Source organism: Mus caroli, unplaced genomic scaffold (genome assembly GCF_978045245.1).
Source record: "Mus caroli unplaced genomic scaffold, Mus_caroli_1 scaffold_13, whole genome shotgun sequence".
In the NCBI taxonomy this organism is placed as follows: Eukaryota; Metazoa; Chordata; class Mammalia; order Rodentia; family Muridae; genus Mus; species Mus caroli.
Window position 1 is genome coordinate 55,165,414 of NW_028227268.1, and position 134,587 is coordinate 55,300,000.

At 44.4% G+C, this 134,587-nt stretch overlaps 4 protein-coding genes across 11 annotated transcripts in view; 1 reads left to right on the forward strand and 3 right to left on the reverse strand.

Annotated features, from left to right (window-relative positions):
- Positions 1 to 735: 735 nt before the first annotated feature.
- On the reverse strand, positions 736 to 16,406 carry Gsg1l2 (GSG1 like 2). The gene is made up of 5 exons (XM_021175434.2): positions 16,097 to 16,406; positions 7,701 to 7,748; positions 5,006 to 5,158; positions 3,805 to 3,916; positions 736 to 985 (listed from the first exon to the last, which is right to left on the reverse strand). The coding sequence occupies exons 1-5, from the start codon at positions 16,404 to 16,406 to the stop codon at positions 736 to 738; spliced, it is 873 nt and encodes a 290-aa protein (XP_021031093.1).
- Positions 16,407 to 20,006: 3,600 nt separating this feature from the next.
- Glp2r (glucagon like peptide 2 receptor) lies at positions 20,007 to 106,432 on the forward strand. The gene is made up of 13 exons (XM_021178184.3): positions 20,007 to 20,195; positions 25,902 to 25,992; positions 27,937 to 28,041; positions 35,590 to 35,711; positions 56,419 to 56,531; positions 58,237 to 58,390; positions 60,940 to 61,099; positions 62,212 to 62,272; positions 63,112 to 63,181; positions 73,033 to 73,121; positions 81,852 to 81,990; positions 103,936 to 103,977; positions 106,106 to 106,432. The coding sequence occupies exons 1-13, from the start codon at positions 20,007 to 20,009 to the stop codon at positions 106,430 to 106,432; spliced, it is 1,662 nt and encodes a 553-aa protein (XP_021033843.3).
- A 6,206-nt stretch (positions 106,433 to 112,638) lies between these two features.
- On the reverse strand, positions 112,639 to 120,637 carry Rcvrn (recoverin). Of its 2 annotated transcripts, XM_021178195.2 has the most exons (3): positions 120,257 to 120,637; positions 115,923 to 116,034; positions 112,639 to 113,081 (listed from the first exon to the last, which is right to left on the reverse strand). In XM_021178195.2, the coding sequence occupies exons 1-3, from the start codon at positions 120,635 to 120,637 to the stop codon at positions 112,966 to 112,968; spliced, it is 609 nt and encodes a 202-aa protein (XP_021033854.1). In that variant the 3' UTR covers positions 112,639 to 112,965. The 2 variants fall into 2 exon arrangements, 1 of the variants encoding a protein (XP_021033854.1); XR_015044865.1 differs by lacking the exons at positions 115,923 to 116,034; positions 120,257 to 120,637 and adding an exon at positions 113,951 to 114,011 and having other exon boundaries at positions 113,018 to 113,081.
- Positions 120,638 to 126,831: 6,194 nt separating this feature from the next.
- Gas7 (growth arrest specific 7) overlaps positions 126,832 to 134,587 on the reverse strand; it is a 240,601-nt gene continuing 232,845 nt past the window's right edge. For all 7 annotated transcript variants that reach the window (XM_029483457.1, XM_085829912.1, XM_029483459.2 and 4 more), the window contains 3 exons: positions 134,445 to 134,524; positions 132,992 to 133,090; positions 126,832 to 132,385 (listed from right to left, as the gene is read on the reverse strand). In XM_029483457.1, the coding sequence (XP_029339317.1) occupies positions 132,272 to 132,385; positions 132,992 to 133,090; positions 134,445 to 134,524 (293 nt within the window). In that variant the 3' untranslated portion in view covers positions 126,832 to 132,271. The remainder of the gene's footprint in view (positions 132,386 to 132,991; positions 133,091 to 134,444; positions 134,525 to 134,587) is intronic.

The following is a 134,587-nucleotide window of genomic DNA, read 5'->3' on the forward strand; positions in this document are numbered from 1 at the left end:
GAATGCCTTGTGGTTTAACTCAAGCAGCACAATCCAGACATTCGCTGCCCTTCCCTGTGATAAGATGTCATGCCGTTTCTGTCTCTCACTTCACAGTCCTTCCAAACTGGCTTCATTGCTAGGAGACATTGGGAATTCACTTTGAGATCAAGTTCCTCTATTATGGAGCTCTGCTGTCTTGGAACGGACTGGTTTTGAACTCACAAAAATCCAACTGCCTCTGCCTCCTGAGTTGTGAGATTAAAGACCTGTGTCTCCAAGCCTGGTCAAGGATATTTTTAGGCAACATAATTGATTTTAAAATTTCTGTCTTCTTACTGAATTTAGAATGTACAGTATGGCCTCATATTTCCTGCATCAACTAGAAAAAAATATTCCAGGTTTGACTGTCAATGAATGTGTGTGGGTGACATATTTTGCTTCTTCTGTAAAGGATGGGGAGTCCTTTCCTTCATCATTTTTGCCCTTAATACTTTCATGATCCCACTTTCTTTGGGATATTGATTAAACTCAGAGTCAGAGAAATGACAATGTTCCTTTATAGTGGGGTGTTAATAGTTGATATCTTCTGTAGACATTATTTCCTCTAAAGATACAGGAGTTGTAGGAGACATGAGAGGCTAAGTCCAGAGAGGGGTAGTGGAAAGTTTACCTATACTGTGGTCTTCTGAACTCCACTCCAGTGTTGTTCATTGTGGTAATAAATGCCTGGCTCATCCACACATGCAGCACTGGCTAGCACATGGACACTTTGCCTCCTGTACCTGGGGGCAGGTGCCCAGGAACATTCGTGAAGACGTGTCCCACAGGATGGGGAGTCGCTCCTGTTTGCCAAACCTTCTGTGAAGGCCCAGGCTGTGGGGTGTTGTGCTGAGGGTATGGACCACCTTTCTGTGCCCTTGGCACCTCTGCTTGGGCTGTGGTGTATCTGCTCATGGTCGCCACTGAAACAGCCATACAGAGAGCAAAAGATCCCCAGGCAAGACTGCAATAGAAGGCACAGTTAGAAAAGACCTAGAGTGGAATTCCAGGGCTGCTCTGGGGGAGGGGGCAGCCACCCACTTGGAGGTAGAGACATTGCTGTTACCCACAGGGAATGCTGCTTTGTGCCTTTAGGTGTGTCTTAGGATAAGGTTGGGAGGTTTCCTTTCACAGGTGGATTTTCTGTTGAAGGAGATTATAAAGTTCTGCACTTCCTGGAAAATGATAAGGGAAGGGACTGCAGGGTTTATAAGAATGAGCAACACACAGTACTTAGGGTTCAGGATTTCCAGAAGATAAGAAAGAAGTCTTGCATAGTCCCACTGAGTTCTTACACACCCTTACACACACACACACACACACACACACACACACACACACACACACACAGAGAGAGAGAGAGAGAGAGAGAGAGAGAGAGAGAGAGAGAGAGAGAGAGAGCGCAGGACATTAGCCAAAGTCTGATTATGGATGATTGGCTGGCCCTCAGATGTCTTGTATACTACAAACAAGTTAAGAAGGAAGGCACAGGTGGAAGGCACAGTGTACAGAGTCCCAGTTATAAATAAATGTTAACATCTTCAGACTGGGGAGACTAAAGCTGAGAAGGGTTTAGAAGCAGGTGCAGCACGAAGCTTAATAGCAGAATGAGGGAGTGATTGCCAAAAGTGAGTTTTACAGACAGGAAAATAACTGTCAGCACCAAGTGAAACTATAAAGATAGTTCTTCAAGCAAAGACTTTATTTGGCACATATAGTGAAGAAAAGTGCAATCCAGAACACCGGGGCTGACAGCAGTGGGCAGCCTCTGGCATTTCTGGAGAACAGAGAGAAAAGTTGGTTTCTGAAAAAGAAAAGTGGATGAGTTGTCTTGTGTCCTTCAGGAGCTGGGAAGCTGTGATTGGCGGTTGTGCATAGTTGCTAGGTAAGGCTTGTAGTTTTGGTGGTACAACTGACCCTAGTGGTTTGCGGGTCAAGCTTGTGCTACACAGAGCATGCTGGGGTTCCTATTTAAGTGGCTGACTCTCCCTATGCCTCGAGTTGTCTTAGTGTAACCCACAGTAAATTTCTGCCTAGAATTTTGTTTTTTAACTTTTTAAAAGCTCCAGGCATCAGGACAATTATGAGTGAGTGCTCTCAGCATCTGACTTTCTTTGATTCTATTTTGTCAGGTTTTGACACCAATGCCTCCATTTTGAAGTTGGTGGCTTTCTCCCAGCATTAGAGGTTACTGTGTGGGATGACAATATGCACGCACACACGCACTGACTTTTTAAGATACGATATATTTGGGGCTGCTGAAGCAGACCAGTGGAAAAGCACAGCACGCGTGAATGCCTTGGTTTGATCTCCAGCACTGCAAAAACAAGAAGTTACAAAGAAATCCCCATGGGGGTCTTGTATAGCATGACGGCGTCTTTCGGTTAGAGATAGACCTTGTGTGTCATGTCTTTCTGGTAGAAATAGAAGCTAGGTCTAAAAGGGTCTAGCTCAGGAAAAAAACCTCCAATCTGTGTTTAAAAATCTAGACTTTGCCATCTGCCAAGTAGTTTGTGTAAATATAACATATTTATTCTCTCCAAGCTGACGCCTTACTGCTGAAGACTCAGCTTATATTCATCATTAAAGATGGAGGGATCAAGCTGATGCCCAGCTAGAAGTTTCACTCCTACTGGCTCGTGTTCATGGTACTAGAAGGTACTCTGTATGCTATCAGAGGAGAGAGGTTATCACCAGTGTCACCCAGCTACAAACTCTGCGACCTGCAACAGTCACCTGCAAGATCTACTGTGCAACAGTGTCACAGACGCTGTAGGAGTAACCAACCACTTTTTGATTGGACTTAGGTCCCACTCCATAAGATGGAATCCATACCTAACACTGTTAAAATATCCAAGAATCTGAGTTAGGTTAGTTAGTTAGGTCATGAACCCTAGGGAAAAACCTACTACTATCATTCTATAAAGTGATACAAGAATAAAATGACTTCTAATGACATACTACTATACTCATAGAACAGTATCAATCAGCCCTCATCAGAGAAGCATCTTCTAGCAGCAGATGGTAATTAACACAGAGACCCACAATTGGGCAGAGAGTGAAAGACTTCGGAGCACTCAGCTCCAAATGAGGTGTTTTAAATTAATCTCTCCCTTGGAGGTTCAGAGATCTATGGGGAAGAGGAGGCAGGAAGACCGTAAGAGTCAGGGGTGATGGGTGAGAACGGTGTTGTCCTGACACAGTAAGACTGATTCACCTATGAACTCCCAGAGACTCTGACTGCATGCATAAGATCTCCACAGGTTCAAATTGGATAAAATCTCAGTACTGAGCAGGCTAAGCAGACATGAGCTCTTACCTCTAACCAAGAGCATGTTTGCAATTGATACTTTCTGGGAAAGGGAGAATCTGTTTTCTCCTAGTGAGTGTCAATCAACATTTCTGGGTAGGCTCTATACTCAGGATTATAGGAGTATTTGGGCAACAAAAAATGAAGTCTCTCTCTCTCTAGTTTGTTTTGTTTTGGTATTTTTTGTATTATTGGGTTTTCTTTCTTTCTTTGTCTTGATTTTGATTTTTTGACAGGGGTGATATTGCGTAGGTTGGGAGGCAGAGAGGATCTGAGTATAGTTGGTGGCAGAGAAAGAATGTGATAAAAACCATCTTGTATTAAAATTTTAAATAAGAAACTAAATTATGAAACAAACCTTAAGCAAGTGTCACAAGAGTAGCAGGTATCAGCTCTATCACAATGTCTATTTACTTGCAAAAATCTATGTTCATCTTTTCTGGTTCATCAGTGCTTGTAACCAAGAAACTTACCAATAGGACCAGCCATAGTCCCATGTCTGAGGCCGCCAATCTTCTGGTCCTAGGTTCACGGTGATTTGAAAACTAGTTGTGTACATCATGTGAGCCACCATGCCCAGGAGTCCTGTGTAAGCAAAGCTTCATGAGTCACACCTAAGAACACAGCACAGTGGGCCAGTTTCTCTACCCTGCATGTGCTGGGTGCTCAAGCACTACAGATCTTAGGTAGTATGTGCATGTATGGATCCTTAAAGAGTCCATCTGATTGATATCTCACCCCCACAGTATAAACCGAAGAGACACCCACAAACAGGCCTGATCATAACCAAGAGAACATAGTAGATACCAGGACCTGAGCAGGAATTTCCACGTGTCTGTGGCTCTGCTCTTTGCTATGGAAGATGTAGTAGTTGGATTTTATCTTTCTACTTATCATATCTGTGACCTGGGCAAGATGTGTTAGGTTCATCAGACACAGGAGTGATGAACAAATTGGATGATACACATTAACAGAACCTAGTGTGTCCGTCTGGAGGCTGGAAGGAAGCCGCATGTTTAGGATTCTATCTTGGTGGAAATAAACTTAAGGACCTTAGAAGGCCAAGCTAAGTTGCTCAGAGAGCAGAGGTAGTTTTAAAAAATAATAAAGAGTTCTTTGTGGAACATTTATACCAAGTGTTGGTGATAATTTTTAAGATACCAAAATCTATATAGTAGGTACACTCTTATTTTGTCTTTACCAGAGCCTAGCTATAACACTTAACTTATGGTAGTTAGGTAATTCTCCTAGTGTTACTTAATATATGCTTGCATATAAACAAGTGTACACACACACACACACACACACACACACACACACACACACATATGTGGCATACTTATATTCTTGTAACAGAGGCTTGGCCTCAGGACTCCTCTGTGCACTCAAGCCTAACCTCTCTGCTATGTGAGCTCATTGCTATTCCCAACACCAGCGCAGCCTCTTTCCTGACTGTGACATGAACTGGTAAGTGTTTCTCTCCACCTGTGCCCAGCTTCTTCCTTTTCAATACTACTTCCGCCCAGTGGAATCAGTCCAGTGACTTATCCAGAAGACCAGCCATTTTATTGAGCTGGCCAGTGACTGGAGGGAGCCAGCCAGCCTATTCCGTGGCTTGAAGCACCATGTCCTCCCTGGAGTGGTCTGGGAGAAACTGCTCCTGCTAGGAAATACCTGCAAGCACCATGAGGATAGCCACTGAGGCGTCCACGTTGAGCCAGCTGCATCTGGAACTGTAACAACTCATGCTGAAGCCCAGGAGGATGACACCTGTCAGTATCAGGAAGATATCCAAGACTTCAGCCCCAATGGAGAGCCATAAAACTCCTATAAACAGAAAGGACAGATACGGTGAGCATTCAGAATCTATAACTGGAAGGTTTGATTCTTTGGTTTCTGTTCTTATAACAAAAAACTGGAGGCTAGATATATTGTAGATAAAAGGTCTATTAAATTAGCTGTTTTGGATGCTGTAAAGTCCAAACAGCATGGGCCAGGTTCTTGCTAAACTGCCTTAGTTATCTTATTACACTGTGGTCATGGAATCATATATTCCAAGCTAACATGAAGCCACAGGTCATTGTCATCGTCTCCTTCCCCTTCCCCTCCTCCTCTTCCTCCCCCTCCTCCTCTTCCTCCCTCCTCTCCCTCCCCCTCCTTCTCCCCTCCTCCTCCTCCTCCTAACACTCTTTCATGGGAAGTAACTCAGGGTTCGTGCAAGGGAATTACATTGATTCCTTCTGAGCAGCACCCACAATGATCTAAAACCTCCCATAGTCTCCACCTCTAAAGTCCCCCATCATCTCTCAGTTACTCTGCCCTGGAGATCAAGCTTCCAGCATAAGTACTTCCTGTGGACTCATGTAAGAAGAGGCAGTGATGTGAGACACCTTGATATTATAAGCTTTCAATGTGAAGACCAAAGGTACCTTTGTTGAGTTTTAGTAACTTGGTGGGTCAAGGGAATCCTAGAGTCTCAAGGAGATTGGTACAAATACTTCCCACAGGCCGGAGGAAAAACATAAGCAACACCCTGGCATAGGACTGCAAGAGATTCTGGGAATGTCCACTCTCCAGCTTAAGAGTCAGTACATAAACACAAGAAAATCATGAAGAAGGAAGACCAATGTGTGGATACTTCATTCCTCCTTAGAATAGGGAACAAAACACCCATGGAAGGAGTTACAGAGACAAAATTTGGAGCCAAGATGAAAGGATGGGCCATCCAGAGACTACCCCACCTGGGGATCCATCCCATAATCTGCCACCAAATCCAGACACTATTGCATATGTCAGCAAGATTTTGCGGAAGGGACCCTGATATAGCTGTCTAGTCTGATGCTATGCTAGTGCCTGGCAAATACAGAAGTGGATGCTCACAGTCATTTATAGGATGGAACACAGGGCCCCCAATGGAGAAGCTAGAGAAAGCACCCAAGGGGCTGAAGGGGTCTGCAACCCTATAGGTGGAACAATATTATGAACTTATCAGTACCCCCAGAGCTTGTGTCTCTAGCTGTATATGTAGCAGAGGATGGCCTAGTTGGCCATCATTGGGAAGAGAGGCCCCTAGGTCTTGCAAACTTTATATGCCCCAGTACAGGGGATCTCCAGGACCAAGAAGTGGGAGTGGGTGGGTAGAGGAGCAGGGCAGGGGGAGGGTATAGGGAACTTTTGGGATAGCATTTGAGATGTAAATAAAGAAAATATCTATAAAATAAAATAAAATAAAATAAAAATAGTTTTAAATAAGAAAAAAAAAAGAGTCAGCACATTATTTTGATTCAAGAGGAGACCTTGTCTCTACCTTTTACAGAAGATGCACAGGGGCGGGTGAGATGGCTCTATGGCTAAGAGCACTTGCTACTTTCTCCCTATTTTAAAAACAAGGAAGTATTTATTTTATTTATAATTACACTGTAGCTGTCTTTAGACACACCAGAAGAGGAAATCAGATTCTATTACAGATGATTATGAGCCACCAAGTGGTTGCTGGGATTTGAACTCCTCTAGAAGAGCAGTCAGTGCTCTTAACTGCTGAGCTATCTCTCCAGCCCTACACTTTCTACTCTTGAAGGGAACCAGCATTCAGTTACTAGCATCCAAGTCTGGTGAGACAACCACCTGTAACTCCAGCTTCAGGGGAATCCCATACCTCTTCTGGTCTCTACAGACACCTGCAAACAGGTGTGCAGATTCACCCCCTTCCCAATCTATAAAAGAAGAGACATAAAATTAAATACGAGGGCAGAAGGATTTGAGCATTAGGAGCTTTGGGTGGGGCTCCAGTTCCACCAGCATCCCTTGTTCTTATGCAAGCTGTTTGTGCACCCTTGCTGGGAACACAACTGGAGCTGTGTTGGATGTGGGGTGGAGCAGAATGGAAAGAGGGGATGGAAGGGAAGTAGAAGTTTGTAAAAGTTCTACTACCAACCAGGCAAGACAGCTGGTGGGACAGAGAAATGCCTAAGACTAGCACAGTTGTCTCCGCAGCTTCATAAAGCCTCTATTCTTGATGGAAGAGCAGACATCAAGATATCAAGCACGAACTGAATGGGTGATGGAGAGAAGAAAGCACACACGAGGCCGTGGTATTCCAACTTGGCCTCTTTCTTACCCACGGAGCATGAGACTGGCCACAATAGAAATATTTATGATTCAGGAAGCTGCAGACTCCACTAGTTTCTTGTCACCTTGTGAAGCTGACTGCCATCTTCCAGCCCATCAGGGCTATAAGGCACATGAATGGAGCCTCCGTTGTCTTCACAGGAAAACCATAACTAACCATTTCATCATTTTCTCCATTTCCAAGAAAACAATTGGAACCAGTCAAATTGTGAGAGACCCTGGATGCAAGCATGATGCTTACCTTGTCCCTCGGTGGGCACTATGCCCAGAAAGCACCTGCAGCGCTCACCTGGAAGACAAGAACACAGTCAAGCCCTGTTCTGCAGACAGCAAACAGATAAGGAAAACATGCTGTGTATGTACAATTCTATTCAGCTGTGAAGAAAAAATGAGTTTATAGAACATTGCATGGGACTAGAAAACATTCTTTTATGAATGGGTAACCCAGGCCCAGAAAGACAGATATCATACATTTTCCCAGGCATAGTCTAGCATGTTACCCTTAAGCATGCACAGCCAGGTGGAAGTAAACATTAGTAAAAGCAGAAGCTAGAAAGGATCCTTCATGGCTGGGGTAAAAAGAGGCTCTGATGGTGGGAGAGTGGAAATAGAGTGAAGGGGTGGAGAAATGGTAGAGCGAGGAAGGGGGACCGGCAGAGGGAGTGGAGGAAAAGGGAGGCAGGCAGCGGCAGAAGACAGTGTGTGTGTGTGTAGCTGGGGGGAGACACTACACACACACATCATTTGGCAGTCCAGTCCCTGAGTGAGCTTCTGTGACTATCTCCATTACCACAAGAACCTTCCAGACTTTGTAGTAAGGTAGTTTTTGATATATGTGATAGATTGCTTGGAGCATTTTTGTGCCTAATTGTTGACAGAGGCCAGTATGAGGCTTTCTATCTTGCAGATTTGAAAGCCAGGCTCCAAACAAGATACATGTTGATAGAGAGATTGAAAGTGGGGTTTTCGAGGCTGTGGGTGTGGCTCAGCAGGGGATTTGCCTAACATTTGAAAAGCCCTAGGTTTAATTCCTAGTACTGGAAAGGAAGAAAGAAAGGAAGGAAGGAAGGAAAAATTGGGGCTTTCATACCTGAGCATTGGCACATTTCTCTACATCACTATCTGCTATCTCTCTACCTAATGCTTGGAGATGTATGCTCTGTTTATATGCCCCAGTACAGGGGATCTGATAAATGCTCTGTTTCTGCTATAGCATAATACTCAAGTCTGGATACTTTACCAAGAAAATGAGTAGATTTTTAGCTTACAATTCTGGACCTAGAAGAGCAAGAGCCTGGCTTCAGCTTGGCTCTGATGAGGACCTGGACTTCTAGTTAAATTACACATGGCAGATACTGTCCCGGTGGGAGTAGACACAAGAGGTAGAGAGCAGCCACTGTGTGACAGGAGGCACAAGGGATTTACCAATTCAGGAACTAACCAGGCTCTCAGGAGAAAGAAGGTAGCAGCCAATGACCTAATCATCTTTCACTAGCTCCCACCTCTGAAAAAAATTCTACTGCCTTAACCACCACACTGAACCAGGCTCAGTACTTGAACCTTTGGGGGACACCCTCAAATCGCACCCCAAGCACATGAAAGAAGTGAGTGTCCTTATTCTGAGGAGAGCTGTCTCTCTCAGCAGTAATGCAGGAGAAGCCAGGGGGTAGGGTAAGGGTGGGGCAGGGGTGGGGCAGGGACAGGGGTAAGGGAAACCATGAACAGGGCAGGGGCAGGGGCAGGGGCAGGGGCAAGGGAAACCATGAACAGGGCAGGGGCAGGGGCAGGGGCAGCAGAATCCAGGAGCAGACCAGGGACAGGGCACAGAGCACCAGAAGGCCAGCTGCACAGATTAAGAGAATTCCCAATAGCTTAGAAGGACAAGATTAGCTGGGCCCTGAGAGCTAGACCTGAGTGACCCCTTGATTAATGCGAATCCCCAGAAACAGTGTTCCTTCTGAACAAAGCCAGCAGGATTAAGAAGAAAAATCTTTACAAATCCCATGAAGCCAGAGAGGCGGGTGTTACATAGCTTGGCAGGGCCTGGGCAGCCAAGAGGCACATCAAGCCAGCCGTAGGAGACTGCATTACAAGGCCTGGGTGCTCAGACTCTGTCCCAGAGTCCTTCCCCAGAATCAAGGCCCCAAGGGCTACCCAGTTTCCCTTGTCTGAATGCCCTGAGTTCAGCACAACAGCCCAGGGTCTACTCAAACACGTATCGTTGACTCAGATTTGCCCACGGAAAAGAAGACGAGAGCCAAGGCTCTCTTCAGGAGCTTTACTGCAAACGTTTATTTCAGAATGAGAAAAAAGAGATGTAGTCTCCCTTTTAAAGCATTGCAGGGCCCACTTGCAGGGAGACGAGCTGATTTAGATGGGGAACCTGATCTCAGTCAGGTCCAGTGCCACAGAACTGAGGTGCTGACCCACCCTTAAATCCTGCACTTGGTTAGGAACATCTTTCTGAGACCAGAGTCTTTTTTTTTTTTTTTTTTTTTGCCAGTGACACCGAGCCCATTCCACCCCGTGAACACCCTCTCCACTGTTTGTTCCACTTCTCCTTCCTTTCTGTTCGGACCCTTCCTTTCTTCTGCCCTGAATCCTGGGTGTTTGTGATGCAGTCAGTGATTCAGTGTGATGTTCCGTACCTTATTGCAAACAGGCCTTTGGGGGCCTTTGTAAAGCTCTAAACAGATTTTTCAACTGGGAGACTGAAAAATTCAAATCTCTCCCTTTGTAAAAGCAAAGGATCTGTCTGTATTGAGCTCCCAAGAGGACCTTACCTCAATGCTGAGTTGAAATCGAAGAGATGACTCCTTGGCCAAGGCATGAAGTTCAAGGTCACTGGCAATCCCAAATTCATAGATGCCTGTTACCACCTCCTTTGAGCTCTTTGCATTTATAGCTTTTATTTATTATGATTATTATTTTTAAAAGATTTTATTTATTTATTTTATATATATGATGAGTACACTGTAGCTGTCTTCAGACACACCACAAGAGGGCATTGGATCCCATTACAGATGGTTGTGAGCCACCATGTGGTTGCTGGGAATTGAACTCAGGGCCTCTAGAAGAGCAGTCAGTGTTCTTAACCGCTGAGCCATCTCTCCAGTCCATGATTATTACCTTTAATGTATGAGCTCTCTGTCTGCATGTACACCTGCGTGAAGAAGGCATCACATCTTACAGATGGTCGTGAGCCACCATGAAGTTTCAGAGAATTGGTAACTCCTAATATCTAGCTTTGACTTACCCTCTACTATGTTAGGTATTAATTAATTTCAATATCAAGTAAAAACTGAACACTAAGTTTTTTGCTTTTGGTACATCCTGCAAAACATGGAGAGGATAATGTGTTCTGGGATGGTGAATTCTTTTCTGAGAGGATTTCTTTCTTCTGTCTTAAAACAATGGCAATGTGGTAACATTTAGAAACCTTAACTTTCTTACACCAAGAAGTATGGATGATGTGAGCAGAGGAACTTTAGACAAATGGGCAGAAAGCACTCACAATGGCTATTAGATTATAGGGTGACAGGAGAAGCCCAAGTTCATCAGGCTCTAGCTACACAACCTTCAACGGTGCACATGCACTTCTACAACACAGTTTCTCTCTGTAATTGTCATATAAATAATATAAATAAATGTGAATGTAGAAACCTCTAATGAATTTTGGGAAACATTGCGATGTGTCATATTAATCAATTTTTTTTGGGGGGGTGTGTGGAACTTGGCAAAGATATTTTACATACTAATAGACATTGTGAGTTTCTAAGAAAAAATATAATATGCAATAATTTCCATCCTTAAACTCTCATTGTTTATTTTCTTTAGAGAACATGCCTGTGGAGTGAGTTTAGAACCATCCAGTGAGGTCCTTGTTAAAGGTTCTTCCCAGCCTGAACTCAAGAAGAACAGAGGTGTGAAAGTTGGGAAGGAACCAAGAAACACATCCTTAATTTCTACTCAAGACTGTGTGTGAATTGCCAAGAACACTAGTCTTCTTTAACATTTAGAGTGTGCACCAGCTGATGTAGGAAAGGCCCTCTAGTATCATCCAAGTGGAAGTGGTGTGTGTGTGTGTGTGTGTTCCCTGGGTTGACGGGAATGTCAAGAGGGCTTCCCATAAAGCCTCTAAAGTGGTTCTCAACCTTTGGCAAACCTCTATCTCCAAAAGTATTTACATTGTGATTCACAACAGTAGCAAAACTACAGTTATGGATTAGCAATGAAGATCATTTTATGGTTGGGGTCAACACAACGTGAGGAACTGTATTAAAGGGTTGCAGCACTGGGAAGGCTGAGAACGCCGTGCTAGAGGAAGGAGTTCAAAAGAGCTTCACAGTCTCTTAATGTTGCCCCCATATCCTGTTTTAGGATGAGGACATCCCCGCTACATGCACATAAGCTGACTAACGACTTTATCTTAAGTCTTAGGGACAATTTGTACCAGGTACCAGCCTCGTGTTGCCATGACTAAGGGACACACACTTCATGCAGATGGCCAGCTGATACCTGCTTTTGTGCCTCCTTAAAGACCAGCTCTTCCCTTTCCTTAAGTCCAGCTGAGGCCATGTTTTCCAGAGGGAAAGCAACTTGCATCTCTCTAATTTCCTGATCCTATCCTCACCCTCCCCACTCAGACATCACAAATAGCACGACAATGCCAGTATAGTACCCGAGTTCTCCAGTTAGACTTCCCCCCAACCCCCATAAAAGGGGGAAGCAGCTGCCCCAGTGACACGAAATGGCCACTTGAGCTCGAGGCTTTCTCCTGTTCCTTGCCCTGTGTTCTAGTGGCAAAGACTGATTTGGCCACTTCAGACAAGGTCAACTCATTTCTGTCTGCCTGGAACATCCTGACTCCTGATCTCCATCTGTTAAAATCCCAGATACGGGCCTTGGGGAGGACAACTCAGTTGATAAACTGCTTGCCTTGAAAGCATGAGTTCGAGCCTCAGAACCCAAGTTAAAAGATGGGCATGGTGGTGTTAGCTTGCAGTCCCAATGGTGGGGGAGTGGAGACTGGAGAATCCTGGGGTGGATTGCTGGCCAGCCATTTTTGCTTAATTAGTGAGGTCAGGGCCAATGAGAGACCCTGACTTAAAGCAGGTGTCATTTTCAAGGATGGCATCTGAGGTTGTCCTCTGGTCTCCACATATATGCAGACACACATAGCCCCCTTCAACATGCCCATACAAACACACACACACATTTAAAACTAAGGCACATGTGGTGGCTTGATACAATGGCCACCTGCTTTATGAAGACTCTAGACCTAAGTAGCATCTCCTTCGTCCACTAACATGGATGGATGAGCTTCTGTCTTAACCATCACTGCACCCTTCCTTGTTTTGCCTTTATAGTAGATATTTTCCAGTGGCTTTTAGCTCTCAGCACTATGGCTCCCTCTCTGTTAAACCCTGGTTCCCCTAGTCTCATGCCCAGCAAGGAAATGCTCATTAGTGAATATACTCCATGATACCTCCAACTCTCTTCTATCTGGAGGGTTTTTTTCTGTGTCCTGGGGTGTGTTTCTTTAGCTGTGATGTCTGCCATAATCACCAGGGAAGGAAATTAGAAACACAGATACATACTCTAGAGAGAACAGAGTTGAGTGGAAAAGAAATGCCAACACTCCAAGGATGGGAACAGAAGCAGCAATTAGAAATCCAGGGAGAGCAAAAATCTGCACAAACAATAAATATACTGAGAACATCCTGTATGTTGCCAGAATGAGCAACATCTAGTCGAAATTAGTGGCTTATTGAATACAGCAGTGATATTGCTGGACAAGAAGATGGCAGGCATTATTTGGGTATTGTCACAGAGTGATATGTTTTATTAATTATAATACAAAGTCAATAGTTAATGTCTAAAATGAAGATATCCATGTTTGTCCTTCATATTGAAAGTATCCCCTGAAGGAAGGGGCAGAGAATGGTGGTTTTATCTCTAAGCCTTTCAAAATGTGTGACTCTTATCTCTATGTAAATATTACCTTAGCTAAACTGCAAAACAAAACAATAACAAAAATTCCAACCAACCAACCAACCAACCAACCAACCAACCAACCAACCAACCAACCAAATAAACAAAGAGCAGGTTTCTAGACTCCAGCCCACATCTACTGAATTGAGAGCCTCTGGGGCTTGGTGCCTGAAGGCTTACAAACTTCCAAGGTGATTCCAATCCCTCCATTATGCTCAGTTGTGGAAATAAATGAAGCCACCTCAGATGTTGGGGGAACAGATTTGGAAACAGAACAGAAGTTCTTAAGCCATTATTCGCTCATGGATGTGGTGCCTACAGTTCCCAAACAGAAAATATGGGCTTATCTTGGTGATCCTAGAAGAGGCAGGATCAGAAGCCAAATGTCACTGTGGGTGGGTGGAAGGTGTTGGGGTGTCAAGAGAGTGTACTGTATACACTAGTACTCTAGAGAGAAGAGAATTCCCTTTCCTAGCCTTAGTGGTGTGTCTGAATCACTCTTAGTGCAAAGGCTAAGGTAGGGCATGCACTTGCTCTCAGTAGCCTGCTTGGATGGGGTTGGAGGTAGTTAGACCATATCTCAGAGTTTTATTGCAGTTTACTTAGGCTGCAAGAACAATTTTTCAGATGCTACAAGGGTGGTAAAATAAACATCTGAATGAGAAGTGTAAGTCTGAGGATGTAAGTGGGGATGTAAGTGGGGTGCCACCCCTTTTCACTTTGGGGCCTTTGCTGTGAAAACAGAGGAGTTCACTAGCCCTGAGCATAGAGCTCAGCCAGCCTGTCTAACAGCATGGGCTGGCACTCTTCTGTCTTCTATTCTTTGTGAGGTAACTCTGCTCTATGTACCACCTCCCCATCTTCTCTTTCTTCTTCCCTCGCCTTTTACTTTATAAGCCCCCACCATCTATCAACAAAGTCTGGAAGATGTTAATGAATTGGGGCTGACTGACTCAAGACAAGGCTTATTGCTGTGCAAATTCTCCGTGTGCCAGTCTCCTGCTTCAGAGCTGAGGGAAGGACATCTGCCATGCAGGGCTGTTTCAAGGACAGACTGAGATAAGGGCTGTAACTTGTTATGGGCCATGATTGTGACAGATCTGGAGGTGATCTAATGATGCTAAGGGCTGTGCGTGCGTGTGTGTGTGTGTGTGTGTGTGTGTGTGTGTGTGTTTGCTTTGGTTTTTTTTTTTTTTTTTTGAACTAGAATCCTCTGTTTCAAGAGGCATTAAAAGCGCAAGAGAGACTCAGCATTGGAGGAACTGGGGTAATGGGTCAGTGTTGAAGAGAGTTTGCAGCTCTTTCTTGTATAGGCATTGGCTTTGGTTTCCAGAACAAGTCAGGTGTCTCGCAACTGCCTGCAACTCTAGATGCTGGGGATCTGATGCCTTCTTCTGGTCTCTGTGAGTACAGACACACACACACAGACACACAGACACACACACAGACACACAATCTCATGCACTTTGAAAATTAAGGTGCATAAACACACACATTAGAAACTTAAAGATATAAGATACAATTTGCTAAACACATTAAACTCAAGAGAACGAAGACCAAAGTGTGGACACTTTGCCACTTCTTAGAATAGGGAACAAAACACCCATGGAAGGAGTTACAGAGACAAAATTTGGAAGTGTGACGAAAGGATGGACCACGTAGTGATTGCCATATCCAGGGATCCATCTCATGATCAGCTTCCAAACGCTGACACCATTGCATACACTAGCAAGATTTTGCTGAAAGGACCCAGATATAACTGTCTCTTGTGAGACTATGCCAGGGTCTAGCAAACACAGAAGTGGATGCTCACAGTCAGCTATTGGATGGATCACAGGGCTCCCAATGGAGGAGCTAGAGAAAGCACCCAAGGAACTAAAGGGAACTGCAACCCTATAGGTGGAACAACAATATGAACTAACCAGTACCCCGGAGCTCTTGTCTCTAGCTGCATATGTATCAAAAGATGGCCTAGTCGGCCATCACTTGAAAGAGAGGCCCATTGGACTTGCAAACTTTATATGCCCCAGTACAGGGGAACGCCAGGGCCAAAAAGGGGTAGTGCATGGGTGGGTATGGGGGACTTTTGGTATAGCAATGGAAATGTAAATGAGCTAAATACCTAATAAAAAAATGGAAAAAAAAAAAGAAACTTAAAGCTGAGTATGACGGCACACACCTTTAATCCCAGCATTGGAAGGCAGATCTATCTTTGTGAGTTTGGGATCAGCCTGATTTACATTCCAGGCCAGCCAAGGCTACAATGTTAGACCCCGTCCCAAGTAACAACAACAACAACAACAACAACAATAACAGCAACTTTTAGAGTGAGAAAGGAATCTTAGGGATGAAGCTTAGAGGAGGGGAGTGGCCACCTTTGATTCTTGAGGGACTGAGACAAGCGGCAAGTGGGTGAACACTTGCACTTGATAAAGAGGACGTCACGCACTTTCTCCATAAGCACCTCCGTGGCTCCCATTTTATAGATGAGAAGATTGAGACTCAGAGTAAAGAAAGGGCTTGCTTAAGATTACATAGACAGTCCATGGCAGACCCAAGATTCAGATCCAGGCAGTCTGACTTGGAGCCCCTTCTCAGGGCCATCCTGCTCCTGTTGGCCCAGGGACGCACAGACTCACTCACCTGTGCTGTTGAGGCTTTCCTCACAGGACTGCCAAAGCCCCACATGGAACCTGCGTTGGATAAACTTGTCGTCCCCTGTCTCCCAGATGTACTGGACAGCCTGGCTGTCATCGTGCCTACTGCCCGTGCTGCTGCTGGCCCGGCTGAAGTGAATGCAGTTCAAGCCCCCGAGGAGATCCTGGCATAGAGGTTTTGTCATTCGTCGGATCCCCTCGCACCAGTGGCTGCTGCCCATGGCTGTGAGGGAGAAGGCAAGGGCCAGGCAGATGGGGAGGAGGGTCAGCATCCGCTGCCACCTCGCCCTGTCCATGGCAGAATGAAGCTCCCAGTGTCAGCGTGAGCGAGGGGCCCCCTCCTCTCTACTGTATTACAGTATCCACCCCCAGCCCTGCCATCTGGCATCCTGACACAGCTTCTTCCTGGTCCCCTGGCGGGAACCTGTGTATATTCCAGCATATAGTGTAAGTACCATGGCCAGAGCTATTCTCCTAGGAAGAGGTTCAGAGTGGGCCTTTCCATCCACCCTAGGATGAGTATGTGCAGGGGACATTGGTCCATTTTAGAAGCCAGTGGTAAAAGAGGCATACCATAAAATTTACTGCCGTAACCACCCAGTGTACGGTTCGGTGACAGTACACATGGTCACATTGCTTGGAAACGTTCACCTCCATCTCCACAACTCCTTTCAGCTTGCAAAGTCAAAGCTCTGTCACCATTAAACAACTCTCCACTCCCTGTCCTCCCAGGCCCTGGAAGCCTCCACTGTCCTTGTTGTCTTGGAATTCTACAGGAAGCCTCATAGGAAAGCAACAATGTATTATTTGTGCTTAGGTGTCCACTTTATTTTCCATAGTACAAATGTCCTTAAACCTCATCCTGCTTTGGTATATGCAGAAAACTCTTGACTCTTTGCAAGGAGGAATAGTATTCCCCTGTGCATATGACAGCACACCTTGGTTCTCTGCTTATCCCTTGATGCCTGGGTTGCTTCCTTTGACAATTGTGGAGAAAGATGTTGGTTTTGAGTGAAGGCCAAGACTATCTTGGTGTCTTGATGCTCCCCCCCACCCCCCACCAACTCCACTCTTTCTTTTGGAACTAAGATGGTCCCTCGGTGGCAGGTTCCAGAAGCATGAAATGCTTGCTTTCTAAAAAAACTATTAGCTTACAAATAACTAGGTTTCATAATGGTATTTTAAACATAATGTCCTGTGTTGTTTCTCTCTCCTCTTCTTCCCCATTCCCCCTCCTTCTGCCTTCCCACCCCCAGCTTCTTTCCCATCTACCCCCTTCTTCCCTCCCACCCCCAGGCACCCCCTTTTGACTTTCATGACACACGTGATCTTCTGTACTTTCCCTCCACTCTCCCAATGCCTCTTGTGTCCTCTCGTAGCCCGCCATCCAGTTGGGTAGCCCATGTGTGCTCTCACTAACCTTTATCTGCATAGTAAATGTTAGAAGTTGGGATCCGCCTATGAGACTGAACATACAAGAAACATGGAAGCTTGGGGGAATTTCTGGGTCTGTTGCTTAGCCCAGAGACCAAGAGAAGCAAGACTCGGGCAGTTTGCTTCAAAGCCTATGTATTGTGCAGAGTGGGAAGGGACATGTGCCCAATTGGCTGTGGAAATTAGCACCATCTAGGAGAGTCAAAGCCCTTGGACCGTCACCCACATCCTCACTGAATGGGTCCTATGCAGGAGCAGCAATGTCTGAGACCCTTAAGGGAGAAGAAGGCTAGGCTCCACCCCTTGCTAGCCAAGTCTAGAGTAGGGTTGGGAAGGAGTGTGAAACCTCCCAAGAAATTCATCTTTTATTTATCTTTTATTTATTTAGTCTCCAGGAATAAACCAAAAACTAAACTGTTTTTAGGATGGGGAAAGAAAAGGCAATTAGAGACTCCAGGAAAAGTCAAAATTTACATAAGAAATTCAATAACCCTGAAGCCAGGAAGGAGCAGAGAGAGGAAAGAGTCTACGTGGCCCCAGCCGATCACGGGCTCCTCATTAAGTGCTGAGCAGTCCTGGAGGTGGCCAGATGTAAGCATGCAGTGACATTTGTGTTTGTCTCTCTCCATCTGTTCTTCCCTGCTGGCGAGGCTGGAGGACCTGTGTTCTGTACTCCACATAGGGCTCTCACAAACAGGTTTACCACATTTTGACACTAGATGGCATCCGTCCAACGGGTAGCAGGTCGTGAAGCTGACCAAGGCAAGTCCTTTCAGGGGGAAGAAAATCAGGAAAAATGTTTTTTTTTTTTTTAGAAGCATTTCAAGAAGCAAGATGGAATATTTGTACAAAACAGGTGCTTTCTCCCCCACCATGAGACCCGGGAGCTCCCCACTGATGTGGACAGAATAGCTTTACAGCCACATTCAAAACACACACACACATACACACACACACACACACACACACACACACACACGTTTTCTTCCCTCCCTCCACTTCCTCCCATTCTCTGTGGTCCCAAAGAGATGACCATATTGACTGTAGAAATCACACCACCATAAAAGCCCATCTGGGAGCTCTTTCCAGACTGATCTTTTTATCATTAAGGTTTGAATTCTTGCCATGTGTGGGTTTTAAGATTTTTAGGGATTTTTATCTAGCGCCACTCACCTGCTTCCCTGTGAATGTTCAGAATTCACTGGACTTGGTCAGCTAATGGAAACGATCTATGGTTTGACTTAAATGTGAAAGGAAAAAAAAAAAGAAGGGGGAAAAGGAGGGAAGAAGAGAGAGGGGAAGAGAAAACTGCCTTTCATGCTTACTGCCATTCTGACATTTTGTCTCTCACCTTCCACTTGGTTCTTCAATGGAAAGACTGGATAGAAAGCTGGGAGCCAGCCAGGGAGAGGAGGAGTGGGGCGGGGCGGGGCGGGGCGGGGGGGGGCGGGCAAGCAGAGCCTTAGAGACAGAAGAGCCTGCTAGAGATCATGAGCTTTCTTTGAGACCCCTAGTGCTAACAAATAGTTCCTAACCAGGTAGCTGTGGTCAGGTGACTCGGCTGGAAGGCCTGGCTTTGTCTTTTTGCTTGCTGTGCAGCCTTGAACAAACAACCTGGCCTCTTTGAACCCCACTATTTCTCAGCCCTCAGATGAAGAAGTAATGGTACCTTGGAGGACACTGATGAGTTCAAGTGAACTAGGGCAGAGGGTGGAGGGTTTTGTAACCATAAACCGAAGTGGGGTGTTGGTTAGTAAGTAGCCATGAATACCATAAAAATAACTGTCAGGTGGCCAGAGCATCACTGTGTTCAGAACACAACGGCCCACTCAGAACACGTGGACAATTGAAAGGCACCAACCTCTGTGCTTCCTACCCGTTGTTTTGTTATTGTGTAAACGCAACTCAACTCTCGGCACTGAACAGGCTTTTGCTGCAGACCTGGGGACTGGAGGTGTTGTCTCTGAGACAGGAAAACTCATCTTGTTACTACGGCATAGTAATAACCTCGGAGCTCTGAGGTAGCCCTGAGCTGTCGCGGTTTAGAAAAGTTTGATGCTTTAGAAAGAAATCCTGGCTTAAAAGATGCCTACCTGGCATGGGAGCCCATCCTCTCCAGCCATCCGAATCTCAATCTGGTCGTGTGCGTAGAATAGAATCCTCGGAATGGTAACCATGTCTTGCTTTTTCTTCTGGGCTTGCTGAGGAAGTCCCAGGCAGCGTAGACGTCTTGGGGGTAGGTCTGGGAAAAATCTCCTAAGATTTTAGGAGGGGCAGGCGGGGGATGAGAAACTTGGAGATTCGGTAGATCTCTGTAGAGCAGCTCAGACAGTCGGCGGCCTGAAGAGCACTTGTGCAAACACTTCCTCTCTGGACAAGGAGGAATGCAGGAGGCCACCGCCTGCAGTACATCTTGGAGTGTTGGAGGGATGTGCCTGCACTTGTGAAAGGGCGCCAGAAGGATGAGGCCCCAACCAAGCCCGGCAGTGCCCAGTAGATGCAGAGAGGCGCCCCTGCCCCGGGTGCGCCCACAGCCAGTGGGCATCCCTGCGGCCCAGGGACCTGAGTCTCTCCACTCCCACGGGATGCGTCGGCTCTGGGGCCCTGGGACGCCCTTCCTCGCCCTGCTTCTGCTGGTTTCCATCAAGCAAGTAAGAACAGATTTTTATTCTTCATTCGTCTTGTTAATATTATCAGTTGTGCATGTTTTCTGAGTGTAGAAGCAATTTAGGCCCCGTGTAGGCAATTTGGGAAGAATAAAACCATATTAAGAAAATGAGGCTCAACCGCAACCCCAGCAGCATTCTGCTCACTGTTCATATTTTGGCTGATTTTTTTTAAAAAAATTCTCTTTTCTGTGCATTATTTTACACAGCTGAAATGATGAAGCACACATTATTCGTGTCCTGGTCTTCCTTTTATATCCTTCTAGAAGCATCTTCCCATGTCAGCATTTCTGAGCCACACATTTCTATGTCTTTCTTTTTCTTTTCTCTTTTCCAAGGTTCCTGTTGCAAATACTTAAAAACTTTCTTATAGTGTTCTGTAGTCTATAATATTGGAAGATACCAGATCCAAAGGCCCATCAACATAAGCTACAAATCACAGTGAGTCCATCAGCTGGAGCTCACCCTCACTCACATTTGGGGTTACAAATCCAATACTTCCTCACCTTAACATACAAGTTCAAAGAGTGAATATTCACAGTACAGATATTCTGTGATGTACGTTAAAGCACATAAATAGCTTGAACACACCAATAGCCACATAGCTCTAAGCTTGGTATCATGCATCCCTGCTTCTAGGATCTCATTCTATGCTCCCAGCAACCCTGCAAGGGAGGTTCTTTGTTAACCCCATTTTATGGAGGAGGAAACTGAGCCCATGCAGGTTAACTAACACTACTCTACATCCATCAGTGTGTTCTACTGTAGGATAACGGAGAGCTTTCTGGATGTAGTGGCATGTGTGTAACTGTGTTTAAGTGATGCCTCTGTGTTAGGGTTTTCAGTAGCTTGCTTTCTTCTTATCCAAGAGGTTTACGCGTTTGCTTACTCCTTTCCTTTCCAGGGTCTCATTTCTTCAGGGCTGTGGTGGGGAAGGACCCCAGTGTCACTCATCCCAGTAAAGAAAGCACCCTAGGGAATGGTCATTATTCCCCTTCACTTCTCAGTCCTCATTTGCATCTTCAGAATTAAAAAAATCCTGCCTTTCTGCATCTAGGGAGGGCAGAGGTGCCAGATCTCATAAATGTCCCTGTTCCCAGCCTTTCTGCCAGAGACTAGACAGGCCAAAAACATTGGTGCTGACCTTCCAAGTCCAAATTCTCCCTCAGGCTGCACTGTCAACTTGGGGACAATTAGTGGTGTTGGGGGATATGGCTGTGGTGGCAGACTCTTTTGAGGAACTGCTCCCCAAGGAGCAGGTGGTCTCAGTGTGCCTTTTCCACTGATACTGGTGGTTCCACTGTAGGGAGAGTTGGCAGAATGTCCATCCTTTGCTTGCAGTCTCTGGGTATCCCTATAAAAACCCAACAATTCCAGCTAACTGTTACACCCGGTTCACTGTCTAGCCATATGTGTCCAACTGTCCAGCACACAACACACAAAATGCCCAGCTTCAGCCCTGGCCATTTCACTGTAAGATGCCTCCCCACACATCATCCTGTAGGAGGCTCCCAGTCAGAGCATGAGAAGAACATTGCTACTGAACCCATTTCAGAGATGGGCAAAAAGCTCCAGAGAGTTACATGATTGCCTCTTCTCAAGTAAACTCATGAGCTGGGAGGCACCTTGTCTACTCAGCGGGCTGTGGCCCTGTCTTCTGTCTTCTCTAACCCTCTTGGGAGCCGTTGACATATGACTATTTATATATAATACCAGAAGCATCTGCGGTACTTCAGGCTGGCTGACAATGCCAACCAAATCCTAACTTGGCCCTTACACTCTAGTGTTTCCATATCAATGATGCACTTGGGGGAGAGGTCTCCTTGCCCCTTGTCACCTGGACTGTGTGTACAGAGATGCTGGCACTGTCTGCTCTGCAGCATGTGGCTGTGAATCTGATGAATCTCCTTTTGATTATCCAACTTTAACCTCAGAGTCTTTAGATGTTTATACATTGCTGGGCTTTGCGTAGACATTCATGAAGTTCACTCAGACATGAGTTCCCTGCCTGGGGATATAAATGACTGTGGCGTGTGTGTTGCTGGCAGGAAGTCTTCATAAAATTCACTTAATGAGAAATTCTCAGAGATACTTTAGTTTCTAAATGCAAGTGGCTAATGGTGCTAGCTCACACCCATGTACGTTATTCTGCATTAAATACAAACTATTATAGACTCTAGGAGAAGATGATTTTAGGCATTGCTGGTTGGTGTATGAAAGGGTACATGGCTTAAATTTTGTTTTCATTGACAAGGATAAACAGCTTGGCAGTGCATTGTTAAAAACCTTTAAAAATGTGTGTACTCCTTGACCTAGCAACTGTGATTCACCCCATCCCCACCCTGCCCCCATCATCACCCCATCCCCCCCACCCCAGCCCCAGAGGTTGGAGGATTTTCATCACAATATCCTATTAGCAGCATTTGGATGTAACTTAGATGCTCCATGCTGGAGGATTTAAAAATTAAGTTCTACCACATTCGTTCACTGCCTTATTGTAACAGTTGAAAGGGTGTTGAATTAAAGCAACCATAAAGCAATTTTAAGTACATCTTGAAATGGATGCATCTTCTAGGTGGAAAAACAAAGGTTGAAGAACAATATGGCTTCCTTTTTTGGTCTAGAATAAAACAGAACAGGAAAAGAAGCAAGATGAGGGAAGGGAAGGGAAGGGAAGGGAAGGGAAGGGAAGGGAAGGGAAGGGAAGGGAAGGGAAGGGAAGGGAAGGGAAGGGAAGGGAAGGGAAGGGAAGGGAAGGGAAGGGAAGGGAAGGGAAGGGAAGGGAAGGGAAGGGAAGGGAAGGGAAGGGAAGGGAAAGTGCTCCCTGTGGATGAAGGTTGTGATCCCCCTTTCCTCTGGTTTTGGTTACTTGAATTTCCCTTTCTTTTTTTCTGCAGTGTATTCATGGTCTAACAAAGAAAAGATAGATTTGTGTAAGTGAAGCAATAAAGGCTCTCTTCCCCACCCCCCACCTTAATCTCTTCTCAGTCAGGTTGGTCACAGATCCAGGCTGCCTATGCAAGAGAAAGAGGATTGAAGGTCAAGCTGGACCTGTCCACGAATCCCCTCTCCCCATTACACTGGCAACTCAGCTGTGACCGGCTTTAGACTCGCCTCCCATCTTTCTGATGTCTTTAAACTAAGTACCTGGACCTGGAAAGACTGCTTGCATTTTTCTAGCTTCTCTGGGTCGAACAAATTCAATAGTTTTTGGCTCTAGTTTGTTTACTACTGTGTGTGTTTATTGTGTATGTGTTTGTGCACGCGTGTGTGCACATGCTCAGGCCAGAGGTTAATGTCAGTGTCCTCTCCAGTTCTCCATCTTGTTTTTTGAGACAGGGTCTCTCACTGGTCCAGGCTCTCACTGATTCAGACTAGCTGGGCTGGAGGATGGGGCTTCTCTTGGCTCCTCCTCCCTAACTCTGGGATTATAGGCATGTACCCTGCCCTAATTCTGGGATTGCAGGCATGTACCCCATGCCTGGCTTTTTACATGGGTCTTGGGAGTGCAAGTTCAGGCCTTCCTGCTTGTGTTGCAAAGCACTTTATCAACTCCAGATACTGGGTGTTTTGTTCTGTTTTGTTTTGCTTGTTTGCTTTTTAACTTTCACCAGTATCATTAGTCCTGGTAAAGAACAAGAGAGCTAGAAGTTTAATTCAGAGACTGAATTCAGTCTCTTCTTTAGGCAGGACTGAGTAAGGCCCCCTCAGGGCACAAACAGCCCTTTATGCAAGGGAGAGTCTTACAGCTTTGAGGATTTGGGAAACTTATTGATTAGCTATTAATTTATCTGCTATTTTAAAAAAAAAGACAATGAGTCACTTAAGCACCAATTAGCCTGTTTATTAAAGAATCTCTTAGTAAGCTTACTTGATGCCTCCTGGGTTCCAATTCAGAAGGGATCGTTATTAGCAGAAATTCAAAGCTCATTGCAAGATGAAGTGAAGAGATAAGTGCTGGCTACTGTATCCTCTTGCTTCCTCCTTATTGGCTAATATCATAGTCCCCAGACTGTGTGTCAAGGTGCAAGGTGTACCACTGTGAATTCAGCGGGTGCTATGGGATACATTAATTTTTGGAGGAAAGTATAACGATTGTGGCACTTTCTAGACACCATGCAAATTCTTAGCTCAAGATATCTATGTCTTGTTCTGTTTTTGTAATGCTGGGATGGAACTAGGGCCCTGCATATGTCAGGCAAGTGTGAGGATGAACTATGTCCCAAAACCTGAATTTAATGAATTGACAGGGTTTCATGTAGCCCAGGCCGGCCTTGAACTTACAGTGTTGCTAATGTTGGACTTGAACTTTTGAATCCCACTATTAGATTGTGAAAAACGTGGTGGTTTGTCCACAGGTACTTCCGTAGAAAGCCAGTACCAAACAGAACAAAACAGAACAGGAAATGAAGGTGGGGATGTCTAATCCCATCCTAAAGTTTTCGAAGTTGTGCAATGCCTGATAGATTCAAAGTTGTTAAGATATAAATATTTACAAACTGTTTGGATGTATCTACTTAATAAACAGGACCTTAGGTTTTTTTTTTTTTTCTGGGGGGGGTGTCTGGGAGTGCCTTGGAAAATTACTGAGATAGTTAAAGGTGCCACAAATTGAGACACTTTGGAAACCTATGGACCATTAGTGATGGGCACAAGCTCTTAGAGATAGATAGATAGATAGATAGATATATAGATAGATAGAGATGAGATATGTAAGATGTGTGTATGAGAGTGATGTGTATATGTGTGTGTGAGAGTGTATGTATGCGATGTGTGTGTGTATGACATGTGTGTGAGATGTGTGTGTGTGAGTGTGTATGTGAGAGAGGAGACAGAGACAGAGAGACAGAGAGAGACAGAGACAGAGAGATCTGTGGGCATGTGTGTGTTGATGCTCTAGGCTAATCATACAAGAAACTCACAGACCTCACTATGATTGCCAAGGTGTTGAGGGAGGTGGCATTGAACAGAGAAGGGGAGAGGGCAGATGTGGTGGTCAAACAGCGCCCCCCATTGGTTCCAGATGGGGGTCACTATTTTTGGGATAGTGGCTGGTTACGTTTGCTTAGTTAAATTTAAATGGTGTTAAAGGGGATGCCCCACCCCACCCCAGTTTTCCAGAGGTTCCTCATCCCTTTCTGCTGCACCTGTCATATCTTTAACATATCATGCATCCCTTTTACTGGCTAGAGTCACACTGCTTATCTTCGCATCCCTCTTTCCCCCTCAGCACAAAGCCTGACACACAAAGTGAGCTTCAGCAGACGCCTCCACTGAACAGCCAAAAGAGAAAGGCTCTTTGTAAATGGAAGGAAAGGTCTAGGTTCACAGAGTGAGGCCAGTAGACGCACTCAATTATTGGAAAGCCCCCAAGTGTGAGCAGTATTTCCAAGGTTCTATGTACAGGACAGTCAATGTCAGAAAGAAAAACATCCCAGGGCCTCAGGCAGGCATGTGTCCTCTCAGTGCCACCAGTTCCAATCACACACACCCTTTCTTAGTCACACTGTTGGGCTCCGCACACTGAGATGCTTCTCTTTGGGGAATCTGCAGAGTGAGACTACTACAGAGTCTCACCACATAGCTCAGGCTGGCCTAGAACTCATGATGGTCCTGCCCGAGCCGCTTGAATGCTGGGATTCCAGCTGTGCATCACCATGCCTGGCTGTGACCATGTTTTTCTGTGTTCAGGTTACTACAGGAACTCTCCTTGAGGAGACAGTTCAGAAGTGGGCTCAGTATAAGGAGACGTGTCTGAAAAACTTGCTCAAGAAACCTTCTGGTAAGTACCTTAGCTGTGTAACAAGCTGCCCTCCATTGTGGTGGCTTAAAGCAATGATAATCATTTACTATTTCTCACAGTTCCCATGGGGCAAGGATTCAGGGCACAGTGCACATGACCTCCTTCTACACTGGAAGATCTGGGATATAGCTGGAAGATTCAAAGGCTGGGAGCTGAAATCACCAAAGGCACCGTCACATCCATATCTGCTGGTTGACATTAGTTCTTAGAGTAAAGTAGTGACTGGGGGCCATGATGCCTTTACCTGGCCTCTCTGTAGAGACACAGCTTCCTTTACCATCTGGCTTGCTTCATACAGGCTAACCTGACCAGCAGCCATATTCCCTCTGTGAACAGGCCTTTCAGTCCTATGTCATTTCTTCCTCATTCAGCTGCATGGGACAGTTATAAAGTCCAACCAGGCTCAAAGGGGAAGAAGTACAGGTTCACTTCTCATGGCAAGATGCTAAGATGGTCTCTCTCTAGTTGAGGCCTCTCTGATGAAAACAATCTGTCTTGGCACACATACTGCCTTGCCATCTGACATAAGTGACCCCTGTAGGCTGGCCTCAGAAGCTATTTAGGTGGGGTTCCCCATGTCCTGGGGTGTTAGTTGGATCTGAACAACAACATCATCTCTCTCTTATAGTCTCCAGTTTGTGTAGAGCATTCGAGCAAATGTGTTGTTGGTTAACCTGTCCACAGCCTTACCTGTCCATATGTTGACAAACAGGGTAGGGACACATGTACCACATACATTTTTTTAAAAATCCAATCCAAACCAAACCAAAATGAAAACAAAACCATAACGTGCCTTGATTTACCGTTCTTTGCTTCAGGGACCACAGATGAAAGCTATCCTTCTTTCTCTGGACACCTGTCAATCATTCTATTCAGTTGCCCAGCAGTGATAGGAGCTGCTCTGTTTCCCTGCTTACTTGATCCAAAGCTCACAACAGCCTTCAAAAAAGTCCTTATTAGCTCTTTCTGAAGACCCCCTTTGTCCAGACTTGATGTCATCTACAAAATCCAACTTTCATTGCGAGGGAATGCTACTTCTGAGGTCAAAGTAGGGCCGGTCTTCTTTATATGGAGCCAGACTGGGAGCTGAATGGCATAGCAGTGTTTTTACCTGGTAACCACATTGCTAGTGTCCCGAGGTAGCTATTAACTGGGCAAACCTGGAGCAGGTTTGTAGGATTTTAGTGCCAGGAACCTGTTTATTTACCTCAGGAAGCTGGGTTCTACTCTAGTAAGAAGAAGGTGGGGATGGGTGGTGCTTGGCATCTGAGAAGGTTTGGAGCTTACAGTATGAAATGCCTTCATTGCATCATAGGAGGTTTCTCAGGCTATGTTCTAAGTTTGTGCCTTCTAGATACCAAGAACTGGTTGATATATCAACCACTCCCTGAACTTGAGATGGCCCAAACTCCTATAATAATCATTGAATCAATACTCAAATGGAAAGTTATACGTAGCTGGAATAGTAGTAGAGATATGTGTCCGAGAGCCTTAACTCCATAGATCCATCCATTATTCTACAGTAATTGTGTTCTGTATTCACACTGGTGAACCCTTGACAACCATTTAATTGTGGCACACAAGTCACTGGCTGGACCTCCAAGCATCTTCCACTAACACTGAGTTTCTGTGAGAGCTCAGTTCATAGAAAACAAAGCAAAAGCTGCATGGCATATACAGTGACTGGAGGTCAAACTGGGTAGACAAAGGCAGTGTCAGGGGCTACACTCAGCAGCCCTGTGTTTCTGGATCACTCTTCATCCTTGACTATTCTACAGAGAAGAATATCTGTGTTGATCTATGTGATGGTTATACCAGCTTTCAAAGATTGGAAACCAGGCTCCAAACTTCTAAATCTATTCCCATCAGAAGAACATATGTGAGAATATTGATATTTTTTTCTGCCTTCTCTTTTCCCCACAGGTGTATTTTGTAATGGAACATTTGATAAGTACGTGTGCTGGCCTCATTCTTTTCCTGGAAATGTCTCTGTTCCCTGTCCTTCATACTTACCTTGGTGGAATAAAGGTAACGAGTCTCATCTTACCCACTTCAGACAGTCCATTAGAAGGACAGAGCCTCCTGGTAGAGCAGCCAGTGGGAAGTTAGGCAGGACTCTAGCCAAACATTTCTCCTAAGTTCTCACGTCTCATAAAGGTATACTTGCAACGATTTCAGCATTATATCTTATTTCATTGCCCCCATCCTTTCTAAGTACTGGGGAGTAAACCTAGGGTCTCACAAATGCTGGACAAGTGTTCTATCAATGAACTCTATCCTTGCCATTATGTAATTTGTAGGCTCCTGTCTCCTCTGCTTACAGAATACTTTTGGCCTAATGTATAGACTAGAGTCCAGATTCAGCTCCCACAGAACCTCACTGTTGTAGGAAGAATGCAAGGGCTTCAACCTTGGTCACTGGGAGAAAAGGGACATGAGAAAGATCTGAATGATCTTATCTGTACAACAGACAGCTTCTTGTACAGAGAGAAATAATTTAAAGACTTTTTTCACATCAGCTTTGAAAGGAGTATTATTAAATTTGAGTTGTTCAAAAGTGGAACTTAGATGGAGCATTCAATAACTTTCCAGACAGGGAAACCATAGCCTAGGAGGTTCCAGGAATAGCCTCCCAAATCTCAAAGTGTAGAATATAGGGACTGAGTCTGATTCCTGGACTCCTGATTCCATGGGATGGCACTAAAGAATTTTCTGTACTCAGAGAGGTCTAGAAGGTTCACGCAGACAGTCTTCATGGAAATCAGCTCAAAGAGAGATAAGATCATTAGTTATGAAACCAGGAGCTTGGGAGCCAAAGGGTGTCTGTAAAGTGAATTGACTCTTAAGATCATTTTGAGGAATGGCAGAGCCTGAACCTAGTAGGCACTCCAGAAGTGAGTGCTAACGTGGAGGGTTTCCAAGGTTGAAATCCTTCATGCCTTTGGATCAGTTGGGTGCTTCTCGTTTAGTATGAGGTCCTCTAAGGTGTATGGACAGACAGGACCTCCAACTCTACCATCTTCCTGTTCCTTCCGAGTAGCTAAAACGTACAGATCTCTCAACATAAAGAAAAAAAATGTGATTCTGAACCTAAGACTACCAAGAAGTTGAGTTATAGATACTTTATAAAATTAGGGTCCCAGTTTCTAATGTGTACCAAATGTAATTTGATTTGTAAAATATCGTTTTTTTTTTGTTTGTTTGTTTGGTTTTTTTTTGCTTTAAGTTTTAGAATCTGCATGGATTTCTAAAAGCCAATGATAACATGGAGACAATGGAAGGGTTTGGAAAAGAGTCTCCTAAGTATCAAGAGGTGCAGATGAATTCTTTGAGATGCGATTACAGGAGGGTGTTTACGTGACACAGAGGAAGTCAGATGGTGGACACAGGGTTGTCTGGGATCTAGAACTGACCAGTGAGGCTGGGTGTTGATTGTGAAGAAAATTGTTATGGACTGTCACTCTGTAGAGAAGAATGATACAGAGACACAGAAAGTGCCAAGGTATGAAAGGGGCAGAGAAAGATGGTTTGGGAAGCCATCATTTACAGTATGGGATCTTGAATGGATCGATTCAGGGAGATTATGATGGAGAGCCTGGGAGCTTCCAGATTGGTCCACAAAGAAATGGTGGCATTGGTTTAGATTCAGGCAGAGTCAGAAATTGGACAAGAAGGAAAAGGTTAAAGAAATTATTGGGGGTAGAATGCATAGATCAGATGGAACAGAAATTGAAGGACAGAAAGCAGGAAATAGATAATTAAAAACAAATGTGGGCACCTTCGATTCCCTGACCCCCATTCAGCACAGTCTTAGGTTTCACCTGACCTAGTGTTAACTCATTGTCATCTGGGTGGTACCCGGCTTTTCTTCCTCTCCATTTCCCATGGTGCCATGGTGGTGCTAACCCATCACCCTCTTCTTATCTGGCTGCTTCCTGGTGTCCTTATTGCCACAGCCTCAGACCTCATCCGCTGCAGCAACCTCCATAAAGCTTTCTAAACTCCCAGCCACTGTGTTGGCTCCCCATGTCAAGAACTATGATTGGCATCTGTGACCTTCTGCAACTTGGCCCTGCTGACCAGTCTAGCATCCTTCCTGCCTTCTCTTCTCTCCCCCCCCCCAGCCAAAATGAGTAGCTCCTCAGCTCCTCTAGCTCCTCCATCTATCTAGCTGTTGTTACCAGACACTTAGGTCCTTACCCACTGCCTCAGCTTCCCTGTATCCCAAAAGAAGTGAGGAAACAGAAATTATCAAGTAAAAATTGTTGATTTATGATTTGACCTAGCTCACAGTGTCAGGAAGAGTCCAATGTTCTTACTGTCATGACTGTGGTGACTTACAACTTGTAGAGACAATATCCAGAAGATACATTCATCTACCTAAGGCAGGTCAACCATCCATTCTTGGAGGAAGGTGAGTCAGCTCCAGGCTCCCTCCATCATCTCTGTTCTGTTACAGTTCATCAGTTGAGTTAATTTGTATTCAACTAAGGTCTAAAGAAAGTAAGGTAGACATCATACCTTAAAAATAACCTATTATTGAAAAATCTAAAGGCTCTTGCAGGATGGTGGATGTGCACTTCTCACCTGCTCCAGCCCTAGCAGAGTAGTTTGCCTCTTGGCCCATCCCTTTGTGAAGTACAAGGTCTTTCGCACCTTTCTTTGGAGGGCACTTTCAAGTTTGGGTTCCTATATACCTGTTAAAGACACCAATTTTGCAAGTGAAAAGAGGTGTTAACCTCATGGCCCAAAGGAGAGACATGAGCATCTCTTTCCCACCAGACTCCAACCCATTTTTTTCAGCATGGGATCATGGCTACATCGTCCTCTTACCATGATGGATGGATGGATGCACTGTCTTTTTCTAATTATGGCTGCATCTCATGATGACTGCACTGTTCCTAGCTTAGGCCTGAGTTCACTCTTCTCTGCAGGATTCTTCCTTAAGGCTCTGCCTATAAGTCTAACCCAGCCCTCAGTTAATTGTGATTGATAAATAAAGATGCCAACAGCCAGTAGTTGGGCAGAAGAGACATAGGTGGGTGTATTAGTTAGGGTTTTACTGCTGTGAACAGACACCATGACCAAGGCAAGTCTTATAAAAAAACAACATTTAATTGGGGCTGGCTTACAGGTTCAGAGGTTCAGTCCATTATCATCAAGGTGGGAGCATGGCAGTATCCAGGCAGGCATGGCACAGGAGGAGCTGAGAGTTCTATGTCTTCATCCAAAGGCTGCTAGTGGAAGACTGACTTCCAGGCAACTAGGGTGAGGATTTTATACCCACACCCACAGTGACACACCCATTCCAACCAGGTCACACCTATTCCAACAAGGCCACACCTTCAGATGGTGCCACTCCCTGGTCCAAGGATATACAAACCATCACATTCCACTCCCTGGTCCCCATAGACTTGTTCAAAAACATGAGTCTATGGGGGCCACACTTAAACATAACATAATGCAAAATGCATTTAGTCCAACTTTCAAAGTCTTCATAGTCTATAGCAGTCACAACAATGTTAAAAGTCCAAAGTTCAAGGTCTCTTCTGAGATTCATCCAACTTAATTAACTGTAATCTCCAGAGCAAGGCAGGAAACCAGCTGGGCAAACTCCAAACTCTGCATCTCCATGGCTGATGTCAAAGCTGTCTTCAGATCTCCACTCCTTTTTCATCTTTGTTGACTGCAACAAACTGCTTTCTCCTAGGCTGGTTCCACTCCCTGTTAGCAGCTTTTCTCAGCATGTATCCCATGGCTCTGGCATCTTTAATACCTTTGAGTCTCCAAGGCAATTTCAATGTTACAGCTTCTTGTTTCAGTGTCTGGGATTCCACTTGATCTTTTGGACTCCTCCTAAGGGCTGGCATCACTTTTCCATCTCTGTGCTCTGTAGCACTCTAAGCTCAGGTTGATCCACTCTACTACGGCTACAGTTCTTGGTGATCACTCCATGGTACTGACATCTCCAATACACTGGGGTATTCCACACCAACTAGGCTTCACCAATAGCTTCTCATAGGCTCTCTTCAGGGTTCCAAGCCTCAAATCCTTTGCATGACCCCTTCAGTCCTAAGCCATCAACTACAGCTGAGGCTTCACCTTCTCCAATGGCCTTCCCTGGCCTCTCACAGTGCTAAGCCTCAGCTTCTCTCCATGATCCCTTCATTCCTTCACAAGCAGTACCACCTGAGTGTCTCTTACACATTACCAAGTCCAGCCGCAGCATGAGGTACAACCTTGGGTATCTCTGGAACACAGTTTCTTTGTGCTCCCAGAAAACAATTTCCAGAAGATTTCACCTCAACAATGCTGGCCTCTTCTTAATCACCGCTAATTCCTTAGCTCCAGCTAACCAGCATCAATTTTCCCAGTAGTTCCTTCCATTCTTAACTCTAGAGCCAGAGGCACATGGCTGAAGCTGCCGAGTTCTGCTGCTTACAGGAACTAGAACATGATCCCCTTGTCCTATTACATTATCACTAGCTTTATGTTTTCTAAATTCTTCACTGCCTAAGCTTGCCTATCCTGGTTCTTGCTCTGTAGATTGACCTTGAATGCAGAGATCAGCATGCCTGTCTCCTGAGATTAAAGGTGTGTACCACGATGCCTGGATTTAATTTAGCTGGGTAGGATCTTGCCCCAAGGTCCCACTCCCTTAATCTTTATCTCCTAGAACACAAGATTTTGCTCCATTTCACTTCCTGGTACTCCTTTAATACTCAAACCATATATTTTATATTTTTCCTTTCTAAGCTTGCTATGCTTGTTCAAACTTCTCTTCATAAGACTTAACCAGAGAACAAAGTCTCTGCTGGGCTTTTTTGAAACTTCTTTTGTCAATGCAATTAATCCAAGTCTCTTCACCTTAGCCTCAGGCAAACTTTTCAGACAAGGGCAAAAAGTAGCCACATTCTTCACCAAAATACCACAAAACCAGTCTTTATGCCACATTCTGAAATTCTTCTCCTTTGAAATCTCTTGGGCCAGGTCAACACAGTTCAAATTACTCCCAGCAACTAAGTCTTCCATATTCCTACTAGGATGACCCATTAAGCCCCATTTAAAGCATTCCATTGCTTTCCAAATACAAAGTCCCAAAATCCACATTCTGTCAAATAAAAGCATGGTCAGGCCTATCACAGCAATACCCCACTTCTGGTACCAACTTCTGTATTAGTTAGGGTTTTACTGCTGTGAACAGACACCATGACCAAGGCAAGTCTTATAAAAAACAACATTTAATTGGGGCTGGCTTACAGGTTCAGAGGTTCAGTCCATTATCATCAAGGTGGGAGCATGGCAGTATCCAGGCAGGCATGGCACAGGAGGAGCTGAGAGTTCTATGTCTTCATCCAAAGGCTGCTAGTGGAAGACTGACTTCCAGGCAACTAGGGTGAGGATTTTATACCCACACCCACAGTGACACACCCATTCCAACCAGGTCTCACCTATTCCAACAAGGCCACACCTTCAGATGGTGCCACTCCCTGGTCCAAGGATATACAAACCATCACAGTGGGGTTGAGGTTTCATGGATTTGAAAAAAGAAGACCAAAAAGAGAGAAGGAGGAGAATGAAGCCACCATGGAATAATGGAGGAATGTATAAGAAAAAAAAAAAGACAAGCCACCATAAATTAGCTAAGACATAAAAACATGGCTCCGAGGGCTGCCCAACTAGAGTTAAGAGCAACCCATATTAAACATAAAAAATAATAAGTAGTAACTTGAGATTATTGATAAGAAGTAAATTCTAACAGCATGAAGGGTAAGCAGCTGCCCAGCTGTTATGCTGCTTAAGTCATTTGTAAATATAAAGGCTGTGAGTTTTTCCTTATTCCAGGAACTCAACAGCCAAAAGTTGGATAGAAACCCTGGGTGGGGATTTTTAATATTTTCTTACTACAAATTCTCCATCTGTATTTCCCATCCTTCTAGAAAATTCCTCCGGCTTCTCCAGTGAAGCTGATGGAGCCTTGTCTTTCTGAGGCCTCTCTTAGAATTTATGACAGTTTATGACCTTTCATGCGCACTCTCCTAGCTCAGCTTTGAGCTGTGCACTCAGCAGAGCATTGTGAGTGGCATGGACAGCCCAAGTGCCAAGTGTCATCATCATCATCATCGTTATTATTGTCATTTTCTTATTGACTCAATATTTAATAAGTACCTACTGGGTGCCAAACACTGGAAACTATTATTGACCAAACCAGATTAAAATCCTCCTAGGGCTCACATTGTAATGAGAAGGACAGACAAGAGTCATAGGCATCCTCTGTTATGTATAGATGTGATATACTGTAGACATGATGAAACTGGAGATGGAATGGGAGGATTGGAGTCAGGATAATGGGCAGCTGAAGGAATATGCAATGGCAAAGTGATACTTAGTCTAGACTAGGTATTTGAACCAAGAGGGGGCCATGTTCAGGAGAGAGCACAGAACAAGCTGTGCCATGCTATTGGAGAGTAGCATGCCTCCAAGAAGGGGAGAGGGTAAACACAGATGGAGTGAAGGGGGAACGGGAGCAACATGAGGTGAGGGCAGAGACTGGGAACCCACTCTCTACAACCTTTGTGCATGGCCACAGAAGGACTCTCACTAAACCTTAGAAAGCCCTTAAAAGATTTCAAGCAGAAACATGACAACTGGGCTATCCATAGATGTGAGGGAAAATACCATCAGCAAAGTTAGCAATAAACCAAGGAAGATAAAAGAGTTCTAACTAGGAAGGAGGTGGAAGGTAGAAAGTAGGGTCAGATCCAGGATCTATGTGAAGTTAAGTATGGCTTGCTTGTGGATCAGGCTAGAGGCAAAAAGAGAGCAGAAATGGTTCTAAGGCTCTGTGTGTGTGTGTGTGTGTGTGTGTGTGTGTGTGTGTGTGTCAGGATGGGGCAGATTTGGAGAAGCCAAAGAGTTTGCCTGGAGCCTATTGTCTGAGATGTCAATTGGGCAATTGGATGTACTTCATGTGTACTGTAGGTACTGACCAATTAAACCTGCGATTTAAGTGACTGGCCCATCATCTGCACACACGGACACTCTCACTCAGTCTTCTCTCACATCACAGAAGACAGGCAGCAGTTAACGGACCCAGTTCCCGATGACGAAATCCATTAAGACTCAGAGAATGTAAAGCTGGATCCAGGACACCAGCTCAGAAGTTGGTTTATCATATCGAGTCAGTGTGCTTTGCTCCTTGTGTTCTCTTCTTCATGGCGCCACCTCTTGGCCATTAGCGAGAGGTGCTTCATTGAGCATGCCCAGATGAGCATCTCCCCGTAGACTACCTTACAGGGCTAATCTCTGAATCACTGGGAACTTTTAACTTTGGAGACACGTGTAAACACCACAGACATTAGAGGATCATGGTTAGTTACAACATCTAGAGGCTTCGTGGTTTCTTCCCATCCCAAATAAACAGTAGGGATGCTAATGAGTTCCCAAACGGAGAAACGAAACCCTCTTTCCCTGGGATTTTCCACAGCTTTTTAGCTGAGGGTGAGGACCTTCCAGCGTGCTCAGGGAACTGGCTGTGTTTTTTGACCTTTCTTCTAGAGCCTTGTTTACTTTCAGAGAGCCCAGGAAGGGCCTACAGACACTGCTTGGCTCAGGGGACTTGGCAGAAGCGAGAGAACTCCACAGATACTTGGCAGGATGAGTCAGAATGCTCAGAGAACCACAGCTTCAAACAAAACGTGAGTCTACCAGCTTTCTGATAAAGCACCTAGGGCTGGAACTTGGGGCACCCCAGGGGATGGCTGGCTTTGGGGGGACATGAGACCTTCCACCAGCACTTCTGCTCCAGATTCTACTAGGAAAGGTCCCCAACCACCAGAACAGCAACTCCCATTGGTGGCCAGGAAATTGAGTCCTCTGTGAGAAGAAACATGAAAGCGTATATGGCATCTCAGTCTTGTTACCTGCTGTGTCCCATGTCTGGAACTACTTCCCCAAACAACCTAGCATTCCGGTTCCTGTTCAGTTGTCTCCTAGCAAATGAGACTTGTTCAAAGCAGCCCAGTGGCAACTTCTACCACTTACCTCATCCAATTCCCCTATTGCGCCTGCCTCTCTATCTCTCTCTGATATTCCTGGATGCTTGTTCCTTATCTAGCCCTGTCTCCAAAACGCACATCCAGTGGCAGCTGGAGACTTGTGAGACTGAAGGATGTAGGAAGACAAGGTTCTGGGGCCAGACTTGGTCACATATCCAAAGTCTTCCTCTACTGGCTGTGAACTTGTACTAGTTATTTCACTCTTGGTGCCTGTGCTTCCTTCAGCATCCCAAGGGGATCATATCTGCTGCATGGGATCATCACGAAGCTTGGGGAAGTCAAGAGACATACATTTTGTAGGAAAGTCTTGGCGTGTAGTGAGCAGACTCTAATTAGGAGTTATGTTCTATCACAAGGATCCAGAGAAGACACTGCTCAGTTACTCATCCCAGCAGCTCAGCAAAAGCAGAGTAAAACCAACTCACCCTGCAGACTTCCTCCACACATTTTCTTCTTCTTTCCCTTCCTCTCTCTCTCCCTTCCCATCTTGTCTCCATGACAGGGTCTAGTTGACTTCAAACTGGGGATCTTGCTGCTTCAGCCTCCTGAGTTCTACAGAGCTCTCCCTCTCTCTCCCTCTCCCTCCCCCCTCTTTCTATGTATGCCCAGTTCCACAAATTTTCTTTCCAAGGCAGGATAGAAAGGGGTGGGGTGGGGGTGGGTGGATGATTGTTGGGGACATGATCTAGTAGAATCCATTGGCAGCAGCAGGAACCAGAATTCCAACACAATTAACATTTCTTCCTTGCTAAGCATGAATCTGCAATTTTCTAAAACTCTCACTGGAAACCCCACATATAGGGAAAGAGCAGGTACTAAACTTCTTCTGTAACCCCAGTGCTTCTGATTTTATTTGATCAGTCCATAATTCCAGGGACGGTGTCTCTGGACCCATCTCATAAAAGAGGGGGAGGATAAAAGGTTTCTTTAGCAACCTTTTGAGATGCAGCTTGGGAGTCACTGAAAGGGTGCATATAACTGATGTTCAGACAACTAAGTGCTTGCTCTCTCTTGAGAGCTGGTGCCCACCCTTGGGTTTGGCGTCCTCTGAGCACCCCTCTGTGTTAACCCTTGTGCTTAAACCTATATTAAAATATCTAATAAAACCCCCAATTGTGTGTCACTGTACTGGTAATTCCTGACATTCCTTTCATCATCAAAGCCCTGAATCCTGGTAGACTGGTCCCTAGAAGCTTTGGGGAACTCCCCAGGCTAATGGGGGTGACAGTGTGGAGCTGCTAATACATACAAGACTGGATTCTGCAACCCTTTGGGAACATATTTTCTCTACTTTCTCATTGGCTCCCTAAAGCCACCTATTTGTCCAAAAGTCTGCTTACCCATGTTCAAGGTCAAGTGTAAAGGGAAGCATAGGAGAGAGGAGGAAGTGTAGGGGAATTAGATGTACAGGGAATATCTTTATTTTTTTCCATTTTCAGTCATGCCATACTCAGTAATGAAGCACCTCAGACACAGATACAGATTTTAGGGAGTTTGGAGTCGTGTGGGGCACACAAGCAGCGTGACTAACTGATGGAACAAAAGTATAGGATGCTCAGAGCCACAAGGAGGGCACTGATGTATTTTCGGGGCACAGAAGGCTGCCCAAGCTGAGATAGAGAGCAAGAATGTGCTTGGCAGAAGGAAGAACATAAACTCAGGGTCAAAGAGCGGGTAGGCTTCCACTTCTGGGGAGAGATGGGAAATTCAGCATTGCCCTTGCCTGGGATGCCCTCCACTGCTCTCCTGTGGCTGGCTATCCCACACCATCACTGTTCACCTCCATGGTTCCTTTTAAGAGGTGACTTGGAGTGTTTCAATGTAGAGAGGAAGAAAACACACATGGGTCTGTAGACCCCTAGAGAGGAGAGTCCACCTTTACTGCTTGAAAGGTTTATGCATTGTAGGTTCAAGTACAGAGGGTCATAACTTAGAACAGGCATTGGTAGGATTTCTGTGGCAGATTGGAGAATGCTAGGGCTGGCTAGGCTGGAGGCAGGAAGAGAGAGATGAGCCAGGAACTATCTTAGCAACTGCCTCTGGTGTCAAGAGGATGCATGTAAGAGAAGAGGGAAGATGGGATGCAGGTTGTCAAGGAAACGATCTGCTGATGTGAAAGTGTAGATCAAAGGGTACCAAAGTCTCTGGTTTCTGGCTTTGACTTATGAGATGTGAGATTGGGCACGAGAAGAGGCCTTGCCTTTTGATTTCTCCTGGCTTCTAGTTGTTTCTCTACTGAATCCTTTGTCATCTTAACTTGAGCCAGCAAATCACCCTTCTCCTCCACCCATTCAGTTGTGGCTAACTTTTTTCATTATTTAGTTGGAATTTGAAATTCCTTCCAAGAAGTAATTGTGTGTGTGTGTGTGTGTGTGTGTGTGTGTGATGTGTGTGTGGGGTATGAGTGCTATGGAGACATTCATGCCAGTCTACCATGGCAATATATTTGACTTTTGTCACTGCGTTCCATGTTCTAGCTCTCAGAGTCCCCCCCTCCCCCCCCAGGTACAAGAGAGTCCTTAATGAATTGTTTGGTTTCATCTCACTAGAATCTGCATCTCTCACTCTGGCTGTGACTCACTTTCTTTACAGCTGGGGAACTGGCATGCTTTTGGCTGCCATGAGTCTGCTGGTTCCTGTTGGGCATAATGGGCCTTACAATGGACTCTACCAATCTAGGAGCCCCCCTTAAAGCCTTATTTCCTGCTTGAGTTGGCAGAACTCTGTGTTCCCTATACAATTTTACTGTGTGACAGGTCCCATTTCTTAAAGGGCTCAGAGTGACACATGTGGTTTATCTCAAGTCTACCTGGTTTATGCTAAAATGCCAAAGCTATGCTAACTGCATACTTTGAATGAAGCCCACAGTGTCTATCTTATCATCAATCTTATTTTTGTAAATTCATTGAGAACACACGGTCACCATCCTATTAGACACCACTCTTAAGCCCTAGCCTATGCAAAATAGGTATGCAAATTAGACCTTATGTATAGTGGACACTTAACACATGCTGAATCAAAGACTATGAATTCTGAATCAATGGGTCTTCGGTGGAGCCTGGGTCTCAATATTTTTCCCAGGTAATTCTTGTATGCGGTTTATTGGCAGATGTAAGCCCCTCCCCCCTTTGATCTCTTCTGGCAGCATCCTCAAGTCAGTGAGTAGAGAGACAGGAATAAAGATTTCTCTCTAGAAAGATGAGCAAACTGACTGGGGGGAGGGTGCCCATGACTGCAGCTTTTGGAAGGCTTAAGCAGGGGGATCTTGAACTTGAAGTTACTCTCACCTGGCTACACAGCCAGACTCCATCTCAAAAATAATCTTCCCCTGCAGAGAGAGGAGGTGGGGAGGAAGGACATCACCTCTTTCTCTCTGCAAGTTATTGTATCTCCAAGAATTCACATACTTAAAACCAAAAAGCTTCTGGCCTTGTTTACCTGTGTTTCACAGAGTGGGTTGACATTATACCCAAAAAAGGGCAGTGTTAGTAAACCTTTGCCCTTCAGAGTTTTGGCAAGCAAACTATGTTATGTTCAGCCAACAACACACTGGGGATCCTTATGTATGTTAAGTGCATTTCTTGGCGCTGTGTGTGTGGTATCTGTGCATAAGCACAGACACTTTTGTTCAGAGCTGTCTGTGTGTGGATTTCTATTTAGTAGTATGGGGGCCAGTTTTTAGTTTATCTTACTTTAGACTGTTTTCTTTACTCTTATATAGAATGATTTCTATTTTCAAATACAGAATTTAATTGCCATACATTTATCAGTTGTAAATATACAACATAGTTTAAAATATTTTAAAATTTATGGTGTGTGTGATGTACATCATGGCACATGTGTGGAAATCAGAGGACAACTTGTAAGAGTCAGTGCTCTGTTTCCCCTGTGTCAGTCCCTGAGACCAGACAAGGAAGCAAGGACCTTTTCATGCTGAACCATCTTCCCAACCCTAGGGTGTAATTTTAATATGCAGTCGTGATGACAAAGGCTGGTTGTCACTTGAGTGGATGGAGATTGCCTAATAGACTAGAAAAACATACCTCTGTGTATGTCTGATATGAACTAACAGAAGGAGGGTGTCAGAATGAACTAACAAAATGTGAAAGACATGATCTGAGTTCAGGTTCTGACACCCCATAGGTTGGGAGTCCGTTTGGGTGGGGTAAAAGTGGGAAGGAGCCGGGTGTGGTGGTGCACGCCTTTAATCCCAGCACTCGGGAGGCAGAGGCAGGCAAATTTCTGAGTTCGAGGCCAGCCTGGTCTACAAAGTGAGTTCCAGGACAGCCAGGGTACACAGAGAAACCCTGTCTCAAAAAAACAAAAACAAAAACAAATAATAATAAAAAAATAAATAAATAAAAATTAAAAAATGGGGAGGAAGAGGAAGAGGAAGAGGAAGAGGAAGAGGAAGAGGAAGAGGAAGAGGAAGAGGAGAGAGCTAGCCCCTGTAGGATTTGCTGGCTTGGTTTTCCAGCTGTCATGATGTGATCTGCTCCCACCCCCTCACACCTCCCTGCCACGAGTTAAGATGTTGTCATTCCTCCTTCCAGTTGTTTATTCTGCCACAACAACAACAAACTCTAAAAGAAGGACGTTTCGTTGCAGTGATAAATTTAAAATAATTAATGTAACTTCACACTTAACAATCCTCCCAGCATTTTATTTGGAAACATTTAAACATCTACAGTTATTAAAAGAATAATAACATATCCACTACCTAGATTCAAATATAGTTACACTATATTTACAAAGCTCATAACTGCTTTCACTATCTTTATGAAATGATGGGAAATGCCTTTCAGACACAGTGGGTTCTCACCCCTAACTATTCATCAGACACCAGCCAGTATGAAGGGAGTTATTTCACATGGAAACACTGCCATGATTCCAACCAAGTAAGATCCACGGCTGCTCCAGCGACAGCCTGGCATATGCAGCAGATAAACAACAAAGACAAGGTGAATGGCAGCATCCAGGCTGTCTTCCGACCTCCACACATGCGCCAGACACACTCCCTTCTCCTCCAGCCTCCCTGTAGGCTGCTGGGACTGCCGACACTGGCATTATTTGTCCAGTTTTTATGCAGGTTCAACTCAGATTTGCGTATTACACTTACATGGGAAATATGTCTACCCACTGAACCATCTCTTCAGCTCCACTGATTAAAATTTTTTTCTTTTGTCACATGAATATGTGCACATGTGCACACACACATGCTCAGATAATCACATACAATCAAGGCTTCATATTAAGAACTGTGATTTATATTTAACATTTAGAAATTTTGTTTACCCTCTTTAGTTTACATTTATTTCTTTTACTCTTTTATTACATCTTATGATATCATATTTACCTAGTTCCTGGGATTAGTTTCAAAATTAAGGTAGTAATATTGTGGTTGACACTACAAACCTAATTTGGTAAAATTACAGGTGTCTTCACGGATCTTTTCTTCTCCTAGGCTGTATCTTGAGCAGAGAGCGCCACATTTCAATGAACCATCTTATCTACATAGTGGTCTGATTAGAGGCATGTGCAGTTTGGCTTCGCTGGCTTTGTTAGTGTTAGTCTTATCCACTCTTTCTCTTTTCGTTTTGTCTTTTAACATGTGAGGTATTGGCAGGATTTGGAAGCCAATTTGGTGTAAACAGATATTTAGTTTTTATTACTGTTTCCTTTACTCCCCTTCCAACAACCCTATTGACAGTTACTTTTATCTTCCTGCTCATTCTTCCTCCTTCCCTCCCTCCTTTCTTCCATCCATCCATCCATCCCCCTTCTTCTCTCTTCTTCCTTCTCTGTCTTCTTCACCTTCCTCTCTCTTCCTCCCTCCCTCCCTTCCTTCCTTTCTTCCTTCTTCTTTCTCTTTCTTTCTTTCTTTCTTTCTTTCTTTCTTTCTTTCTTTCTTTCTTTCTTTCTTTCTTTCTTTCCTTTTTTCTTTCTTTCTTTCTTTCTTTCTTTCTTTCTTTCTTTCTTTCTTTCTTTCTTTCTTTCTTCCTTCCTTCCTTCCTTCCTTCCTTCCTTCCTTCCTTCCTTCCTTTCTTTCTTTCTTTCTTTCTTTCTTTCTTTCTTTCTTTCTTTCTTTCCTCCTCTCTCCCTCCTCTCTCCCTCCTTTCTCTTCTTTCTTTCTTTCTTTCTTTCTTTCTTTCTTTCTTTCTTTCTTTCTTTCTTTCTTTCTTTCTTTCTTTCTTTCTTTCTTTCTTTCTTCCTTCCTTCCTTCCTTCCTTCCTTCCTTCCTTCCTTCCCTTCCTTCCTTCTTTCTTTTCTTCTCTTCTCTTTTCTTCTCTTTCCTTCTCTTTTCTTCTCTTTCTCTCTTTATTTCTCTCCAATACAGGGTCTAGTTATATTGCCCAGACTAGCCTCAGAATTGTGAACTTAGCCTCTCAAGTTCTACATGCCCAATTCTTTTGTTAATTGAATTTTGTTTTGCATTCCTTTTTGAAAAACTAAGCAAACATGTAACTGTTACTCTTCCCTTTTCTTTCATGGAAAGCAGTATTTTTTTCATATAACAACATATCCTACAAATCATTCTATAGCAGTTCCTAGAAATATATGTATATAGTATAGCATAATATAATTGTATAATAGATATATCTTATAGCTGCATGTATCTACCATACTTTGTTTAGCACTGACTTTGGGCATTTAAGCTAGTTCCAAAGCTTTATTACTTCAAAGGCTACTGTGAATAACCTGTATATCCATGTTGGTTCAGATTTGGTTCAGCGTCTTTTGTAAGAGTCTTAGAAATGAGATCACCGGCTTAAAGGTATAAGTATTGCTAACATTCCCTCTGTAGGAGTTAGGCCATTTCCTTGTTCCTTCAGCAATGCACGAAGGTCCATCTCCATGCTGGATGAGCGTTACACGTGGCATTTTATAAGTATGCAAACGACTGAACAGTCACCTTTTGGTACTAAGTGTGAGCTGAAGACCAGATGTTTTAGGTCATTCAAGAAGTAGCCAGAATGGGGTAGTGACCTAAGTGACATATTGTAGCATATGCTGCTGGTGCTCTGCCTATATCCATTTGGTCACAAACCCTAACTTCTCACCTCCCCGTCTTTGCTGGGTTTCTGGTAAAATGCAGGGCAGAACCTCCAGGGACTCCATGCTTTCTGGGGGTGGCCCTTAGTGGATGATTGCACAATAGCCTGGTTCTCTGTGTCTACATGCCGACTCTGGGGCCTTCAGAGTATCCCTAGGGAGCTGCTCCATTGTGACAACTGTCTTGATGGTGTCTCTTTTGTGTGTCCCATCTGAGTCTTCCTTTCTCCAATGGATGGAGAGGTTGTTTTTTTTTTTTTTTTTTTTTTTTTTAATTTCCTAACAAAGTGATTTATTCTGATCTTTTTCTCAGGACCTGTGTTTCAGAGACGAACCGAAAACAAGTGGTTGCCTAATGTATTCCTGAAAGTATCAAACATATATCTATGTTTTTAGAAGTAATCTAGGGATAAGTAATTCTGTTATTTGGTAGAGTTACCCGTTTAATATCTCCAGTAACATGCTAAGATGACCCAGTAAAGTCTCCATGTGCTGTCAGAGTCTTCAGCCCTCTTTGTAGAAATGCATGCGGAGAAGCATGTGAGCAAAGCATCAATGAGCAGTATAGCTGAGGGCTGGGGAAGGCTTAGTGGGTAAAGTGCTTGCATGAGGTCCTGGGTTCTGATTCTCAACAGTCATACGCGCCTTTAACCCCCATCACTCAGGAGGCAGAGGCAGACGACCTCCATGAGTTCAAAGGCATATGATCTGTATAGTGAGTTACAGGCTAGCAAGGGCAATACAGTGAGATCCTGTCTTTAAAAAAATGAATTTGAGGATATACACTTGTAACCTCAGTGCCTAGTGTATTCAGGAATACATTAGGTAACCACTTGTTTTCAGCTTATTTTTCTTTTGACTCACTGATCAGCCAGCTTAGCCAATGGGTAGTTCTAGCCTCTGTGAGAGATCAACCCTGCATTAGAAAATAAGCCAGAGAGTGTTTGAGGAAGACATCTAACATCAGCAGCAGGCTTCCACAGGTGCCTTGGAGTGTACTTTAGTTTCTCTCTCTCTCTCTCTCTCTCTCTCTCACACACACACACACACACACACTTACACACATGCATACACACACATATATGTACATACATGCACAGAATAGAATAAAATAAAAAGTAGCAATAATAATAACGGTGAAACAATCGATGTACAATTGTGATACAGTCCCAAGTGCTGCGATGGGAAGAGTGGTCAATTGCAGAGAAGTGTTTGGGGAGGACTTCAGAGAATTTTGTGTATATTTGCGTGTCTGTAGGAGGCTAGAGGCATCAGATCCCTCCCACCCTGAGCTGGAGCTACACGTGGTGCTAGCCACCTGATGTGGGTACTAAGATCTGAACTTAGGTCCCTTCGCAAGGGCAGGCTGCTCACTTAACTGCTGAGCTTCAGTCCCAAAGACTTTCTGTAAGAAGCTGATATTAGATGAGAAGTCAAACCACAGCAGCTGGGGGACCCATGGGATATAGGGGTTTTAATGATGTCCACAGAAAATTATTCTGGATTAAAAATGTGATTGGGGTTATTTTTAAAGCTCAAAAGTTTTACATCTAGACTACCACTGTTAGAAATAATAAAAACAAAACAAAACAAAACCAACACCAAAAAACCCCAAACAAACTCTTAACACAAAGAGAAACATGCCATGTGGATATTTTGATTTATACAACAGAATAAAGATCACTAGAAAATATCATATACAAGAGACAACTTTCTTACCATATTTTAAAATGTCCTTGAAAGGCAGGGTGATAGCTAAGGCAAAAAGTAATAAAGATATATCAGGAGCCTATGGGATGCGCTGTATAAATGGATGGATGGTATTAATAGCAAAATGGCCAGGATGAAGGATGTGTGAGTATACAACGATGAAGTTTTTAAATTATGCATCAAATCATAAGTTATTAGCTTATGGAAAAGCACAGTAATTTTAAAAATGTTTACTATAAATCTCAAAGCAGACCCTGAAAATGAAGGCATACTAATCATAGAAAGAGAAAGAGAATAAAGATCCAGCCAATTTAAAATAAGACAGACCTCTTCCGGTCAGAAAAGCACCAGGGTGGCTAGGGCTGCCGCAGGGTCGGCTGACACTCGCCAGCTACCCACAACACCCGCCACAGGATCTTAAGACTTCTGGTGAGTGGAACACAGCTTCTGCTCCAATCCAATTGCGCGCGGGACCTGAGACTGCATTAGTTAGGGAAGCAGAAACCAGCCTGAGTAGGGCCACAGGCCTCATCTGGCCGGATCAGCACCGGGGTAGCTAGAGCGCAGGGTCGACTGACACCCGCCAGCTACCCACGACCCCCGCCACAGGATTTTGAGACTGCTGGTGAGTGGAACACAGCTTCTGCTCCAGTCCAATCACGCGGGACCTGAGACTGCTTTGGTTGGGGAGGGAGAAATCCGGCCTACATAGGGCCACAAGCCTCTTCCGGTCAGAAAAGCACCTGGGTAGCTAGGGCGCAGGGTCGGCTGACACTCGCCAGCTACCCACAACACCCGCCACAGGATCTTAAGACTTCTGGAGAGTGGAACACAGCTTCTGCTCCAATCCAATTGCGCGCGGGACCTGAGACTGCATTAGTTAGGGAAGCAGAAAACAGGCCTGAGTAGGACCACAGGCCTCTTCCGGCCGGACCAGCACCGGGGTACTGCCAGCTACCCACGACCCCCGCCACAGGATTTTGAGACTGCTGGTGAGTGGAACACAGCTTCTGCTCCAATCTTTAAACAGTGACAACGGCAACAACTAACCCCAGAGATTACCAGATGGCGAAAGGTAAACGTAATAATCTTACTAACAGAAAGCAAGACCACTCACCATCATCAGAACCCAGCACTCCCACTTCGCCCAGTCCAGGGCACCCCAACACACCGGAAAAGCTAGACACGGATCTAAAAGCATATCTCCTGATGATGGTAGAGGACTTCAAGAAGGACTTTAATAACACACTTAAAGAAATACAAAGGAACACTGGTAAACAGGTAGAAGACAATAAAGAGGAAGCACAAAAATCCCTTAAAGAATTGCAGGAGAACACTGCTAAAGAGTTACAAATCCTTAAAGAAAAACAGGATAACCTAATCAAACAGGTAGAAGTCCTTAATGAAAAACAGGAAAACACATCCAAACAGATGATGGAAATGAACAAAACCATCCTAGACCTAAAAAGGGAAGTAGACACAATAAAGAAAACCCAAAATGAGGCAACACTGGAGATAGAAACCCTAAGAAAGAAATCTGGAACCATAGATACGAGCATCAGCAACAGAATACAAGAGATGGAAGAGAGAATCTCAGGTGCAGAAGATTCCATAGAGAACATCGGCACAACAATCAAGGAAAATGTAAAATGCAAAAAGATCCTAACTCAAAACATCCAAGAAATACAGGACACAATGAGAAGACCAAACCTACGGATAATAGGAGTGGATGAGAATGAAGATTTTCAACTCAAAGGACCAGCAAACATCTTCAACAAAATTATAGAAGAAAACTTCCCAAATCTAAAGAAAGAGATGCCCATGAACATACAAGAAGCCTACAGAACTCCAAATAGACTGGACCAGAAAAGAAATACCTCCCGACACATAATAATCAGAACAACAAATGCTCTAAATAAAGATAGAATACTAAAAGCAGTAAGAGAAAAAGGCCAAGTAACATATAAAGGCAAGCCTATCAGAATTACACCAGATTTTTCACCAGAGACGATGAAAGCCAGAAGATCCTGGACGGATGTTGTACAGACACTAAAAGAACACAAATTCCAGCCCAGGCTACTATACCCAGCCAAACTCTCAATTAACATAGATGGAGAAACCAAAGTATTCCACGACAAAACCAAATTCACACATTATCTCTCCACGAATCCAGCCCTTCAAAGGATAATAACAGAAAAAAACCAATACAAGGACAGGAACCACGCCCTAGAAACAACAAGAAGGTAATCCCTCAACAAACCTAAAAGAAGACAGCCACAAGAACAGAATGCCAACTTTAACAACAAAAATAACAGGAAACAACAATTACTTTTCCTTAATATCTCTTAATATCAATGGACTCAACTCCCTGATAAAAAGACATAGACTAACAAACTGGCTACACAAACAAGACCCAACATTTTGCTGCTTACAGGAAACTCATCTCAGAGAAAAAAATAGACACTACCTCAGAATGAAAGGCTGGAAAACAATTTTCCAAGCAAATGGTATGAAGAAACAAGCTGGAGTAGCCATTCTAATATCTGATAAGATTGACTTCCAACCCAAAGTCATTAAAAAAGACAGGGAGGGACACTTCATACTCATCAAAGGTAAAATCCTCCAAGAGGAACTATCAATGCTGAATATCTATGCTCCAAATACAAAGGCAGCCACATTCATTAAAGAAACTTTAGTAAACCTCAAAGCACACATTGCACCTCATACAATAATAGTGGGAGACTTCAACACACCACTTTCACCAATGGACAGATCATGGAAACAGAAACTAAACAGGGACACAGAGAAACTAAGAGAAATTATGAATCAAATGGATCTGGCAGATATCTACAGAACATTCTATCCTAAAACAAAAGGATATACCTTCTTCTCAGCACCTCATGGTACCTTCTCCAAAATTGACCACATAATTGGTCACAAAACAGGCCTCAACAGATACAAAAATATTGAAATTGTCCCATGCATCCTATCAGATCACCATGGACTAAGGCTGATCTTCAATAACAAAATAAATAATAGAAAGCCAACCTTCACGTGGAAACTGAACAACACTCTTCTCAATGATACCTTGGTCAAGGAAGGAATAAAGAAAGAAATTAAGGACTTTTTAGAGTTCAATGAAAATGAAGCCACAACATACCCAAACTTATGGGACGCAATGAAAGCATTTCTAAGAGGAAAACTCATAGCTCTGAGTGCCTCCAAAAGGAAACTAGAGAGAGCACACATTAGCAGCTTGACAACATACCTAAAAGCACTAGAACAAAAGGAAGCAAATTCACCCAAGAGGAGTAGACGGCAGGAAATAATCAAACTCAGGGGTGAATTCAACCAAGTGGAAACAAGAAAAACTATTCAAAGAATCAACCAATCAAGGAGCTGGTTCTTTGAGAAAATCAACAAGATAGATAAACCCTTAGCCAGACTCACTAGAGGGCACAGGGAAAGCATCCTAATTAACAAAATCAGAAATGAAAAAGGAGACATAACAACAGATCCTGAAGACATCCAAAACACCATCAGATCCTTCTACCAAAGGCTATACTCAACAAAACTGGAGAACCTGGATGAAATGGAGAAGTTCCTAGACAGATACCAGGTACCAAAGTTGAATCAAGATCAGGTTAATGATCTAAACAGCCCTATATCCCCCAAAGAAATAGAAGCAGTCATTAATAGTCTCCCAACTAAAAAAAGCCCAGGACCAGATGGGTTTAGTGCAGAGTTCTATCAGACCTTCAAAGAAGATCTAATCCCAGTTCTTCACAAACTATTCCACAAAATAGAAACAGAAGGTACTCTACCCAACTCATTCTATGAAGCCACAATTACTCTGATACCTAAACCACAAAAAGACCCAACAAAGATAGAAAACTTCAGACCAATATCCCTTATGAATATTGATGCAAAAATCCTCAATAAAGTTCTTGCTAACCGAATCCAAGAACACATCAAAACAATCATCCATCCTGACCAAGTAGGTTTCATCCCAGGGATGCAGGGATGGTTCAATATACGGAAATCCATCAACGTAATCCAGTATATAAACAAACTCAAAGACAAAAACCACATGGTCATCTCGTTAGATGCGGAAAAAGCATTTGACAAGATCCAACACCCATTCATGATAAAAGTCTTGGAAAGATCAGGAATTCAAGGCCCATACCTAAACATGATAAAAGCAATCTACAGCAAACCAGTAGCCAACATCAAAGTAAATGGTGAGAAGCTTGAAGCAATCCCTCTAAAATCAGGGACTAGACAAGGCTGTCCACTTTCTCCATACCTATTCAACATTGTACTTGAAGTCCTAGCCAGAGCAATTCGACAACAAAAGGAGATCAAAGGGATACAAATTGGAAAAGATGAAGTCAAAATATCACTTTTTGAGATGATATGATAGTATATATAAGTGACCCTAAAAATTCCACCATAGAACTCCTAAGCCTGATAAACAGCTTCGGTGAAGTAGCTGGATATAAAATTAACTCAAACAAATCAATGGCCTTTCTCTACACAAAGAATAAACAGGCTGAGAAAGAAATTAGGGAAACAACACCCTTCTCAATAGTCACAAATAATATAAAATATCTTGGCGTGACTCTAACTAAGGAAGTGAAAGATCTGTATAATAAAAACTTCAAGTCTCTGAAGAAAGAAATTATAGAAGATCTCAGAAGATGGAAAGATCTCCCATGCTCATGGATTGGCAGGATCAACATTGTAAAAATGGCTATCTTGCCGAAAGCAATCTACAGATTCAATGCAATCCCCATCAAAATTCCAAATCAATTCTTCACCGAATTAGAAAGTGCAATCTGCAAATTCATCTGGAATAACAAAAAACCTAGGATAGCAAAAACTCTTCTCAAGGATAAAAGAACCTCTGGTGGAATCACCATGCCGGACCTAAAGCTCTACTACAGAGCAATTGTGATAAAAACTGCATGGTACTGGTATAGTGACAGACAAATAGACCAATGGAATAGAATTGAAGACCCAGAAATGAACCCACACACCTACGGTCACTTGATCTTCGACAAGGGAGCTAAAAACATCCAGTGGAAGAAAGACAGCATTTTCAACAAATGGTGCTGGCACAACTGGTTGTTAACATGTAGAAGAATGCGAATCGATCCATTCCTATCTCCTTGTACTAAGGTCAAGTCTAAGTGGATCAAGGAACTTCACATAAAACCAGAGACACTGAAACTTATAGAGGAGAAAGTGGGGAAAAGCCTTGAAGATATGGGCACAGGGGAAAAATTCCTGAATAGAACAGTAATGGCTTGTGCTGTAAGATCGAGAATTGACAAGTGGGACCTCATGAAACTACAAAGCTTCTGCAAGGCTAAAGACACCATCAATAAGACAAAAAAACCACCAACAGATTGGGAAAGGATCTTCACCTATCCTAAATCAGATAAGGGACTAATATCCAATATATATAAAGAACTCAAGAAGGTGGACTCCAGAAAGTCAAATAACCCCATTAAAAAATGGGGCTCAGACTGAACAAAGAATTCTCACCTGAGGAATACCGAATGGCTGAGAAGCACCTGAAAAAATGTTCAACATCCTTAATCATCAGGGAAATGCAAATCAAAACAACCCTGAGATTCCACCTCACACCAGTCAGAATGGCTAAGATCAAAAATTCAGGTGACAGCAGATGCTGGCGAGGATGTGGAGAAAGAGGAACACTCCTCCATTGTTGGTGGGATTGCAAGCTTGTACAATCACTCTGGAAATCAGTCTGGCGGTTCCTCAGAAAATTGGACATAGTACTACCGGAGGATCCAGCAATACCTCTCCTGGGCATATATCCAGAAGATGTCCCAACCGGTTAAAAAGGACACCATCCCTGCATCCCTGGGATGAAACCTACTTGGTCAGGATGGATGATTGTTTTGATGTGTTCTTGGATTCGGTTAGCAAGAACTTTATTGAGGATTTTTGCATCAATATTCATAAGGGATATTGGTCTGAAGTTTTCTATCTTTGTTGGGTCTTTTTGTGGTTTAGGTATCAGAGTAATTGTGGCTTCATAGAATGAGTTGGGTAGAGTACCTTCTGTTTCTATTTTGTGGAATAGTTTGTGAAGAACTGGGATTAGATCTTCTTTGAAGGTCTGATAGAACTCTGCACTAAACCCATCTGGTCCTGGGCTTTTTTTAGTTGGGAGACTATTAATGACTGCTTCTATTTCTTTGGGGGATATAGGGCTGTTTAGATCATTAACCTGATCTTGATTCAACTTTGGTACCTGGTATCTGTCTAGGAACTTCTCCATTTCATCCAGGTTCTCCAGTTTTGTTGAGTATAGCCTTTGGTAGAAGGATCTGATGGTGTTTTGGATGTCTTCAGGATCTGTTGTTATGTCTCCTTTTTCATTTCTGATTTTGTTAATTAGGATGCTTTCCCTGTGCCCTCTAGTGAGTCTGGCTAAGGGTTTATCTATCTTGTTGATTTTCTCAAAGAACCAGCTCCTTGATTGGTTGATTCTTTGAATAGTTTTTCTTGTTTCCACTTGGTTGAATTCACCCCTGAGTTTGATTATTTCCTGCCGTCTACTCCTCTTGGGTGAATTTGCTTCCTTTTGTTCTAGTGCTTTTAGGTATGTTGTCAAGCTGCTAATGTGTGCTCTCTCTAGTTTCCTTTTGGAGGCACTCAGAGCTATGAGTTTTCCTCTTAGAAATGCTTTCATTGCGTCCCATAAGTTTGGGTATGTTGTGGCTTCATTTTCATTGAACTCTAAAAAGTCCTTAATTTCTTTCTTTATTCCTTCCTTGACCAAGGTATCATTGAGAAGAGTGTTGTTCAGTTTCCACGTGAAGGTTGGCTTTCTATTATTTATTTTGTTATTGAAGATCAGCCTTAGTCCATGGTGATCTGATAGGATGCATGGGACAATTTCAATATTTTTGTATCTGTTGAGGCCTGTTTTGTGACCAATTATGTGGTCAATTTTGGAGAAGGTACCATGAGGTGCTGAGAAGAAGGTATATCCTTTTGTTTTAGGATAGAATGTTCTGTAGATATCTGCCAGATCCATTTGATTCATAATTTCTCTTAGTTTCTCTGTGTCCCTGTTTAGTTTCTGTTTCCATGATCTGTCCATTGGTGAAAGTGGTGTGTTGAAGTCTCCCACTATTATTGTATGAGGTGCAATGTGTGCTTTGAGGTTTACTAAAGTTTCTTTAATGAATGTGGCTGCCTTTGTATTTGGAGCATAGATATTCAGCATTGATAGTTCCTCTTGGAGGATTTTACCTTTGATGAGTATGAAGTGTCCCTCCCTGTCTTTTTTAATGACTTTGGGTTGGAAGTCAATCTTATCAGATATTAGAATGGCTACTCCAGCTTGTTTCTTCATACCATTTGCTTGGAAAATTGTTTTCCAGCCTTTCATTCTGAGGTAGTGTCTATTTTTTTCTCTGAGATGAGTTTCCTGTAAGCAGCAAAATGTTGGGTCTTGTTTGTGTAGCCAGTTTGTTAGTCTATGTCTTTTTATCAGGGAGTTGAGTCCATTGATATTAAGAGATATTAAGGAAAAGTAATTGTTGTTTCCTGTTATTTTTGTTGTTAAAGTTGGCATTCTGTTCTTGTGGCTGTCTTCTTTTAGGTTTGTTGAGGGATTACCTTCTTGTTGTTTCTAGGGCGTGGTTCCTGTCCTTGTATTGGTTTTTTTCTGTTATTATCCTTTGAAGGGCTGGATTCGTGGAGAGATAATGTGTGAATTTGGTTTTGTCGTGGAATACTTTGGTTTCTCCATCTATGTTAATTGAGAGTTTGGCTGGGTATAGTAGCCTGGGCTGGAATTTGTGTTCTTTTAGTGTCTGTACAACATCCGTCCAGGATCTTCTGGCTTTCATCGTCTCTGGTGAAAAATCTGGTGTAATTCTGATAGGCTTGCCTTTATATGTTACTTGGCCTTTTTCTCTTACTGCTTTTAGTATTCTATCTTTATTTAGAGCATTTGTTGTTCTGATTATTATGTGTCGGGAGGTATTTCTTTTCTGGTCCAGTCTATTTGGAGTTCTGTAGGCTTCTTGTATGTTCATGGGCATCTCTTTCTTTAGATTTGGGAAGTTTTCTTCTATAATTTTGTTGAAGATGTTTGCTGGTCCTTTGAGTTGAAAATCTTCATTCTCATCCACTCCTATTATCCGTAGGTTTGGTCTTCTCATTGTGTCCTGTATTTCTTGGATGTTTTGAGTTAGGATCTTTTTGCATTTTACATTTTCCTTGATTGTTGTGCCGATGTTCTCTATGGAATCTTCTGCACCTGAGATTCTCTCTTCCATCTCTTGTATTCTGTTGCTGATGCTCGTATCTATGGTTCCAGATTTCTTTCTTAGGGTTTCTATCTCCAGTGTTGCCTCATTTTGGGTTTTCTTTATTGTGTCTACTTCCCTTTTTAGGTCTAGTATGGTTTTGTTCATTTCCATCATCTGTTTGGTTGTGTTTTCCTGTTTTTCTTTAAGGACTTCTACCTGTTTGATTGTGTTATCCTGTTTTTCTTTAAGGACTTCTACCTGTTTGATTGTGTTATCCTGTTTTTCTTTAAGGACTTGTAACTCTTTAGCCATGTTCTCCTGTAATTCTTTAAGTGAGTTTTTCAAGTCCTTCTTGATGTCCTCTACCATCATCATGAGATATGCTTTTAGATCCGTGTCTAGCTTTTCCAGTGTGTTGGGGTGCCCTGGACTGGGCGAAGTGGGGGTGCTGGGTTCTGATGATGGTGAGTTATCTTGGTTTCTGTTAGTAAGATTATTACGTTTACCTTTCGCCATCTGGTAATCTCTGGGGTTAGTTGTTATCGTTGTCACTGTTTAAAGATTGGAGCAGAAGCTGTGTTCCACTCACCAGCAGTCTCAAAATCCTGTGGCGGGGGTCGTGGGTAGCTGGCGGTACCCCGGTGCTGGTCCAGCCGGAAGAGGCCTGTGGTCCTACTCAGGCCGGTTTTCTGCTTCCCTAACTAATGCAGTCTCTGGTCCCGCGTGCAATTGGATTGGAGCAGAAGCTGTGTTCCACTCTCCAGAAGTCTTAAGATCCTGTGGCGGGTGTTGTGGGTAGCTGGCGAGTGTCAGCCGACCCTGCGCCCTAGCTGCCCTGGTGCTTTTCTGACCGGAAGAGCAGCAGCCCTATTTATAATAGCCAGAAGCTGGAAAGAACCCAGATGTCCCTCAACAGAGGAATGGATACAGAAATTATGGTACATTTACACAATGGAGTACTACTCAGCTATTAAAAAGAATGAATTTATGAAATTCCTAGCCAAATGGATGGACCTGGAGGGCATCATCTTGAGTGAAGTAACACAATCACAAAAGAACTCACACAATATGTATTCACTGATAAGTGGATATTAGCCCAAAACTTAGGATACCCAAGATATAAGATACAATTTGATAAACGCATGAAACTCAAGAAGAATGAAGACCAAAGTGTGGACACTGTGCACCTTCTTAGAATTGGGAACAAAACACCCAGGGAAGGAGTTACAGAGACAACGTTCGTAGCTGTGATGAAAGGATGAACCATTTAGAGACTGCCGTATCCAGGGATCCATCCCATAATCAGCTTCTAAACGCTGACACCATTGCATACACTAGCAAGATTTTGCTGAAAGGACCCAAATATAGCTGTCTCTTGTGAGACGATGCCGGGGCCTAGCAAACACAGGAGTGGATGTTCACAGTCAGCTATTGGATGTATCACAGTGCTCCCAATGGAGAAGCTAGAGAAAGTACCCAAGGAGCTAAAGGGATCTGCAACCCTATTGTTGGAACAACATGATGTACTAACCAGAACCCTGGAGCTCTTGTCTCTAGCTGCATATGTATCGAAAGATGACCTAGTCGGCCATCAATGGAAAGAGAGGCCCATTGGACTTGCAAACTTTATATGCCCCAATATAGGGGAATGCCAGGGCCAAAAGAATGGGAATGGGTGGGTAGGGAAGTGGGGGGCGCTATGGGGGACTTTTGGGATAGCATTGGAAATGTAATTGAGGAAAATATGTAATAAAAATATTAAAAATTAAAAAAAATAAATAAAATAAGACAGAAAAAGAAGAAAAGAGGATAATATGAGATAAAGGGAAAGATCAATGGATTTGAACCCAGCCTGATAAATAGCAGCATTAAATATAAATGATCTAAATATCACAAGCCGGTAGATTCCAGTGTGTTTTAAGAAAATGCAGAAGTCCACAATACGCTATCAGTATGACAATCACTTCAAATACTAATTGTTAGGGTGAAAACATAAAATATTAAAAAAACCCAGTTATTGTCTTACTTTTAAAATTGAGGTTATAAGGCACTATGACCAAGGCAGCTTACAAAAGATAGCATTTCATTTGCGGCTTATGTAGTCAGAGGGTTGGAGTCCATGATTGTGGAGCAAGGGCATGGTGGCAGGGACAGTGGAGAGATCACATCTGCATTGGCAAGTTGTAGGTAGAGAGAGACAGAGACTGGGGATAGCAAGAGTCCTTTGGAACCTTAAAGTCTGCCCCCAGAGACGCACCTCTTCAACAAAGTCACACTTCCTAGTCCTTCTCAAATAGTTACACCAACTGGACTATGTACTCGAACATGCGAGTCAGTGAGAACCATTTTCTCGTGCCATTATAACTGAAAATAAATACTAATTAGAAGGAAGATGGACTTCTATACTGATATCAGACAACACAGCCTTAAGATCAATGACTATTATCAGGATATGGAGTACCATGTCAACTGGTGTAGTGGCAAACATCCCAACACTTGGAAGGTTGACTTCTGTGAGTTCAAGGGAAACCTGGTCTACATAGTGATACCCTGTCTCTGAATTTAAACAAACAAACAAACAAACAAACAAACAAACAAACACCATAGTAGTGAGGAGGTAAGTTTATCAGGAGGATACATGAATAAACAACAACAACCACTACTGCCTCTACTACACCCTGTTGACAGGCTCTCAAAGCTCATGAACTCTACAAAAACTTCCCAGAATGTTGAAAAGGAAGCACTTGTTAAATCAGTCTATTAGATACCATCCTACAGAAGTCTCCAGACCCGACAAAGACAAAATGCTCTTGATGGGTATAGACAAAATTTTACCAAATTCAATTGAACAATATGCCAGAAGGAAGAAGGGTCATGACCAATTGCAATTAAACCATTGGCTTAACATCTAAAAGCAAACGTAGTTTGTCATGTTAACAGACCACAAAAGGTCTTTGCCTCAATTGACCATGGCATCTTTGTTTAGGATTCAGTTCTTTCTGATGCCGTGACTCCTGGTAGATGAGTGCTGGGCTGTGAGTCCAGCCATGGGGTGAGACTCAGGTGGGCTCATACTCATGGGGATATTATGATTTCTGAACTGTGCCACAGGCAGTTTGGGCTGCCTATTTGGGTATCAACGAAGTTGGGAAGGAAAGGTCTAAAAACAGGCTGGGAGGCCAGAACATGCCTAGCCCATGGTAGCTCTGGGCATGGAGCTGGGGCCAGGGTGGGGGGGGTGCAGACTTTAACCTGGTAGTCATGTCTTTTCCTTCTGTGTCCAGGTGGATCACTATCACTATACCTTGCTGTCCACCTTGCAGCTGATGTACACTGTGGGCTACTCCCTGTCTCTCATCTCCCTCTCCTTGGCTCTTACACTCTTCTTGTTCCTTCGGTGAGTACAACCACAAGATGTGGTCATGTGAGTGTCCTGTAATTTGCCTGGCTGTCATCACTAGAAGGATCAGAAGAACATCATCTGCTGGATGATGTCATGGATCTTCAGAGCGGGAAGCTTGGGATTCTTGAATACATCCGTTCCGTTTTGTAAATGAGAGCACAGAAAGTTCCAAGTGAGAGGATTGAGTCCTTACTGGTGGGAGGGGCAGTTGGATCCAAAAATAGGACTTGAAGCAGGACTCCAGACTTGGCCTTTGCCTTTGTGCATAAGTTCCTGATCACGCCCTTTACCACCATAACGCCAGCAAACCACCGTTCCATCAGGGACATTGTTTCTACACAAGAATCCCCATCCCCCTCAAAAGTCATGGTAGGCCTAGAATTTAATGAGGCCTGTGGACCCTGGTCAGCTGTCAGCCATTGTAGTTCTCCTAATCTGAATCAAGATTCATTCTAATTCTAGAAGGTTTCTGTTAGTTGTTATGGAAAGGTAAAATGACTTTCCTAGGACACACGGCTGCTGGGTGACAGAGCTAGGGTCACAGCCAATCAGTCCGTTGCACTGTTTTAAAATCCGAAGCCCAAGTGCACCTAGCTAAACCACTTTAGGTGTCTCCTAAGCGAGACAATGATGAACCCATGAGGAAACCAGAGATTCTTCATTCAGAGGCACTGGTTAGTATAATATAGCTGAATGGACATTCAGTACAGGTTCAGCAGCCCCTATGAAGACCCTGGAGAAAATGAAGGGTGGAGTGCCCCACCTGGGCTCACCTGAACCTAGACATGGCCTTATTTATCTTGACCTTCCATGGCTCCAGGAACAGATATGACATCCTACTAGAGAACACTGCAGTTTTTGCAAGTTCCACCTCCAGTACCCACTGATGATACGCTAACCCCTTTCTCCATGCACTTAAATTCCCAAGCCCATTGCAGCAGGAAATCACTGCCTGCTCTAGCAGGAGGTCAACTCATCAGGGTTTGGCTTGGCCAAGTGTCTGTTTCACTTGAGCCTCCTGCTTTACCAGGGAAGAAGCATCTATACATTATAAAATGCAAGAGTCCACCTCCGTTTGGAAGTTCCAAGGTAACAATAGAAGGAAAGCAAGTGGGGTGGGGTAGGAGCTGCATGGAAAGCTCAGAGGTGGAAAGATAGACTGAGGACACACAGTTATAACAGTCTGAGTAATGGAGTTAGCGGCAGACCCTGGGTAGAAGTGATTAAAGCTGACAGTGTTTCTGGACATCTATTGTATTGCATTTTATATGAGTTAATGGATGTGATCTTTCCCTGGCCTCTGAGAGAAATGCTCTAATTCTCAGAGACAGCTGAGCCTTGGAGAGCCAGATCCAGTTCTCAGCATTTCTAGGTGGGAATCTCAGCTCCACCACTCACTGCCTAGGAATTTCTGACATTTACAAAATCAAGGTTACAAAAGGGCCCACTCCTCCAGTGGCAGCAAGAGGTGAAGGTTCCATAGGTCCCTGTACGCAGGCCTGGCATGCCACACACTTATCTAGGGAGCAACTTCTTGCCCCATTTCCCAGATGGGATGGGTAAGGCACAGAGAAGCAAGAACACCTAGAACAGCAGTCTGTACTGTGCACCTCCGTCTCTAGTGACAGATGCACAGGAGATCAGGACTGTGCTTCCAGCCCCCCTTCCCGAGGGAAGACACTGTGTTCTTTTTGTGCAGAAAACTGCACTGCACACGCAATTACATCCACATGAACCTGTTCGCTTCGTTCATCCTGAGAGCTCTGACTGTCCTTGTGAAGGATATGGTCTTCTACAACTCTTACTCCAGGAGGCCTGACAGTGAGAGTGGATGGATGTCATATCTGTCAGAGGTAATCCCTTCCCACATGATGGGGCAGAGTGGGGAGGGAGATGGGCTGGGGAGGGGGAACAGAATGATAAAGATCTGATAGACAGACAGTGTCCTACTTACAAACCCAACCTTTTAAGAATGGGCCGAGTAAAGGGATCGTGAGGCGGATGGGTTTACTGTGAGTGACTCCTTGACTGCAAGCAAAAGACTAGATGAACCTTTCGTTGAGCCAGGCTCTCATTGTGTAACCCAGGCTGGAACTTATGATCCTCTTGCTTCTGCTTCCAGAGTATTAGAATAGCGTATGGGTGGGTTTTAAGTTATGGGTATGCAGGGATGGCACAATGGGTCAAACACTTGGCATGTAGGTGTGAGAACTGGAACAAGCTAGCTAGCTAGGCTAGCCTAGTTAGGAAGCTCTAGGTTCAAGTGAGAGACTCTGATGTAGTGTACAAAATATAGCATAATCAAAGACGATAGCTCATGTCAGCCTCTATATGCACAGGCATGCACCCTTATATATACATGCATCCACACATGTGAAAACTTGTGCGTGGGTGCATGCATGCACAATCCACACATGTAAAGAAGGTTTGAGTTATGGGTTGATCATGAATCTTTTTACATTTATTTGTGTGTGCAGGAGTGTATGTGGAGGTCAGAGTAGAGCACAGCTCAAGGAGTTGAGTCTTTTCTTCCCACCATGTGGGTTCCAGGGTTCGGGTCATCAGGATTAGTGGCAAGCGCCTTAACCTGCTAAGCCAGCTCACTGGGCCCTTAATCATGAATCTCATATTCAAAAAAAATTTTTTTTCTTCTAGTGTCTGTAGTAATATGTCTAGGAATTTGTCTATACATTTCAGACAACCTTTCAAGGTTCTTGGCAAAATATTGCTCGCGTCCTTCTCTCTGGATTTCCTTCAAGTCTGTCTGGTCTGTACTTACAAACTTCATTTTCATTTCCTGTATCAGTTATTTATCTTGGCTGTTTTACTTTCACCCCTTGGTAACTGTCACTAGAAGTTTCTCAATCTTATTGGGCTTTTCCAAGAACAAACTCTCAGCATTATTGAGACCTTTGGGTTTATAGTCTCATTTGCATTCATTTCTACTTTTATTATTTCCTCCCATGGAGTTTCTTTGGGTTGGTGGCTATTGTTTTAACTAACTTTTCTCATGGGAACTTACGGTACTGGCTCTTCAACTCTTTCCTTTTTAGAACTTAAGGGTAGAAGTCTCATTCCAGCTCCAGGCTTGATACTTGTTGCATGTTACAAAATTTGACACAGTGGTGTTTGTTTGTTTGTTTTTTTGTTTCATTCAATTCAGGAAACGCTTCTCTTTTGTTATTTGATGAAAGTCCATGTGATGATTTCCCGTCATATGGAGATTTATTTAGTTACTGTGGTTCCTAGCCTAGCTGAACTGAGGCTGGAGAACAGACCTTTCCGAGCTTTTGTTTGGGCTGTGGCTAATGATTAAACTATCTCTGATTTTGGTTTCTCTTACATTCATTCATTCATTCATTCATTCATTCATTCATTCATTCACTCACTCATTCATCCATCCATCCATCCATCTATTCATTTATTCATGTAATTTTGTATGCATGTGTATGTACACTATGTGCATGAAGAAGCCCCAAAAGGCTAGTAGAAGGCATCAGATCCCATGGAGCTGGAGTTACAAAGACTGTTGTGAGCCACTGTGTAGATGCTTCGAAACAATCCAGGTCCTTTGTAAGAGCAGTAAGTGCTCTTAACCACCAAGCCATTCAGCTAGACCTCTCTCTCTCTCTCTCTCTCTCTCTCTTCCTTTAAGTCTAAATATGGTGCTTCCTTTGTGTAAGTGAAGTAGTGAAGTCCTGGATTTCCTAGAACAACAGAAACAAGAAGCTATAGCTCATACCTCTAGGCCCAGCACTTAGGAAGCAGGAGGCAGGAGGAGCAGAAGTTCAGGATCATTCTTCACTGTATAACGAGTTTAAGCCCAGCCTGGGATACATCACACACACACACACACACACATACACACACACACACACACACACACACACACACACACACACACACACACAGAATGAATGAATGAATGAATGAATGAATGAATGAATGAATAAATAAATAAATAAATAAATAAATAAAGGAGCCTAGAACAGTGGTTCCCACCCTTCCTCTTGTGGAAACTCTTTCATACAGTTCCTCATATTGTGGCGACCCTCCCTCACCATAAAATGATTTTCATTGCTATTTCACAACTGAAATTTGCTACTGTTATGAATCATAATGCAAATATCTATGTTTTCTAATAGTCTTAGTTGATCCCTGTGAAAGGGTCATTTGACTGCCACAGGGGTTGTGACCCACAGGTTGAGAACCATTGGCCTAGAGTGTTAAGGAAGAGACTGATTTTGAAGGCTCCACGAAGCTTTCTTTCCAGCCTCTTTGAGGTAGTTCGCAAGGGCCCAGGAAGGAGGGGAGGACAGGTGTGAGCATGTGCACCCTGGGGGACTCCCTGCTCATCCAGGTGCTGAGAGTGCCAGGACTCACCCAGGTTCTGCTTCTGCAGGTTTCTGCCTCCTGCCGCTCCGTCCAGGTCCTCCTGCACTACTTTGTGGGCGCCAATCACTTGTGGCTGCTGGTTGAAGGACTTTACCTCCATGCTCTGCTGGAGCCAACAGTGCTTCCTGAAAGGGGGCTGTGGCCCAAGTACCTGTTGTTGGGTTGGGGTGAGTAATATGACACCCATCCTTCCCTCCCAAGGGTGGGCGTCCATCAGAGCCTTTGGATGGAGCTAGAAATCCCAACTAGAAGATGACAACTAGAGAAGATAATTTCTCAATGACAAGGATTTCCAAAGAAAATGGGGGTGCACTCACATGTGTGCGTGCGTGTGTGCACATGCATGTGCATATACACTTAGAACTATTCACAAGCATAGGTGCTATATGCCCGATGCATACATGCAAAAATGGATAAGTCTTTGGTATAACCAGATGACATCCTTCTAGACCTCTTTCCAACTACATTAGCCTGCTCACTGTGCCATAAAATATCTGTGTGGCTTGAACAACAGACACTGGTTTCTTTGCTTATGGAGGCTCTGAGCCCAATGCACTTGTGTTCCAGTGAATGCAAAACTCTTCTTGGTGTGCACAAAATTGCCCTCTTGGGGCTGAATCCTCTCATGGAGGAGAGAGGGAGAAAATGAAACCTCCAATGTCTTTTCACAAGGACACTAATTCCATCATGAGAACCCCCAACTCAGAACATCTTCTAAAGCTAGTTACTCCATATTCTCCATTATAAAAAAAAACTACCAGAGTGGTGACGGGTCTTCTGCACAGGAATTTTGAGATGACAAAATACATCAGGCTATAACAGCCAGTATTAGAGAAAACAAAAGTTGCTTTATAATAATAATAATAATAATAATTATTATTATTATTTTTAAAATATTAGCAGGGTATCCTGATCTTGAGCTCTGGTTTCCACAAGTCCTTGGTCAACTAGAGGCTAGAGGACTACAAAATAATGGGAGCCATGATATTCCTCATGGAAAATTGAAGCCCATGAATTTATTCCAAACTACTTGCTACAGTTGGCAACCCTTTCTCCCAGGGGCCAACTTCCCTTACAGTAGAGCTGTGGCTGGTCTTGGCATACACTAAGCCATACAATGAGCCTTACCAGTTCTCACAGTCTCTGATTCTATACTTTTTCTTGTTTCTTTATTTTTTTTTAACCCTTTGGTCCTGTCATGCTGGGCCCCATCAGGCTGGGGTGGGAGCAAGCGGTTTTGAACAAGCAACTTCTAACTACTTCTTTGTTTTCTACACAGCCTTCCCCATGCTGTTTGTTATTCCCTGGGTTTTTGCCCGAGCAAGCCTGGAGAATACAGGGTAGGTAATTCACCTGGTGTCAGTTTCCCATGGACCAGCAATTCCCAGATATGTCCAAATAAAGAAAACAACATCACCTTTCCATAGAGACTATCCAAATTCTCCTACTTTGTCCTTCTAGAGCACAACAGGAGTGTGGATAAGCAGTTGAAGGTCTTATAGAAACCTGTTAGTTACACATGACAATTATTAAAAGATGTTGTCTGGGCCAGCTGTGGGGCTGGGTGTGTAAGGATAGAAACACAGAATAGTTTCTATAGCTTTGTTCATATGGGAGAAACCAGCAACTTTGATGCACACCGAGGGAAGAATCATTACACACAGCGTGGCACTGTTATATTGTGAAATACAATGCAAAGGCTAAAACACATCCATAGACACAGTTCCGAATCTCCTAATGTGTAGGAAATGAATCTCAGCAAATGTTTTAAGCCTGCTTCCAAATAATGTGTACTGTGTGATCCATGTCCCCTTCAGATAAACACCAGCCAACCTTCATATTTACATATAGGTGTATACATGTATTTCTAAGTGTGTAAATATGTGAGATAAGGAAAACAAACTATGGAGTAAAGAACTAAGGGTCTATAACCTGGGGCTTTTGCTTGTGTGCACATGGAGGAAAGTGTGCAAGGGTCTGGTCTATGTAGTACACACCTAATGATAAAGAACAATGCCATAGTAAGAAGGAATGGTCTCCCCCCTCCTCCCATCCCTCCTCTTAGGAGATGAACTGGTAGACAATCTTCAAGACAGGCAAGCATCCTTCTTCTACAGGCCATGAAACTTGGACTTTTATTCTCATCTTATGTGTCTCCTACTCCTGATCTTGTTCTTAGGTGCTGGGCAGTAAATGAGAATAAGAAAATCTGGTGGATCATCAGAGGACCCAATCTGCTTTGTGTAACAGTAAGGACCACCATGCCATCTACCCTTTTCTTCTCTGAGTTCTGGAGCTCCAGGGGGCATCTCTCTATTCTCAATTTCCTCCCAACTCCTTAAACCTCTGGTCCATGAAAGGATAAATATGACATTTTTAGCAGTCTGGGTGAGAAATTAGAAATGTCATCTGGTTCAGGATCCAAATTCAGGGTCACATTGTGAGCCCACCCCCCCATGTCCTTAGTCTTTAAATGGGAACTTGAAGTAATCTTTATGATCCTCCATCAAAGGACTGTGATAGGGAAAGGGCTGCCCGTGGCCTTAGAAGGTTCCAGAAACTATGGAAGGACCAATGTGTGTCCTTGGATTGTTTGAGACAGGGTGGCGCTGACTATCTACCTCCTGTCAGCCCTCCTGCCTCAGCCTGCCCATTGTTCGGATTATAAATGTGTGGTACCACGCCCTGCTAAGCTTTTATCTTAATGTCATCAGCAAGTGGTGGGAGGAAGCCGAAGAAACTACCTTCAGAGGAGAAACAAAGAAGAGTCAGTGTTGCTACAAAGGGATCGTGGGTAATGGAACAGATGTTACTGGTTTAGTCATGGTGCAGAAACTTGCAGGGCAAAGGGATGACTGGCCTGGAGGACCCACTGAAAGCACAGCTCTGAATCCTTGGGACCTCTGTTGGCCGAAGCAACTTTTACGGGGCCCCAAGTATATAGACATATATATTATGACTACAAATCAAAAGTCTATGTATAATGAATTTTAATTTACTTTAAAAGAAGATCCTTGGCATACACACGATCTGGCAACTTGACAAAAGCGAGTTTGCACATTAGTGAGCTCAATGGGCGTGTCTGTTTTTACATAAAGATGGAAGTCCTGACTGAGTAAGTTGACAGTACATTTTCAATGTTTTTCAGAGTTGATATTTGTTAATGTTAAGAATGTCACACTTTGTATAAAGATATAAATATGTAGTTCAAAATAGCAGAAGTATGTTCAGGGCTATTTTAGAAATTACTGAAGACTCTGCCCCATCCCATGCTAAAAATTCACATAGCAATTTCTAAAATAAAACTGAAATTAGAACTCAAACAGCAACTTTTAGAAAGGTTTTTTTTAAAAAAAAAATTGAATGAGCGTGTGTGTATATGTGCGTGCGGGCACTTGCTCATGCATGTGTAAGTGTAGGTGCCCTTGGAGCTAGAAGAGGGTGCTAGATCCCCTGGAGCTGGAGTTACAGGCAGTTGTGAGCCACCTAATGTGGGTGCAGGGGATTGAACCTGGAAGAGCAGTAAAAGTTCCTAACTGCTGAGTCACCTTCCCATTCCTCCAAACCACAATTTTTTTTTTTTTTTCATTTCCCAGGTTCTGGAATTACAGCCATGTGCCACCAGGCCTGGAAAAATTCAATTCTTTTTTTTTTTTAATTAGGTATTTTCCTCAATTACATTTCTAATTCTTTCCCCAAAGTCCCCCATACCCTCCCCCCCACTCCCCTACCCACCCACTCCCACCTTTTGGTCCTGGCGTTCCCCTGTACTGGGGCATATAAAGTTTGTATGTCCAATGGGCCTCTCTTTCCAGTGATGACCGACTAGGCCATCTTTTGATACATATGCAGCTAGAGTCAAGAGCTCCGGGGTACTGGTTAGTTCATAATGTTGTTGCACCTACCTGGTTGCAGATCCCTTTAGCTCCTTGGATACTTTCTCTAGCTCCTCCATTGGGGGCCCTGTGATCCATCCAATAGCTGACTGTGAGCATCCACTTCTGTGTTTGCTAGGCCCCGGCCAAAGCACAATTTTAAAAATCAAATGTTCTAACAATCCAATCCATAGATAAATGAATTGAATATTTACAATGCTATAGAATGATGGTAGAGAGATGTGAAAAAGTCTCTTTTCTGTAGTGAAATCATTATTCTTTTTTAAGAGAAGAAAACAATGTATGTAGAGTAAAAACACTGCAATTCACAACACACAAGCATCCCGAAGCTAAGCTGAGGCGTCTCAGACAGTGGTCATTGGCACGTGCAGGGAAAGTGAGCATGTTTGGTCTTCAGAAGCGAAGTTGCTTCAAGTTTCATGCTGCAACATGGGCAAACCCCACCGGAAGCGGAAGCACACTGGTTGCATGCATTGAATTTTGAATTAAGTTTTTGGTTGTTGTATGTTCTGAAACCCTTTATTATCACTAATGTTTTGTGACCTCCTACACTGGGTGATGTGACCCCTTATAAAGTTTAGGAAGCTGGGATTTAGAGGATGATCTGTGAGGATGAACTTTGTTCAAGAGGCTAGAGGGGAGGTGCAGGGGGCTAACCAAGAGTAGCCAAGACTGACAAGTTTCGCTGACAGTTGGGTAGATCTTCCTGCCCATGTCTGAGTACCCACCGGATATCTAGCATTGCGTTCCATGCCATTGCTAAGGGGTAGCTGGGTGGCCTCTTTGGGCTCTTTTATGTAGATAGCATAAAATCTTGAAATAAAACAAACAAACAAACAAACAAACATTTGTAGTAGATTGTTAGTCTGTGTCAACAACTCAAGGAAACTCTTTGCTTGGATCTTGCTGTGATCTAGAGGGAAAATGTACATAGAAATGGTAAGAGAATCAAGGGTATGGGGGAAGGGCAAGTGACATATGCACTGTTGCTATCATCCCTCTGTTACTAGTCACTTGGCTGAAAATGTCCAGAGTAGAAGTTGACCACACATGTCCTACTCACAGGTCTCTGAGCCCTTTCTTCCCCAATCATTCAGTTTCCCACTATTCTCTTCTCTCTGGGCACACTGTCCCATCAGGGTCCCACCACCCACCGCCTGCCCAGGCACAAGTACTGCTGCCCGGTAATATTTACTGAGTATTTCCAACCAATGCCAACTTTTAAGTGCTTTGACTATATGAGCTCAATTAATCTTCTCAATGAGCCTACAAGTCGGAGCACTTTGGTATTAATGTTTCGGTAAGGACACTGAGAGGCTAAGAAGTTATTTGCCTCAATAACTTCATAGACCAAGGTAAGTTGGATGACTGAGGGACAGTTCTGCCTATTGCTCTTTGGAACTTACTTATTTCCTCCAGGCCTGTGCCTGGGATGCTTACGGCTCTTTCAGACGTTAGTCTATAGTCTCAGACACCCTGGGTCCCAGCTGCTTTCCCTGCCATCTTATCAGCTTGGGGACCCCAGTGTTCATCTTTCAGGTCTTGGGTCAAGCACCTTGGCACTTCTCTCTGCCACTGTGTCAGGACATTTTACCCCCATATTTCTCGGTTCCATATTTCCTGACTTCTGCTCCAGCTCCAATACTTTTCAAGTATTTGTTTAAGATCTGCTTGCTGCCATTGCAAACCACTTTCTATTCATCCAAGCAGCCAGCTTAAGTATATGGTGGCCCGTTGGTAAACACATTCAGTAGGTGATTGGAATCTACACTCTGAGCCCTGAGAGGTGCTTGCTAACCAGGCATAGTAAATCAGAAGAGAAACAAACAATTCTCTGTTAATTATGAGCCCAGGCTTTGTCTGATTAAACTGCTGAAATTTATACTATAATTTTCTAGTTGCTCTTGGAGTCTCCTGGATGTCTTTAAAATCCCTTGTGGCTTGAGTCCCACTGTAACACTTAGGTTTCATTGGTCTCACAAAGGCCTGGGCAATCTAGTTTGTAGCTGGGGTTGAAAAGCAACTGGCTATACCCTTGCTCTTCTAAGAATAGTCCTTGGACCAATGGCATTAGCAGCAGATTCTAATGTGCTTATTATCAACTCAGATTCTTGTCACCCTTGACTGGAAGTATGGAATCAGAATCTGTATCCTGACAGGATTTAGACTTATATTAAAATAGATGAAGCTGTCAACAAATGTGGCTCTCAAAATGGACTGCAAATTAGAAATGCTATGATGCCAGAGACCAGTCACAATAGAAGCTTTCAAGTGACCCTTGTGCATAGCCAGGAACCATCCACCTTGTTGCTTCTGCCTCTACAATGGGCTGACCAGTCTGCTAGTTTCTGCTGCTCTTTCCTAGTCTCTGGAGTAGCATTTCTCCCTAGCCAGACACAAGCATGCTTTCTTTGTCTTCTCAGTTTGGATAAAATGATCTTCAGTTTCTTCTGTTTCTATAACTCCAGTTATGATCAGATCCATATCCACACTAGCTCCCAATGGGCTCCCACTCTTTTTATCCATCCCCTTCCTCTTGCCTTTTCTACCCAGTAAGTGACTCCATCCCCCATCACCAGACACTCAAGCCACACTATTTGGGGTCCTTACAGATCCTATCTTTTTTCTTCTTGGAATAGCGACTGGGATTTCAAGTTGGCATTATTTCTTGAAGGTCCTTCCAAGCCATCTCCCTCTCAGTTCTACATTTACTACATTCACTCAACCCTCCTGGGCAGTCCTCTGCAAATGCCTCTTGGTTGATTCCCCTCCTTCTTATCCCTGGCAATTAAGCCTCCATACTGCGATCAGAAAAACTGCTTTAGAGAAAACTCCAATTACATCTTCCTTCTGCCTGAGACTCTTCAGTGAGTCAACCTATCACTCAAGACTGATCCCAGACACTTTAATGTGAGAAGTGTTGCTCATCTTCCCTGACCACAATCACCTTGTATTTTACCTATATGGAAAACCTCAGAGTTGGGATGATCTGTTTCTTTACATGACCACCTGATAGTTCCATAGTCCTCCTTGGAAGTTACTATTTCAACTGAACTTTCCATTCCATCAACTAGTAAACGTCATCAGACCATTTCTAGGAAATGGAAATGACCATTTCTAGAAAGGTCTTAGGGAAGATGCTGTTTAATTACTATTGTCTGTGTCTGTAGGGATTTGACCAAGAGGAATTGACCTAGAATAGAATGATCCATCGATTAAAAAAAAAAAGACTATTTGCCATAAAAGACATGGACCATGGCTTTTATAGTTGATCATATGACCATACATTGTCACTGTCAACTAGTCTGAATTGCCATAATCCCAATCTAGATGATGATTAATTGAGAACATGGAAAGAACCTTGGGTCTCCAAATGACTGCATGGAATCGAGATCCTCACAATGCACTAGATTGTGACATAGCAAAAGAAAATACTGTGCTAAGAAAAAAAATTCCTTGACCTCTACATATATTCTATTCAATGGAAATTCTAAAACAGTGGTTCTCAACCTTCCTAATGTTATGACCCTTAACACAGTTACTCATGTAATGGTGACCCCCAACCATAAAATTATTTTTGTTGCTACTTCTTAACTGTAATTTTGCTACCATTATGAATTGTAATGTAAAAATCTTATATATAGATTGTCTTAGGCAATCCTTATGAAAGGGTTGTTTGACCCCGAAGGGGTTGCAACTTACAGGTTGATAACCACTGTTCTAAAACAACAAAAACATGCCAATCAAAATTGATCAGTACTCATTATTTCAGATTCCAGGGAACTTAACAATTTTTCTTTACACTTGCCACATCTGACCTGGAGCAAGGTGCATACTTTCAGAGGAAAGGTCACATGTATGTGTGGTAAAGAGATCACTGGGACCAAAGGGAACCTCTTACTCTAGGTTCAGGATCCCTTGTTAGCATGCCCCATCATCACTGCTTCCCAACTTTTGTATTTGCTCAACAATGTCTGGCTTGAAGAAATATATCATTCTGGACACTCAGGCATGTCAACTGACTTCATCTGCTGCTGCTAGTGTTATGATTCTTGTGTTTCAGAAGTTTCCATGCTGTGATGAGTGGGGAAATCCAGATGTTCACCAGAAAAAGAAAGAGAATTTCCACCTTCGTCTTCCTGCATGTCTTTTTGTAAAACTGTGCTGCTTAAATTAGCCTCTCACACTTGACTGTCCTGTTGAAGTTGAGTCATACCAGAAGGTGGTGTGTTCTTATATCTTAGTCACCACCACCTGCTAGCAAAATTTTAAAGCCTTGATTACTCCATTTGTTTGAATGTAGTCTCATTAACTAATTATATTGAGAAAGGTCATTGAATCATTATTCTGCTCCCTGGAGCTAATCTTCTGACCATATTGAACAGCCAGTTGAGTGGGCTGTTTAGTCAATCATTTGAATGGACTATCTGTTGACTTTATGATGTCACAAAGTCAAACCACCATTTATTCTTATTGACTCCTCTGACAGCTTAAGAATGTGATAATGTTGAAAAAAATGGGCAAAATTACTTCTCAGTTTCCCTTATCTGTCTTTAGGTCCTCTGTCTCACTAGAAGCTAGGAGCTTCCTAAAGCTCTAAGTCTTCCTAGACATCAATTCCCTTCTATACTGTTCTCTACTGAAGAGTCAAAGGGTGGCAGTCTCCCTAACCATTCCATCATCTGCCACCAAAACCCTCTTCCATCTCTATAAAATGAAGTGTGGTGACATCACTTTTGCACACCCTTTATCCACTCCTGTTCTGTGCCTCACAATGCATCACACTTGGGCTTTGGTCTACCCTCTGTGCTACAGCACTATTAGGGAGACTTTTGTTGCTAAATTCTGTCATATTGTGTTTACCTTCACTCATCTCAGCTTCTGCTTTTCACTGTGAAAATAAATCAGATCATAGGTGTATTAGTTATCTTTCTGTTGCTGTGATAAAATACAAGAAATTCCATCATGACAGGGACATGGCAGCAGGCAGGGAAAGCATGGCAGCAGGCAAAAAGGTTGTCTGATCACGTTTTATCCATGCTGGGAAATCAGAGAGAAACAATAGGAGGAGGTGAAGTTGAAAAACCATCAAAGGGAGGCCCTAGTGATGTATTTCCTGTAGCAAGGCTCCATGTCCTTCCCAAACAGTGCCATAAGCTGACGATCAAGTATTCAAAGACATGAACCATATACACATACGGTATCTTTCGTGTGTGTGTGTGTGTGTGTGTGTGTGTGTATGTGTTTGTGTGTGTGTGTATGTTTGGGGTGGTGGCATTTCTCATTCAAAGCACTACAGCAGGCATTTACTGAAGGCTCCAGTGCTGTGGAAAATGAATGCATTTGAATGAAAGAAAGGAGATTACCCACTTTGCTCTCTCAGTCATTCCTTACCTTCTACAAAGCACACACATTCCAACAGGATTGGTGGGGAAGGTGTATTTTGGCCTAAAAGAGGAGCCTTAAAGGTATAAGCATTTTTGTCTCTCGAGCAGGCTGAAGGACTTGACAGGTAGAAGAGATTGCTGGTAAGGTAAAGCTAGACCCAGCATGGCTGCCATGTTAGGAATCCCCATGGCTATCCTGGAGGCTCACAGCTGTGTACAGATGCTAGGGTTCCAAACACATGTCATCAAGGAGGTAACATCTGCAAAAGCAACTGCAGGGCCCAGGCCCTAGAAGAGAGTTTCATACATTTGAGGTTCTGACTGTTTACTATCTTGTCACAAATTCCTAGGGGAGATAGCTTCATTCTTGAAAACATTCTTCATCTATCAACTTCTCAGCTAGTACACAAGTGAAGAACCCACCATCCAAATGTGGCTACTGACTGTAGACCTCTAGAAACCCAGAGTGGTCCAGGCTCCATGGTAACTGGGGCTGATGATCCACTGGAACTGTGGAGAGATGCTTCCTTCATGTGGCCCTTGGTTGATTCTCATTTTCTCTTGTCTGGTCTCTGGGAGACACAGAGAACAGTAGATCCACAGTCGCTTCATTTCCTAGGAGACGGTCCCAACTGCAGTCCATTGGCTGAAAGATGTATCTTCCCTGTTAAGCTTCCTTTGTCAGAAAAACGCCCGTGTTCTACAAGTTACTAAGCCAAACACCCAGTGTTTTCTCGTTGTGATGAGAAGCAGATATCCTGTTAAAAGGGATATATTACTTGGTTATATTTCGTTTGAGACTTTTAAAATTTTCTGGTACTAAATATCCTCTGGCTGGGTACTGCCTTTGTTCCTGTAGACTTATGTTTTAGAAACTCTAGCTTTTTAGCATTGAGCACTGAATTTCTGAGGCCAGTGGAGCACACAAGAGGTATATATGTCTATTTATGGTGCATTCGATAGCACACATTTCAGTCTGTAGGGCTTTCCTTCTGCATGGGGGCATTGGTATTGCCCTAGATCAATGTTGGAAGAGATTTTATTCTGTGACTTGTACTGATCACCTTTTCTGTCAGCTCTTTTCTATCTTAGAAAAGATCTGCCACCAAAGCCTCTGCCAGCACTCTAATAGCTTCTTTCTTCTCTGCTGAGGTTCAGGCATGGACATCTATCTGCCTTAAGGCATCTCTTCTGTTTGAAGCTTTTAGACACACCTTCCTCCCAGCCTCACCAGAGCTCTTCCTCCACATATGGCCCCTCTCTAGGTGAATGGCACTGCCACACAGTAGAAAGCTACCATGAAATGTCATCTCATCTTTGGTCTCACATCCAACCAGTAACAAAAGTCATTTGACCCACACTTGATAGTTTTAAATGAGTCCTTCTTCCTTATCACTGAAACTCCAGGGCAGCTGTCTGAAATTGCCTGTCTATCATCTTTCCCAAGAAGTCCCTACTGCTCCCCACCTCCAGACTTACCCTTGGCCAACCCATTCCCCATTACCATTGCTAAAAATGGTCTTACTGAAAAGCAGAGATTCCAATCTCATCAGGTCATATGCCTGCTTAGAATTTATCCCTGGTTCTCTATTACCTTCCTGAGAAATCCCAAGCCCTTTAGCATGACCATGTAACCATAGAAACCTCTTGCTGGTTGTCTCTGACGTCCCAATCTCCTCATAAATCATGCTCTCAGTGTTCAAGTTCACACTTATCCTACACCCAGCAAGTGTAGCTTACACTCAACCACTTCACACACAGCTGTGGAGAACTGCAGGCCACTGGTAGAAGACTTGGTTCTCCTAGGTGGCACTCTTCACACAACATGGTGGTTATCTACCCTAAGACTGAACAATCCCATCCAGATAGAGAGAAGAAGAGGGAGAGGGAGGGGAGAGGGAAGGGAAAAGAGTGAGAGAAAGGGAGAGAGGGAAGGAGGAAATATAAGAACTTCCTTTTGAAGTCTCTACTCAGAAATCATGTGATATCATCGATCATGTTCTTTTCATTAGCTGATCGTGATTAAATACAATACACACACAGGGTGAGAGTCAGGGAAGGAGACGAGGGTCTCCTTTTAAAAAGAAGTACCAAAGGATTTCAGACATATTTTATAGCTACTGTCAAAGCTGGCAGTGAAGTCTAGATTTGTCCCACCTGTGATAGTTGTGGGAAATATTATAAAGAGTGGAGGACACACACTGCCCAGTGAGTCCCACTGCAGACCTCAAGTCACACAGCAGGAGAGCCATAGCTCCCTACTGAGAAGAGCCAGCACACTGTGCTGTTTAAATGATGCTAATTCTGGTCATGATCACCTGCTCAGCTCAGATACTGCCTAGCTATGCCAGCTTCAGTACTACACTAATCTCTATGCTGTGATTGCTCGTTGTTTTATGGACACACACACACACACACACACACACACACACACACACAGTGACAACTGCAGAGGGTTGCTTTGAAGAATAAATGAAAATGTATGTGTAAAGTTCTCAGCCCAAAGGTTGAGTGGTAAGCAATCAGTAAGTGTTACTTAATAATAATGCTTGTTGGTCTTCTCAGAGTACTGAGCCCTAGACCTCAGCTAGACAGAATAAACTAAATGACACTCCAAGTTTTCTCCCTGACTTTCAGTTCAAAGTGTCTTTGGGACAATGGGGACACCCATAGCCATTTCCTATGTGACATGCTAACTGTCAACTTGCCCGTGGTTCTGATGGATGGGGAGCTGACAGGCCTGCAGAGGGTAACCTTGATATCCACAGTGTGTGGCATCTGCCCCTTACTTTCCTGCATCTGCCTTTTGTTTTCCAGGTTAATTTCTTAATCTTCCTCAAGATTCTCAAGCTTCTCATTTCTAAGTTCAGAGCTCATCAGATGTGCTTCAGAGACTACAAATATAGGTGAGTAGCCAGAGGCCAGAGCTTGGCAACCTGAGGTTATCTTGACTCTCCTTGGTGTCACCCAAGTCTTGGAAAGGGAGGAACAATGTAGCCCTTATTATTTTCATTCTCGTGACCAAATACTGGACAAGAAGCAGCCTAATGAAAGACTTATGTTGGCTCCTGGTTTGAGAGAGTACAGTCCTTCACAGCCAGGAAGGTCCAACAGTGCAAGCAGCTCGCATCCTTGGTGGTGACTGCTTGGGGCTCTTCATCACGTCTCAGTAGATCAGGAAGCAGAGTTCTCCCAGGAATGAGCTCAACTACCCGTCTCTATATCCCTATGTCTGCCAAGTAGGCCACATGACTAAAATGGTTCTACAAGCTTCTAAAGGAACAGTACCAGCTGGAGAGCAAGTATTTAAACAGATGAGCCCATAGAAGACATTTCATCTTCAAAGCATAGCATACCGACTGTTATTATGTATTTGTCTCTTAAGGTGAGGTGATAGAGGAGGGCCCTTATGAAGAGGTGTTGGGGTGCATGTGAGCTTTTTGCCAGTGATTGAGCCCTTCTAACCTCATGACAATGATATAAGTGCTGAGTAGTCAAGGACATATCAATGCCCTGTTGGGAGACTGTGAAAACAAATGGCTGTCATAGTTACCTTTTTATTACTGTGATAAATCACTGTGACCAAGGTAACACGAAGAAGAAAGAGTTTATTGGGGGGCTTACAGTTTCAAAGACTTAAAGCTTATCATTATCATGGCAGGAAGCCTGGCAGCAGGCAGGCAGGCAGGCAGGCAGGCAGGCAGGAGGCAGGCAGGCAGGCAGGCAGGCAGGCAGGCAGGAGGCAGGCAGGCAGGCAGGCAGGCAGGCAGCATGGCATTGTAGCAGTAGCTGAGAGCTTGCCTTGTGATCTACAAGCATGAGGAAGGATGTAAGACACTGGGAATGGCATGGGCTTTGGAAACCTAAAAGCCTACCCCTAGTGACATACCTCCTCCACCAAGGCCACACCTCCTCCATCAAGGCCACACCTCCTCCAACAAGGCCATATCTCCTAATCCTTCCCAAACATTGCACCAGAAGAAGACCAAGTAGTCAGACAGATGAGCCTGGGGGGGGGGCATTCTCAGTTAAACCACCACCATGCTCTAGGAAGCTAGAAAGTCTTGTATGCAGGGCAGTTTGCGTCCCTTGTGGAATGATTTAAGGAAAGAAATGTTTAGAATCCATAGAACTACAGTTGTTACACAGTTCCCTTTCTTTTGTGACTCACCTTTGTGGTGTCTTACCTTTGGTTCCCTGTAGTGACAACAGTCTCCATTCAAAAGAAGTCACATGCCAGGCTTTTATTGAGATCAGTACTGCTGTAAAAATAATGACTGACTGACTGACTGACTGAGGAGTGAATGGCAGGCAAGGGCCTCTCCCTCCATTTCTAGTCGTTCTTCCAGGTGGCAGGTCAACTTTACTAGGGCTGGAAGGGAGCGTATGTGCGTTTGAATCTTAAAAAAGCTCTGAGTTCAGGATTTTAGTCCACACGGCAGACCATAAGCAGAGGGTGTCAGTGGAGACACTTCCAGCCATGTCACTCATTATTCCCAAGACTGACTTTGGTGATGAAAAGTTAGATCTCCCCCATTTACTAGGCAAACATTCACTGGAGGCTGCCAGTATACTTGAACATAAGGTGGGTGTGACCTGGGTCCCATACCATGCTTTAGCAGTGTGTGTGTAAGCAATGACTGTGACATTGATATGGAGCAGACAGGAGGGAGGGGGCTGGCCACACCCCAGCTCCCTCATTGACCTTAAATAAGCTTGGCCCCTGTGGCCTATTTTCTGGTGTGTGAAATGGGAGTGTTGTGACAGACCCATCTTCTATGAATTGTGGCAACTGAAGGACATTGACTATGGGCAGCCAATTTGATCAGATATGGAGGGTAGTGCTTGTTCTAGACCCAGACCCTAAGCTCATCTTCCCAAGATCTTCCAACAGATCTAGTAGAGTAAGCTTACCCTATTCAGGAAATTGTGTGTGTGTGTGTGTGTGTCTCTGTGTGTGTGTGTGTATGCAAATATATATAAATAATCTGGGAAAGTCAGGGCAGAGATCAGACCCAGAAACTCAAGGCAGGTATCTGGAGGCAAGAACTGAGGCAGAGGCCATGGAGAAAGGCTTCCCATTGGCTTATTCCTCATGGCTTGCTCTCTATTGTAGCATCCAGAATGACCATCTCAGCACCTCTCACAGTGAGTTGGTCCCTCCCACATCAATCATCAATCTAAAAAGAAAAAAAAGGAAAGAAAAAAATGATGCCTTTTCTGTGGGCCAATCTGGTAGCGTTATATTCTCAATTGAGGTTCCTTGGTCCTTCTTGGCCCATGGTGAATGAGCTTCTGTAGAGTCTCAGTGAGCGACATTGATCTAGGGAAGGGTAGGTTAAGACGCTGGGGGAAATCACGTGGCTGGGCAATGATCAAAGCTGAATGCTTTCAGGGAGGAGAAAGAATAATTGGCTGACATATGCAATCTGTCTGGAATCTGCCTTTTCCTCTTTCCACTCTTGTTCAGAGAAAGTGCTTAAAGAAAAAGAACTTTGGTAATGAGTCGTCCCAAAGGCTTCCCTGGGGGTGAGGCCTCCCCTTGGGTCATTAGTTAGACAGTTGTGTATTTTTGAAGTCTGTGGAAGTCAGAGGTAAGGGGAGAGTGTTCTTCTCTAAGTTCTCATGTGCTTCACAAGGTTTTCCACTCTTAACCAGACTCCCAAACCCAGAGATGGCCTGAGGAGTACTTGGTGGGCACTCTGTCAAAGCAGAGTAGTGACATTAATGGGTGACAAAGAACCCAGTCCCAGCCCCTAGCCCCAGCCACTTCAGGTGATCCATTTCTCCAGCTGGCTTCCACGGAATCAGGTGGGATACATTCTGAAAATGTCCTCCTTTCATGCTTTTCTCTGACAATTTGGTTGGCCATGTCTTTTCTACTGACTCACTTTTCCCCGAGAGAGCATGACCCAGTTGAGTGGCATGATCCTACCAGTTTGTAGAATGTGGGACTTATCCCTGAAGACACAGACATGCTCTCTCACTAAGCCCTCTGAGCTGAAGATACCTTGCAGAATCTGTGAGCTTGTTTGCCCATTTTTCTCTTGAGAGGCCATGCTGGTTGTCACCTCAGAGGACATCGCCATGCCTGCCCCTCAATGCCCTCTTTATGCACCCCACGTTAGTTTTTCATGAAAGCCCTCAGTGGGATAAAGAGAGGGACATGGGGTCGGTGCACGAGACATGAGGCTGCCTCCAGCTCTCAGATTTGGGGCGCTTTTAGAGTGCAATGCTTAAGCTCTGGTCCCTGTCCAGGAATCTATTTTAGGAAGGTTTAAATTAAACACATGTGGACTTCACCCAAGAGGCAAGTTTCTAGGAGCAAGAGAACACTCTGTCTTCTTAGCTTTCCACATGGGCCTCTGCCATTAGGTAAAAGAAACAGTAACTAGATCTACTATCTGAATTGGAGAGGGTAGGTTGAGGCAAGGATGAAGGGCACACACTCAGAGGCTAACTGACCCTCAGCCTCTTCCTGCTTCACCATTCTCAGTAGTTCCCAGCAGGGAGATAGATCTCTTCCCCTTTATTAATGGCTTTGCTCTCCATGTGATGTGTGTAGCCTGAGCTCATGGTGAATTTATAGAGAAGAATAATTTCTGCACACACCCATCCCATTATCTTTTCTGAGTTTGTGGTAAACAGCACAAGAGCCGAAAGCTTTTGCTTTAACTCATAGAGACCTTGGCTTGAGTCAGAAAATTGTATAGATTAGATGACTAATGAAATAAAAGCATGCGAATTTAGAAATTTTGTGTGTCCTGGGAACCTCCTCAAGGCAATGAAGACCCAGTGATTAAATGTGTACCGTTTGTGCTAGGTTTGATAACAGATGGACAGCCATGGGGGGATATTGCTGGATACACAAGGCATGGCCTGATGGTAATGAACTGGGAGATGTAGCAAGAACTGGGAGTCCAGGTTCTTCCTTCCCTGTGGTTTGGCATCTTCAATAATAAGGATGCTCCTTTCCTGTGGGAATAGGGAAGTCACCTTTCAAAGGAGGGTCTAGGGATATGCTTCAGGGAAAGCTCAGAAAATCCTTCTTAGGTTACATGAACTACTGCAGAAGAAGGAGTCGAACCCACAATGATCTTCCGGCTTCTGAAGTTTTATCAAATTCCTTCAGCTTATCCCACTTCACCCACCAAGTACCACATTTGAGTGCTATATCTAAACCCCATCAGCCACAGACCAGTCATATCCAAATGGATGGTAAACTGACAAGCATCATTGGAATTATAGCACATGCTATGCAAGGGTCTTATGTATCCCCTAGGAGTATGTGTATCGAAGGCTTGGCCTCTAGTCTGTGACCTCTTGGGGACAGGGTGTAGATCATTTAGGAGGTGGATCCTCATATAATAAAATTGGTCTCTGGGATGGGATATTTGGGGGCTGGCATCTTCCTCTTACTTTTTGCCTGCCAGCCATCATGAGGTGTGCAGCCTAGTGTTCCATGTGCTGTGGTATCTCACCCAGCCCTCTCTCTCCCTCAAGGAGGTCAAGGGAGCATGGATTAAGCCTGACCCCAAACAAGTCTCTGCTCCTTTGTTTGCCACATGTGTCTGTCACCATGATGAAACATAGCCATTTACAGGCAGGAATCCTTTTAAAATGACAATCACTGAGGCTGGTGGCACAGGACTGGAATCGTAGCTCTGAGGGAGGCTGAGGCAGAAGGATTGCAAGTCCAAGGCTAACCTGAGCTTCAGAGTATGGCTGAACAACTTCCTGAGACCCTTTATCAAAACCTCAAGTTTGGATGCCCAGCACATGTGTAAAAGATGAGCAGCTATGAGCCCAGTGCTGGAGAGGAAGAGACAGTAGGATGCGCAGGGGTTTCTAGCCACCTCTCTTGCTGAATCGGTGAGCTCCAGACTCGATGAGAGACTGTGTCTCAACATATTAGGTAGAAAGCAATTGAGGGAAACATTGGATGTGGACATTTGCAGGCACGCACACCCCACACCTCCACTCTCACTACCACCCTTGCTTCTCCACCCCCTGCATTATTTGCCTGATCCTTTTGAGGGCCCTGCCAGGTAGATGCTCTTCTCCTATAATCTTTCTATAAATGAAGAAACCAATGGACAAAGAGGTTGAAGAATTTGCCCAAGGTCACCCTGAGTGGTCGGTGATGTTTCTATTTGAACCCACACCCTCGTACTGTCCCTGTGTCCTACTGCCCTGGGTTTGAGCTTTCTACTCCTCGGTACCCGCTCATGTACCAAGCAGATGTTTAATAAATATTTGTTGAATCCTCAAAGGACTGCAACAAACTGTACCACTTAAATAAACAGTTGGCTACAGATGAGAAAGTAGCATACACATAGTCCATAAGAGTAAATGTCTGCGACTATTTATGGCATTCATCTGGGCTGAGACACAAATTGTACTTTTGTCTAAGGAGATGTTAGAAGGGCATGAGTAGTGGGGAGGTCCAGCCTTCATCTACCCAGAGAAGTGGGAATGACAGAAGTGACCCAATATGCCCTTAGAGATGTGATGTGCCACGTGGCATGTGGACAGGATAAAAATGGAAAACAGATAAAATCCAACACCATCTGGAATATATTTCTAGTCTGCTCCCAATGCTGGCTTCCTGGTGTTGACTGGTAGACTATGGCCATACTATCTGTGAATACTAGGGAAATGGAAGGAAGCCCTCTGTGATTTCCTTGATATCATTCTGTAGAACTAACATCATTCCACAGTTAACATGCACTTTCACGATCCATAATTGGGCCAGAGAGATGGCTCAGTGTTTAAGAGTGCATATTACAGTTGCAGAGAACCTGAGTTTGGTTCCTAGAACCCTTGTCAATATGGTTCACACCCATCTTCAGGTGGGGGATCAGATGCTGCTGGCCCCATGGTCACCTGCACTCACATGCAAACTCACACTCAGACACACCACACACACACACACACACACACACACACACACACTTTTTTTAAACCCTAAAAACCCATAATCGCCACGATATAGCCCAAGAAATCAATTGCTGGTGAGACATGGGCCTGCATGTAAGTATGTTGATGTGTGTTATTGCTCTAGATAATCCAGAATAAGAGTCACAAGTTCAGGCTCTTTTTTTTTTTTTTTTTTTTTTTGGTTTTTCGAGACAGGGTTTCTCTGTGTAGCCCTGGCTGTCCTGGCACTCACTTTGTAGACCAGGCTGGCCTCGAACTCAGAAATCCGCCTGCCTCTGCCTCCCGAGTGCTGGGATTAAAGGCGTGCACCACCACGCCCGGCAAGTTCAGGCTCTTGTCAGTGCAGAGCAAATAGCACAAAGAGTGCAGGCCATATGGAGGCTGGAGACCACAGGGTCCCTTAAACATTAGAGTCTAAAAGGAGAATCACCAGCTAGCCATAGTTGTTAAGCAGGAGTTTGCAGCCTTGGCATCTAGTTTGCTGTAGCTTCCAAAAGATTAAAATTCGAGCATCCTTGCTTACATCTTCTTACTAAAGATGTCTCTGACTGTAAAAATAACGCTGCGTCCTAAACAAAAGTAGTCTTCACGGCAAACCCCAACCCGTGCTTGTCATTTTGCAACCTTTGTGCCGAAGGGATCTTAAAAACATTCCTGCATTTTCAAACCATCGAAATAATCCTTAAGGGCAGGGCTTGGTGGTAGGAGCCATGTGCTCAGCACACCTGAAGCTCTGGTCTCAATCCTCAGCAATCAAAAAAAGGAGAAGAAAAAAAAAAGTCTCTCTGGAAATACTCTTTTCTAAGTGACGCCCATGTGGGTGTGTGCAGAGCGGGGGTGGGGGGTGGGGTGGGGGGGTGGGGACAGAAGTGGATCTGAGCTCTTTTTAGGAGAAGCACAGAACCAGGGTCTGTCACTCACCTCCCGAGTCGTAGGTTCCCCTGACTGTCAAGTCTCTGGGGACGTCCAGCCCACGTGGTCAGGTAGAGTACCTTTTGAGTGATGGCTATAAAGAAGCAAAATGTTTTGCTGCTTGGGTGGCCATGCATTTGAATGGGTTTCATAGACACAGAACAGAGTTTAGCCTTTTGGAAAAATGACACTAGCTTTCTGTAGCTTTACTCTTCTCTCTCTCTCTCTCTCTCTCTCTCTCTCTCTCTCTCTCTCTCTCTCTGTGTGTGTGTGTGTGTGTGTGTGTGTGTTGGGGGTGGGCTTCCTCCTACTCTGACTCTTTAAGTACTTGGGTTAAAAACACATTACAATTAAGCTCTGTTTTTTTCCCCCAGTGTGGATTAGACACCAGTTTAGTTTGTTTTCCCTGAACATGAGTCACCTTTGCTAATTCTGTTAGCGTCAAATCAAGAAGCAGATCAGTGGTAAAGTGAGGCCCTTCTCAGCCTCCACCACTCCCCAGAGTCCACTGTGGAGTTCTGTAAAACGTCACACTCTCAGGGGACAGCCTCTCTAAGTTTGGCCTCAGGGTGTCCACACTGAGACCTAGAAAGATGTCCCTTAATAAAGGACACGGGAGACCAATTCCAGAACCCACCTGAGGTGCTGACATCCTTTCATTATACTTTATTTTTTAAGTTTTATTTTTACGTGCATACATCTATGTGGGTGCATGTCAGATGTGTGCAGGTATCCATGGAAACTGGAAGAAGGCATTAGTTTCCCTGGCGCTGGAGTTACAGGTGACTGCGAGCTACTTGATGTGGATGCTGGGACCTGGGTCCCCTGGAAGAAGAGCAAGCATTCTTAACTGCTGATCTATCTCTTCTCCATGACTATATACTTTACATCCTCTCTGGATTATATCTAGTCCACGAAGCAGTGTGAATGCTGTGTAAATAGTTGCAGTGTTGTAATGTCTAGAGATAAACGATAAATCTGTGTAAGTTCAATATGGGCGAAATTGAAGAAATCATGTCAGTCAATCTACAGTTGGTTGGATCTTTCAGTGCAGACCCTACACATTCTGAAGACCCACTGTATATTTCTTCAAGGCCTTGAAAGGAATTTCAATGGCCAGCCGTGCTTGGGATTCACCAGTTTGGAGCAATTGGTCCCCAGCTGTGTACTTTGCTCGTGGGTGGTACAAAGGAATGTTTGTCTTTTTGTGTGTGTGTGGACTGTAAACAACCGCCAACCTCCACACTGTGTACTCTAGTGTGCTTTACGAGGAGGATCAGTTTTCCATTTCCTGTGGCTCTTGCTGTCTGCCACAGGACTGAGGGACAGCAGAGGGCAGGCCCCACGTCCAGGCTGGGGATAACCCACTGGTGTCTCTGTGGCCCTGGGCAACTCATTTTCTTCCTTGTCTGAGGTTGATGTTGGAAGTGCTGAGTTTCTGGGGAGAGGAAGCAGTATCAGGACCTGCAAGCCAAGTACTCGAAAACTTGTCAAACTTGGGTGGTACCTAAGGGTGGCAGCTGCTCGCATAGACGGGTATTATCCATCAAACACATCAATATCTGTAGGCGTGATATCCTACTGGGGATGGTTCCTTCATTCATTCCATAAATGCTCCCTGAGTATTTGTTACATACAGGGATACAAGAATAACTAAGATCACAAAAGACAAACTATCTGTTCACCAAGAGTGGGAGATTTGCCCTACAGATGCACACAGGCAGCAGGACGTGTTGCATAGTCCCAGCGAGGCCCTCATGACTGATACTTGGTATTATTTGCAGACTGGCAAAATCAACACTGCTCCTCATTCTTTTGATGGGGGTTCATGAGTTCCTCTTCACTTTCTTCACCGACGACCAAGTTCAAGGATTTTCAAGACTTATTCGTCTCTTCATCCAGTTGACCCTGAGCTCCTTCCATGTAAGTAGTCTGACTCATGCTTTGGCTCAGAGAAGAAAGACACACAGGATCCAAACAGAGAATTGAGCAGAGCTGGGGACCAACACACTCTTCTAGTATCAGCGGGCTCTATTGGTGAGGCTCTGTGACATTCAAGGGTGTACAGATGGGGAAGTGTTGTCTAGATCCTGCCGGCATGATTCAGTGACGCAGAAGAGAAAATCGGTCTTGTTCCTGGACTGTAGTAGGTGGTGTGACTCATGACCATATTAACTGTGGGTGTCACCTTGAAGCCTTTTATTTAGGGCCTATTTTTGGCTGTGTTATCTGCAGAGCACCATACAAAGAGGACCATGACCATGCATCCTGTGGCATGTATACACTGCACACAATACTACTAGGGTAGGGAGAAGAGAGTCCAGATTAAGAGGCTCTTAATCCAAACAGATGTGTGTGAACCAAAACTAGAAACAGCAGTTTTGGTGGCCTCGATGCTTTGTTTAACCACTGCTAACATTCTATGAAGCTTAGTGTGACCTTCAACCATGACATTGGTTGGAGTTAGACATCTAGATAGGACATGGGGTTGGAGGTAGCTAAGCTTTGACGTGATGAAGTCTGCTGGGGCCCTGTGGCTTCTTCACACACTCACAACAGCCTGAGCTGGGGCTAGCTTCATTTGATTCGACTTCCTAGGACCTCTGTCTTGTTCTTTTTTTCTGCACTATCAACTGTTTCTTTCTTCCATTTGGTCTGAGGGTCTCTGGCTTTCCACACATTCTTTCCTTGTTATCTCTCCACAAAGTGACTGCTTTATAGATGGCAGGTCAGGGCTCCCAAGAGCATGGAAAAGGGGGCTGCTGGCATTTTAATGCTGAGGTCTGGAGCTGGCATCGTGATGACTTCACTGCATTCTGCAGTTTAAAGCAAGCCTAGAGTGCTCTGGCCTAAAGTGAAGGAGGGTGAGACTGAGGAGGGGTATGGATGTAGAGAGGCGTGGCTCAGGGGCAAAGGCCAGTAAAGGAACAGACCTCAGGCAATAGTATAGGCATGGCCAAAGTCTCCATTCAGTAGTAGTCTTAGAATTAATCAACTTAGTTGGGCAGTGGAGGTACATGCCTTAATCCAAGCACTCTGGAGGCAGAGGCAGGTGGATCTTTATGTGTTTGGGGTCCAGCCTGGCTTACATCTCCAGGGTGAGTCCTAAGACAGCCAAGGCAACAGAAAGAAACCCTGGCTCAAAACAAAAACAACAAAACAAACAAACAAACAAACAAAACTAACAAGAAACCAACTAAACAGAAAACAACCAACCAACCAACCAAACCAAACCAAACCAAAAGCCAAACCAAACCAAACAGAAACAAGACCACCTCCACCCCAAACCAAACCAACCAAACCAAAAAAGAATTAACCAATTTCAACTTCAAATTAACCACTTGATGTTGACATCAAATGGGGCTTCTGGAATGGAGAAGAAAGAACTTGGTGAAATTTCCCTCCCAGAAAGCCTCAAGCACTGGGAAGTATCTCAGTTATTAGAGAGCTGGCTCAGTATGTGTAATGTCTTGGGTTTGACCCACAGTACCACACCATTGTGTAACCTTGAGTGTAACCTTCAGTAAATATTCCCAGCAGCCAGAAAGTAGGGCAGGGTATCAGAACTTCAAGGTCATTCTCCATTACATAGTGAGTTAGAGGCCAGCCTGGGCTATATGCTATGGTACCTCAAAAAATACAGAAATGTCTCCTAGTAACATCAGAAGCTACATCTGTAAAATCTTACCAGTGTGACTGCCTTAACATGATCTGAACAAGGATAAGAACAAGAACAAGAACAAGAACAAGAACAACAACAACAACAACAACAACAACAACAAGAACAACAACAACAACAACAGAAATGCTACATGGACAGAGGAAAGCCCAGAAGGCCTCAACCCTCCCTACTCAAAGAACTACAGGCAATTAAAGAATGCCCAGAGTAGGAGAGGGAGTGAGTCTTCCCCAGGGAAGGGCTCACCAACTGGTTATTCACTATCTAATGGCCATCCCTAAAGATATAAATATGAATAATATTATACTGACTGAGCAGGTTGTATTTAGTAACACACACATACATGAATATAATGACAATTAATGAAAAAAAGGAACTATTATTTTGGAAGAGAGCAAAGAGGGGTATGTGAGAGGGCTTGGAGAGAGGGAAATGGAAGGGAGAAATGGTGTAATTCTATTATCATCTCAAAAGAGAAAGACAAGCCTCACCAAACGAGCAAAAATATAACTTCAGTGTAAAGTAAGCCACCATGCTGGCCTAGAGAGAAGGGGGCAGGAACTGAACTTGATGGAACTGGACAGGAAAGCTGTCAGTCTTAAGTATCTTAGGACACTAGAAATTTACCAAGACAAGGGTCGGTTTCAGAAAGATTACCGAAGCAGAAGAGGGCCAGTGGGAGTCTACTACTGTTTCAGTGAGCATTTTAATCACTGTGTCCTGCCCATCAGTGAGGAGCTCCCGGTGAGAGTTAGCCACTTTTCAGCAGGAGGCCCGTGTGATCTAGAGCAGGAAACTCCATGGGCCTGGGTGGCCATTTTTTTCCAAAGGAGCAGGGGAGACCAATCACAGTCATAGGTAGGGCAGACCTATTCAGAGCTAAAAATAGATTTGGTGGGTTAGCCAGAAGATGAGAGGCAGAGGCTGTTGTGAGGGGCTATCCTCTGTCTCTCAGAAAGACTAAGGTTGTACACATGCCCAAGTTTTCAGACATTCTCAGGACTTGGAAAGAAAGGCTGTGGGATCCCTCTTCACGGGCTGAACCTGGAATGTATTCTCCAGGGACACACAGGATTGATGGCAAAGTATATGGGGACCTTACACCACGAGGTGGTTAAACATGATTTCTGACCAGTCACTGGCTCCCTGTTCAGCTAATATAAACAGGGGCAGGACACTTGACTTATAGGTAAGGATCCAATTTTTCTAAGAGGTTAAAAAAGATGATGATGATGTGTGTATACGTGCCTACATGAGTCTATGTACGCACCATGTGTGCAGGTGTCTAAGAGGCCAGAAGGCACGAGATACCCTGCAACTGGAGTTACAGGCAGTTGTGCATTTCGTGGTGGAAGTGCCAGGAACTGAACCCAAATCTTCTGCAAGAGCAGTAGGCATACTTAACCACTTAAGCCATCATCTCTCCAGCCCAAGAACCTACATTTTAAAAATGAGCGCAGATGCCAGTGGCTGTAAATGTAGGGAGATGGATATCATGGAAGTAATAAAGTTACTAAACCAAAAGTCAGACCACTCAGTGATGAGGAGGGGAGTAAGATAACAAAGTATCTAAAACCCTATGGAGGGCCATGGCTCACACTGGTAATCTTAGCTCTCCACAGGCCGAAGGAGAAGTGTTAGGAGTTTTGGGCTAGCCTGCTCTATACAGGGTTTCCCAGGCTAGCCTGAGGTACAGGGCAATACCTTGTTTGATCTATGCTTCTTGGAAAAGAAACATACAGAGACAACAACAGTATTAGTTTGGGGATCTAAAGTTAGGAGACAAAGAAACAGGAATGTGTGACCTGTACTGAGGGAAAAAAAAGACATCAATGCCAATTCTCCGAAAAGTATGATGGAGATTTCCACAGAACAGTGCCCTCTCAGAACTAAGGTGGCAGAAGAAGGAAAGAGTGAACATGAAGACAGGTCTGTGGAGATGAGCTTATCGGCTTAACAGAGAGAAAACAGTAAAGAAATGACAGAGCTTCGATAACCCATGTGGTGCCCTGGGGAAGCAATATGTGTGCATAGGGAGTCCTGAGAAAGCCGAGACAAGAAGTGGGAGGGAAAATGTGCAGAAGCGATGCTGGGAAACTTCCCAGACTGGATGAAACATTGAATCCATGTGCACAATGGGCTGGAAGCAGCACCAAACAAGGGTTATTCACATCCCGAGACCCTGAAGTCAAAACGCTGAGGTACAAGGCCTAACTCCATGGTCATAAGCCGGCAATCCTAACACTTAAGTGGCTGAGGCAGGAGGATCACAGACTCAGGGCCAGCCTGAGTAGGAGAGCAAGATCTTATCTCACAAACAAGACACACTCTTTAATATGGCAAAAGACTAGAGGCTCTTTACACAACTGTGCCAGCCAGCTGAGCTGGAAGGCAGAGGTGTGGCAGAGCATGAGGAGGGCTAAGAACAAGATGTCAATTAATAGCTCTAGTGCTTGCGAAACTGTCCCAGGATGAAGGTAACATATGTTCTCTGGTAGATAAAGACTGAGCAAATTTGCTGACAGTCCCACAAGTGGTTTCAAAGGAAATCCTTCAGTCTGGAGGGGAAAAAAGACAATGTACAGTAACTCAAATTCACAAGAAGTTAAAACGCTGCCAAATATAGGTATATATAAATAGGAGAGACAACATAGTACATTGATTTTTTTCTTTTTTCTTTTTTTTTAATTTTTAATATTTTTATTACATATTTTCATCAATTACATTTCCAATGCTATCCCAAAAGTCCCCCATAGCGCCCCCCACTTCCCTACCCACCCATTCCCATTCTTTTGGCCCTGGCATTCCCCTATATTGGGGCATATAAAGTTTGCAAGTCCAAAGGGCCTCTCTTTCCATTGATGGCCGACTAGGCCATCTTTCAATACATATGCAGCTAGAGACAAGAGCTCCAGGGTTCTGGTTAGTACATCATGTTGTTCCAACAATAGGGTTGCAGATCCCTTTAGCTCCTTGGGTACTTTCTCTAGCTACTCCATTGGGAGCCCTGTGATACATCCAATAGCTGACTGTGAACATCCACTCCTGTGTTTGCTAGGCCCCGGCATCGTCTCACAAGAGACAGCTATATTTGGGTCCTTTCAGCAAAATCTTGCTAGTGTATGCAATGGTGTCAGCGTTTAGAAGCTGATTATGGGATGGATCCCTGGATACGGCAGTCTTTAAATGGTCCATCCTTTCATCACAGCTACGAACTTTGTCTCTGTAACTCCTTCCCTGGGTGTTTTGTTCCCAATTCTAAGAAGGGGCACAGGGTCCACACTTTGGTCTTCATTCTTCTTGAGTTTCATGCGTTTAGCAAATTGTATCTTATATCTTGGGTATCCTAAGTTTTGGGCTAATATCCACTTATCAGTGAATACATATTGTGTGAGTTCTTTTGTGATTGTGTTACTTCACTCAAGATGATGCCCTCCAGGTCCATCCATTTGGCTAGGAATTTCATAAATTCATTCTTTTTAATAGCTGAGTAGTACTCCATTGTGTAAATGTACCATAATTTCTGTATCCATTCCTCTGTTGAGGGACATCTGGGTTCTTTCCAGCTTCTGGCTATTATAAATAGGGCTGCTATGAACATAGTGGAGCATGTGTCCTTTTTACCGGTTGGGACATCTTCTGGATATATGCCCAGGAGAGGTATTGCTGGATCCTCCGGTAGTACTATGTCCAATTTTCTGAGGAACCGCCAAACTGATTTCCAGAGTGGTTGTACAAGCTTGCAATCCCACCAACAATGGAGGAGTGTTCCTCTTTCTCCACATCCTCGCCAGCATCTGCTGTCACCTGAATTTTTGATCTTAGCCATTCTGACTGGTGTGAGGTGGAATCTCAGGGTTGTTTTGATTTGCATTTCCCTGATGATTAAGGATGTTGAACATTTTTTCAGGTGCTTCTCTGCCATTCGGTATTCTTCAGGTGAGAATTCTTTGTTCAGTTCTGAGCCCCATTTTTTAATGGGGTTATTTGACTTTCTGGAGTCCACCTTCTTGAGTTCTTTATATATATTGGATATTAGTCCCTTATCTGATTTAGGATAGGTGAAGATCCTTTCCCAATCTGTTGGTGGTTTTTTTGTCTTATTGATGGTGTCTTTAGCCTTGCAGAAGCTTTGCAGTTTCATGAGGTCCCACTTGTCAATTCTCGATCTTACAGCACAAGCCATTACTGTTCTATTCAGGAATTTTTCCCCTGTGCCCATATCTTCAAGGCTTTTCCCCACTTTCTCCTCTATAAGTTTCAGTGTCTCTGGTTTTATGTGTAGTTCCTTGATCCACTTAGACTTGACCTTAGTACAAGGAGATAGGAATGGATCAATTCGCATTCTTCTACATGTTAACAACCAGTTGTGCCAGCACCATTTGTTGAAAATGCTGTCTTTCTTCCACTGGATGTTTTTAGCTCCCTTGTCGAAGATCAAGTGACCGTAGGTGTGTGGGTTCATTTCTGGGTCTTCAATTCTATTCCATTGGTCTATTTGTCTGTCACTATACCAGTACCATGCAGTTTTTATCACAATTGCTCTGTAGTAGAGCTTTAGGTCCGGCATGGTGATTCCACCAGAGGTTCTTTTATCCTTGAGAAGAGTTTTTGCTATCCTAGGTTTTTTGTTATTCCAGATGAATTTGCAGATTGCACTTTCTAATTCGTTGAAGAATTCATTTGGAATTTTGATGGGGATTGCATTGAATCTGTAGATTGCTTTTGGCAAGATAGCCATTTTTACAATGTTGATCCTGCCAATCCATGAGCATGGAAGATCTTTCCATCTTCTGAGATCTTCTATAATTTCTTTCTTCAGAGACTTGAAGTTTTTATTATACAGATCTTTCACTTCCTTAGTTAGAGTCACGCCAAGATATTTTATATTATTTGTGACTATTGAGAAGGGTGTTGTTTCCCTAATTTCTTTCTCAGCCTGTTTATTCTTTGTGTAGAGAAAGGCCATTGATTTGTTTGAGTTAATTTTATATCCAGCTACTTCACCGAAGCTGTTTATCAGGCTTAGGAGTTCTATGGTGGAATTTTTAGGGTCACTTATATATACTATCATATCATCTGCAAAAAGTGATATTTTGACTTCATCTTTTCCAATATGTATCCCTTTGATCTCCTTTTGTTGTCGAATTGCTCTGGCTAGGACTTCAAGTACAATGTTGAATAGGTATGGAGAAAGTGGACAGCCTTGTCTAGTCCCTGATTTTAGAGGGATTGCTTCAAGCTTCTCACCGTTTACTTTGATGTTGGCTACTGGTTTGCTGTAGATTGCTTTTATCATGTTTAGGTATGGGCCTTGAATTCCTGATCTTTCCAAGACTTTTATCATGAATGGGTGTTGGATCTTGTCAAATGCTTTTTCCGCATCTAACGAGATGACCATGTGGTTTTTGTCTTTGAGTTTGTTTATATACTGGATTACGTTGATGGATTTCCGTATATTGAACCATCCCTGCATCCCTGGGATGAAACCTACTTGGTCAGGATGGATGATTGTTTTGATGTGTTCTTGGATTCGGTTAGCAAGAACTTTATTGAGGATTTTTGCATCAATATTCATAAGGGATATTGGTCTGAAGTTTTCTATCTTTGTTGGGTCTTTTTGTGGTTTAGGTATCAGAGTAATTGTGGCTTCATAGAATGAGTTGGGTAGAGTACCTTCTGTTTCTATTTTGTGGAATAGTTTGTGAAGAACTGGGATTAGATCTTCTTTGAAGGTCTGATAGAACTCTGCACTAAACCCATCTGGTCCTGGGCTTTTTTTAGTTGGGAGACTATTAATGACTGCTTCTATTTCTTTGGGGGATATAGGGCTGTTTAGATCATTAACCTGATCTTGATTCAACTTTGGTACCTGGTATCTGTCTAGGAACTTCTCCATTTCATCCAGGTTCTCCAGTTTTGTTGAGTATAGCCTTTGGTAGAAGGATCTGATGGTGTTTTGGATGTCTTCAGGATCTGTTGTTATGTCTCCTTTTTCATTTCTGATTTTGTTAATTAGGATGCTTTCCCTGTGCCCTCTAGTGAGTCTGGCTAAGGGTTTATCTATCGTGTTGATTTTCTCAAAGAACCAGCTCCTTGATTGGTTGATTCTTTGAATAGTTTTTCTTGTTTCCACTTGGTTGAATTCACCCCTGAGTTTGATTATTTCCTGCCGTCTACTCCTCTTGGGTGAATTTGCTTCCTTTTGTTCTAGTGCTTTTAGTTATGTTGTCAAGCTGCTAATGTGTGCTCTCTCTAGTTTCCTTTTGGAGGCACTCAGAGCTATGAGTTTTCCTCTTAGAAATGCTTTCATTGCGTCCCATAAGTTTGGGTATGTTGTGGCTTCATTTTCATTGAACTCTAAAAAGTCCTTAATTTCTTTCTTTATTCCTTCCTTGACCAAGGTATCATTGAGAAGAGTGTTGTTCAGTTTCCACGTGAAGGTTGGCTTTCTATTATTTATTTTGTTATTGAAGATCAGCCTTAGTCCATGGTGATCTGATAGGATGCATGGGACAATTTCAATATTTTTGTATCTGTTGAGGCCTGTTTTGTGACCAATTATGTGGTCAATTTTGGAGAAGGTACCATGAGGTGCTGAGAAGAAGGTATATCCTTTTGTTTTAGGATAGAATGTTCTGTAGATATCTGCCAGATCCATTTGATTCATAATTTCTCTTAGTTTCTCTGTGTCCCTGTTTAGTTTCTGTTTCCATGATCTGTCCATTGGTGAAAGTGGTGTGTTGAAGTCTCCCACTATTATTGTATGAGGTGCAATGTGTGCTTTGAGGTTTACTAAAGTTTCTTTAATGAATGTGGCTGCCTTTGTATTTGGAGCATAGATATTCAGGATTGATAGTTCCTCTTGGAGGATTTTACCTTTGATGAGTATGAAGTGTCCCTCCCTGTCTTTTTTAATGACTTTGGGTTGGAAGTCAATCTTATCAGATATTAGAATGGCTACTCCAGCTTGTTTCTTCATACCATTTGCTTGGAAAATTGTTTTCCAGCCTTTCATTCTGAGGTAGTGTCTATCTTTTTCTCTGAGATGAGTTTCCTGTAAGCAGCAAAATGTTGGGTCTTGTTTGTGTAGCCAGTTTGTTAGTCTATGTCTTTTTATCGGGGAGTTGAGTCCATTGATATTAAGAGATATTAAGGAAAAGTAATTGTTGTTTCCTGTTATTTTTGTTGTTAAAGTTGGCATTCTGTTCTTGTGGCTGTCTTCTTTTAGGTTTGTTGAGGGATTACCTTCTTGTTGTTTCTAGGGCGTGGTTCCTGTCCTTGTATTGTTTTTTTTCTGTTATTATCCTTTGAAGGGCTGGATTCGTGGAGAGATAATGTGTGAATTTGGTTTTGTCGTGGAATACTTTGGTTTCTCCATCTATGTTAATTGAGAGTTTGGCTGGGTATAGTAGCCTGGGCTGGAATTTGTGTTCTTTTAGTGTCTGTATAACATCCGTCCAGGATCTTCTGGCTTTCATTGTCTCTGGTGAAAAATCTGGTGTAATTCTGATAGGCTTGCCTTTATATGTTACTTGGCCTTTTTCTCTTACTGCTTTTAGTATTCTATCTTTATTTAGAGCATTTGTTGCTCTGATTATTATGTGTCGGGAGGTATTTCTTTTCTGGTCCAGTCTATTTGGAGTTCTGTAGGCTTCTTGTATGTTCATGGGCATCTCTTTCTTTAGATTTGGGAAGTTTTCTTCTATAATTTTGTTGAAGATGTTTGCTGGTCCTTTGAGTTGAAAATCTTCATTCTCATCCACTCCTATTATCCGTAGGTTTGGTCTTCTCATTGTGTCCTGTATTTCTTGGATGTTTTCAGTTAGGATCTTTTTGCATTTTACATTTTCCTTGATTGTTGTGCCGATGTTCTCTATGGAATCTTCTGCACCTGAGATTCTCTCTTCCATCTCTTGTATTCTGTTGCTGATGCTCGTATCTATGGTTCCAGATTTCTTTCTTAGGGTTTCTATCTCCAGTGTTGCCTCATTTTGGGTTTTCTTTATTGTGTCTACTTCCCTTTTTAGGTCTAGGATGGTTTTGTTCATTTCCATCATCTGTTTGGATGTGTTTTCCTGTTTTTCTTTAAGGACTTCTACCTGTTTGATTAGGTTATCCTGTTTTTCTTTAAGGATTTGTAACTCTTTAGCAGTGTTCTCCTGCAATTCTTTAAGGGATTTTTGTGCTTTCTCTTTACTGTCTTCTACCTGTTTACCAGTGTTCCTTTGTATTTCTTTAAGTGTGTTATTAAAGTCCTTCTTGAAGTCCTCTACCATCATCAGGAGATATGCTTTTAGATCCGTGTCTAGCTTTTTCGGTGTGTTAGGGTGCCCTGGACTTGGCGAAGTGGGAGTGCTGGGTTCTGATGATGGTGAGTGGTCTTGGTTTCTGTTAGTAAGATTATTACGTTTACCTTTCGCCATCTGGTAATCTCTGGGGTTAGTTGTTGTCGTTGTCTCTGTTTAAAGATTGGAGCAGAAGCTGTGTTCCACTCACCAGCAGTCTCAAAATCCTGTGGCGGGGGTCGTGGGTAGCTGGCGGTACCCCGGTGCTGGTCCAGCTGGAAGAGGCCTGTGGTCCTACTCAGGCCGGTTTTCTGCTTCCCTAACTAATGCAGTCTCTGGTCCCGCGCGCAATTGGATTGGAGCAGAAGCTGTGTTCCACTCTCCAGAAGTCTTAAGATCCTGTGGCGGGTGTTGTGGGTAGCTGGCGAGTGTCAGCCGACTCTGCGCCCTAGCTACTCCGGTGCTTTTCTGACCGGAAGAGGCTTGTGGCCCTATGTAGGCCGGATTTCTCCGATTTTTTTTTTCTTAACTGATTTAGAAGACACAAGATGATTGTACAATGTAATAGTCATTATGTTATTGGGTTTGTAACATAAAAAATATCACAATAATAGCACAAAGAGGAATGAATAAATGGAAATACATTAAAATTTCTATATTTTACCAGAATGGAATTACTATTAATATAAAATAAAAGATAACAAGTTAGGATGCATGCTGTAGTCCCTAAGCTATTCAAATAACTAAAATGTACCCAAAACATCCTCAAGGGACTGAATTGACTTGCTGAAAAGCCTGTTTGACGCTCCTTCAGTCTCAGATGCCCTTGTGGAGAGAGGCGTTATTCACACCCATCTGAAAGACGCAAGCTGAGGCATAGAGAGTGTGCATGTGCTAAGAAAGTCAAAGATGGAAGTTTTACCTAGAAGTTAAGCCCTTGCCTCGAACCCAGCATGCCACACCCAGTATGTCACATAGCACATGGTGGCCATCCAGGGCATCCTGTAAAGACTGTAACCAGGAGACATCAAGTTTCCTCTCCCACAGTCTTCAGGCCTCTGTCACAGGCACTGAGTCCTGAGCAGAGAGCAGAGAAAACATGCTAACCCCCTTGATTCCCCCCAGTGCCTCGGGGACACGGCACAGCAACAGAATAGCACTTTTCTTTCCCTCCGATTGGAGCTAAATTCTCCGTGCCTTTAAACGGAGGCACCAGACCCACTGGTAACATTTTTTTTTCCATCATTGAAACATGTTTAATTTATTTCAATCTTTTGGGGGAGGATTTCAAAAGCTAAGAGTTAGTGATTTGACTTTCCTGTGTTGCTTGGCTCTAATCTTCTGTGAAATGTAATCTCAAAAGAAAAAAACAGCAAAACAAAAACAAATCCTCCAGCTGTTAGGTGGCCTTTTGGCATACTGGTTAACATAAGCCCCAAATCACATGGTAGCACATATACAAGGCAAGCTGAGGACCAAACACTCATGTGGAGATCATGGGACCAAAGGTCTAAGGAGGAAACTTCACTTACCAGACTTCTTAGGCCTAGAGGGTGAGCTGGCCTTTTGTGTAATAAATCACTTATGGACTTCTTGGCTTAAAGAAGTAATCACTATTTTTATTTTTTTGATGATTCTGTGGGTTGGGTTGTCGAGGCTTCATAGGCCTAGTCTTTTTGATCCATGTAATTTTGACTGGACCTGCAAACATCTGAAGGTTCCATCCATCAGGCTGGAATGCCCGTGCTCAGTGGGTCATTCACACAACTACATGTTGATGTGACCTGTTGACCAGGAGTTCAGCTAGAACCATTGATCAGTGAGCTTCATTTCTTCCATGCATCTTGGGCATCTCACAATAGAGCAGCTGGGTTCTTGGAGCACGCTGAGAGCAGAAGTTCCAAGAGGGAGCAAGCAGGACTCTCCATCTTTCAAAGGCAGAAGCTCAAAGGTAAATACCAACCTGGAGTGATGCTTCACCACATTATGTTGGTAGACAGTCATAGGGTCATCTTGGACTTAAGAGGAGGGAACACGAAATTCAGGTTTTAATGTGAGGAGCATCTTTAGCCTATTTAATGAGGAGAAACACTGTAACTCTCTTTGGAGAAGAGTTGCCTGCCACACTGTAGTCCAGCCACCAGCAGAAGCTCTGACCAACTGGTTGTGCTTATGAGGAACATGAGGATTCATAGAGATGTGACAGCATGCTCTGAACCAGGATGATTGTAGACAGAGGCTCCCCATAGCTCACCAAACAGAGATGAGTGGGGGGAAGGGCAGATGTGGAGAGGCACGTTTGGTGCATTCTTGGTCATCTTGGTGGCTTTACGAAAGGAATCTGTGAGAGCAATTGTCAGTCCCGACAGCTTCCTGCCTCCCTCGCTGCCTTGGAGTCTCCTTCACTCTTCAGAGCTTTACGATGTGGAAAGCTTCAGGAGCCTCCTGTTTTCATCAGGTCTTTGGAGAGACTGCCACATGTTGGGGACATCTTAGAGCCATGTGTTCTGTGGGACCTGCTCTCTTCACAATTGCTTTATCTGGAGCAGGAGCCAGACTGCAGGATGTTCTGAAACCCGTGAAGTGAAGACATACTTGTCATGTGAATCCCATTTTAGCTAGCGTTGTGAGGATTCTGGCATGCCAAGAGCCAGATCTTCTTATAGCGCATGCTCAGAGGTAATGCTTACTGTTCCTGGGACCCCACAACAAGCTGTGAACCTCTGATTCAACTGCATGTGTAAAAGGGATATGGTGTGTATTGCTAAGCCACCATTCAGCAACTGAGCTACAGACTCTCCAGGCACAAGAAGAAAGGTGAACCCTACATTTGTAGGTAGAATCTGAGCTGGGAGGCTCCTGGCATTATTCAGAAGGGACATGTTGGCAAAGGTGAGTATAAAGAAGATCAGAGACAACTTTCTCCCAGGGTTGTATTCTATTAGGGACAAAAGATACAGGAAAGAGGGGCATTGTTTTGCCTAGCTGTAATCTTAGGATGTGAAATACTGGGATAGGAGTTTTGGATCACCTGATCTACATTGTGAGACCACATCTTAGATAGATGGTTGGAGAGAAAGAGAGAGAGAGAGAGAGAGAGAGAGAGAGAGAGAGAGAGAGAGAGAGAGAGAGAGAGAGAGAGAGAGAGAGAGAGAGAGAAGTCTTTCATTGTGACCGTTCAATTGGAGATGTGTCCTGCTTGTGAGGTCTGGCATGTTGAGAATCTTCCTTTAAACTCTCAAATGCTCAGGGCCCACACATATCTGTTCCAATATGTCAAACACACAGTACATACTCCACAGATCTTTACATCAGTTAGGGAAAGCCAAGAAATATATTCTAAGTAGCTATGTAAAGAATAGAGTCTAAGACATGTCATCGCAGTTTAGAAATAGCTTGACATTGTATGTGACCAAACTCTTATTGCAGAAGCCCAACTCATTCATTCATTCATTCATTCATTCATTCATTCATTCATTCATTCAATAAATATATAATGCATTTCAATTATGTGCCACATATTTTTAGGGGCTGAGGATCTGGTAGTGAAGTCTAACTATGGATGCTGCCCTCACTGTGAGTATCACAGAGAAGGGCTGATAATAGCCAAGTCAATAAAAGATAATGTAACTGCAGTGCTTAAAGTTGGACAGCCTGCAAAGGCCTCCTTGTGGTGATTTTTTTTTTTTGTTTTGTTTTGTTTTTTTTTTTTTTTTTTTTTTGTTTATCTTTTTTTTTTTTTTTTTTATATTTTTATTACATATTTTCCTCAATTACATTTCCAATACTATCCCAAAAGTCCCCCATAGCGCCCCCCACTTCCCTACCCACCCATTCCCATTCTTTTGGCCCTGGCATTCCCCTATATTGGGGCATATAAAGTTTGCAAGTCCAATGGGCCTCTCTTTCCATTGATGGCTGACTAGGCCATCTTTCGATACATATGCAGCTAGAGACAAGAGCTCCGGGGTTCTAGTTTGTACATCATGTTGTTACAACAATACGGTTGCAGATCCCTTTAGCTCCTTGGGTACTTACTCTAGCTTCTCCATTGGGAGCCCTGTGATACATCCAATAGCTGACTGTGAACATCCACTCCTGTGTTTGCTAGGCCCCGGCATCGTCTCACAAGAGACAGCTATATTTGGGTCCTTTCAGCAAAATCTTGCTAGTGTATGCAATGGTGTCAGCGTTTAGAAGTTGATTATGGGATGGATCCCTGGATACGGCAGTCTCTAAATGGTCCATCCTTTCATCACCGCTACGAACTTTGTCTCTGTAACTCCTTCCCTGGGTGTTTTGTTCCCAATTCTGAGAAGGTGCACAGTGTCCACACTTTGGTCTTCATTCTTCTTGAGTTTCATGCGTTTAGCAAATTGTATCTTAAATCTTGGGTATCCTAAGTTTTGGGCTAATATCCACTTATCAGTGAATACATATTGTGTGAGTTCTTTTGTGATTGTGTTACTTCACTCAAGATGATGCCCTCCAGGTCCATCCATTTGGCTAGGAATTTCATAAATTCATTCTTTTTAATAGCTGAGTAGTACTCCATTGTGTAAATGTACCATAATTTCTGTATCCATTCCTCTGTTGAGGGACATCTGGGTTCTTTCCAGCTTCTGGCTATTATAAATAGGGCTGCTATGAACATAGTGGAACATGTGTCCTTTTTACCGGTTGGGACATCTTCTGGATATATGCCCAGGAGAGGTATTGCTGGATCCTCCGGTAGTACTATGTCCAATTTTCTGAGGAACCGCCAGACTGATTTCCAGAGTGGTTGTACAAGCTTGCAATCCCACCAACAATGGAGGAGTGTTCCTCTTTCTCCACATCCTCGCCAGCAACTGCTGTCACCTGAATTTTTGTTCTTAGCCATTCTGACTGGTGTGAGGTGGAATCTCAGGGTTGTTTTGATTTGCATTTCCCTGATGATTAAGGATGTTGAACATTTTTTCAGGTGTTTCTCTGCCATTCGGTATTCCTCAGGCGAGAATTCTTTGTTCAGTTCTGAGCCCCATTTTTTAATGGGGTTATTTGACTTTCTGGAGTCCACCTTCTTGAGTTCTTTATATATATTGGATATTAGTCCCTTATCTGATTTAGGATAGGTGAAGATCCTTTCCCAATCTGTTGGTGGTTTTTTTGTCTTATTGATGGTGTCTTTAGCCTTGCAGAAGCTTTGTAGTTTCATGAGGTCCCACTTGTCAATTCTCGATCTTACAGCACAAGCCATTACTGTTCTATTCAGGAATTTTTCCCCTGTGCCCATATCTTCAAGGCTTTTCCCCACTTTCTCCTCTATAAGTTTCAGTGTCTCTGGTTTTATGTGAAGTTCCTTGATCCACTTAGACTTGACCTTAGTACAAGGAGATAGGAATGGATCGATTCGCATTCTTCTACATGTTAACAACCAGTTGTGCCAGCACCATTTGTTGAAAATGCTGTCTTTCTTCCACTGGATGTTTTTAGCTCCCTTGTCGAAGATCAAGTGACCGTAGGTGTGTGGGTTCATTTCTGGGTCTTCAATTCTATTCCATTGGTCTATTTGTCTGTCACTATACCAGTACCATGCAGTTTTTATCACAATTGCTCTGTAGTAGAGCTTTAGGTCCGGCATGGTGATTCCACCAGAGGTTCTTTTATCCTTGAGAAGAGTTTTTGCTATCCTAGGTTTTTTGTTATTCCAGATGAATTTGCAGATTGCACTTTCTAATTCGTTGAAGAATTCATTTGGAATTTTGATGGGGATTGCATTGAATCTGTAGATTGCTTTTGGCAAGATAGCCATTTTTACAATGTTGATCCTGCCAATCCATGAGCATGGGAGATCTTTCCATCTTCTGAGATCTTCTATAATTTCTTTCTTCAGAGACTCGAAGTTTTTATTATACAGATCTTTCACTTCCTTAGTTAGAGTCACGCCAAGATATTTTATATTATTTGTGACTATTGAGAAGGGTGTTGTTTCCCTAATTTCTTTCTCAGCCTGTTTATTCTTTGTGTAGAGAAAGGCCATTGATTTGTTTGAGTTAATTTTATATCCAGCTACTTCACCGAAGCTGTTTATCAGGCTTAGGAGTTCTCTGGTGGAATTTTTAGGGTCACTTATATATACTATCATATCATCTGCAAAAAGTGATATTTTGACTTCATCTTTTCCAATTTGTATCCCTTTGATCTCCTTTTGTTGTCGAATTGCTCTGGCTAGGACTTCAAGTACAATGTTGAATAGGTATGGAGAAAGTGGACAGCCTTGTCTAGTCCCTGATTTTAGAGGGATTGCTTCAAGCTTCTGACCATTTACTTTGATGTTGGCTACTGGTTTGCTGTAGATTGCTTTTATCATGTTTAGGTATGGGCCTTGAATTCCTGATCTTTCCAAGACTTTTATCATGAATGGGTGTTGGATCTTGTCAAATGCTTTTTCCGCATCTAACGAGATGACCATGTGGTTTTTGTCTTTGAGTTTGTTTATATACTGGATTACGTTGATGGATTTCCGTATATTGAACCATCCCTGCATCCCTGGGATGAAACCTACTTGGTCAGGATGGATGATTGTTTTGATGTGTTCTTGGATTCGGTTAGCAAGAATTTTATTGAGGATTTTTGCATCAATATTCATAAGGGATATTGGTCTGAAGTTTTCTATCTTTGTTGGGTCTTTTTGTGGTTTAGGTATCATAGTAATTGTGGCTTCATAGAATGAGTTGGGTAGAGTACCTTCTGTTTCTATTTTGTGGAATAGTTTGTGAAGAACTGGGATTAGATCTTCTTTGAAGGTCTGATAGAACTCTGCACTAAACCCATCTGGTCCTGGGCTTTTTTTGGTTGGGAGACTATTAATGACTGCTTCTATTTCTTTGGGGGATATAGGGCTGTTTAGATCATTAACCTGATCTTGATTCAACTTTGGTACCTGGTATCTGTCTAGGAACTTCTCCATTTCATCCAGGTTCTCCAGTTTTGTTGAGTATAGCCTTTGGTAGAAGGATCTGATGGTGTTTTGGATGTCTTCAGGATCTGTTGTTATGTCTCCTTTTTCATTTCTGATTTTGTTAATTAGGATGCTTTCCCTGTGCCCTCTAGTGAGTCTGGCTAAGGGTTTATCTATCTTGTTGATTTTCTCAAAGAACCAGCTCCTTGATTGGTTGATTCTTTGAATAGTTTTTCTTGTTTCCACTTGGTTGATTTCACCCCTGAGTTTGATTATTTCCTGCCGTCTACTCCTCTTGGGTGAATTTGCTTCCTTTTGTTCTAGTGCTTTTAGGTGTGTTGTCAAGCTGCTAATGTGTGCTCTTTCTAGTTTCCTTTTGGAGGCACTCAGAGCTATGAGTTTTCCTCTTAGAAATGCTTTCATTGCGTCCCATAAGTTTGGGTATGTTGTGGCTTCATTTTCATTGAACTCTAAAAAGTCCTTAATTTCTTTCTTTATTCCTTCCTTGACCAAGGTATCATTGAGAAGAGTGTTGTTCAGTTTCCACGTGAAGGTTGGCTTTCTATTATTTATTTTGTTATTGAAGATCAGCCTTAGTCCATGGTGATCTGATAGGATGCATGGGACAATTTCAATGTTTTTGTATCTGTTGAGTCCTGTTTTGTGCCCAATTACGTGGTCAATTTTGGAGAAGGTACCATGAGGTGCTGAGAAGAAGGTGTATCCTTTTGTTTTAGGGTAAAATGTTCTGTAGATATCTGCCAGATCCATTTGATCCATAACTTCTGTTAGTTTCACTGTGTCCCTGTTTAGTTTCTGTTTCCATGATCTGTCCATTGGTGAAAGTGGTGTGTTGAAGTCTCCCACTATTATTGTATGAGGTGCAATGTGTGCTTTGAGATTTACTAAAGTTTCTTTAATGAATGAGGCTGCCTTTGTATTTGGAGCATAGATATTCAGGATTGATAGTTCCTCTTGGAGGATTTTACCTTTGATGAGTATGAAGTGCCCCTCCCTGTCTTTTTTGATGACTTTGGGTTGGAAGTCAATCTTATCTGATATTAGAATGGCTACTCCAGCTTGTTTCTTCAGACCATTTGCTTGGAAAATTGTTTTCCAGCCTTTCATTCTGAGGTAGTGTCTATCTTTTTCTCTGAGATGAGTTTCTTGTAAGCAGCAAAATGTTGGGTCTTGTTTGTGTAGCCAGTTTGTTAGTCTATGTCTTTTTATCGGGGAGTTGAGTCCATTGATATTAAGAGATATTAAGGAAAAGTAATTGTTGTTTCCTGTTATTTTTGTTGTTAAAGTTGGCATTCTGTTCTTGTGGCTGTCTTCTTTTAGGTTTGTTGAGGGATTACCTTCTTGTTGTTTCTAGGGCGTGGTTCCTGTCCTTGTATTGTTTTTTTTCTGTTATTATCCTTTGAAGGGCTGGATTCGTGGAGAGATAATGTGTGAATTTGGCTTTGTCGTGGAATACTTTGGTTTCTCCATCTATGTTAATTGAGAGTTTGGCTGGGTATAGTAGCTTGGGCTGGAATTTGTGTTCTTTTAGTGTCTGTATAACATCTGTCCAGGATCTTCTAGCTTTCATAGTCTCTGGTGAAAAATCTGGTGTAATTCTGATAGGCTTGCCTTTATATGTTACTTGGCCTTTTTCTCTTACTGCTTTTAGTATTCTATCTTTATTTAGTGCATTTGTTGTTCTGATTATTATGTGTCGGGAGGTATTTCTTTTCTGGTCCAGCCTATTTGGAGTTCTGTAGGCTTCTTGTATGTTCATGGGCATCTCTTTCTTTAGATTTGGGAAGTTTTCTTCTATAATTTTGTTGAAGATGTTTGCTGGTCCTTTGAGTTGAAAATCTTCATTCTCATCCACTCCTATTATCCGTAGGTTTGGTCTTCTCATTGTGTCCTGTATTTCCTGGATGTTTTGAGTTAGGATCTTTTTGCATTTTCCATTTTCCTTGATTGTTGTGCCCATGTTCTCTATGGAATCTTCTGCACCTGAGATTCTCTCTTCCATCTCTTGTATTCTGTTGCTGATGCTTGCATCTATGGTTCCAGATTTCTTTCCTAGGGTTTCTATCTCCAGTGTTGCCTCATTTTGGGTTTTCTTTATTGTGTCTACTTCCCTTTTTAGGTCTAGTATGGTTTTGTTCATTTCCATCATCTGATTGGATGTGTTTTCCTGTTTCTCTTTAAGGACTTCTACCAGTTTGGTTGTGTTTTCCTGTTTTTCTTTAAGGACTTGTAACTCTTTAGCCATGTTCTCCTGTAGTTCTTTAAAGTCCTTCTTGATGTCCTCTACCATCATCATGAGATATGCTTTTAAATCCAGGTCTAGTTTTTCAGGTGTGTTGGGGTGCCCTGGACTGGGCGAAGTGGGAGTGCTGGGTCCTGATGATGGTGAGTGGTCTTGGTTTCTGTTAGGAAGATTCTTACCTTTACCTCTCGCCATCTGGTAATCTCTGGAGTTGTTATAGTTGTCTCTGTTCAGAGGTTGTTCTTCTGGGGATTCTGAGTATCCTCTGTCAGCAGACCTGTACAGACTAAGTTCGGCGGAGTCCCGGAGCCAAGATGGCGCTCCCTGCAGGGCAGGTCTCTGTCCTCCGACTGGGAGGGTGCCGGATGTCTGCGGCCCCAAAAGGGTGCTGCCTCAGCGGCTCTGTGGCTCCCGCCTGTCCCAGAAGCTGTCTGCCTCTGTGGTCCTCACTCTAACCTGTAGACTAAGTTCGGCGGAGTCCCGGAGCCAAGATGGCACTCTCTGCAGGGCAGGTCTCTGTCCTCCGGCTCCTTGTGGTGATTTTTAAAATTGATATCTGAATTTTAGGAAGTCAAAGTAGGTAGACATTTGTGGAGAGAACATCCCAGGATGCAGAGAGTGTGAATGGGCTCAAGGAATAAGTGAGCTGTGGGTGTGGTGGGTTGGTATGCTCACCCTTGTTTAGGCCCCTGCCTAAACATATTGAATGGCATCTACCCAGGTGTAGAACAACGGTATGTGGTTTTCTAGAAAAATGCTGTATGGTTTCAGAGGCTAGGTCATTGAAAGGAGTAGTTTCTGCCTGGCTCACTCTCTTTGGCAAAGTCAGGTCTCTCGAGCAACTTTCTGGACCATGAACTGGGACCAACTGCATTCAAGCTAAGTGAATCTGAACATGAATGGAGACATAAACACCTTTGCCTGGGACATAGTCTGCAAGATTGTTTGAACATTAATTGAAAAATAACCATTATATCATGAAGAGAAGATCCTTGTTTCTGTGACTGTGACTATGTTTTATTATGAAATCAGGAAATTTCTGAGGTGTGGGCCAAATTTCCAAATAATATGAGAGCTGAACAGACAGCTCAGTAATTAGGAGTGTTAGCTGCCTTTAAGAGGATCTGAGTTTAGTCCCTGTTTGCCACATCATGTGGCTCAGAACAGCCTGTAACTCCACCTCTGGGGATCCAATACCCTCTTCTAGCCTCTGCAGATATCTGACCACATGCTCAAATACAACACACGCTCACACACACACACACACACACACACACACACACACACACACACACACACTCCACCCCCCACACTTTCTTTTAAAATGTTTTAAAAAGTAACGATGTGAAGATGTGATCCACAACAATACAGGCAGAAGCCCCAGAACAAACTTACCAGGCACATTAGAGCCAGCATTTCAAGTCTATATGTTAAGTGACTGTTGTGTGCAATTTGGTGACCAAATCAATAAGGTCTGGCCGTCTCTCACTGGACATTCTGGCTTAGCATCACCAAGATGGCTGGGATATAGTGACTGAGGGAAAAAGGGTCGTGAGATGCAGTCGGCACCACAGAGGCCCAGAGCCCAAATCACCTCAGACCATCCATGCTTAGGAGAGTTTATTTTGTACTAAGTGAGATGAGAAACCGTGGGTGGGAAATAATCTGTCATTTCAAAAAAAATAGTTGGACAAGTGCAAAGGGTGTTTATTAAGTTGCATAAATGAAAATTTCAGGACCAGCCATAACTTGATGCTAGTCTACAAACAATCCGTGGGCAATCTGTCTCTTACCATCACTAGTCTTGGAGGTTGGCTTCATGCCCAGGAGGCCTTTCTCTCTGGATCATGAGAAGATGCAGCACTATCTCTGAGTTTACACTATCCATAATTATAATTACTACAGCAGACACAGAGGGGGAGAGCGCAATATTTCTTTCTAGTGAAAAGAACTCTAATTGGCCTTGTCTGTGTCACAGAGCCTGTTTGGGCCAATTATTACATTGATGGTCATCCTAAAACACGAGGACCTCATGATTGACAGCTATGCCAGAGGCTCAGGGGATAAGGTAGGGAAAGAATACAAGTTGGCAGCACTCTGGGAGGCAGAGCCAGGCAGATATCTACAAGTTCAAGGCCAACCAAGACTACATAGTGAGACCCTATAACAAAGAAAGAGAGGAAGAGAAAACATGAATTAGTCAAAGACCATCATAGAAAACTAAAAATGGAGCCAGGTGTGGTAGCACACACCTTTAATCCCAGCACATGGGAGGCAGAGGCAATCAGATTTCTGAGTTCGAGGCCAGCCTGGTCTACAAAGTGAGTTCCAGGCCAGCCCAGGCTACATGGAGAAACCTTGTCTCGAAAAACAAAACAAAACAAAACAAAACAAAACAAAACAAAACAAACAAAACAAGAAAGAAAACTAAAAATGGAACCATGGTCATCCCTGTATTTGTTCCATTGAATGAATGACCAAGGGTCTTGGGAGGCCAGTTATTATGCACTTAGGTGTACCTACCAGTGCCCAGGAGGCCACCTATGTGGATAGTGTGTATCAAGATAAGAAGAGAGACCAACCAGTATGACTAACTCCATTCTGTGTAAGCACCACATGAAGACCTCTTCTCAGGGATCCTCAGACATATCCTCTACTAAGTAGGCATTGACACTATATTTTCCTTTTGTTCCAGGGATTTCTGGTGGCCTTGCAGTACGGCTTTGCCAGTAGAGAGGTACGTTTTCATGCTGCCATTTAGCTTCTCTTCTGGTGAGGTGGAGGCTGCAGTTCTATGCTCCCTACCGGTATTTGTTTGTGTGATTGGATGACTGCCATTGGCATGTACTGGGATAGATTTTTGTTGTGAGCATCTATCAGAGAGAACAGGAAGCAGATTAAACTCATGGCAAAAGGTGTTAGGAATGATGTGAGAGTCTCAGAACCCAGCCCTCGGTCTGTTGGAGACATGGTAGGATTCAAATGTGATGGAAGAGACAAGCATAGACTTTAGGGTCTCACAGTCTGCACCCAAACATTGACTGACTACTTAGAAGCTCTGTGGTTTAGTCATTTAGCTTCAGTGTTCTCATGGCAAAATGTGAATAACAGATGCTCAGCACAAAGCAAACACCGAACACTGGGGAGTTATGCTTTTATTATTTTTTAATTTAACTTTTATTGCATTCTGTTTTCTCTGTGTGCTATTTCGTTTTCTGCTACTGTAACAAACACTCGAGATAATCAACTTACAAAGACAGCAAAGCTTATTTGGCTTGTAGGTTCAGAGGTTTCAGTCAATGGTTGGTTACCTTTAGGCCTGTGGTGAGACAATTTATAATGAAGAGAACACACAGTGAAGTGAGCAAAGGAGGGGGAAGGAGGAGAAAAGGGGAGGGAGGGAGGGAGGGAGGGAGCCCATATTTCAATATCCTCTGCAGGAATAGCTCCTCCTCAATAATGTAACTTCCTTCCATTAGGCCTCACGTCTTAAAGGCCCTACCACCTCCCCATAGGGCCAAGGGCTGGAACCTAAAGCCTTCAGTGCAAGAGCCTTATCCAAAGCATGACACCTGGGGGAAGGTGTAAAGGGGTCAGTGGGATGGTGTTTTCAGAAGTCAGTGGCTTCCAGCCCCCTTTCCTCCTTCTCCTCCTCCCCTCCGAGTGCTGTCTCCTCCAGTAGAACATACCCCTGTCAGCAGCAAGCCCCCATTTCTGCTGTGCTCATTGCTGTTTCTGTGTCTCCACGTGGGAGCTCCTTTTCTGCCAGGCAGATCTCAGCCAAAGCACTGCAGTGCAAAGGCCCCTTCTGCACACTTCAGCTCAAGGTTCTGGGCTCCCATCAGAAGGCAGAAGGGAAAATGGTGGTGGAAGATTTTAAACTGGTTTTTTTTTCTAGGGCTAAACAATGTTTCATTCTATGAAATAAATATTCTGATAAGCAAAGGATAGGGAGTTGTTTTTATAGCTACAGAGTGAATGAGAGAAACAGAAATTAAGAAGAAAAGTGATTTTTTTTTTTTTGTAAGCCAGTGTCCTGATTGGGGTTTCTATTATTGCAATGAACCACAACCAAAAAGCAAGTTGTGGAGAAAACGGTTTATTTATCTTACACTTCCACATCATCAAAGCCAGTCAGGACAGCAAGTTAAACAGGGCAGGAACCTGGAGGCAGGAGCAGATGCAGAGGCTATGAATGGTGCTGCCTACTGGCTTGTTCCTCATGGCTTGCTCAGCCTGCTTTCGTACAGAACCCAGAACCACCAGCCTAGGCATGGCCCCACCTATTATGGTCTAAGTCCTCCTCCTTTAATCATTAAGTAAGAAAATACACTACAGGCTTACCTATAGCCTGATCTTATGGAGACATTTTCTTAATTAGAGTTCTCGCCTCTCAGATAATTTTAGCTTGTGTCAAGTTGACATGAAACTATCCAGCACAGACAGGCACAGGGATTTATGCAGAGAAGTGCTCAGTGAAATGAGATTACTCCAGGTGACCTTTTTGTAGAAGAGTTAAGGTAGAGGGGACCTTCGTTACCATGTAAGCTTTGGGAAATTTGCGGATAACGCTTTAGTTTGTTTTGGTAGAATAGAACCTGAGTATGGGTGACTCCATTTTGATTTTCAGCCCAGGAACTTAGACCTCCTCCAATGCTCATTTAACAGCCTTTACCCCAGTGCCCTACAGCTTTTGTCTCATAGTACCTTAGGTATCTGTTGTGCTCTGTGTCTTGCTTGTCTTTGTTCTGCTCTACCATCTAAAAGGTAAGACGGCCCCCAGTAGCTGCTCAATAAATATCTGCTAAGTGGCTATGTAAGCAATGACTCCAAGACAGTGACCCCACCTTTGTCTCACCTGGCAGGTGAAGGCAGAGCTGAGAAAGACCTGGGGCCGCTTCTTATTAGCTCGCCACTGGGGCTGCAGAGCCTGTGTCCTGGGGAAGAACTTCCGGTTCCTGGGGAAATGTTCCAAGAAGCTGTCGGAGGGAGATGGTGCCGAGACACTCCAGAAGCTGCAGTCTTCAGCGTTCGGCTCACACCTGACCGCTGGGACCCTGCGGGATCATGGGGCACAGCCTCACAGGGGCCGTGGAGCTTGGCCCCGGGCAAGCAGCCTGTCTGAGAGCAGCGAGGGAGACTTCACCCTGGCCAATACCATGGAGGAGATTCTGGAAGAGAGTGAGATCTAAGGCAGGGTCCATCACCACAGCTTGGCAACTGAGGATCCCTAGGAAGGAGGTTGCTCAGCCCAGGGTCCTCCTCTTTCCATTCACTATCCCCATTTTGATGTGAAGTTTCTCCTGGGTTATCAAGCTCTGTATCAGTGAGTCTGTGTAATGCCCACAGTCCCTCCTACCTTTGACATTCTACCCCCACCCCCACCACGTGTATTTTCCAGAATGTCCGTTGGTTTTGGGGGCCTTCCCCTAAATTCAAGTGAGTGGAACGCACCATGAAGAAAACTCATTTATTAAATAGGGTTCAGTTTGTATCTCCTTCCCGTTCATGGTGTATGGCTTCCTTCTAGAGATGGAAGTAGGGTGCACTGGAACCCCACAGGAAGCTTTAAAGTATCAAGTTCTGGGGAATCACAGCCAATATTCTAAGAGAGAAAGTCTGAGATGAGGACCAAGAATTGGAAGAGTTGGACAAGCATTTGTGGAAACTCCTCGCCCTTGGTAAAACCCAGGCAGGCTGGAGGGAGCAGCTACTCTGCATTTGCTGCTCACCTGGGGCACACCACTCTCCTTGGACAGGGTGTGACCCCATGTTGTTCCCCAGACCCCTCTCCTCCTCACTTCTCTTCCTGTTCTGTCAAGTCTCATCTCCCTTTCTCCATCTCAGCTCTGTTTGGGGTTGACAGAAGTTTGAATGTCATCATACTCTATGTGTTATTTTTTGTCCTCATTGCTGTGGCCAAATGCTGAACAACGTAGCAATTTAAGGGAGGGACTGCTATGTGGCTCATAGCTTGAGAGCATAGTCCATCAAGGTCGGGAAGGCATGGTGGTAAGAAGAGTCCTAGTGGAGCTGTAGGACCATGAGGTGGCTCATGAGGCCAATGTTAGTGTTGTAGGCATGTGGGCAAGCTTTTGTCAGGTTGACACAAACCTAAACATCTCTGGGAGGAAGGACTCTAAACTGAGGACTGTCCTCCATCAGGTTGTCCTGTAGGCTGGTCTGTGGGAGCATTTTCTTGATTAATGATTGATGTGGAAGAGTCCAGCCCACTGTGGGTGGTGCCATCCCCTAGCAGGTGGTCCTGGGTTATGTAAGAAAGCAGACGGAGTGAGCCATGATTAACAAGCCAGTAAAAAGCATTCCTCCATAGTTCTTGCCTCTGCTCCTCCTGGAGTTCACACTCCGACTTTACTCAGTGATTGGAATGTGATATGGAAGTGTAAGCCAAATTAACCCTTTCCTCCCCAACTTGTTTTTCAGTCGTGATGTTTATCATGGCAAAAGAAAGGAGACCAGGACAGCAATTGGTACTAGAGAGTGGGCTACTGTTGGGACAAGCCTGGCCATGCTGTTCTGGGGAGGATTGTTGAAGTGTTTGGAACCTCAGGCTGGAAAAGCCACCGAGTGCTCAAAGCTTAGCAAGAGCTGGACAGTTAGTGTTGAGGGAAACACAGTTGATGGAGGGCTGGCTTGTGGATTTTCAGAGGGAAGCGAAGACTCTTTGGGTCGTTTGAGTCCCCCCCCCCCCCAGTCTATAGTTTCTGGTCAGCTGGGGCTGACAATTCCACTTGATAAGAGAGCATTCTCATTGCAACAGAATCTTCTGGGAGGTATTCCTTGGAATCAAAAGCTGTGGTCTGGTGGGGAGGCAGCCAGGCTGTCCATTAGGCTGGTGGCAAACCTGGGCAAACCAGGAAGTCAGGCAGCAGCCAGATGCTGTTGCTTAGGTAAGCCTCTCTGCAAATGTCCTAAGGCACAATGAAAGGCATGTCTCCTAGGTGATTCTAAAAGCAGGCAAGCTGACAGTGAGGATCCACCGCCATACTGTTACTTCTTTGGCCTCTGATGCTGCAAGCCTTTGGAACGTTGTCATTGGTCCTGTTCTCCTCACCCTGGTTTCACCTGTCCTCATGAACTCAACTTCTACCAGTTCACTTGTTCTACCTTTCTAGGGTTAGGACTCCCCTTCCATACTTAGTTCACCACTGATCCTTTGTTGGTCAGATTTCCTGCTCCAAGAGGCTAATCCATTCTTCATCCTACATCGGTACTAAAGCCCAGGTGAGGGAATAAGGTGAGGGAAGCCCTGTATGAGTGTGAACTTGCTGAAGGTGGCATAAGAAGCCCTGGGCTCTATAGCTGCCAGACTCATTGGGCCTTTGTGACAATGGGAAATAAGCTGGATTTGACCTGACCTACAGAGGCTGAAGAGGGACAACCAGTCAAGGCCAGGCTCAGTTACACAAGTCACAAGATAAGAGGAAGCAAGGTGACTGAGGGAGGAACTGTTTGTGGAAACATTGTGCAGTTGGCAAGGAGTGATGTTTTTTTAGTGGGCAAGGTGTATGTGTGTCCATGGTTGGGTATACTGCCTGGCGAGATATGTGTCCATAGTTTGGTATGTTGTCTGGGTTGGGTATGTGACCATGATTGGGTATGTTGTCTTGGTTGGGTATGTGTCCATGGTGGGGTATATTGTCTGGGTTGGGTATGTGTCCATGGTGAAGTATGTTGCAGTAGACAGAAATACTGCTTTGAGACTTCTCAAAAAGAGCTGCCAAGCTCAGCAAAGGAAACTTAAGACATTCCATTATATGTGAACTTAGACAGTGTCCATGGATAATCTCCTTATACAAGTTTTTCCCATAATAGACTTCATCTGGTTTTCTTTATAAGGAGACTTGGAGGCAAGGCCAGGACTAAGGTGAGCCACTGATAGTTGTCAGTCACCAGGACAAGGGTGAGCCACTGACAGTGGTCAGTCACCTCTGATAATCTCAGTGATAAAATAAGTTGTAACTGAATACAATATTTAAAAAGCAACTAGAGTCCACAGGCTACTTCTAAGGATAGGATGTTGGCACCAGGGTAGGGAAGAGTGTGCAGAAGATGAAGCCCTAGAATGCCAGCATAGATTTCAACCATGACCTTGTCTACAATGCTGATAACGTGTTCCTTTTATCAGTGATTTTGGTGTTGAAGAACGACTGCATTAAAATATTATTCATTAAAGTATTTCGTATCCCAATTATGGAGCTTTTTGGTGTCTCTTTACATTGTATGCTATCCCCAGCTGGGTGGGAACAGAAGCAAAGACATTAAGCAAGTGCATAATGAATCAAGGGTTTTGGGTATCTAGAGTTCCAGAATTTATATTAAAATACATGTCCTTTCCCCTCCCCCTCCCCCTTTTTTGCAACTGTCTTTGCCCTGTCATTGGGCAGGCAGCTCCAGGAATGATGAGTTCACCTTGCTTTCCTGGCATGTGCCCAGGCTAGGGCTGGTGCGGAAAAGTGGCTTCAGATACATTGGCTGAGACAGGGTTAAAGTGCCTCTGGGGAGCATCAGATGTTGCCTAGAGCAAGCAAGGGACCCAAGATCTCACCAGGAATGGGGAAAGGTTTTCCTAATGCATTTGTAAATGTCTTTCCTCCACCTCCTCCTGCAAATGGAGTCATCCTCCCACAGTGCCCCCTCTTGCTGTGCTACTGATTAATACAAGTTCATTTAAGTTGCTTTCATGCTGTCCATTCCCTGTTTCTCATTGAGCTGCAAGTCTCCCACCTGCCTGGGGAATCTCTTGTACTGTTTCTGAATAGAAGTGGCAAGAAAGTGTGTGGTCCTTTTGAACTGGCCAGAAGCATAGGTCAGATGTCATTTTTCCAAGCTAGCCCTTAAATCACTCAGTGCGCTTGTTGCCTGTAGGTCTAGGCTGCTGCTCCCAATCCTTCTGGCACTAGGTGATGCAACTGGGCCTTATCCATACTAAGCAAATGCTGTACCTCCGGCCTCCACCCCCAACCCTTACCCAACATTCCCAAATTTAATTTTTAAAAACAGTCTTGCTATGTAGCCAAGGCTGGACTGAAACTCAGTATGTAGTCACTGTGGCCTTGAACTTACAATCCTTCTGCATCAACTTCCCGAGGGTCGGGAGTACTGCCATGTGCTCCCACTTCTTGTATGGAAACCTTTTAAACAGAATAATAGCTGAATCTGATGCCCTATATTCTGATTGGATGCCCAGTGTTTAAAAGCAGAAGCCCAGGCATGACTGAATCTGATTGCAGATATTCTGAATGAGTGCCCCGAGTCTGGAAGCAAGAACCTAGACATCTACTTCCATCTATAGAAGCATTTTTCACAGAGGTCAAAAGTGGGAACATCTAGGTATCCATCACCCTGTAGATCCATGGATGATGTCTAATCCTGATGAGTGTAACAAAGTTATAGACCAATCTAGAAAAGCTGTTTCTCATGATAAATGTCATTTCTACCATGGAGTTAGTGGAAAAGACTCTTCTACAGAAGACTTTGCAGCACATGGAGAGTCCTATAACCATATCTGTAGCGGGAAATCTGGTGCCGAGGGAAAGCAATGGCACCAGGCACTAAGGGCCTTATTGGTGAATCTGTGGGAGGCATAAAAACTCTATGATTAGGCAGCCTGTTCTTTTAGATTCAAGTGACAGTGATGTCCCAGACCTCAGATAGAAATAAGGAGCTCCCAATCTCATATTCCACCAGGAGGCTTAATCAAGAAAGGGTTGGAAAGAGGCCTGGATGGAGTTGGTAAATCACCATGGGCTAGACTAAATGGCCCCTTTCCCTTCCTGGACTAGCTCTTAGGTGGCCCACTATCTCTACACTAGAGAAATATCTTAAACAGGTAATTCTGCCCAATAACTCCTTCATCTCTGAACTGCCCAGGTGGTGGTGCTGTGTGTTGTGCCACTATTTCACTACAGTATTCATGATACTGGCATCCCCAGGACCAAAACTTCTGGGAGCACCCTGGCATCATCAGAGAGGCTCTAGTATATAGCTCCTAAGTCCCACTCTCACTCTCTGGCCTCAGTGTTCTCACCTATACTGCAGCTGTAGTAATACTTCTGACCGTAAATTAATACTTACACAGAGAGCATCCAAGTGCTCATTGTCTTGTTCTCTCTGGGGTGGTAGTTGAGATAGCACTATGGATAAATTGTGGGAGCCTAAAAGGATCACCCCAAACACCAGCAAAGGGAGATACTCCAACAAAGTACACTTTGTTGTGTACAAGTGTACAGGGTCAGAGTATCCATATATTTCCCTGACCTCATCTTAGAACTTGAAGCTGGAGAATCAGTAGGCTTTCTACACAATGTGTCTGTGGTCTTAGAGAAGCCATGTGAGGCATTCTTAATTGTTCCCAGCCCTGACACTACAAGAAAACCATGCATACTGATACATGTCACTGGCCCAGCCTCTGCTAATCAACCGGCTGTCCTTGGGCAAGCTGCTTTTATGACTTTATGTCTTCTGTTTTCCTGTCTTCACCATGAGGGCCTTGGGAGCATCAATGGCTTCATTCTTCACTGCTCCATCAACCAGGCTGGGCTCTTGTTAATCCTCTGAAATCAATGCCACCCGCAGGGTTTCCCACCTCGGTAGCTGGTACTGCTATCTAGCCAGCCACATGCCCATTGGCATCCTGTTCCTTTCCTTTCTCATGTGGTGTCAGCCACAGGATGCCACCTCCTGAAGCTGTCCTTTCATTCCTGTCACCCCTTAACCCTGGCCATCACTGTCACCTCCTTGTCCCCAAGTCTTGTCCATGGATAATATCCATCATGCTAGAAGCTTGCTTATAAAAACAGACCTTTTCTAACAACTGGCAAAGGCGTGTCATTTCAGGATCACAGTTCTTTAGAAACAGATGTCCCTTCCTGCTTCCAGGGCTGTGTCAGTCACTCTGTCTCTGTCAGTCACTCTGTCTCTGTCAGTCACTCTGTCTGAGATGAAGCTTTTCCCTTCCACCCATCTCCTGCTACAGTCTGCCACGAGTGGGTCTGAATGTATCACTTCGTTGGAAATATCTTTTCTGGCCATTTCTGACAAGCCAGTCCCTCTTGTTCTACATATCCCTTCAGGACTCTGCGTGTCACCATGGTAACCTTGGTCCTGGTATCAAGCTCCATCAGCCTGGTGGAGAGGTTCATGCTCGTCAGGCTAGTTCAAGGAAGACTTAAGCGGGTAGATTTTCCTGAGTTCAAGATCAGCTTAGGCTCTGGGGTGAGACTTTCTCTTGAAAAACCAAACCAAAAGAAGCAAGATCCATCACCTGCCCTCTGGACCTTTAGCTCCCAGGAGAGCTGGACTCAGGGGCCACATGCATCTCCTTCCACACCCCGGCTGGCTTAGACTTGCACTCGCAACAACAAACTCCTTTTGCATTTATTGGAACCTGCTTACCCAGCAATCCCCAAAGGAGCTTAAGCAGGGCTGATATTTAGGACTCCTACGCCCTAAGCTTGGGATTATCACAGGACTACCTGAGCAGGAGAAGGAGACAGGTAAAGTGTGAAGGATGGGGAGGACACTGAAGACAAAAGGAAGCAGGAATTGTGTCCTGCTAAGGACCTTCAGTTGGCAGGGAGAGGTTTGCTTCCCCACCTCTCCAGACTCAGGGTGTGCGTGTGCAGGCTGATGCTTGCAATGCTCACACTGCAGGTGTTTGTGTGGGAGTGAGGTGGGGGGAGGAAGACCCAAACGGTGCCCATCACTGTTTCTTTTCCTTTATCCTCTCCTTCACTTTTTGAGGTTCAAACTGGATCAGTCGCAGAATTTCCTTATTGGCCAGGGTCCCCTCGATGAATTCCTCCTCTGTAAGTTTATCTGTGTAGTGGGGGAGAAGCATCAGTCAGGACTGACTGTCTCAAGCTGCAAAATAAAAGGTGATACCCAACCTCCACACCCAGTAAAACTGTTCAAAAATACTGAATAAATAGCATTCCCAGGGACCCACACTACCCTCCCAGATACCAGAACCCACTTGTGTACTCCATGTCTTCTGCTTGGGTAGGGTTCTGGTTTTTCTGGTCATCACACATTGAAATCATCAACGATTATAATACTTCTTTTTACATGTTTTCCTAATTACACCATATCTCTAGCCTAGAATGAGTTAGGCAGGATCACACTCCCAGTGCAGCAGTAGGAGCTGTCCTCAAGGGAACAAAGAGAGGGCAGGGGATAGTGGCAATGCCATGGGTATCTTGGCTTGCAGAAAAGTCTCTTGTGTGACCACAGCACCCAGGCAACCTCGTGACACCAGGTGACAAGACCTCTGTCCTCCATGACTGCTTCCTCTGCTTGAAATCTCTCATTCCTCAATCTTTTATATTTCATTTGGGATGAGGATGGAAAAAGAGAGAGAGAGAGAGAGAGAGAGAGAGAGAGAGAGAGAGAGAGAGAGAGAGAGAGAGAGACTGACTCTGCCTCTAGCCATTGAGGTGTTCGAGAGTGTGTGCATGTGCGTGTGCACGTGTGATACTGTGCACGTGTGATACTGTGCATGTTTGATACTGTGCACATGTGATACATTGCAGAGGAGGGGCATAGGAGAAAGAGAGCGAGAGAAAGCTTGTCAGGAAACTCCAGGTTTTGTGGGAAGACATTTCCACATAGAAAGAAGTCTAGGATGAGACAGCCTCTTTGTTCATGGCCACCCTCATGATTCTCAGCCCGCAGTGTGGACACAGTACCATAGTGTTGATTCCATTTCCATCAGCCTTCGGACATCCCTAGCCTTGGTTAGGGTTAGGATCCAGGATACTTCTGTGCCTAAGTCAGTGTGGTGGAATCTGGAATTCAAAGTTCTAACTGCCTCACCAGCCTCACTCCAGCAGAAGTTACAGCCAGCCTTCAAACAGCAGCATTTATCAGATTAGCAAAAAGTAGCAGAGAGCTTGATACATGGACAGACCCAGAGGGAATGAAGGCAATTCAAAAGGGAAGTGTCAGGAAGTGTCAGGAAGCCATCTCACACAGTCAGCATCCATGATAGCAAGTGTTCAGGATGCAGGTGTCAGTAGGGTTGGGTGCAGGATGGAGCGAGGAGAGTGCCTAGGTACAACTCGGAAGGAGTTCTTCACCTTTAAGGGTGTTCAAAGACACAGCTGGCTCTGAGGACGAGGAACTCTATGGACCCCGCAGTCCCTTGGGGTGTCTGATTGCCTCACCCCACTCCTTCCTGCCCCAGGGACTTCCTCTGATGTCATTGTTTGACTTTGGAGTAGGGATGATGTCATTACTTGACTGTGGAGTAGGGATGGCTAATCTCCATCTTTGTTTTGCATCCTGAGTGTGCCTCAGAGGACACATGAGGGGCTAGCACTGGCCACTCAGATGTGCTTGAGCCACGCTGTGTTGTATTTACCAAGACACTTTGGGTTTTAAATAACTCCGATGCAGACATCTCTTAAAGAAATAAAAGAACATTGCATAACAGTACCCATAAGCTCCATGTTCCCACAGGGAAAAATGCAAGAGCACTTCTGGACTGTTTACCAGTTCTTGTCTCCCAGTGGAGCTATGTCCATTCCACTCAAGTTCATGATCCTAGCTCCATGTGCCTATGAATCTGTAGGGCCTGTCTGGAACCAAGTCAGTCTGTGTTTGTGTCTCCGTGTCTGTCTGTCTGCCTTCTCCCCTGTGTGTGTGTGTCTTGTGTATGTGTGTGTGTGTATGTGTGGTGCTTGTGTTTGTGTGTGGTGTTTGTGTTTGTGTGTGTGTGTTGGACCCAACAACTCCAGTTGTCACATTGTAGAATTCATCCTTCTTTCAAGTTCCACAGACTGCTTCCAGACAGCTACTAAGTGGACCAGGGACGCTGAGAGGCAGTGAGACACCCATGGACCTTGTCAGCAATGGTCTTAGAGTGCCACAGCCTAGGACTCTCTTACCAGTCCTTCCTCTCTGTTCTCTATTCCTGTCCTGATTCCCTGATTGGAGCCAGGTTCCCATGATGTGAACTTTTCTAGCCCCTTGATCCCTCCCCAGTCTCCCTTGGAGGTGTCTGTCCTCCCAGTAAATTTCTAGCAATGTAATGGAATCAAATCCCTTCTGGGTGAGGTTTTTGGGTCATTGAAACTAATTTCCTAGATAGTCATGAGGTCTCTTCTGGGTGAGGTGCCATGTTCTCGTGTACTCCCTGTGCAGGGAGCCTCTGGAGAGCAAGCATCCTGCGGAGAGAAATGGTTGCATTCCCCCAAACTTGCCACTGCATACACATGGTAAATGAGCCTGCAGACTTTGCATTAGTGGTTCTCAAATCTGGGTTAAAAGCTACCCAAACTGACACTCTATAATATTCCTGATGCTGAGGCAGGAGGGTCACTAGATTACTGCCAACCTGGGAAGCAATGTTTTCCTTCTTTTTGTCAAACGCTATGTAGTGAGTGAGTTTTGTGAGTAGCAGGTCTATTGATATCCCTACCACCGGCATCACCTGGAGGGTAGTAGGAGACCTAGCCCTTGCTGATGTGCCTGGCCAACCTTTGCTCCCAACTTTTGAAGATAGCCAGGACAAAGTGTGGTGACAAGAGCATGGTCCCCAGTTCTGCCTGGACCCTGTGACCCAGATGAGGGAATGCTTCTGGGGTCTCTAGGAAATAGCAGAGGCTGTAAAATCAGACGATGACATAATGACCACATAACGAAGACAGAGGAGCTCACCATCATCTTTCTTTCCAAAGAATGCCCAGATCTTCTCAGCCCGCTTTTCTGGGGTGTTTTCATCATCTGGGAGGTGTTTCACATCCTCAGGCTTGATCATTTTGAAGATAGCCTGTAGCAGACCAAGGGAAAGACCTCTTCACAAGGAGCTGTGAGGGCTTGGTGGCCCTGAGAAATCCATGTTTCACACAATACACAAAAATCTACCAGAGATGGATTAAAGACTCAATTTTTGGCCACAGACTATATCATTCTTACAGGGAGCTAAGCCTCATGACATCAGCCGTGGTAATGATTTTTGAGCTGTTGGGATTATACTAAAACATAAGAAGCTTCTACACAGCAGAGGAGACAACAAAACAAGATAACCTTGGGATGGGAGAAAATATTTACAAGGATGATAAGGATTAATTTAATACGGGATTAGTATCTAACATATCTAAAGAACAGCTACAACGCAATGCTAAAATGATAAATGACCCGAAGCGTGGTGGTGACGCACACCTTTAATCCTAGCACGTGGATGAAAGAGGCAGCCTGGTCTACACAGGGAGCATCAGGCCAGCCCAGGACTACATAGTGAGACTGTCTCAAATAAACAAACAAACAACAAAACCAGGCACACACAAAAGCAAACAAAACAATATGTAACTGAATTAAAAACTGGGAATGGGACAGACATTTCTTTAAAAAGAAATTAAAATGAAAAAAAGGGGGGAGGGGAAATGGCCAGCAGATATCTGAAGAGTGATCAACTTTCATCAGTCATTAGGGAAATGGAAATCAAATCCATGGTGAGTTATTTCCTCACACCTGTTGGGACAGATACTCTTGAAAAAGCTTGTTTTGTCTGTGTCTCTTGTCAGATGGGGCTAGGGACATGGTTCAGTGCTAAAATCTCTAGCTTGTAGGAAGCACAGCCTTGATCTTCTACACAACTACAAACACTCCCATCTCAAACACAAAGACAATAGGCAAGTGTTAGTGTGGATGTGTAGAAAAGGAAGCCCCCGGTCATTGTTGGGCTACCATATTATGCTTTCTCTTTCTTGGTGCCTAAGTAGCCTGCAGGATCAGGTGCCCTCTAAGGCAAGAAGGTTATAGTCAAGGTGCCTACTGGAGCCCCAAATGTTCTGCTGAATCAAAAGTTCTGGGGGCAGGGCCCTGGCATCATCAGCACCTTTGAGACCTTTGAAAGGGAAAGTGATTGTGGAAGAAAATTTTCATTTTCATGTAATGTTTGAATTTTCTGAGTAGACAACACAATTTTGTTTAAAAAGAAAAAAACCCAACAAGTAGAAATTTCCCAATAATAGTTACCAGTATCTCTGAGTTTGGAGTTTGGGGCTACTACCACAGACCCTGCCTCTTACAGGCTTGAGAGCATCAAACATCAGCATTGGCTAGGTCTGTGAGCTAGCTCAGTTCTTCAGTGGATGGCTTATGATCAAAAAGGTTAATGTCTATTGAACACTCCCACTTTTTTAAAAGCATTTTTTAAAAGATTAATCCAAAAAGCAACTTTACAGAATGGAGATTATTGGTCCCATTTTACAGACAACAAATCAACCCAGAAACATCGAATTTACTCACAGTTAACCCACGACAGCAGAGATTCTAATCCAGAGAGCTCGGTTCTAGAACCTAAATCCTTGCATCATACCCAAAGATGCTTATCACATTCTGAAAAGCATAGACTAGGCTGGGGAGGGGAAGGGAGATGTGACCAGGACGTGCAGAAGTCTATTCAGAACATGGAAAAGCCTCTCAGGTGCCCTTCATCTCATTGAGAAATCCAGAGAAAGGCTGAGCTTTGGATTCATAGATCACCCTCAGCCCCTTCTTTCTCCAATCAAGAATAAAGTCAGAAGGAAATACTCCTGGTCTATGAAATCAGAGAAGTGGACAAGGTGGCCCCTACTTATCCTTCTGATAACCAGGCTTCTTGGATTCTATTGGCTCAGTACCACCAGGTCCAGTCAAACTCAGCAAAGACACTTAAGGCTGTTTATCCTAAGATGTGGTTAGGTACATTGACATGAGGTCCTAGGAGGCTGCAGTTTCTGATTAAGGGTCCTGCTCCCTGGAGACTCAAGGGCATTAGAAAAGCATAGTAATGTCTGTGAAATTAGCTTGGACTTCCAGAAGATCAACAGCCATAAGAGGCACCCTTGTCCACTGGTGCTAGGGCAAGAAGGACATTAGTCCTGGTAGGTCAGGGCAGCAGCTTTATAGACAGCACACACATCCCCAGAAATGAAATGAACTGCAGTACAGATAACTCCCAGAATTCCTCTTTTCTGATCCACTGGCACCATTTCCAGGCATGATGGCTAAATATTGGCTGTGATTGGCTGTCTGTTCCACCTCTCTTCCAACAGAGGGCTGGTTGGTGGCTGGGTGGGAGGGAATCAAGCCTTCAGGGTTCTGGGAAAGGCCGTAGGAACTGTCAAAGCCTCACCCTGGACCCAGGGAGTTTATATGCATTTCCCACGCTCACATGATGGCTTGGTGTCAGAGTTGGTACAAGAACTCATCATTTCTGACTTCCAGACTGATGCTCTCACAATGACCCTGTGACTTGGTGACTAGCAAGGCCTCACACACTCTTCTCAGCCTCGTCTCTCCTCCCTGTCTCCTCTCCCTGCTCATTTCCTTCCGTTTATTTCTAGAAGAGCATCAACCTAGCCTTCTTTAGGTGGCTTTGAATTGGTACCCATCCCATGCCACCCAGGGACCCCAAAACTAACCCAGAGGAGGTTGCTCTACAGACTTTGCCCCCAGACAGTGAGAGTACCACTTGTTGGCCCCTATTCCAGGGATGACCTAATCTGCCCTCAGCTACAGGCTTTGCTATCATGTTTTTCGTCTGTCCTAATAAGGGTGGGGGGAAGAATCCTGCAAGTAAAAGCATGATTACAAATGCACCAAAAATTAGACGAGATATGAAGAATAGTGTTCCTTCCAACAGGAATGGAATTCGAAAACTAAAGCAAGTGGCAGGGACAAGAGGAATCAGGAGACAGTGGCTGTAAGTGGCATCATGGGGTGGGGGGAATTGAAGTTCTCTAATGTCTAAAATTATGGGAACAGCTTGAGCAACCTTCTAACATTTCCATAGGGTAGAATTTTAAGGGCTCTTAGATATACTTTTAACCTGGCTGTGGTGGTTTACACTGGTAATCCCAGCTACTGTGGAGCCAGAGGCAAGAAGGCTGAGAAATTGAGGGCGGCCTGAGCTATGCTGCTAGAAAAAGTGGTTTCTGAAGAATTTGTGATGGTATAGAAAATATTCACGATAAGAGAGTAACTGGAAAGTCATGAGAAAAAAAAATTACATGTTCCTATGTCAGGGTTCCAGATTTGTCTTAAAATACTGGAAAGGCACTGAGCAATGTATTGAAAGTACATTGGTTACAAACTTCAGTCTTTAGCCTGCAACATCACCTTTCTTTTGCATCATCTTTTAAATTTCACAGACCATTTATATATTAGATTAAAGATAAAACTATTTCTGAGACACCAAAAACACTCAGAACTATTGTACACAGAAAGGAGAGGAAGCAGAAGCCTCATCTGTAAAGCCTGGGTGGTGAGAGTCTCGGGAAGCCCTGCCCAAGGGTCCACCATACCAGGATTAGAAAGTGAACGCAATCAGGACTGGGATCTAGAGTTCGTGTCCCCACTGTGGCCTCTCTCTGCTTTCTAATTGAAACGTATGTGTTTTACTATTATGGAATCTGAATGTGTGTTGCTGAAAGAAATTGAAGACTTAATGAAAAAAGGGAAAAGGTGTGAGAGGAGAAAGAGGAAGGGAAGAGAAGAAGATAGAAAGAGAGGAAGGAGGGAGAAATGTGGAGGAAAGGGAGGAGACCAGAGGGAGGAAAAAACAAGAGAGAGAGGAAGGAAGGAAGGAGGGAAGAAGGGTCAAAGGAGAAAGACAACAAAGGAGGCAGGGCAGAATACAGATAGGGAGTGGATGAGGGAGGAAGGAAGGGAGGGAGGGAAGGAGGGAGGAAGGGAGGGAGGGAGGGAGGAAGGGAGGACGGAAGGAAGGAAGGAAGGAAGGAAGGAAGGAAGGAAGGAAGGAAGGAAGGAAGGAAGGAAGAGAGGGGAATTTTAAACAGTATTTACTAGAAAACCCCAGATTGTTCTTTGGGAAGCAGATGACACTCTAGGGAGGTGCCTGCCCTCTATTCCTCTCATTATGTTGGAGCCCCTCCCCACCCTGTCTCTCCTAGCCCTGGCTGGTCCCCACTCCACTGGGCTACAAGGCATCCATCCGCAGCCTCCTCCCCATCCCGCACAGGCAGCAGGAACAGAGACACACTGACCATGACGATCTCCAGCACTTCATTTTTGCTGATGGTCCCATTGCCGTCTACATCGTAGAGCGAGAAGGCCCACTCGAGCTTCTGCGTGGGCTTGCCCGCCGTGGTCATGTGCAGAGCAATCACGTACTCCTTGAAGTCCAGCGTACCATCGCTGTTGGCATCGAAGCTGCGGAACACGTGCTGCGCGTAGGCTTTGGGGTCGGAGTCCGGGAAAAACTTGGAATAGATACTTTCGAACTCCTGCCGTGTGATGCGGCCGCTAGGGCACTCCTTCAGGAAGGACTGGTACCAGGCACTCAGCTCCTCCTCTGTGAACTTGGTGTTCAGTTGCAACTCCTCTAGGATCTCCTTGGATAGGGCACCGCTCTTGCTGTTCCCCATGGTGAGGGAGAGTAGGCGCCGCGGGGGGCGGGAGGGACAAGTGTGGTCTCCTGGCTAACAAGGTTGTGTGCTGCTGTGGGGTGGAGACCCAGGTGCTGATGGATTAGGGGGGATTTGCAGCCAGGTCTGCCCAGTCCTTGGAGGGAGGAGGGGCACAGAACCCTCCTGAGATTAAAATAAAGAGCCAAGAGCAGCCACTTACCTCTCTTGAGCTTGCTGAGAAGAAAGGAACAAGGAGGGACCCTTGAACCAAGCACCCTCGGCATTTAAGCCCCCGAAGAGCCACACTGCTTGCTGTTTGTCTTCCCCATCTGAGGGGTACCCATGGGACCTTATAGTGCAGGGGTTTGGGAGCTTAGGGTCTAAAGGCAGCCCTAACACTTAACCTACACTGCATGGGAGTTTTTCTAATCCTCCCGCAGTCACATTTGGGCCTAGACACTTCACCTTCTCAGCAAGGCCTTTTATCCCTCACTCTCTGATGGCTCCTTCCTCACCGCTTGCTGGGAAACCCCAAACTGTCTGCCAGAATGGAAGTGCCAGATAGGGAAGGATTGTGTTCTGTGGGTTGTTATCGCCACTGCAAGAACAGTACAAAATAGCTCAAACTGGCTGGAAAAGGTGCTGAACACACACGTGTGCACACACGCACAGACACACACACACAGACACACAATATACATACACACATTCATACATACTCATACATACATATATATGCACACACAGACACATTCACACATATACACCTATTCATACACACATATACACACATACACACACATTCATACATATACACACACATTCATACATATACACATATACACACATACACACATTCACACATTTACATACACACACAGACACATACATATACATTCACACACAGAGACACACACACACACACACACATATATACACACATATTCATACATATGCACACATATACATGCACACACAGAAACATACACATACATATGCACATATACACACATATTCATACAGACACATACACACATGTACATACACACATATTCATACATATACACATATACACACATACACATATTCACACATTTACATATAAACATTTACATACACACAGATACACATGTACATTCACACAGACACACACATATACATACACACATATACATGCACACACAGACACTGACACATACATATGCACATATACACACATATTCTTACATACACATATGTACATACATATTCATACATATACACATATACACACATTTACATACACACATTTTCATCATGCACACACAGATACACATGTATACATTCACACACACACACACACACACACACACGGCTCCAAACTCACTATAGGCTCACCTAAATGTTTTGAATCTACCACAGTTTAAATGTTTTGACTTTACCACAGTACCACAACATGCCTTATACAACCACAGGAGATTATTTTTCCGGGATTTTGTCCAACGTGACTGTTCTGAGCAGACAGAGGTGGGTAAGCCGGAGTTACAAAGTTCAGTGTGTTGGATACATTCTATACATGTTTACTTATGGTGTGTTCAAGGCAAGACTGGGTCATGGGGACCTGGGTCCATTGTGAGTCTCTATTATAAGTTAAGCCCTGGTGTTATTGTTCCTAAGTAACAAAGGTAGAATAAAGCTGCCTAGGAGGAGTGAGCAGGCAGACCAGGCAGGTGGCAAGGGACAGAAAGGCCTGTCACATTGGCAATGGTGAATGTGTCATTTGAGTGTAGTCTCAGGGGTTGTAATTTAGATACATTTTGGTGTTGTGTTTATGCGCTATTCATGGCTGCCCCTGCTATTTCCTTAGAGACTAGAGGACTATTGGGGTGTATAGTAAGTTTTAGAAGTCAAACCCCACCCCTCCCTTCTGATGCCACCCTATTACCTGGTCCTCCCCACAACATTGACCCTGCACACTGGGATTTCTCTTTTCCAAGGCATCCCCAGGAACTACATAAATATTCCCGTCTTCCCCTGCATTTCTGTCTAGGAATGGGCTGCCTTAGTTCTCTGCTTGTGTTAGTTAGGGTTTCCATTGCTGCCATGGAGCACCGTGAGCAAAAGCAACTTGAGGAGGAAAATGGTTTGTTTGGCTTGCACATCCACAGCACTTTTCACCACTGGAGGAAGTCAGGACAGGAACTCAAGCAGGGCAGGAGCCTGATGCCAAGGCCATGGAGGAGTGCTGCTTACTGGCTTGCTCTGCATGGCTTGTCTCAGCCTGCTTTCTTATAGAACCCAGGGCCACCAGCCCAGGAATGGCAACATCACCTATAACGAGCAGGGTCCTCCCCCATCAATCAATAATTAAGAAAATAATCCACAGGATGGCCTACAGCCTGATCTTATGGAGACATTTTCTCAACTGAGGCTTGCCACTCTGATAACTCTAGCTTGTGTCAAGTTGACATGAAAGTAGCCAACGGACTGCCCTACCCTATAGGGTGGAGGGTGAGAAAATGCTCATTGCAGAAGGACCTTGTTTTATTATGGAGGTGGGGACTTGGGGCTGGTTGTGTGAAGTGAGGGCTGTCTTGGGGACAGGGCCCTTAGCCAGTAGGGTTTGACACTTTTTGTAGCCCTGACATTCACATTGTCAGGGCTGTTTGCACTAGGATGGCAGCCAGCTGCTGACCACTACACAATAACTGCTCCTTGAAGGGCTGTGGGTGTAAAAGCCCCACACTGTTTGGGATCACAGGTGACTTGTGGTGTGAACACATAGGAGGAAAATTTGAGTTGGAGGTGGATTTCCCACTCCAGGATCAGATTAATGTTGCAAGATCTTTAAACTCCTCAAAACAAATGCTGAAATAGTACATTAAGGAATTGTTTTGGTGTGTGTGTGCATGTGTGCATGTGTGCATGTGTGTGTGATGTGTGCAGTCTTGAGCATGTATGTGTACGTATGTGAGCCTTTGCATCCACATAGAGGTCAGGGGTGATGCAGGTGCCCTGGTCTGTGACTGTGCCTTACTCTTCAAGAGGGGGGTCTTTTACTGAACCTGGAGCTAGGTTGGTGTCCATCAATCCCAGTGCCCCTCCTGTCTTGGCTCACTCACAGCACTGGGGTTATGGGCTCACGCATGATCACACCTGCTTGCTTTTCTATGTGGATTCTGATTGTACAGCAGCTGTTCTTAACTGCAGAGCACTCCCAAGCACTGACAATACAACTTCTTAAAACATTCATTTATTTATGGTGTGTGTGTGTGTGTGTGTGTGTATGTGTGTGTGTGTGTGTGTGTGTGTGTAACTTCTCTTTTCCCACAGCTTAGGAGAGAATACTATTTCTTAGTAGGAAGGCTTTCCCTCCTGGATTCTCACTGCCTTTGCAGGATGCATTTGCTCTCAAGTGTGGTTAGAAATGGGCTAGCCACAGTGAGCATCCACTCACCCATTCACCCACTCACCCCAGGCACTGTGCTGGAAGCACATGCAACCATGCAATAGCAGTATAGCCTAACACTTCCCTTGGGGAAGGGAGGAGAGGGAGACTGGCTGCCTCTAGCCCTTGTTTGCAGAGGCAGTGAGAAGCACATCCCAGTGAAACAGGCATAGCACACTGAAAAAGAATTTCCCTGTGATCCTGAAAATGAGTTTGATCCATGAAACCCACACAAGAAAAGGAGAGTCTGCTGTCTTCTGACTTCCACACACTCATGCACTAATAATATCTGCATGCCTGCCTCTCTCTCTCTCTCTCTCTCTCTTTCTCTCATCTCTCTCTCTCTCATCTCTCTCTCTCATCTATCTATCAATCATCTATCTATCTATCTATCTATCTATCTATCTATCTATCTATCATCTATCAATCATCTATCTATCTATCTATCATCTATCAATCATCTATCTACCATCTATCTATCTATCTATCTATCTATCTATCTATCTATCTATCTATCTATCTATCTATCTACCTACCTACCTACCTACCTATCTATCCTAAAGCACCTTTAGGGTGTCAGACCTTTAGGGGTCTTTATAAGCTGGCATATGAGGCAAGGCCACCATGTCACTAATAAAAAAAGTACCTCCAAAGACCTGTCTCCAGTCTTGGTTTATACTGCTCCTGAATGCCAAAGTCAGAAACAGAGCCCAGATTTGACCCTTCTGGGCTCTGCTGCAGCCTGCCTGTCCCTCCCTCCCTCCCTCCCTCCCTCCCTCCCTCCCTGAAAAAGAATTTCCCTCCCTCCCTCCCTCCCTCCCTCCCTCCCTCCCTCCCTCCCTCCCTCCCTCCCTCCCTCCCTCCCTCCCTCCCATCCTCCTCTTATCCTCCTCTTTCTAGTTCACTGGTTTTCTTACTCCCACTCTCTGCTTATTCTCTTGCTCTTAGAGGCTGACTGTAGAGGCCAGACTCTCTGTTTTTATGGGTGAGGATCTGGAGTTGCTATAGCAACGAAGAGCTGACAGTGAAGAGTCACATGGCTTCAGTTTGGGGTAGGAGGATCTGACAGAGACTCCTTTTTATCTAGGAGGAAGCAGGTAGGATGCAGCTGGTCCAGTCTCTATTCTTCAGGTTGCTGTGCCCTGGAGGGACCTCCACACCCACACCCTTGCAGGAGGGAATCCCAGGAAAGACCACAGGCAGCTGTGTTGATGCTGCTGAGAGTGAAGGGGTCATGACCTGGAGGTTTGTTTGAAAAACCTGCATAAACATCTTCTATCAGAGGGAGCACGCATGTTCTTTGCCAAACAAATTTGCAGGAGATGATGTATCGTGAGCCCATTTGTTAAGTCTGAGTTGGGCCAATAACCCTGTGCTGTGCCCCAAAGGAAGACCAATGTCTGTCCCTTGAGGGGAGAAGGCCATTTGTGTTACTCCTCTTGGTGGTGCCTGGACCAAGTTGCCTATGCTCCCCAGAGGCCAGCCCTGCCATGCAGTCCTCAAGCAAAGCTCAGCTGTTTATGGGCTCAGACCCCAGCCCTCACCACATTCCTCTGCATCCCCTGCTGTGAGCCAAGGAGAAGGTGACCCTTGACAACCCCAGGCCTGGAGTCAGAGCTTTAAATGGTCTTTTTTTGGCAGGGGAGAAGGGAATGGAAACAGCGAGGGTTCAGCTTAAGTATAGCCACCCTTGCTGTGGGTAATGGCTGCCTGGCCCTCCTGCCTGGACCAGATTCTCAGTTAATTAAGAACTTCGCCACTTGCCACAATCCATTTCCACCTGCCAAGACCTTAGCCCTACTTCCAAAGAACACTCAGGTCCTGACTCATCTACCAACCCCCCCCCACCCCCCCACCCCCCCCCACCCCCCGTGCGAACACCCTCTGCAGTGTTGGAACTTAAGAGTGGAGATGCTTACATCCTCAGAGTGCATCCCTGTAGACCTTCCCGGTCCCATCCTGCAGCCAGTCCCCTGAGTGGATCCTCTTAGCTTTCTCTGCTCCTGCCACACTGGCTTCAAACATTCAGCATGGCTTCCTCTTGGTCTAGACTCTTTTCACTGGGACTTGTCAGCCCCTGACACTCACCCCCACCCCCACCTCACCCTAATCCCCTGTCTGTGCCTAATTTATTGAGACCTTCTCCCCTAAGCCACTCCAATTACCTTGGATACACCCAGCCTTGGACATCCTGGTCCCTCCACACTTCCTGTTCTGTAGCTGCTCAGAGCCATGCCAATAGCTCTCTGGGCATTTTCTATTTGGTCCTGTTATCTAGAAAGCATCAAGACAGAGCTGCTTTTTCTGATGTTTTCCCTGCGCTCAGAGAGGAGAGTGGAATGAAGTGCACACTTGGTGGTTGTTGAATTCATCAATGGGTGAAAGAATAAAGAGACAATAACAGGAACCCTGAAGGTAGAAGAGAAGCAGGAAGTCAGGGGTGGGGTACACAAGGCTGGGACCACTAGCACTGTGTCCATGAGGGCATTCATGTCCTGGTGTCCTTTGTCCTTCTGCTAAGTCATCAGGACTGAACCCATCACTGGTGTGTAGAGCCCAGGAGGGAGGTCGAGACCTCTCGTAGGAAGGAAAAGTGGGTGTCCTTCTAGGAAAGAGGGTCCCTATGGGACCCATCATCTCTGGAGAGTTTATTTTTTGTGGGATGAATCTAAGCATCTCAAGTGTTCACGTAACCGAGGGAGGAAAAAGGAAGGATGGCACTGAATTTCCTGAAAACACTTTATAACAGTGTAGGGGGAATTATACATAGCAAACGCCGTCAACATTTAAACTCTAATTTAAACATTTAATTCTTCAGAATTAATACACACAGATGCTATCATGGGGTGGGGGAGGTGTGCAGCCTCCATTGGGATCAGAGTTTCGACAACATTACTTACAACTTATATTACATCCATTTTATTTACTGGTCCAGGCAGCCGGAGCATGGAAAGATATACAGCGTGGAGTAAACACATTCATCCTGGGTGAGGAGTTCTGGCAGGAGACACTGCTTTTCAACATTAAAAATGTATAAAGTATTTAGCAAAAGTTACAGAAAACAGACCAAATGAGCAAGTTTATTTTGTTAGAAAATTCCACTTTCGTGGGGTTCGCTGATGTGCTCGGGTTGCAAGGGAATGCTTCCGGACATCTCTTCCACCCCAGGGAAGGGAAGACATACAGAGTAGGGCCCTCACCCAGGTTGGCTGGTGTCCCTTGGAATGTTGGTGCCTGGGTCCAAGAACCTGTCTGTCGAGGAAGCTGCAGGAACGGACAGGTGAGCACAAAGAAGTCCTGACAGGGTGTGACCTTAGGATGTGGAACAGACTGAGAAGCAGGGCCGGGCCAGTCTCAGCTCTTCCCTTCTGCCCCTGTGCCATACTGTGGCTCTGGCCCTTCACACTCTATCAGCACAGCCCTATTAGAAACTCTCCTTAAACACAAAGGGCCCACATCCCTACTTATCACCCAGAAAAAGGATCTAAGGGCATCCACATTCCCCAACCCAAGCCTCCATAGTTCAGTCCTCAAGAGCTACACTCAACACTAGAAGATTACAGCAGGGGAGCCTTGATCCTCGATTCCTGATGGAGCCTGTCCTCTGAGAAGAAGGCCTTTCGCCTCAGAAATGATTAACCAGCAAAAACTCCGTAGCTGCTTTCCCTCCTATCTCAAGACCCACGGGTTCTGACTCTCCAGATCCGGCTCTCACCTGAACCTAGGAACATTTCCATCTACCTGGAGCTTCACAAGAGCCTTCTCGGTCCACCTTTCACTCAGCAGTATCTAACAAAGGCAGCTTAGAGGACTAGGTCCCAGAGGGCCCCACCCTCACCTGGCCTGGCCTCCACTTAGCTTGGGCCTATCTTTGCCACTGTCTTAACAGGTGTAGGATCAAGCTAGTCTCAGTATGACTGCTGGCAAATCAAACTACAATGAGCAAGAAGGACTTGACCCTGCGTTTACAGTTGTCCTCGCTCCTACGACAGACCCAGAAGCTACTGGTACTGACTCATAGCTTCTTCAGGGGTCCTGAGAGGAACTAAGTAATTCTCTCAGCGTGTGACATGATTTAGTTCCATTTGGGTCTACCTAGAAAAGTGCCCTTCGTGAGGATTTCTGGCCACAGCTGTGGAGATGATCCAGCTTACATATGACCACATGCATAGGATGCAAATAGGCAATGGGGAGGGGGGAGACACAGGGGGTAAAACCCTCAAAGGCTGTTTAGAACAAGCACCCTCAAATGGCAGATGGCAAAACAGATTCTGGGAAGGGTCAAGCTACACCCAAGGGCCAATGTTCAATAAATTACAGAACTACCGAGGACTGACGTGACAGTCCCCTGAGGGAGAGGGTCTTCTTGTACTGAGAGATTTACTGCAGCAGCAGTGGAGAGTGATATTCAGTTGCTGCCCCTTCCTGCTTCCTTCACTGAGCCCAAACTAGAATCACCAATTTGAGGGCACAGCTGGGGTCCGCGTAAGGAGCCCCAGCAACATAAGAAGCAGTGGGTTGGAAGCAGTTATACAAACAAACTGGAGATTTGGGGCTATGAGTTCTAGGGTATTAAAAAAAAAAACCTCGTTATAAAACTAAGAAAATCCCGGGGCCCACCCATATGATAGAATACTACTCAGCAGGGAGAGGAGACCCTCTACTGACACACATGACATCATGGCTGACCCCACTTACATGGCATTGTAGAAAAAGGTAAGATTGTAGGGGCAGAACATTGAACTGGTTGCTAAGATCAGGGTTGGGAAAAGGGGAATTGACATGGTGACGTGCCTATCTTGGTTGTGGTTAAGGAGATCAGTTTGTAGAACTGCATTCCTTGAAAAGGGGGTGGAGAGATGCTTTGTGGCACGGGAACAACTTTGGCAATGAGGGGGTCTCCAGGCTAAGCCATCAGGCAGCTGACGTGTTCTCTTTCTTTATATCTGTAAAACGCCTTTCTTAACTTCCTAGTAACAGCAGGTCTTCAGACTCCCGTTTAAATTCTTCTTGTCAAGTCTACTCATGGATGGGAACAAACCCCCACACAAACCAAGGTTTTTTGAATTTTATGGCTTGTATTTCCATGAAGGGGCTTTGGCTGAGCCAAGGTTCTCATGCGCCCATCTACTACCCTGATAATCGGCTGGATTTCACGGAGGGGACACACAAACCCTTGTCACAAATTTGGATACTTTGCTTCAGCTATTAATCAACCATTGCGGAGATCCTCCTGAGTCAACAGAGACAGCCCAGGGCTGCCATCTACATCCTTCAAATGGCCTGTGCACTGTGGGACTGTTCAAAAGTGCTAGAAAATAATGAAGGGTAGCTCTTCCTGAAGGTTGCCATGGTAACCAACCCATTTTTTGGAAAATCATTCATTTTAGATTTATAAAAAAAAATCAGGGTTTTGCAGACAAAGCTTAAGTGCATTGGCACTCCTAGGTGGGGGCAGGAAGAGAGGGCTGCTGCTGCTCTCAGTTTGGACAATGGATGCTCTCCCACTCTTAAATAAACCCAGCCAGGTCCTCTCAGAACCTATGCAGTGACGTGTTCACAAAAGTAAGGTAACAGGACTGGGTATAGCTAAGTGGTAAAGCACTGGCCTAGACACGTGACTCTTGGTTGGGTCCCCAGCACTGCATAGAGACCAAGGACAGCAGCCTGAACACTCAACTCAGTATGCACTTTCAGGTTCTCAAATGTCATCACCTTGATCACTGGGTGCTGTGAAGGTAGTTGGACACTTGACTCTATCATGATCATAGTTCTGGGTATCACTTCCTGGCACCCACCTCCTCCATGTTCTTACCCTCCCTATTTGTAGTATAAGGAAACATACTGGAAACCAATTGAAGCCATTTCGGAAATTGAAGCTGTGTATGAATTGAGAGTTTGGTAATAAGGAGACTGGAATCTCACTGCTGTGTCAAGATCTCTTAGCACAGTTAATACTTCAACAATCCCATTGGGTTGGGTGGAAAACCCGTTGTTCCTTCTGTCCAGAAGGGTCAAAACGCACCTGTCTACCTGGGGGTGGGGGGGTGGGTGGGTGGAGCGAGCTGAAGGGTGCCCTCAGACACACAAGGCTAGTTCCAGCACTCAGTGCCCAGTTCCAAGCATTCGCCGAGAAAACGAGTGTGCAGATGAAAAGATGGATGTGAACCAGCATACAGGCAGGACCACTGAGAACGCAAATGCACATAAAGGATGCTCAGGAACCGGCATGTAGCTGGTACCACTGTGAACTCAATGGGCAGAGTATCCGAGAGGGAGAGCCAAGTCTATCTCAGGAAGAGGCGAGGGGTTCGCACAGGACATTTGAGCGCTTCCTCGCATTATAGAGCTGTAGTCTGCTGTCTTCAGGTGAGGGATTACAGATTGCTTGTCTCTAACAAAACTCTTCATGAATGAACAATGGAGAGGAGGGGATCAAAGAAGGGAAAGGCATGTGTGGATAGATTAAAAAGGAATCAAAGAGAGAGTGGCCTCAGATGGAAGAGGCTCACGTCAGCCAACTGGGGTTATGCTGGAGGAAGTGTCATCTCAGGGGACTCTGAACCTTTTGGATTGGGGGTGGGGTGAGGGAACAAAGTCATGAGCTACACTGTGATACCCAACCCCCTGTGTATGACAAGACTTGGAACTTGACCATCACTCACAAATTAGGTTGCTAAGCCACAAAGCAAATTACCACTAGCACCCATTTTTTTCTTTTAATAAGGAAATCAAGAAATAATGTCCTAATATCAAAGGCTGGTGTCACAGTTCATGCTGAGCACAGGTTGGTGAAATGTCCTCATGGTGGCCTTTATGGCTGAGATGGCTCAGTAAGGAAAGTGACAGTGCTTAGTTTGCTTTAGTGTGTGAGGCATCTTGCTAACAACCATGAGAGATGGTTCTGTGAATGGGCTGCCAGAAGGTCCAAGATTAGTAAGCTATCCACGATGTGCATTGTGAGACTGAAAGATGTGAGTGGCATTTAGAGGATTTTGCCCTTGGAGAAGATAGACAGGTCAAATACAGAGTCATCTGTGGGAAAGACGAGAAAAAATGTCCTCCCTCACCTCCATACAAGTTTCCAGCTAGAATTCTTCACCCCCTACCCACTCACCTTGTGACTCCCCAAAGTTCCTTCGCTTCCTGGGTAGCAACCACCTACAGCCATAAGAATCTGCACCACTGACCAATGACAGTAAGGGGGAAAGCAGTTCCTACCTCATTGTGCACACCCACAGCTGGAGCCATTCTAGAGAATAACAAAACTCAGCTCTTACTGTTGCCACACAGGGTCTGAAGTCAGCACAGAGGAGTGCTGGTCAAGGGTGTGACAGTGTTGAGGGGCTGGGGGGGGGCATGTGTCAAACAAGACTTTGTGAGACTCCACCCCTAAAGTCTTTGAACATGCACACAGCTGTCTAAAGACTTTGGGAAACATCAAGGGTTGTCAGGGTGAGGTGGGGAGTTTCCTCCTTGAGAAAGAGGTTGAGGGAAGGGTAGATTGGGACTTCGTGGTGGTAGACTTTACAGCCAATGCCTGATCTGAATCTGAAATTCAGATCTGGAATGCCAGATCTGGAATCTGAGACTGATAGGAGCCATGATCTGTTTGTGCCAACTGAGGTAGTTCCATTCTGACCTCTCCAGATTTGGGTTGGGAAGAAACCCCACCCCTCTTGTGGGGGGATGCAAAAATAGATGTGGGCTCCCAGAATGCAAAGGGTGGGGAGTCGGGAGGACTGATAAAGGTTGTGGGTGCTGGATGTGAACTTCACTTTGTCTCCTGTCCTTGATTCTGATCCTGACATTGTTTGCAGACAGAGACACGGCCACCCTCTCTCTTTCATAGTCCTGGAGATGACAATCCCACTAGAGGACAGGCCTTAGATACCAGGGGCACAGGTGTGTGATGTCCACCCCTGTGGAACTCAGCAGGGACCCTAGGGTTCTAGCCTCAGTTGGTTCTCAGGGGGACACGCACAGCATGGGAGTTGGAGGGGGAGGCTTCAGTCTTCTAGGTGAAGTCAGGGCTGTGGGTCCACCATTATGGCCTGGAAATACTGGGGAGCCCCTGGCTGGGCCCTCCTCCTCCTGGAATCACTGGCTCCTTTCTTCCTTCTCAGTGTATAGGTTAGCAGGTAATAGGGCAGATACAGCCCCTTCTCCATGGGACCCCCAGCCCCTCTCCTCAGCAGGAACCCCCCCGGACCATACAGTCACTTCTAGATCTCCATGTCCACTGGGCGGATGTTGCCTGTTTTGTGCTCTCTGACCCATAGCTCTCTGTCTTTGGCTGGGTCCACTTTTCGCAGCAGTTGGTCCACAGGCTCGACTGTCTGCAAGGGGGCACAGAGGGAGGGTCATGGTCAGAGGTGGCGGCTGAGCTGGAATGTCTCCTGTGTCCCATGCTGCTGCAGTTGGAGAGCCACCTCAGATCACCCTTTCTAGAAGGTTCCAGGGCTCCATGGAGGTGGGGTGAGTATGAGAGTGTGTAGAATGCTGGGAGGCAGAGCTAGTCTGTAGGTCCCTGACCTGGAGAAGAGGGTGGGCTGTCCTACAGATGACCCCTTCCTCCATCTGTCTTCCATGGGCAAATAGAACTGCCCTTGGGCACCCACCCTCACTTTAGCAGTTGTGTATTTGGTTTGTTTTCTAAAGCAGATTCACGTGGGAGACAAATGTATGTACTTAGTTGTTTTAACCATTGCAGAACAGGATGAAATGTAAACTGTGATCCCAAGTATTGGGGAAACAGGCAGATCACATGTTCAAGGCCTAGCTAGATTCAGTCTAAAACCAAACCAAGCCAATGCAGCCTTTCTTCCCCCTGTGCTTGGATGTAGCCCCCAGGAGAACCTGCCCTAGGAATGGATATTATGGGCCTCTGGGATAATCACTCCAAGGCTGTCCTGCTAGCCTTAGTGCAAAGGTAGGGAACTCACGCTTTGGTTGAACATGTCTGTCTCGTGCCGCAGCTGTGTGTACTGGCACAGATGTTGTCGGATCATCTCCACCCTCTCCACCTCCAGCCGCTCCAGTTCCTACCGAGGAAGAAAAGACCAGAGTCCACTGAGCACATCCCTAACAGTTGGACCTCCCCAAGCAGGTGTTGGACTGCTGTGTATCCTATACACAAGGCCCTGGCTGTGGATCCCCAGCCCATCTGACTCTCTAGGCTCTGATGAAGATGGAGCCAATCTCTAGGGTAAAGAGGAAGGTCATGGGCGTGGCCCTGCCATATCAGTATGAAACTCCCCACAAGCAGAGTATCTGATTATCCCCACTAGGACTCAGAGAGAGGTTCTACGATTGTCCCCATTGGCCCAAAGTGTCATGGAGCCATAGGAAGAGCTGCATTTAAGCTGCATCTGTGATGGAATAACACGATATGTGATGCAGCTCTCAGCCTCTCAAGCACTCTGGCTTCTCCACATGGCCTAGTGCTGAGGGGGCAATGAAGACTGGGCAGGCAGTCTGGGGACGTGGTAGCCACTGTTAAGGGGAATAGTGGAGAGGGCTTGTCTTTGGTTCCTAGGTGGTTCCGTGACTTTAGAGGATTAAGCTGTTATTCTGTGGGTAACTAGGTCACTGCCAGGTGATTAACCTGAAAGGGAGGTGAAGAAGGGGGCTTAATTAGAAGATTAACAGAGGAGAGAAAAACCAGGGCACTGGCCCTGAAGGAGGCTGCTAATCTTCCTAGGTGGGCTAGGACCTGGAGAAGGTAGCTGGTTAGCGGGGACAGGCAGGGGGTGCCTTGGACACTGGGATGATACAGTAAACAGTGGGCTTGATGCTGTCCCCTTCTCCCACCTGGTCAAAGTACCTACTCTCCTGCTCAGGCACGTTCTGGCCAACAAGCAGAGATGACAGATCCTTAATAAGGAATTCACAGGATGTCGTGCAGGCTCTGCCACCATGGTCTTCCATTACAGGCTCTCTGCAGGTTCCCAGTTGCCCCATTCAGGTGTCTCATAAGGACCCCTTTATCAAGGACCCGAGAGTGTGTGTGTGTGTGTGTGTGTGTGTGTGTGTGTGTTTGTGTGTGTGTGTTGGGAATAGACTGTCAGCTTTCCACTGCTTCTTTGTTTATCCCAGCAGGGCCATGGTTCTGTGATGAGGAATTCCCTGGTGGACCCTGACCTCTCTTGGTGCTCAGACAAAAGAGAACAGAGTAAGACCTCACTCTTGCGGAGTTCACAGAGCAAGGCAAGCTAGCACAGGGACCTGAATTTACGGTCAGGTACAGATTGAGGGCTGGACCCCAGTGCTGGGAAGGCTCTAATGACCATCTTTGTTGTTACCCCACCCCCATCCTTCCATGACCACTGTCCCCTGCCTAGGGCTGCCTGTGTCTTAGCCTCTTTACCACATGCACACGCATCTCTGATCACATACCAGTGTGGTCGTCACCATCTCTTCAAACCACTTGGACTGGGCCTGGTTGTAGAGGTCCACACAGCGCATGAGATCATCTCCTGGGAAAAGCCAACAGCCACCATCATGCCCCGTCACATGCCACCTTGCCTCCACTATGGCTG

Bases quoted from the DNA above. Each gene is read 5' to 3' on its own strand.
- Gsg1l2 (XM_021175434.2), bottom strand. From the start codon at position 16,406: ATGGACAGGGCGAGGTGGCAGCGGATGCTGACCCTCCTCCCCATCTGC. The intron at 3,917-5,005 runs GTATTTCCTAGC...TTGCTTACACAG, and splicing joins TATCCTCATGGTGCTTGCAG to GACTCCTGGGCATGGTGGCT. The intron at 986-3,804 runs GTAAGTTTCTTG...CTTCTATTGCAG, and splicing joins GACTATGGCTGGTCCTATTG to TCTTGCCTGGGGATCTTTTG.
- Glp2r (XM_021178184.3), top strand. From the start codon at position 20,007: ATGAGGCCCCAACCAAGCCCGGCAGTGCCCAGTAGATGCAGAGAGGCG. The intron at 28,042-35,589 runs GTAACGAGTCTC...GTTTACTTTCAG, and splicing joins CTTACCTTGGTGGAATAAAG to AGAGCCCAGGAAGGGCCTAC. The intron at 103,978-106,105 runs GTACGTTTTCAT...CTCACCTGGCAG, and splicing joins ACGGCTTTGCCAGTAGAGAG to GTGAAGGCAGAGCTGAGAAA.
- Rcvrn (XM_021178195.2), bottom strand. From the start codon at position 120,637: ATGGGGAACAGCAAGAGCGGTGCCCTATCCAAGGAGATCCTAGAGGAG. The intron at 116,035-120,256 runs GTCAGTGTGTCT...GGTCTGCTACAG, and splicing joins AAGTGCTGGAGATCGTCATG to GCTATCTTCAAAATGATCAA. The intron at 113,082-115,922 runs GTGAGCTCCTCT...CCCACTACACAG, and splicing joins CTTTGGAAAGAAAGATGATG to ATAAACTTACAGAGGAGGAA.